Here is a 144,179-nt window from a genome sequence, read left to right on the forward strand (position 1 = left end):
TTTCCAGCTATTTTTACAGCCATTGTCTCTCCAGAATACAAGTGTATAGAGCAAAACTAACTAAATGTATGAGAGATTATGAAAGATGATTATCTAATCTGAATATTTATTTTTGCCTCCCAAAAACCTGAATATTTTTCAGAAAAACTTGGGAATACTTTTAAAGCCAGCCCTAAAGCAGAATGAATTTCTGCACAGTGTACAGTACCAGATTTTAGCAGCATTATCAGTTTTAACTTAAACAAAAATGAAGCCACCAGCAGTTTTAAGCTCCTACTTGAAGGACTGACAAAGATACATTTTTACCCACATACATGTAACACATTATTATTCCTGTGGTGGTTACCAATAACAATTTCTGTATATAGAGAAAACTGCCTAACACTTGGTCTTAAATTCCCCAGAGTAACTGTTCATGATCACAAATTTGGCTAAAGGATTTTTTTCATTACCCTCAAACATTTCCTTTCACCTCCAACCTCTAGGCAGAGCCATGGCTTTCCCTTTAGAGCGGGGAACATAAAGCCATGGGGCCATCGGGGCTGGCTGTGCCTGACCCCGAGGGCCCTTCTGTCAATCACTGCCTCCCCATCCCTTGCTCTCTTTCACACCAGGCAGCTGTACCCATCGCTGTCAACCAGGTAACAACCAGCAAACAATAGAGGCCTGAATGCCTGGTCTAGACACTCTTTTAGCCACTTATTTGCTGCTCTTGGCAGCTGTTGAAGCATAAATAAGCAGTTTGTAATCAGAAAGCTGACATCATTGCAGCTCAGCTGAGAGGGGGAATTGTTGCTGTGCACTGAGCTGCTTTCCTCCCTTCCCCCCCCACCCCAGCCCCCTCCCTCCTTCATTTTGTGACAACGGATTCTGGGGTGGGGATGCAGATTTATGCTGGGCTAAGCTGGCTTTTCTTTTTATTTCTAGACTACAATGATGTAGGTTGCAGAAAATGACATGTGTGAGGCAATGTACTTTGCAACTACCAAAATTGAAAAGAAAAAAAAAAATCCATCTTCAAATAAATGGTGGAGTCCTGTCTTACTACTTCAGAAAGAATTTCAAGCTTCACAAATATTTTGAATTTGAAGGGTAATATTTCAATAGATTGACCATAAACTGAAAAGATTGGCACAAAATGTTTCCTTGTCCTGACTGGTATTTTTCCTCCTCAGTTTTGTTTTTCACCCTCTGGAAGGAGAAAGGAGGTAAAAACAGTCATACCAGAAGTGAGTGAACACTTACTAACAAACTCTCTTTTGTGCCAGTGTGCCTCTGTTGCTGTTTTTGAAATGCCCAGCTACACAGCTCCCATCGCTGCAAACATTTGTTGTTCAAGTACATTTCATACACTTTTAACACTTCTCTTTTTTTCTACGTTGGGGCTCGATGGTAAACAAGTTCACTGGGCAAATTTGACACAATATTTGAAACTCAAGCTGGGTTCCTTGGGAAGGATTGGTGGGGCGAGACACGTGGCAGTGCTGCTGCTCCCTGACTGGGGGAAGACGACAGCATACCCAGTGCAAATATTTGCACATGCAAATTTAGAATTCGTTTTCCACAAACACTTGCACGTATGACTTTCAAATTAGCTTTCTGAAAGCATTCATGCTGCTAAGAAACTCTAGTTCAAATATTCATATAAAGTGAACATAAAAGGGCCACAGGTTTAGGTGATTTTTTTTTCCAAATTTTTTTTTTAAGAAAATAGCCACCAAGTGAATATTCATGCCAAAGCCTTTGCAATGTTCGCCCAGTTCTGTTGTCTTCTGAAGGTCCTTCTTTAAAACTGAGAACTGATGCAGTACCAAACATCAATGGCAAATTATACTGCCTCAGACATATAGTTAAAATATGAACTTCAAACTCTGCAGTGCATTTAGTGCTCCTTATTGATAGGAAAGTGAAGCAGAGTGAGTCACCTTTACAATATGTAATCTATACCAAGTATCAAAGGTTTTCCCTGAGTTTCATATGGTCTGTCCTGGTGATGATTGTGGCAATAATGGGAAAGAGGCAAAGGGCTTTCTGAAGGGTTTTCTCCCCCCACTGTTGCTTATTTATCTACCTGTGTACACTTTATGTCTGCCATCAGTAAAGGAGTTAAGCTTTCTTATTCTTGTGGAGCAGAATTCACATTCCACCAGTGATGTGCCAAATTCTGATCTGACTGCATGTTGGTACATGGAGTCAGGATCAATGCTGGTGTCTGTGGGGTTCACTTAGATATCTTCAGGTAGCTCTGTCTGGCTCTGGTTTCAACAAGAAAGAAGGCCAAATCAACAAAAATATTGACTTTGCTACTCCCAAAGGCTTTCTAGTATTAGTTTGCTCTAAGTAGCTCATGATTTAGAGTACAAAGGCATTTCCAGAATGCATGTTTAACAAAATGACATAGCAGATAATTGAAATTTATTTGCAATTTTCAAACTACAATAAACACAATTCTCCTTTTCTTTCATTAATAATCGCACGGCTAATGCATAACAATCCCTCTGCAGCTTTTACAAGCAAACTTGAGCTGCTGTGTTGTAATAGCTGGAAAAGTTAATGTAGCTTGAACAAGGTTCCTAATTGTCCCTGTCTCTGTCATATTTGTCTACTTGAATGGTCCTAAATACCACAGCGATTAATTACTACAGAGCAGGTATTACAAGATGTTATCATCCTTCCCCAACTGTCTGGGTGAATGGAGAGAGGCAGTAGATTGTTGCAGTGTTTCATCTTTGCACTTCCTGTAAGGCACTTTAACCAGAAGATTTAATGTGTCAAAGTTAACTGCGTTCTCGCACAGATATTCACATTCTAATTAAAGATTAAGAACGTAGTACATTACACTGTGATTTGTCATACATGGCTTGTTAAATAGGAAACCTACCGGGATTCCCTAACATTTTATAAACATTATTCAGGGCTTTTAATGTGGGCAAAGGAAAAGATTATTCAGCTGCTCTGCAGAGTAGGAGGCAGGTCATTTTTCCCTCACTCCTCCATCCTGCCCAAGCTTTACCTTTTCCAAATAAATAAATAAGAAAACTCGTGTGGTTTTCAAACTGTAATTCCGTTGAGATCTCTTTAAGCTATTTGTCTTCCCAGTGTGCATGTGTGCACATGGATACATATATATATATGTGTATATATATATATATATGTACAGAGAGAGAGAGAGAGAGAGAGAGAGAGATAATACATATGTCTTAATTATTTTTTGGCATTTTTCAACTTTTGCTGTCAGCTATGTAAACTGAGGTAGGAAGTCTTTGTTTGAATTACAGTGGCAAAGGAAGGAAGAAAGATGAAACAGTTTTTCAATATGCAGAATGTGCTTTCAGATTATTCTAGCAATGCTGAGCGGCGTACCACTTCCAGTATTAGTAGCAGAGGACTGGTTCACATTCTTTGATTGCCTGAGGAATAAATTAATGAGGTTACTAGAGACACTGAACATTTGCATATTCACGGATGCTTATTAGGTATAAAGTGAATGCCAGGTGCATTGAATTTTGGGAATACTAGCTATGTATTTGGTCTTCTATTTTTAAAACAATCACATCTTGCTTTTTCCCTAAAGTGGGAAGTTCTGTGAGAGGAAAAAAAAAAGCAGCCTTTATAAAAATAATAACACTCAAAAAAATCAAATTAATTCAATACAGATGAAGCTTTGCTATAAGATAGGCATCAGAATAAAAAAAATAAAGATAAAGCATGAATCTAGGGACTATCTGAATATCTTGTTTGGAATAACAGTTAGGATGATTACAAATATAAAAACAGTTGTTCCAAGACATAAGGAGAACAAATGTTATATTTTTCACTGTGCTCCTTATGGTTTTTGTAGCTTTAAATAGCAATAGGAGAATTCATTATGAAGTTACCTTCCATGATATTCAATGCTTAGTTTTTAAAACATCAATATTTTCACACGTTTTGTTCCAGCAAGTCTCAAACTCAGGCTGCAAAGCACTGGAGATAGAATTACAAAATTTGCTCAACTGTTTCTCCAAGGAGTATCTGCACATGGTTGCATTGTTGTCAGTGACTTCCGTCATCGCAGTGTGAAAGCACACTGTGTGAATGATTTGCACTGTATCTCATTATTGCTGCAAGTTTTTATCTGTATTGTTTACTTGGTATCTTGCATTTTTCCATTCTGAAAGATTTTATGGTATTTCAGTTTTTTGGGTTTTTTCCATCCCATTTTTTAGCTGTCTATAACTTACATAGAGCGTAGCATTAGCACTGCTTGTCCCGGCAGAGAAATATCTGTTAATTGAAAACATGTATTGTTTGTGCTGCCTTTTGCTTGTCTTTTACAGTGTAAGCATCGAGTGTACATGTACACAGACTACAGGCTTGCATGCCCTGCACACAGATAAATATAAACACACATTCCCACACAGATGTGCACTTACAAAATTATCGGTATCACCTACTTCCAAGTAGCTGGTGTAGCAAAATCAAGCAGTGATAAGTGTTTTCTATGGATAATAATATGTATCTACAGCAGGCTCCCTTCTGCCCCCTTGTTTCACAGAATACTGTGCTCAACTTCCCTTTCCTGGATGTTGCACTGTGCTGATCACTGCCCTGCCTCTGCAAATCCTATTTGAAAAATCTCATTTGCAGCATAACTGACAACAAAGGCATTACACGGTGTATGCCCTGCATTTTCTGCAGACTATTCCTTGCCTTTGTAAGTTATTTCTAACTTCTAATGAAAATACTGTGTGATCAGTTGATGATCTTTTTTATTTATTAATAGTCTGTAAAATTAAGTGTGTCTAATCAAAGAATGGGTCCTTGCTTAAAAGTGCAAGGTGGAGTGCATTAGATCAGTGGTACAAAAAGCAGACATTTTTTACTGCAATAGGCCTTTCTTTAGGTACTCTGGAAATCAGGGACTTAAAAATTAAACTGATGAGGATTTTGAGGTGCAGACACTCCCAGCCACTGAAAGACACAGAAATCCTCTTGAGATATACATTTTCTCTGCATTTGCTTCCAACTCAAATTCTGTTCCATGATTAAAACAAAAAACAAAACAAAACAAAACCAAAAAAAAAAAAAAAAAAAAAAGGAAGAAAAAAAAAGAAAAAAAGAAAAAATATTTGATACTTCTGTGTCTCAGGGCAGCTTCTGAATAATTACATGCAAAGTGGTCTATTAGGTATTTATTGAAAATAGTATTGTAAAGCACAAATGTGCATTTTTCTTTTCAGGAAGGTCATTTTTTAAAACATCCTTTGTAGCTGCTTCACTGACGTCCAGGGGTTTTTGCCATCCACACGGCACAGATTTTTTTGATTATGTAGATTTTTTTTTCCTCCTCTATTGCAGTTTCATATGCAAAGCATGCATCAGCCACATCCATGCTATCTCCTAAAGCAGTCATTCTGAAACCCAATCTGGGGACAGTGCAGACTAAATAAAATTTCATTTTGATTTGGCCTCCCGCTGAGAATGGGACTGCTTTGTTTCAGCCGACAGAACCAGCAAGCCAGAAAGGTATGTCCTGTTTTGCATGGCTGATGGTGTGACTTGAGGATCACAATCAGGCCGTTCATGCTCTCAGGGCTCGGCATCTCATCCACATCCTGCACAGTCTTTCTCTTTTCCTTGCCATTTGCTTTCCTTCTGTGCCGCCTGCCGTCTACCTGCAGGGCAAAGCTATGGCAGACCCTCACACTATTGTTTACTTTGGCATATGTTTAATAGCTGCATGGCTGTTTCAGGGTAGGGCTTGTCTATTCCCCCCCACCCCCTTCCCTCCCGCCCCCTTCCCCCCTCGCCTTTGTTTTTTCCCTTCCTTATCCACATTCACTTTCCTTATTTTCTAGGTGTTGAATACACAAATACTGACTTAACAGAAAATTATGTAAGTACCGCTTGCAATGCTTCAGAGATTTTACTAGGAGATCTGTAATGCAGAATTTTATTGTGAATCTGAGGAAACATTAAACAGCTTTGAAGGACTTCAATTTTCATAGCCCTTTAGAGATGTTTAGGCAGTCGCACGTTACAGTTAGTGAAAAAAAAAAATAAAAACACACTTAGGAAAGGGTCTGGCTGTTTTACCATCTTCACATGCCTTGCAGTTAGAGCTGCAGCATTTGGCATGGGGAATATCAGTAAATATTTCTTTCTCTAAATATTAGTACTTCTCTTAAAGCCAGTTTGCATTAGAAGAGAGGCTGTACAGCACTTTCCTTGCTGCTGCTACCCCATCATAGGGAGGAGGTGTCGGTATTGGGGAATGACCTCTGTTTTAGCCTCTGGACCACCTTTTGGACAGGGCACCAGGACCTCTGAAAAACTCCTTATGATGCAAACTTACTCCTCAAAAGTGCATTTCTCTGATAAATGTGTGCTATCTCCTGTCTATGATTATTTTTTGGGTGGGGGAAAGGTTTTTAATGGGAAATAAAAGTAGCACAAAATTTACCTCAAACAAAAGGCAAATTTTAATTTTGCTTACAGTTTATTTTAATATAGATAATGTCGTGTTTTCTTAGTAAAGTAGCTAAAATTTTAACTCTAAAGAAAAATACAATCCTTAACCAAAAAAAAAAAAAAAAAAAAAAAGTAAAGTAGCATGTTTTATAGAGCACTGACATCATATACAAATTTGTATGTTCATGGTGATTTACAAACATAAAATTATGATTTTTGTGTGCAGCATGCCTTTGTGGTAGGTGATGTTAGTAACAGCAAGTTGTTCAGCAAAGTCTTATGGAATGTAGACGGTCAATTGCAACACTCTGCTCAGCAAGTTTTGTTGCCAGCTTTCATGTTACTTCAACTCCACACCTTTCATCGGTTTCTGTATCTCCAAAATGACCAGGGATGCAGGCCCTTGGTGAAACCACACAGATCCTTGCATGGTCGAGTTTTGTGACTTGAAAATTCTCTTTATTCCTAGCTTCTTTAATTAAAAAAAAAAAAAAAAAAAAAAAAAAAAAAAAAAAAAAAAAAAAAAAGAATTGGGGAACGAAGGCAGATCCAACCAAAGTTTGGAGGAAAAGAGGTAAAAAAAGGATGACTCATTGGCCTCCACGTAAGGAAGGGTAGGCTAAATTTGAGTTTCAGCTACATACATTCACCTTGATAAACCACTACAGGATTCCCTGCACCTGGCAGGATCCAGCCCTGCATGTTTTGTTATTCAGAGATATTTACAAAGACAAATGTAGTTTAGGAACAACTCAAAGGAGTTATTTGCAGTGATATCACATTTTCTGCAAAAAGTTTGAGGCTGTAAAGAAACTACAAAGCAGCTAAGTTTATAAGACACAAGAGCTACAACTTTTTAAAAGGATACAGTGGGGAAAATGATCAGTTCTGTGGATTTTCACTCAGTATCTCTAATCCTCCTGCTTCACCCCTCAGGTATGATTGGGAAGTTTTCCAAGTTACCGCCCCTGCACTTTAATCAGAGTTGACAAAAATTGGTTCCAACTTTATATTAATCATCATTTAATTTTAACAAATAAATGCAAGTTTTAAGAGAAGCTAAACTCAGTATTTTATGACAGAATAGCCCAGTTTATTTAAGTCAGAACTCACAGTCCTGGCAAGATTTTTGTTGTACAGAGTATTTTACGTTATATCGATAGTTGAATTGAAATTAAAAATAGATTAAATAAATGGTTACATGTGTATGAGTTGGAAATATATGAGATTTTTATGTAAAATACTCAAGGAAATTAACAGAAGTATTGTTACTTTATTTGTGGGGATGTACTACTTTTTAAACGAGTTATATTCATTGCGGTAAAGTAAAATAATCTTAACTCCAGAAGGTAATTACTGTTCAGGATAGCTTTTTAATTAATTATCTAACTGTTGTATTTAACCAGGAATTCATGCAAACTTTATTCTGGTGCTCTTAGGAAATCAGAGTTCTTTTTTTAAGTTGGTTTATTAGAGCTATAACTTGCAGTCATATTCTGGATAAGTAAAAGAGGTGAGTGAGTTTGAAAGTTAGTTTTGCATTTATCACTTCCACAGAAAGAAAACTAAAAATATCAGTCTAACATCCAGAAACAAAGACTTCATTCTTTGATAGACATACAAAGTTGATGTCAGTGGACTTCTCAGAGTTCTTTTCTTATATACCCTAACTATAATTCACTATTAAAAAAACCCAGAACAAAACAAAACAAAAACAAACCAAAACTAATAAACCAAACCAAACCAAAACCATGTATCTGGGCATGTAATAGATTTGCTTATATGTATGATTTTTAATGCAAAGGACTTAGTAATTCTAAGTTCTTTCATTTTTTTCTCTTTTTTTTTGCTTTACTTGCATGAGGTGACATGACTGAGATGAGTCATGTGTGTGCCCAGAAGCCTTTGGAGAAAACAGATCCCAAATCAAGAATATATAACAAATATGAAATTTGATAAACACACTCAGGAGATAAGTGCTTCCTTGTTATAATACATATACATGTATGTAAATTGGCTCCATGATGCTAGTGGAGCATATATATATATATATATGTATATACGTATGCATGTGTAAATATCTTTGTAAAAACCTAGAGACTGAGAGACAGAGGAATGGAGGACACTGTCATCAAAGCTCCTGTAGCCCACCAAAGTCACATGGGCAAGTACTGTTACTGTGACAAAAACCTCCATGACCTGTGCATTTCCTGATCTCTAGCCTATCTGAATTTCTCAGAAACTTCACAGCTGATTGTCTCAGGAGATTCTCCTGGAACAAATTCATGGTTGTCCACTGTTAGTATCTGCTTAAAAACTTGTTGAGGTCCATAGGATCCCACATGTGAAAATCTCACTGCAAGATCAGGGCCGAAAGTTTTGGTGGTAGCCCTTTGGCCAAGCCAAAACTAGCTAACAAACTTGGGGAAAAAGGTGGCAGAATTCCATCATAACACTGGACCTGGAACCTGTCAGCAGAATTAATAGACAACTCATTCTCATTCAACTCAAACTCCTTGTACTGAAGTCCTTGCTTTATACACCTGATTTGACCAACACCAAAAAAAAAGGCTTAAAAAACTGGGAGAAGATACTATAAAATTGCATCTCAAAGGGCAATTGACTAGCAGCAGATACTATAAAATTATGTATCAAAGGAAAGCAGTAATATCCTGTCAGCATGTACGAACATAGGAACCCATTGTGTTCACGTCCTACAGGGTTAAGGAGAAGAATTGCTTTACTCTGGGATATTTTTACCCAATCTCCTTAGATATAATAAAAGCAAAACTCAAAGTTAGATTTAAAAAAAAAAAAAAAAAAAAGAGAAAAATTAATCATAGGCTTACTGATGAAGTCTTCTGAAGTAACAGAATGTTAAAAAAAATAATGTCATTGCTTAGCCCTGCATTTGATAATGTTTTATGCTTACTGAAAGTTGTAGTTCTTGTTCACAAAGAAGCAAAACAGGGGCTTTCTTAGCTTTAAGGATGTATTCTCTACTATAAGAAGATATTCTTCCTACAATTATTGTTTTAAATAAAAATTTAATAAAACAATCTAAGTAGCTGATCAAATGTGAGTGTAAACTGAAAATGAGCTTCAGACCAAAAGTAAAGAAACAGAGACAACAAGCTGACATTAACTTTGTTAACGAGAAGAGGCAGAATGAAAGCTTAGCCCAGCAGCTACTGAGAAATCTAATATTTCCTGAGTGGGGAGAGAAGGAAGTTTGGAAAAATCACCTTGTCTGTAACCCATACACACCAGTGGGATATCCACCACTGGGATGACCTTCCCAGAAAAAAGCTACACTCAGGGAAATTACTTCTAAGTACATTTTGACAGATATTCAAAGAACAGAAGTCCTGGCAATGCATATCTTGAAAGATTTTCTAAACAAAAAAGCATAATAGTCTCCCAAGTAACTGGGAATATAAAGGTGTCAAAATGTTATTGAATATATTAGAAATAAAATAGAAAATGTATATTAGTCAACTATTTATCAGTCTTTTCTTATTAAAGGTTGAAAGAATATTTTTATCTCCAAAATAAGGGTTAGATGGAAGAAATTACTAGTGAATGTCTAATGAATGTTATAGAGACCAGAAATGGATTACAGATTATCAGAAACATCCTCTCCTTCATTAAGTGTTCTTTACCCAATGGGGGTGGAGAAGGTTAGGTTATAGCAGCATTATGTCCTCACAATAAAAATACATTTAATCTCCTAGTGTCTACTGCAATTGGTAATTCATTGTATATAATTTTCTTTATTTTTGAAACCCTTTCCATCTACCAGCTGTCTGACAAAAACAAGCATGAAACATTCTTAAAATAAACTTTTGAAATTATTTGCATTCAATGGGAAAATTCCACTACTAAGAGAATATTCATTAAATTTCTCTAGTGATGGACAAATCTCAGAAGATTCAGACGATTGTTTCAAACGTGTATAACAATATCAATGTTTGTCTACAGTGTTTTAAAAAACTGTCTCTGTCCTCATTTTATCTAGGAACCTCCAAATAATCAGCATTTTAGTTGTTCACTAATGATGTCTAGTTTTACTTCTGCCGCCTCCTGAGGTTCCTTTACTTTATCAAGCAGAGCAATATTTCCTCATGGGTGACAGACTACATTTCAGAGGAAATTAATTCCTTTTCCAATACATGTTTCTTTCAGAAGTAACCCACAAAGTCTTGATGCAGAAAGCAGCTACAGGAGGTACTAAAAACATTATCTTCCATAGGTTTTTGTTACTTGGTTTGTTGGCTGGTTGGTTGATTATTTGGTTGGCTGGTTGGTGGCTTTTTTTCCTTCTCTCTCCTCTGAATTAAAATTTGCCTAGGTATGTGTAGTGTTCTTACTTCTGTGTAGGTAATAAAAGGTGATTTTTGCACCTTAAAATGGCAATAAGAGAGGCAAAGTAACAGGAATATTTACAGGAATATTTACATTATTCTTACAATCTCTCTTTATTTTCAAATGGGAAATCCAAAGTAAACCAACCATCACAACAACAACAACAACAACAACAACAAAAACTATATATATATACATATATATATATATATTTATATATCTCCCAACAACTCTTCTAAAGGATATGGCTATTTTGGCCATACTGTAAATTATAAATAGATTTTCATCCAATGGAACTGAAAACTTGGAGCTATATTTTAGTGGGTTTGGGGGGAAAGAAGGGACCTGATTTTTTGTGATTCTTCTCTCTCTCTCTCTCTCTCTCTCTTTTTTTTTTATTAAGAAATTCAGTTAAGGCCCAAATTTGCACTTTAGGGAGGTAAGACAAAAAGACTAAAAGCTATTTTAGTAGGATCAGCTAAAATGGCAAAATAGATCTGGGTGTTAGCAGGTTAACAATGATAAGTCACCTTAAGGTCCCTAAAAATAGAAGTGAAAGAAGCACATCAGTAGTGAAGAGCAAGGGGGCCAGAACAAAATTCTAAAGATCCCCATAATTAACTGGCAGAGGGTCATATGAACACTTATTAAAATGCAACAAAGCACAACGGGGTGTCTCAAAGATGGAGTTTCAATCTCAGCTGTGATTTTCTTGGTTTTCTCGGTTCTAGCCAGGCCTGCCAGGATATTTTAATAAGTACTTTTCTCTACATAATACCTTTGAGAATTTGAGGAGAATGTTTATATTAAAGGGTTAAGAGGGCAGTTTACAGAAAATTCAGGGGACAAGCCTCCTTTGAAAGTATAGGAAGAATGATACTATGGTGATATTTTAAGATATATCTGTATCTGATATTGGAATGCTATGAGATCAGTGCATCAATTTACCTCCCGGTTTCAAAAGCAACAGTAATCTTCAGTAAGAAATGGTGTTTTCAAGTGCAATATCCCTACCTTACCCTAATGCTGCTAAATACTACACACTGGCAAATCCTCCTTTTACAGCATGAATACAATATTCTTTAGCTGCCCCATCAAATAATTTCAATGAGGAAAAATATGCATTCAGGCAGTAAATGTAGATCAACTATCTTGGAAAAAAAAAAGGATTTTATGATTTTCTTGGCCACAAATATAGCTTCTTAGCACAAAACACATCTGTGTTTTAAATCATAAAGTCCATCTAATTTCACCGACTTTACCACCATTCTAATTTGGCTGATCTCTTTTGGGTTTGAAATAAAGTGTTGCTGGAATTAGTTGATTAAAGATAGCTGAAGACAGAGAGAATTGTGGGAACCTCTGAGACACTGGAGATCTGAAGGGGACAAGAAAAAGGTAGGAGGAGGATGAATACTTCCTCACTTTTGAGAGCGGAGGGAAAATTGCACTTCATTTCCTAACACTCAGACATGCTGTATGCTATACGTTTGATATATTGGCTATTGAAAGTTTTTGGAATGGACTATAGCCCAGGGTACATTCTTACATCATGATTTACAGGTGTTTTCTCATATCCTAATACATTGGCAAAACCGGAGAATATTATGAGTAGCTGATCTGGCTGAAGTCCTCAAATACACTGTTTCATGGCAGTGTAATTTTGTTAGCGTATTTAAGACCAGACGGCTTTTCTTTATCCCAGGAGTATTTTGAAGTGCAGCACTGTTTATCTGCTCGTATGTAGGAGGGGGTTTTATGGTTTCTTTTTCTTTTTTTCTTTAGTAAGTAAGATTATGGAGTCTTGGATTTTGTAAGTCCTTCAAATATTATTTTAAGTTTTCTTTACATATGTGCATACCCCCACACACATATTTACCACTTGGAGGACAAGTTGGATAAAGCAGAAGTGTAATATCACACCTCCACTCTCCCGAAAGAAGGACTGGCCGTCAGCAGATACCCAAAGTGCTATTTACTCCCTGGAACACAAAGAACAAATGCTCTATAGGCAACTGTCAATAATCTGGCCTCAGATCATCATTGCTGGGTGAGTCCCAGTTCTCTTGCAGTCACGACTCAAGCAGCAGTATTGTGGTACGCTGACAAACAGGATCCTAATCTTCCAAAACCCTGCCCTCCCTACACTTTATGTTAAAAGGCATTCAAGTAAACCCTGCCCCCAAATGTGTAACCACAGCCCATGATGGATGCAGTGTGCAATTTTCTAGTGGGAAAAGCAGGGACTGTATGTTGTTTAAAATGGACTGGTTTTTGCTTCAGTGAAGGAGGAAGTGAACTAGGAGAATAGGAGGAAATGAGAGAAACAGTCATGCAAAGGGTCCCAAAACAAACCAGAGACAAAATCCTTGGGAGATAGAAATTATTATGTGTGTTAAAATAGAAGATATCTAGTGAAGGGAAACTTTTTTCTCCAGCTTCTCAAATGATTACAGGGACAGAATTTTGTGCAATCCTTCTACCAGGTTTGCACCAAAGGTTATACTGCACTTTTTTTGGACACTCCTCAAAAGCTGCCGGTCTACAGGAACAGGAGTGTTTGAGGATCCATTTGAACCAGAGATGCACAAACACCTGTGTGAAAATCCCCTCTTCTCTGTATCAGTTGTGCATTTTCTGAACAAAAGAGAGATCTTCTCCTCACCCTTCTCTATCTGCCTGTGAATCCTTCTCATCTTTGCTTCAGGTTATCTAAGAAGGGTGCGATTAAAGAAGCAAGAGGAAAGAGACAAGTCCTTGTGCGGTTCTACTAAGAACAACCAAGAACCACAGGTCTTGGGGCTCATGAAACCAAAATTCATTGCATCATGTGGATGGAGTGGATCTCCAAATATCAATTTGCTCCCCAAGTTTCCAAAAGCACATTGGAAACCAAGACGTTCTTAACAGGGAGTAGCTCCTGAAATTAATATTGTAATAAATGCACCTTCCTGAGTCAAGATCCTGGAATGTCTGTCAGTTTTGTGTGCAGCTCTACAATCTTACCTAATTTCCTTGAGTAGAGATGCAGATTTCCTCCAATATCTTCATAGTTTCCCCTGACTCTCTGACTGTATTCTACCTTCAGATGAGACAACAGAATATCCCTCACATTTCTTTCATCAAAAAGCTCATTATCTCCTAATCCTCTGCTGGTCCTCACCAGTATCTCACCTCTAGATATATTTATACATGTTGGCTTTCACAGATTCTAACCTACATTTTTTTTGCCTAGGTTTTCTCTCCACAGTGCCCAAAGCTGCCTTTGACAGCCATATTCTGTGAAAATTACGCATTGAAAAAATTTGAATCCACAGCTCTGGAAAAAGACTGATATGTTTTCCCATTCTAAGCAGAACCCATGGACACTAATAATTTGCTCAGTATTTCAAGGCATTCACAATTCGTAAAGATAGAGCAATGAACTGCCACTCAGAAATCCTGGACAAACAGCCACTCGCTATGCACAGGCTACCTGTAAAGTACCATGATCTATAGACCCAGTGATCCTAGACAAACTTTTTACATCATACATAGACCACATACCCTCACAGCCATGGTAGCCTGATTTCTTTGATATCTCAGGCAAACCACAATTTTCCTGGGAGGAATAGGTAAATCTTAGTTGAAATTCTTCCTCTAGCCCAGGCTTATTCATAGAGAGAGAGAAACTATGACACATAAGCCATGCCATGTGGCAGGTGCAGGGCATTAAAGATACGTAGAATCCTTGACTGAGTACAAGTCTTCCATAACGCTTGCTTTCCCTGGAAAATTCCTTTCTCTTGGCCATTTTCCAGCCCCATAATCTCTGCTTCAGTCTGCAGAAGAGTTCAAAGCACTGTTTGTCTTTCAAGCCAGAGAGAAGACCTCAGTGCAAACTCTCAATAACTGGTTTGTCATAGCACAACAGAACCCTTCCTCTGAGATTTCAGGTTCCTTCCTGTCCTCCTGAAGCACAAACTCACCAGCATACCATCTATTCAGTCTGCATTGAGCTACTTCCTAGCAGGTGCTTGTAAGTAGAAGGAGAACAATCCTGGGAAAGTCATCCTTCAGGCTTGGCTACTTCACAGAAGGAAATTTCCAGAGAGAATTAATTTCCTGGTCCTTTTCCTGTCAGTTGAACAGGATTCCCTCAGTGGTAGGATATCACCTCCCCACACTGAAATTAGGGTGAATATTTTTGGCAGGTCCATAAACCTTGTTTTCCTTAATGGCCTCCTCACATTAAGTGGCTGGTCTCTGTAGCTCTCACACAAACAAATCATTTCTCACTATCTGTATATATTATACAGCACAACTTAGAAACACAGGAAACAAGACTCTCTTCATCAGATAGTCCATGTAAATACCAGGACCTTGAACATGCTGAAAGATATCTGCATGACTTGTTCTTGAAATCTCCCAGCAGCGGAGATCCCACAGTCTCCTCAGGTGAGGTGAGTGTTCTTCACTAGTGCTTAACTTCCAATTACAACTTTTTTTCCTAATGTTTAACCCAAATCCCTCTTGCTGTGACTCAAAGCTATTATTTCTTGTCCTATCCACATTGGGCTTGTCATACTGATTATTCACTTTCCCTTACATACCTCTCAGCTGCTATCATTTCTCTCTCATTCTTCTTTACTTTCAGACAGAATAACTGCAATGCCCTCACTCTTCATTCAGAGGTCTTGTTTTTTGGTCTTTCTCATTCTCTTCTGACATCTGCTCTCCAAATAGTTCACATCTGTTTTTAAGGACAGTAGTCAAAAGTAGACAGTACATCACTCGAAATGTCACTGGTTGCAAGCAGAACTCAGATCCTGGTTATGTTTTTACTTCCTTGAGGAAAAGGTCTTTTATTTGGTTTAATCCACAGTGCATCTGCTCTTTGGGCTGTAAAGGGTTGCTACGCAATAGCAGTTGGATTTTTAAGCCCACTGTTTAAGCAGTTAAGGAATGGCTTTTTAACATTTTTAGCATTTTAAATGCTCTCCAAGCAATTCTTGCAGGATTTTGTAATTATTAACATTTGCAATACAACTGCCATTTTTCCAGTGAAGAGGTTGCAGGTCTGCAAAGTGTGCTTTGTAAAGGTGTATTTTTTTCTTGTGCCTTGTGAGAAGAAAATGCTTTGCTATATTCTTCTGTACGGGATTCTGCAGTGCATTTGAATTCTTTTTCCACAAAACATGATTATTCAATGAGTGTGTTCATAGTGCAGATTTCCAAGCCAAGTCTCTCTTCTTAAGGGCTCTCAAAGGTGCTTAACTGTAAGCTCATATGATTAATATTTTGTTCATTTCTGCATTTTCCATTTAAGTACTTAAGTTTTGGTCTTTCATGTGCTCCAGAGCACTTTGCCAAATTCTTTTGTCCCTCTTGGGACAGTTGGTTTAAGAGAAAGACAGGATGGCAGCTGGAGAAGATAGGACCAGAAAAGAGCCTGAGGGAGAGGCTTCAACACTGGGCAGAGATAAACAGAAGCATCCATCTTTAGGTCCTACCAGATCCAGAATATGGATTTTTCCAAGTTTTCTTAATTTACAGTATCACTCTAATGTCAGTAAACACCTGAAACCCACATCTGTTTTATTTCCCTCTTGTGGCTGATCCACCAAAAAAGTTGGTAATCTGCTACTGCAACTAGGTTTTCAACAGCTCAGATGAGAGAGATCTTCATTCTGCAGCAGAGGTTTCCAGCTTCAAAAGGACGCATGCACAGATCAGAATGGTTCTAACCTCATTCATGCCATGACTAATTTCTTTTTCCTTTTCTTTTTAATCTTAATTTATGTGTTCAATGCCTTATGTGAACAGATATGCATTGTAAAATATGCTGTGACATCAATTTCCAGCACTGCTAGGGTTTTTGCACATGGTGCAATCTGGTGCTTCAGTGGCATGTTCTCATGCGACATAAATTGAAATCACAGTGGGTCATAATGCAGCACAACAGGTGCATCAAAATGTTTTAAATGGTTTCTATTCTTTTTTTTTTTTTTTTTCCCAAACAGGTCAGAATCCAGAGCAATGGCAGCCATTAAATTAGTTCTTCATAGCAGCTGGAAGCAGAGGATCAAGGAGAGGATGCTTTTTTCCTATTTGCAATGGGGGTGCAAATGCAGTTGCGCAATGTAAACCACTTTTTTATTTTTCTTTCATGTGCTGTGATAAAAGTAGTTTTCTTACCAGTATAACATGTTTCATTAATACAATGTTTAAATAATTAAATACAGCAACTCTGGAGGCGATGGCTAAGATAAAAGTTTGTAGGCAATCCATTATTGTGATCAGACAGTACTTCTTAAAACCCATGGAGATACAATTTAGTAATTTAACTTCTGAAGTCAGTTGTTTAATAAACTATTACATTTTAATATGGTTTTGTTCTTGTCAAAGGGAATGATTCATTTCCCCTCTGTCAATTGTTCCAGCTGAAGTTATTAGTGGTTCCAGGGTTGAGGGGGTGCTGGGTTCCTGTTTGAATATCACTACTGTGCTGTTCCCTTTCTCTAGACATTATCACTGGAATGTTACATTAGTGATCTTTAGTGGTTATAATTACTTTGCAGGCAAAGCAACTGTGATCATTTGTGTCTTCAATATTGATATATTTCATTAAGTTTAATTCTGTTGGCAGAGAGTAAGATACTGGTTAAAGGGAAAATATAATTAGTTGTACTAGGATTAAATGTATATTAGTATAGTGTAATAATGGATGTCCCAGAAAGAAACCTGGCAAAACAATTAAACAGAGGGAATATAGCAGTAGAAAAACTAAGCAATACCTCTGCTGCTGAGTTTTTCATAGTCTTAACAACCTTTGTTCGTTCCACTTTCAGTACGATCCTCTTGTTCATTTTCCTTTATTAAAAAACAAAAAGCTTTTATAAGAAATGTATTCTTAAAAAATGAGAGATGTGTTTCTATTTATTTGTTTCTCCCTTCCTATGAAGATTTTAGTTATGTAATGTTAGGGAGTAGGTTTAGTGTTTGCTGGGCTCCTTCTGCAAGTTGCTGCCAACTGATAAAGCAGTGTTAGAGACAGACTTGGTAACGAGTTAGACCATTTTCCATACGCCCATCCATTGCGGATAGCAAACAAGAGTGGTGAACATTTCCATGCTCCTTGTGCACAGAACAGCCCAGGGAGCAAAGAGCAGGCCAGCAGGACCTGCTGTGCCCTGTGCTGATCACTGCAGCTCACCTGCTGTGGAGACTGTTGTAGTGTGGGGTGACAGGGCTGTGAAGATTAGGGAGCAAGGGCCTCTCTGCAAGCATTTGCTTATCACCAGCCTTGGTGACGTGTGGCCAAGTTCTCTGCCACAGCACTTACAGTCCTGAGATAAAAAACATGCACCAGGGTCCCCACCACCTCTCCAGCTGAGATGGAAATTGGCATTATTTGAAATTCAAGGAGTTTGTACTGTACACAGGAATAATCCAAATGTGGAACGGGATTTGTTATTAACTGTAAATCCCCTTTCCCTTAGGAAAACCAGAGTAAATGCAGGAAATAAGCTCCCATTTATATACCATAGAGACAATGCTTCATTGTCACTTATATTTTAAAATCACAAGTGAAAAGTAAATGGAAAGTGGGAGCAAATATCAAGGTGTCACTGGCATTGATCCCTCCACAGCGCAATAAATAGAAATTTTGTAGCTTGCTTGCAACCAATGAGAGACGGCTTACATATAGAGGATATTTGATGGTTTATTCTTTAGAACATGTGTTAGTCTGTACCCAAGTCAAAAAGGAAGGAGAAAAACTTCACCTCTTTTTTTAATATTAGCTCTACAAATTCCATATTTATTTACTCTTTACATTGCAGTATTTTATTAAACTTTTAAATATTTCTTCAAACACACAAGTAGGAACCTATGTTAAAGTAATACCAAGAGTGCATTTCCAGTCTGCCTGAAGGTTATTGTTACTAGGTACTTATGAGGCAAGCAAGAATTCAAAAACGAGTTACAAACAGGATACTACAGAAATTTTGCTCACTCCAGCTTAACTCCATTAACATCCAGTTTTCCCTCACTCAGAAGCATTCCCAAAAACATTATTATTCTTCCACAGGTATGTGCAAACTCTCAGGCAAATAATAACTTTCCTTCCTTGCATTTATTTCTTATTTTAACATTTTATTTAGGACTGCCTGTGCCATAGCCTGCCTGGGGTCCCACGTGGCAAAAGCCATCCTGGTTCTCTCTGTACCCTGACACAGAATTCACTGCAGATATAGTGCATGATTTCACACCCACATAGCTGTTCTGGACTCTAAAAGTGTCCCTCAGCATTCCCATTCCACTTTTCTATCATTTGTATTCCAATTAATTTCCCTTTTCTTTGACAGTCCCATAATTTCAGCCTTACAGGAGACCATAGGCAGAATGCACTTGTGGTACAATTTTGTCTTCAGGCAAAGGGATAGAAGAATCTTTCCACAGGCTGTGGACATGCAACCTGTGGCATGATGCAAAGAGTATAAACCTATATTTATTTTAATATTATAATCTCTATCAACATTTACCTTCTTGGTATACCCTACAGGTTCTAAAAAAAAGTTTTCTGCATAAGAGAATGTAGGTGCAGGGAAAAGCTAGTTTGCTGTCAACATGCTAGTTAGTGTGAGTGTCTGCCAAATTACATCTCCCTTTTGTTCCAAACTGATTTTGGATACATACATACAATTTTTAACAAATCTTTGCGTTTGTAGCACTAGAGGTATTTAGTGTGTATACAACAGCAAAAGCTTCCTTGTTTTGCACAAAGTAGAGACATAAGAAGTAGAGTCCTTGATACCTATGCATCGCTTTATCATGATGGTATCCTAGGCACTGGCATAATAGAGGCATCAGATAAAATAATAATACTCAAATGATGTTTGCAAAGTTGAGCTCGTAAATGTCAAAGGTGATTTGAAGTGGACAAGAGTGAGTCTTAACAAATCAGCTAGGGGCTGCTGGCAATTGTTTCTCTTCTCAGTTCTTATTGAAACTAATATTGGACAAATTGAAAGAGTGATTGCCTTAGAGCCTTTGCAATGTCTTCACCAATCTGTTGCCCATTTCCATAAAAAATGGGAGTGAAAATGGCAGCTGACTTCTTTTGACCTCTCTCAATTTCACAGGAGCTCCTGTTGGAGGCCTGAAAAAGCAGTTTTTCAAGCAGGCCATTATCTTTCATAGCAAGTTAGTTGGCAGAGAAATTGAAAAATATCAGTCAAATAATCTATTTAAGCTTGGGCTTTCTGTATGCACCATTATGTGAATGGAAGCAAACCAGCAACAACAACAAAAAGAAGAAAAGAAAAAACAAAAAAAACCCCAACCTCCCCAGAGCGAAACAAAAAATAACAAAAAAACAACCAAACAACAACCAAAAAACCAAACAAACAAACAAACCAACCCACCAAAACCAAAACCAAACAAAAAAGCCTCAGCCTCAACGTGAAAGTGGATAAACAAGAGAAGTTAGTTCCTTTACCAGGCTTGTTTTGTTTTGTCAAATTCTTTTTCTGCCCCTCTGTCCTCATAATTTGATTGTCAGCGTCACAGCAAGATAAGATGCTACCTGGAATCCATGAATCCAAGTCCTCCTTATCTTCCTGACTAATTGGTTTCTACCCTGGTAGAATCATGGACCAACGGCTCTTTTGCTCCACCTGCTAACTCATTGTCTTTCCCTCTAGTGTCTTTCCCTAGGTTCAGCAAGGTATCACCACTCCCATTCCATAAAGTATTTGCAGAAACACCTTCTTCTTCTAAGATTTAGAATCATGATTTTTTTCTTCTTAGAAGCTTACAATCCTAGTGAAGTTTCTGTTCTTCACAAAATCCAAGACACATCTTCAGTGCATATGAGAGGTGTGCTGATGCTTAGTTTCTCCCAACTTCATCTGTAACCAACAACAGAGATATTAATTTCCCTTGGAAGCAGGTTAACTTATCTAGTACAGAGTTTACTCTTAGGAATTTTGTTTCTCTTCTTATTCTCCTAACCTTTACTTTTGTTTCAAGTACTTGAAATTAGGCAGAGAACTGGAAGATTCATGAGTTTGGAGAACCCTTAAAACCCTCTGGACCCTATTCTATACTGCATATATCTCAGTCTAACTGGGACTATTCAGCAAACACCAAGTGAACAGCTTGGACCCTGTTTCCATCTCAGCTGTCTTCCACCAGGCTGATCCTCTCTGTCTAAACCCCCTGTTGCTCAAAGGTATCAGGACCCTGTAGTCATCCCTTGTGTGCCACATCTTCCAGTAATACACCTCTCTTATCCACTCTCAGATTAACATTTCAGAGGAGTTTCAGAGGTTCTCTCTCAACTGTTTCTATCTATCACTCGTGCTTGGGTTTCTAGTTCTAATTTTCTCTGACTGCTGTTTAGTCACTAATATATTTTTGTCTTTGGGAAGTAGATATCTCTCAGACTCCCTTTACAGAAACTAGGCACTTCATGCAGAAAATTGTGATTTTTTCTGAGAAAGATGTTTAACCTTCTTTTGAATCACAGTCACAGATGATTCTTCTTGGCTTAGTTTCATGCTTAGAGGTGCCCAGGTGCACTTTCAAAAAATTTCATTTGCTTCTAAACATAACCTTTGCTGCCGTGAATCTTTAAAAAGACCTATTATTTGTCTTTAGAATATCTTAACTAAGGAATTTGGCTGAAATTTCAAGATTAGAGAGCTGTTACAGAAAATAAGATTTACCTGCTTGTGAGTTCTGGGTTATTTAATGTAATATGATTGCTGTATCAGAACAAGATTCTTTAAAAAACAGATGCAGAGTTTTCAGCAACAACAAAAAAATCTTGTTTCTTATTGTTTGTAAAGAAACAATTTAGACTTCAGAGAATCCTCACTTTTTTGCCTTCTTCTATTTTGAATCTTCACCATGTTTAATTAAGGATTCAGACTTACTAGATTTACTCAGATAAAGAGAATCAGTCACTTGGTTTCTATCAGCAACAATAGGACAGAGCCAGGGAAGGAACACTGTGAACGATAAAGACACTAAAATAGCAAACCCAGACAGTTACAGCTGCCATTCTAAGACCCACTGGAGACAAGTTATTTATCAACCATGTTATAAAGTTATAATATCACGGCAGCAGCTTAAGTTTTCTGCAGTGGTGTCCTAATTTCCAGCGAGATATCACATGGTTGTTGTGTTACAGCAAAATTGTTTTCAGTAACCATTCTCTGGCAACCATTAGGTGATGGGCTCCGAGTCAGACTATTTCAGAAAAGTTAGTCTTCACGAAGGTGCAAAGTTTAAAGGTACATCACTGTGTTTATGTGTGCTAAGCTCAAAAGTCAACTCATATTTTGCCAGTTTTCCCCTATTGTGTGGCTTTTCTCCAAATAATTGTCTTATTTTCATTTAGTTTATTTTTTTTTATTTTGGTGTTTTGGCCTTTAGGACATGAGGGCATCCAACTACTAACGGATAAGATAACCAGATTAAGCACAGGTTCCAAAAAACAGTATTCTCCCTTGCAAAGCTTAGATGCTGTGGATCTACAGAATTTTCAAACTGAATATCATTATTTCATTCACAGACAACCTTCTATTCCCATGAGGCTGTAATATTAACCTCCTACTTTTCTGTCTGTCCTTTCTAAACTCAGATGTTTTTTCTCTCTATGCTCCCCACAGTGATTCTGAGAATGACTCAGCTCTGATTAGAGGTTCTCTCTAGTCAGAATCTAACTGTGGCAATGTTTTCGTAAAGATGTGCCTAAACCTAAACCTGACCATGCTTTTTATTTCTGCAATTATTAGTTCACTGCATGATGCAATGCACGCATATTTGTTTACTCCAAAAGAATGGAGTAAAACAAAATATATAATACCTTTTATCTACATTTGTCAATCCTTTATCTTGTGCAAGGTTTAAATATCAGACAGTGATTATCAGTGATATGCAGATCCCCTATAAAAAGTTTCCTTGATGTTTAAGGCAAGAATCAGGATATAGTCTTTACTTTCATTGGGTCCAGGTTTTTGTTCTTGGTGTTCTGGTTTTCCCTTTAGAAACTTTTCTGCATTCACAAAGAAACACACAAGATTTTTGTGTAAGTGGGTAGCAGTAAGGATAAAACAGGACTGTGATAGCTACCGCAAGCAGCTGGGCTGACCAAGTTGGACCTTTCAGGACAGGTCCATTCTGTGCCTTTGCAGGTGCTGGGAAGTTAAAAATAGCATAGTTTACCTCTTGGACAGGCATGGAGTTAGATTTCAAAATCCTCATCCTCAGTAAGAAACCAGAATAAAAGGGCATTGTCACAGACAAGCAACATGGGAGGTAGGGCTCAGAGTGCTTGGAAAGTGAGCTGTCTCTGCAAAAGTATTCAGTGTGACTACTGTCCTCTTACTCCATTGGCAAGGCTGTAGTCCAGCAGGTTTGCAGTCTCCAGGGTCATAAATCCACATACACAGACATTTTTCCTCCATCCCAGCTGTTCTCCCACTGGAAAGGTATGATTTTTGCACTGTTCCTCAGGTGATACAAGGGAGGTGGCTGATGCTGAGTGATAACAAATTGTGACAGTGCCCTGGCCAAGCCACAACTCGTCCCCAAGCTTGTGAAAGGGTGAGGAGGCAGTATCCTGCCCGCCCCAGGGATGGTTCCAGCAGTGCAGACCATTCTGGGTGCGGGATCAGCCTCCCCTTCTGCCTGCAGGAGCCACGGCTTGCCTCAGACGCAGCTCTGAGTACCTCAAGCTGCAGCACTTTGTGGGCGACAGGATCTTTTCCAAAAAGTCTTTCTCACACAAACATCTCACCTCTCTAGTCATGCCACCCTTCTTTTTTCTATTCTCAGAGTATTCTTTTTTGGGGTTCAGTGGAAGCACAGAAATCCCCTGAATGTGACCTTTATAAAAAATGGGAGAAGGGTAAAAAGTACTTCTATTTAATGTGTCCTTTACTGTGTCATCGTAATTTATGAAGAAACAATGGCCACTGAGCTTTCTCCTTGTTATCTTTTTTTATTTTTAATTTTAGCAGTATCAAATTGTGATATCCTCCCCCTTTTTCATGAAGACTTTCTAGGGAACTTTGCAACTGGCAGTATTCAGAGTTCTTTCTCAAAAAGCTGACTGTCTTTTTCTCTTGTGTTTGTCAAGAATTTAAGTGCTGTAGTTGCTTATGAGAAAAAAAAATTAAGGACTATGATTCAAATATCCCACCCTCTTGTCATTAAACGGCTTCCAACCTTTTGTCCCTTTTGATGTCATAATCCTAGCAGTTCTCCAAACTCTTGGGGACTTATCTAGGGAAAACACAGAAATCAATACCTGGAAAACAAATGGGTTTGAAGGACAGAAAAAAATTTGTTATGGTTTATTTATATGTTTTAAGGAGACAAAGAAATACATTGTATATGCACACACACACACACAGGTATATAACAGTTTTAAGTTCCTCTATACCCTGCTGTCTTCAAGGGGGCATGTGAGGCAGTTTTAGTATTCTAGTTAATATCACAGACTGATCATCAGAATTACAAATCTCTTTTTTTCTACATTATATTCACTTATATTTTTGGTTTTTTTCTGTACTTACTCATGTATATCTGTCATATTATCAAATGTTATGTAAAATTTCATCGATCTGAATTGCACTTTCAACTTGCCAATCGTGTCAACTCTAGATATGACTTTTGTTTCTCTTGTAAAATCTTGCTTTTGAAATATGGATATAAAATAGCAATTAGAGTACTGTGTCAATCAGCATCCACTATTTCAACCTGCTGCTTTCCCTTAGAGCAGCTTATACATTACACTCTAGTCATACTGTGGAACTACCATGCCCTAGAATGAATACAAACTAGGGATAAAAAGCTTTTTGTTTCAAGGCTCCACAAATGTGGAATCAGTTACCAGTTGGTTTAAGAACAATTGAGAGCTTTTCCTGTTTTAAGATGGAACTGAAACAATACTTCATGATGACTAGAAGTTGTTGTAATTGTTTTAATTGATGTTATTCTAGAGTTATCTTGAGTTATTCTTTATTTATATGCATTTGTTTATTACAGGTCATGGTTGAAAATGGGCTTTCATCTCAATTTACATAGTCAGCTAACAAATGTATGTATGTATGTGTATCAGCTACACTTGTTTATATTTGACAGCAAAACCATATGTGTTCTACATCTATTTCTTGCCTTTGTGTTTGTGCTATCGATTAAGACATATGAGTTTGATTTCAGTTTGACTTTTAAGTTTTCAGGACAAATCAAACAAGTATGTATCTAATAATATCAACCAAATTATTGTTTGGCTCACAGAGCACAAATTAAGTTAAAGCATTGGCTAAGCACTGTGCTTATAACTGTGCTTATAAAGCAGTTCACTCTTTTTTTGCAGGGCTTTACTCCTGCACTGTATTGTCTTTAAGCAACATTAACATTCAGAAATTATTTCTGCATCTCTAAAGGCAAACGATGTACTAAAAACAATGGTAACATCACTTGCAGAGAAATAAAGTCTGGTGTCAAGTATTTATTATCATAGCTGATAAAGTAATGGCATGTTTAATTTGCACTCTCTGTGAATGATAAATATCTATGTAGGAATTTGTGCCTGTCTTTAAATATCTAGCAAGCAAACTAGCCAATATATAAGAGGAATAGAGAGGAAGAGCAAGTCATTATTTTATCTGTTTCATTTACAAACTCAGAAGTCACAAATGTGCAGCTGGGAAATGTGTTTGTCTCAAAGCTTCAAATCTGTGACATGTTAATTCATAAATAATTGCAGTCACATGGTCTTCCTCGAGGGCATTAGCTCAGTATTCCCAGTACAGTACACTCACTTGTAATAGAAAAGAGTGGACAAATGTGGTTTTCATAAATCAGATAAAATTGATCAATAAATCCAAAATGTCTTTCATTATGTCTAACACAAAATGAGCTTATTTCTATAAGCAACATATTTTAAATTTGGATGGTCTTTGGAAACTGGCAGGTGAGGAAATAAAGAGCAAGGCTACATTATTTTTGGTTATGGAATCGGTAATCTAAATGTTTCATTGTCCTGGACCAGAAAGTGCTCTGACTTGCATCCCATGCTACCCATGGACGACCTTATATCCAGATACTAAATACTTCCATTAAACAAGAGCACTTTTCTATTGTTACAGTCATATGATAACATCGCTTGTGCCATTGTCTAAATGCAGCTGTTTGCAAAAATATGGTCTTTTTCCCCAAAATGTTGTCTTTGGTGCTCTAACTGCAGAGTGAATAACACAGTATGAAAGGAACCTGAAGGAGCCGTTAGGGTCCATTGTGTCAATCCAGCTGCTACACATGCATATTAAGTCCACATTTCAAAATGCTTGTGAAGCTTTTTCTGTTTGTTTTGTAGTCCATTTTTAAGCATTTATATTTCTTCTATTTTTCTTGTTAGAATACCTAAACTACTCTGAGCTAGCCTTTGGACAAATTTTTGTTTTAATTGAAAACCATTTTAGCTACAAGAGAGCAATGTTTTGTTTTTCTTTTATAAAATAGATGAAACTTAGGAAAAATCACAAAGATTTGATACAAAAAAAATTATTTCAATTGGTTACTAAAATAAGCATCTTTTCTCATCTGAGAGCTGGTTGTCAGGCTCCAGTCAGCTTTGGATGATTTAGTCTCCTGAAAGTACAAATTACAGTGGAAACCTGACTGACCCTGACTGCAGCTTATTGCTCAAACAACCACAAATTTCTCTTTATAAGAAGTGTTTTTTTCAAATATCTGATTAATTCACTGTAGACATATGTTTGTCAGCCAAAATTTCGTATTTCCAATAATTCATTTGCTAGAATACTTTGAATTCAGAGAATCAATCTTGTGAGTGTAGCATAAGTACAGCATCACAAATGAGAAAGCCAAGTTTAAACTGTTTAGTCTGGGAATTTATTGCTGGCACTGGAATGGTTGTTGGCAGAACATGTCCGTATAGGGGGTTTGTTCAGCTACTTCATTTCCAGTCTATGTCATTAAGCAGTGGTTTGAGGACTTGGTATTTCGATGCAGTAGACAACAAAAAAGAAAAACATACCCCCTCTCCCTTTCTGCTATTTGTGTATTTGTACCTCAGAATTTTTGCTTAAATATTATTCTGATTTGAATTTACATGTAGGAATTGTTTAGAGTAATTTATAAAGTTTGTCATTAATATAAATGGCATTTATCCTGGATTTTGATACTAGTCCTAATGCTCATTTTGCAGATTATATTTTAACTGCCTACAAGCAGTTCTGTACAAGTTACAGAAAGGGTCTTGATCCAGCAGGTAGTATAGGGCTAGGGAGTTTTGTTCCTGAAAGAAATTTGCTTTAGCGTTTGCAAAAGAAAATGTATGTTTAGGGTATAGACTGTGCTTTTGCTAGTTAATGGAAAGTATGAGGGTGAAGGCTCAAAAGGGCTTTAAAGACAAACCTTGCCCTTGCCTGCAGCATGCTGCAGAAAGGTGTCAGGCAGAACCAGTCACTACTTAGACCCAAGAGTCACCCTGTGTCTGGAAGGTATGAAAACTTCTGTTTCCAGCTGACACCTAAGTGCACACCAGTCACCGGCTGCTCTGAGGATGGGAAATGTGGTCACATCTCTAAATGCAAAAGTTGGATACATATCAATATTAATTGAAGCCTGGAAAATGCATCTCTGCATTTTCTCTTTCAGATGAAGACAGAAATTACAGATAGGGGGAAAAAATTAACAGTAGCAAATAAGCCTCTCATTGTGCTGCACAGGGTCAGAGAATTACAGTGCTATTTACCAGCAAACATACCCCATTTAGGTCATTCAGCTCAGTCTTTTTTGCTTCTTCTCTAATGCATCGTGTCAAGAGTGATTTCATTAAACTTAAAACACTGCTGATAGGTCAACAGTGAGTCTGGCCTTAAAATCCTGCCATGAAGGTGATTCTGGAAAACTTCTTGATGGTTTTCTCCATGTCCTTAGTCTTCCTACAGTCATAAGGTTTGTCCTGATATTTAACCCTATTGTCTATGTTGCATCTGAAATGCATTACTTCTTTTTTTGTCCCTATTGGCTAATGAGAACAATTGGCATCTTTCCAACTAATAACACCCTTTTGTGGAATTATCAAGAGTTATTTTGTCTTCCTTTTGCTTTCTCTTCTCTAGCCTGAACACATCACAACCTCTTAAGCTTCCTTCCACGCCTTGTTTTTAAAATCTTTTATCATTTTCAATGTCCTTCTCTTAAGTCCTTTTGATTTTCATGTATCCTTTGAAAAATGTGGTAGCCCAAACTAAATGCGTCTCTCTGGATGAAGCTCAGCTGAACCAAACAGAGTGGAAAAACTGTCTTCCTTGTATCAGACATGATGCTCCAATTAACACAACCTAGTGCAGTGTTTGTCTTTTCTGTGACAGCATTGTCTTTATTGCTTGTTCAATATATTGTCCATTATTACTTCTACTCCTTTCGCTGAAGTTTTCTGATCTAACTAGTTTTATCTGTAACTTTGATCTTTCTACTCTTAAGTTGCTCCACCATCTGCTTTAAGTTTCCATACAGCCACATATGCTTCTCATCTTCATTCTTATTTTTTGTGGCTTTTCCTGATCTGAATCTTTGTCCTAGTGCCACCAATGTGCCCCTAGCCATTGGAGTAATTTTGCTATATCATCTGTAGGATAGACTTGTTCCAGTAGCTGAATTCTTTCATCAGCAATACCAAAGCCCCATCAGATGCTTATCCCCATAAAATCTCAACTATTGCTACTATGTATGCAGGGATTAAAGAATCATATAGATATACATGTTATTTCCTTGGAAATGGAATATTTCATTGTACTTAGCTAATCAATGATGTATGAAAACAGCAAGGAGGCTAGAATATAATTATGCAAAAACAAATTTTCTTATTTGCATGGACTTGTGTATTTTGATGCGGTATCTCATTCTGACTTGATTATAAAATCAAATATTCAGCAATCTACTATGAAATGGAATTTCAAAACCTTGTTTCAGAAACCTGGACAGGTGATGTTCCAGAACTGGGATATGCATGCATTCCAAACCCATCTGGGAGGCAGGCGGTAGGGAATGCAGCCACTTTTGAATTCCAGCCCTCTGACTTTGCAGGACCAGCTACTTCTAGGCTTGCTGGCATAAAAGCCTTGGGAAGCTGTTTTGTGTTGGAACTGCTACAATATAACTCTTTTGAAACCCAGATTTGGGGAGATGCAGCTCAAGTTTTGAGGGTTTCTTTTCCTTCAGTATGAAATGTGGAAGACTTCAGATGCCCAGAATGGACCAAGAAAATATTCTTCAAATTAGATCTTTAACAGAACAATATTTGTCCATTTTAGGGGCAAAATTCACATTCAGTACACTGATATTTTTCTCGGAATACATTGCTTTATTAGGAACTTTTTGCACACACTCAGAAAGACTTCTGAAGTACCTTTGTTTATCTACACACATCTGAGTCTTTTGAGGGATTTTCTTGGTATTTTTGCTGCAGAAGAGGGCTCTAAATTTCCTTTTACTCTTACTTACCTTTTACTTCTTTTACTCTTTATTGTGCATGAAAGAATGCTCTTTGGTCTTGCTGGGCTGAGGAAGATTTACACCCTTTATTCATTTCCTTTCCCCTCCTAACATGAACCGGAACAGTTTCCCTTACTCAGGTTTCCAGAGGTATGTCTAACTCCCTTCTCAGAATGCATTCCCAGGAGCAGACAAGAGCGCATTGTGCCTGCATGCAACCCACACCAGGGCCTTGGGCAGCGTGCCCAAGCATCCCTGGCAGGGCCCTGACCACCTTCCTCCATATAAATGCCACCTAAGAATGCCCCGTGTGTTTGTGCTCACGGGATCTTGTGTGTGCTAAAGAAGCGTTCTCCGCCCAGGCATTCACTGGGTCCGGCCTGGGTGACAACCACAGGGCACCCCTCAGAGAAAGAGTTATTCCTCTTCTCAGGGTGAAAACACAGTGCCAGCACAGTCAGTCTAAGGCATTTTAGAGTGAGGAGTAGGAGACCCAAATTATGAGAATTAACAATGTATTAATAAATGTCTATACTTAAAAACGTTAATATTTGTACCGACATACATTTCTAGGGGAGGAGGATTACTAGGGAGATACCTTTTTTTTTCTTTTTTCTTTTTGGTTTCCTTTTTTTTTTACTTTTTCAAAGGAGAAGAAGAGAAAACAGTCTGTCTTGCTATATTCTCACTCTGGAAGTACAAAGCAGCGCTGAGGTTTCTGTAAGAAAATGTTGATAACTCCATATGGTAGAAAGTCCACGTAAACCATGACTTTGAACAGGCCACATGCCGAGAGAGCAACACTAGGTTAGTGTGGCTACCCCCTCTAGCACAGCTGTAACTTATGCCAGCAATAAAGGCTTTCTGGCAGTGTGTTATTCCCCAGTTCTGAAAGCAAAGAATTTTTATCAATAACAGTACTTTTAGATCAATATAGTTGCTTAAACATTAAAGCCTGTGCGGCATAGCATTTAACAGCATAATTAAAATACAAACCATGAATAAACAGCCCGCCTCAGACTGTCGTTATGTTATGAGCCATTCCTAATACGGATCTGGCCATTATTTTACCACTGCCTATGCCAAGAACATTGCCTGTAGGAATAAAATATTTGCTTGTATAGTGGGTCTGTATTTCAGACCCGATTCTTCCGAATGAGAGTGGGAGTCAAACCCAATGTACTGAGTCATGGCAAAACTCTTTTCAAGTCTGTGGAAAGTGTAACTCACAGAATAAATTACCGTACACAACATTTGCTTTTGGGCCAGCTAGCCAGTTACCACTTTGCAAGAATCATTCAAGTGCTCTTATCTCCTGTTCTAAAAGGCTTGCTTTGACGTGTTCAAACATTAGCTGCTTGTTACAGGAAGACTTACTTTCCAGGAATACAAAGATTCAGTCTTTCATCTAACTGTTCGTAGCAGTATATTTACTCTCCCTGAAAAAATTGTTTCTCTTGATATAGTTCAACTACACTGAAGAAGAAGAAAAAGTTCAATTCTGAGCAGATGGTTAGGATGACTGACTGCAAGTCAGGGCTAAGAAATTACTAAATATTGCTTGTGTTAAGAGCACTGGAATATCTCTATATATCTCTCTTATGATTCTTTAGGTATTTTCTTCCTCCTGAAGAAGAAGGGGAGTTAGGAACTATTTCAAGATGTTTTCTCTTTTTCTTTTCTTTTCTTTTCTTTTCTTTTCTTTTCTTTTCTTTTCTTTTCTTTTCTTTTCTTTTCTTTTCTTTTCTTTTCTTTTCTTTTCTTTTCTTTTCTTTTCTTTTCTTTTCCTTTCCTTTCCTTTCCTTTCCTTTCCTTTCCTTTCCTTTCCTTTCCTTTCCTTTCCTTTCCTTTCCTTTCCTTTCCTTTCCTTTCCTTTCCTTTCCTTTCCTTTCCTTTCCTTTCCTTTCCTTTCCTTTCCTTTCCTTTCCTTTCCTTTCCTTTCCTTTCCTTTCCTTTCCTTTCCTTTCCTTTCCTTTCCTTTCCTTTCCTTTCCTTTCCTTTCCTTTCCTTTCCTTTCCTTTTCCTTTTCTTTTCTTTTCTTTTCTTTTCTTTTCTTTTCTTTTCTTTTCTTTTCTTTTCTTTTCTTTTCTTTTCTTTTCTTTTCTTTTCTTTTCTTTTCTTTTCTTTTCTTTTGCCATGTTTTTTACTATCTTCTATTTATCATACCATTTTCCAGCAACAGGAGGACCACAAAAGAAGTTTTGTTCCATGACGTGGAAAATAGTTCTCAGAAACAGATAGAAATTTCCCTCATATTATGATCCTACAAAAAGAGGCCCTCAAGATCTCTTCATTCTAAAAAATTTCCTCTGACTGATTTTAGACAGCTAAAGGTTTAAGTCTTTATTCTAAAAAGAATGTTTTAATTTTGAAAAAAATATGCCTTTAGCCAGAATGTTTGTGAGACGCCTTGTGATTTCTGCAAAATGGGAATAGAAAGTGCTCCTTGAATTCTGAAATATGATGATTTAGAGTGGAAAATGTGACTTTGAGTTACTTGCACTCACAGAAACACAACACGCGATATGTTCTGCTCAAACTAACCAACATAACAATATTGAATGCCAAATCATGAATATCAAGTACTGGCAATGAAGTTCTCATAAATGTTACACCTTCATTCAGGGAATAACTCTGAATAATAAATCTAAGTCATAAACTGCTCTCATACAATTCACAAATAGAAAAAGGAAATTAGGTTTGTCTAACAAATTATTTGGAATGAATTATACATCCAACAGCTACCTTAAGTCTCTAATCTGTATCTTCTAAAATTTGTATGGGATGTCTCCTCTAATGATTTTGCAATATAATTACCTAGATCAGCCATTTCCCAGCCAAATAGTGTACAGCAGCATCAGTGTGCTCATGTATTCCTGGACAAGACTGCTTCATACACCTTTTCCTTACGCCACTTCCATATTACCTTTCTAAGCAGATTTGTCACCTGTTCTGGGAGACACTGTGGCCTCCATTTCCTTCAGTGACCTAAAATAATTAAGAGCTAAATCTCCTGTCTTCAAGGACTTTTGCATAATCTGAAATTTATGCACATGAGTAGTTTCATTGATTTTAGTGGGTCTATTCATGGGAGTACATTTAAGAAAACTCATTTGAAGTTTTGGGCTTTTAGGAGATTTGTCTTCCAATGTTACATGCTTCCTACTTTATCAGTAAATAGATTGTTATTGCCCAGCAATGTCTGAAACATACTCTGCTAACTGAAAGACCTAGGAGTTATGTATAAGAAAAATCCTCAATAAAATTAACTGGTTTTGCTTGTATTTATATAATTATTTTCAGTTAGATGTTTATGATATAGATGGAAACATATTGGATCAGAAAAAGACCCCACATGTGAGGATTTTCTTTTGCTTTTGAAAGGTACTTTGGGTCAGATACCCAAAAAACCCTTAGCATATCATTGCAGATTTCAAAGGTGCTTGGCAGTAAATTTGGCTCTGAGCATTAAGAAAAACTGTGTATTTTTTTGCTATTTGTGGAAGTGACATTGACACCAGGACAGGTATAAATGAGGATGGCTGTAACGCATTTCACTGCTTGTAACCTATGCAGACAGCATTGGAGTGCAGCAGTCAGCTGAAGGAGCTTGCTTTTGGAAGGGAGAGGCGGAAGGAAAATCTAAATGGGTTAGCTGTTCAAAACAAGAAGCTTTTGATTTAAGAAATATTAAAAATGAGTTCCCATATTTTATTCCTGACCCACACCCAATTAATATATCTTCCACAACCAAGACACTGTATTTGCAGGATTTATTTAATATTAATGGAGGTATTAAAGGGATAAACTAGTACCTGTAAGATGCTTTTAATTTTTTTTCCCAGATTTTGTTTCAAAAATACAGAGGCTGCTTCTGACCTAATTGATCAAAACTGCTTTTCTTCAAGAAACAGTGCAAAATATCTTCCTTTCAAGGCAAATGAATTTGGGGACTGGTGAGAGAGAAAAAGGTAATATATGCTAGAAGAGGTGCCAGAATTTGAAATGGAAATGAACCTCCAGCATAACATGCATTTTGATATTGCTCATACAACCATTCAGAACTTGTATTTCTTTATTTGGATGCATAAAACTAGTTTAAAATGTCTGTTACAAGTTTTTTTCCAAATTTCCTCGAAAGAGTATTCTTCAAAGTTATCTTAGGACTCTTAGAAATTCCACTTCTAGGAAATCTCACACCAAAATAAGTTTGCTAATTAAATGATTTCACCAACTAAAGAAAAAAGTTCAGAATAAATTATTTCATTTTACTAGGATTTTTTCAGAAATGTCCAAGTATCTTATCTCAAATCTATGCAAAAATTTATTTTTCTTTCTGCAGGAAAGTGCATCAGTTCACTTACTGTGATAACTATAGAAATATTTTAATCACCAGAAAAAATACTATAAAGGGCTAGGCTTATTGTAAAACAATAGTTATAACCTCTCTGTTAAAGTATCTAATTTGAAGAAATTTTTCAGTAAAGTAAAAAGCCAAAAAAATCACTACAACATTATCTTACTGTGCACACATATGTTTCATAAACAAAAGGATTGCCTTTCACACACTTAAATTCTGATTTTAAAAAACCACCAAACTATTTATACAATATCTCCTCATTCTTTAGATGAAGTACCAAAGACTACTGAGACCCCTCCCAAGAGGTTGACCTTTCCCCTGTGATCTAACCTCACTTTCCTCTCTTTTCTTCTTTTTAATAACTGCATGGACGCCATTTACTGGGTACAAGAGGAATAGCTTACATAAGGACACATAACCCAGGACTCACTTTAATATTCATGAGGTCATTGGCATTATTAAAGAAATTCAAGTAGGTAGTGAACACTGGATTGCCTTCCTCCACCATATATCTTTTATCTGGCTGTTAAAGTGAAGCACTTCTAATGCACTTTTAGCTTCTCCTTCTTTGGAATTGAACTCTTTGGTGGACATGTAATACATGCTCTAGATTCTCCAGTGTGTGTACCTACACTGACAACCAGAACTATTTATAGTTGCTACCAGGGTCCTAGAGGGATGAGAGTTCCCAGACCCAACATGTTAGCTTTGAACTCACTGAAAGAGAGAAACAAATAATTTAAAAAGTTCTCCCCTAAAGTCAAAATCTAGAGGCTCATTTCCCACATCAGATTTTTTTTCAAAACTTGCTAGGAAAGGCCAGATTTAGATTTCAAAAGCCACAAGGTAAAAGGAACCCCTTATTGTTACTGGAGGTTTTTTCTGTACAAATTTTGACATTTTCCAATTTTATCTCTCTACAAAACAAGAGATCATTTTAGGAATAAAAAATACAATTACTACATGAAAGGAAACGACATTCAAATGTTGTTAATTAAATGAGGGAGTGGATGTCAATGTTAATGTGTAGGTACATAAAAAGAACTTTATTTTGCAGATGTATGACAGGGCTCCCTGAAGAACACAAGTTTTTCTATATTAATTCCATGGTAGTTGAAAGCTACATAATCAAAAACACCTTCAAAGTTTGGCAGAAATTTCACATTGGCTGTTTAAAATAAAAGGTCTGTGTGGAAAGTTCAGTTTTGTTTTGCTGGGTTTTTTTATTCCCCTAGGGTGGTTGTGGTAAAGGAAATATTTTTATCTCGGCCTCAGGAAACGGTGGTCTGGCTGCAGTGGTGTGGATGGTTACATGAACAGAATTCACTCAGGGCAAAACCTGCCATCACTTATGTCTGTCCCAAACTCCTGGACTGCAGGAACTAATGCCAATATCCACCTGGAAATATCCAGTGAGGAAGGGCTGTGGAAGCTGCTACCCTGAAACAACCCTCCAAGCTCAAGTGAGGTGAGTCAGAAATGTGCAAGAGATTGGTGTGGATATGGAGAATCCTACTGAGTTATATTTCAAACAAACAAAAAAAAAATCTATGAGAGGCCATCACATACCTGACATAAATGGACTAAAATGACCAGAAACATAGTTTTCTGATGTGTCTTTCAAGTGAATATTTACAACAATGTGACATCCTGAAATCTGCAAAAATTCTGCAGATTTTCTGAAGGTAGTTTTACCAATTTTCATTCCTTTTTTCAGGACTTTACAGCCATTTCAGCCTGCCCCTTCTAATACAAGAAAGTTAATTTCCTATTCCAAACTCAAAAATTGGTGCACATAAACCCATAGATCTGAGTTCCTCTGCTGTAAGTCTGCCCGTCATGAACACCTTACACACTGGTTGTCTTTTTCTTGGCTTCTTTAGAAAATATGAAATGAAAATGTTGACATTTGTATGTGAACATAGATTCTTAATTCCCAAAGGATTTTCCACATGTAAAGTTCACTTATCATTTATGAGTTTAATCAACACTCTGATAAACATTCAAACACAAGGAGACAATGGATGGATTTCATTTATTAAAATACTCTTTTAAGCTATTATATTTCAGCTTTTCTTTTCTCTGTGTATTCCATTTTTGAGATACTTCCCATCATGTCATCATGCTATAGTTTAATTTTCTCTGCAGCCCAATCTTTTTATTGGACATTTTTCTACAAGAAACCCCTAGCTTCCAAGCTGAAGAGCAATAGACACTGCTCTATTTTTCACTTTCTTCACCACAAAATACGAAGAATGCTTTTTCTTTGTTTGTTTGTTTGTTTCGGTTTGGTTTTTTGTTTTTTGTTTGTTCGTTTGTTTCTTTGGTTTTTGTGGGGTTTTTGTTTGGTTGGTTTTTTTGTTGTTTGGTTTTGTTTTTTTGTTTTGTTTTGGTTTTGGTTTTTTGGTTTTTTGGGTTTTTTTTGTGTTGGTGGCTGTCCTGCACTTGTAGATGTAGCACTGTTTTCATTTTTGATTAACTTTGTTAGATGTCAGCAATCATCTCTTAGCCAAGTCATACATATTTGGAAGTACTACAGTAATCTCAGAGGAAAACCTCATGGCAGGTTAGCAATAAATTTGGGGGGCAGGAGGGATGTGGGGCATGGAGGGAGGGGAGAAATACCATTATAAGATCACAGCTGATACCAGGCATAATTTTTATAACTGGCCAATGCATTGAATTATTAATTCCATACAACTCAATTTGAAAACAATATAGTGCATCAAGAACAGATGATATAATAAACTATATTCTGTTTGCCTTTTCATTTGCCAAACCAAGGTATTCCCACTAAGAAAGAACTAGTATCTGGCAAATTGCCTGGTTTTAACATGTGATGTTTAGCTGGTGGTACGGGGAGCTGAGCTTTCACTGTAGTCATGATGGATTAGCAGCAACTTTGGTAGCACTATTGGTAGAGCAGCAGAGTCTGAGACTCAGACGTCTTTTTTACATCCACCTTGCCTCAGATTTCATTTGAAAACTTGAAAAGTCTTGAAAAGTCTTGAAAGTCTTGAAAACTTATGAGGTGGAGTCCATGATCTCTCTGGACAATATACTCTAGTACATTATTTTCTTCATTTAAGAACCTTTTTCCTCACATCCAGTCAGAATACCCCCATTCCAGCAAAGTCCGTTATCTCTTGTTCTCTAGCCATGCACCTCAGTGACAGAATTATCTCTGCCACCTGAGTAGCCTACTCATAAATGTTGAAAGTCTGCAGCCACCTCTGCAGGCTGAACAAAACCCAGCTGCCACAGATATTCATTCTTTATGGGAAACGTGCTGTTAGCCTGAATTACACTGATTTATGTATTTCTTGCTTTGGGTTCCCCAAAACTGTACGCAGTATCTGGATGTGGCCATGTATAAGAGAATAATCACTCCCTCAACACACCACACACACACTTCCCACTGAGCAGTGAACTGGGGTGGGTATTTAGGAAATAGGAAGCCCTTACCCTCTGAGCTGGGGAGTCAGGCAATGGGCATAGCCAGTAAAACCAGCACAGAAAAGTGTAAAAAAAAAGGCAGCTGGGGATGTTCATGGGTAAAACAGACATCAGGACAGCTTAAGGATGTTTGACCCCAACAGAAAATTCTGAGATGAGACTTTTACTGTGAATGGTGAATCTCATGCTGAATTGACAAAGAATTTCACTACAGTGAGTAAAAGTGGGGCTGGGTTAAAGGACCACTTATGAAGAAGATATTGAACTGAGAAGGCTGTGGCAGATTTGAATTTAGAGGGCATCAAGGTTTGGGAAAATGCAAGGTGACATCTGTAAAAATAAATAATACGTGAATGCATAATCAAATGCAAAACATTATGCATATTTAAAAGGCAAATTTTTTTGAGTTCTTGACTATGTCATTAGAGCTTTTGGTTGTGTGTAACGTGTATCATCAAAGTCTATTTTTATTTGCATCATATAATACACTCTTACAAGAATTTTAACTTAAATTCCAAATAAAATGAAGAGTAGCCTATTTCTCCATCCACCTTGGTTTTATTGTCAAATAATGGAACATCAGCAGAGCTCTCTGAGGGAAACTCAAAACCTCAGAGGTTGTTCAGCCTTTGCTCTTCTTTTTAAAACTGACATTTTCTTTCAAAGGAAACACTGAAATTAAGTTTTCTACCTTTCAATTCCCCCCAGCTGGAATCAAGAGTCACAATCTCTGCCTTCTTGAAGAGCAAAACTTGCTTAAACCATTCACAGTTACTATTTTATGCACATGAGTAATGCAGTCTCTGTAAGTTGAACATGATGTTATCTCTAGAAATGTTATGCATAAGATTTATCTTCAAAGATATTTCTGAGCTTAACTTATGCATATCTTTGCACTTAAGTTTGATTTGATAACCTGTAGAACAGATCTAATTTGTTTGTGGCTTTCTGTGCTCTTCTCCATACTGGAAAGTAATCTTTACTAACTACACATTGGTAAAATTTGTAGTAAGTTTGTTAACACCATCCACAGTTCCTCCACAAGAGAGAAATGGAGAAAACAAAAGGCGGAGAGAAGAAGAAAGAAAAAAGAATGGGAAGGGAAAAGGATAAGAAAAGGGAAAGGGAAAGGGAAAGGGAAAGGGAAAGGAAAGGGAAAGGGAAAGGGAAAGGGAAAGGGAAAGGGAAAGGGAAAGGGAAAGGGAAAGGGAAAGGGAAAGGGAAAGGAACACAAGAATATAAAATATGACCGTAAGTCTATCAAAGGGGACTTAGAATATTATAAAGAGCCTTGAAATACAGTAACAAAATAAGAAATAGGTGTACAACCATAATTCAGTTTTCTTTGAAGGCTGCATAAGCAGTCTGGGTGTTGAGAAGTCAGTTTGTTGATTCTTAACTAATTTATTTCTTTTTAAAAAATGCCATGCGCTTGTTTAAAACATTGATTTGCTATAATTTTATCAAAACTCTACATACTTCAGTTAAAAGTGTGCCATCTTGCAGAACTTGTAAATTCACTGCTTCATGCTTCCAATCTCTCCTGCCTGACTCTGGCTGCCTAGCTGGGTTCATCTCTTGTGAGGTGCTACTAGAATGAGGATCCCAAGCAGCATGACCAGGATCACCAATGGAAGGAATGAGGATGGAATATGATATGAGGATGGAATAAGGAATGAATCCTGGAACATGCAGACCAGGCAGAAACAGTGCTCTATAGTGAAGGCTGGAAGCCTGGAGTACTGATCTGTCATTGACATGAGACCACATGTCAGTATTTCCAGAGAAATATTTTCTCTCTCAAGTGAAATATTTTGGGGGTTGACTTTTTCATCAAAATGTCAACATTTCACACGCAAAATGTCAATTTTTCAGCCATTCTACAGTAAATTGCACCCGATACAAATGTATGTGTATCTCCTCTATTTTTCCATACTAGATGTTTCTTCAATAAGAAATTATGGAAAAAAGTCAAGATATGTCACAATCTATAGGCTATAATAGTGGGATTCATCCAACAAAGTACAAAAATCTATAACTGAGATGTCGACATCTGAAGTTTTCACCCTGGACTCTTTTCATAATCAATAGAGAGAAATGGGCACTTTTAGGGTATGATTCATCTCATCCTGAAGTAGATGGCTAAAGTAGGTCAGCTGAATCATGTCTTAAAAGCATCTCTTTCTCTCTACTGGCATTAGAGGGAATCTGTGGTGACAACTTCAGACATAGACAGCTCAAGTGAAATGAAATTACTTATGCCTTAAGAGTCCCTGGAACTGTTATTCATAAACTCGTCCTTTTGCAACATAATTTCATCTGATCATTTTATTTGTTTCCAAATATATGTTGGCTTTTGCTTCTCCCCTTTTTCCTTGTTAAAGCAATTGTTTTATCTTTATTTTTTTCCTACCCACATTGCCTTGCACATCCTTTTTCTATTCCCCTCACCATCACAAAATCAAGTTTGAAGCCAAAAATTTCAAGCCAAAATCTGAGATAAATAAATGCATGCCATATTACCAAAACGGTGAGATTCTGCAGTTCTGACTGCCTACGTTTCTTGTTAGTGTCACCACTAGTGTGTGGTATTTTGAAATACAAGCCCTGTAATCAAATTATTTCCACTAAGAGATGATATAGGAGGCCAGGATCAGACAAAACATTTTCCTGTCTTGTTTCCCTACCTGGACTACACAGCACCCTTTAACAAAGGATGTCATTTAACATAATAATGATTTTCCAACTTCTTTGTACCCATCTATGGACACTACAAATTACAAAACTGTTCTCTTTGTGAAGAAAAGATTTTCCCATAATTGCAGTGGCTCGGGAGTGAAGACTGAAAACACAAAGTCATGTAATTAATCAAGGTAATAGGTATTATAGTCAACACAACTTTTCTGCATTTTGCCATGTCAGGGTCCTAGAAGTATGTGCCAGAGACATAGACAACTCTTTTGAGGTCCTCTGGAAATGCAGTGTGAATGAAAGTCTATACAGTGGCTGCAGATCTTTTCCATTAATTTCTCCAACATGGAGCAGCATTGCCTTAGCAGCATACTGAAGGAAAGCAAACAGCAATAAATCTGACTTCCCTCTGGGTAAACCCCGCAAAGGAATATAAAAGGGTGAGGGATGGGGTATGAATTTCACTTCAATGCACCAGTAATCTGATTGGACTAAATCTGGGGTGGAAGACTCAGATTAACTCTCAACTACATACTGCGGGTTTTCAAATTTTCATAGTGCAAGAAGCAAAGAGGAACTCTTAGATCATCTAATCTACTTTCTTCTTGATCACAGGCACTTATCTTTCACACAGTTATCCCTACCTTGAGCCAAATAGTTTCTCTGCAGCTAAAGTATATCTTCCTGAGAGTTATCTAATCTTGATTTGAAGATCTCAGAAGATGGAAAATCCACCACTTCCCTCTATAATGTGTTCTGATAGCTAATAGCTATCAGCATTAAAAGTGTGTGCCTTATTTCCAATTTGAATTCATCTGGCTTCAGGCTCCAGCCTTTGGTTCTTATTATGCCTTCCTCCACTAGATTACAGAGTCCTTTCATATCCATTATTTTCTGCCTGAGAAGGTATATATGCCATAAGCAAGTCACCTCTCAATCTTCTGCTCCATAAACAGAAAGATCCAAATCTCTCACCAGAAGGCTTTTTTTTTCCCATTTTTGAAACTTTTCTGTCTTTCCTGTCTACCTTCTCCAGTAGCTTCATTAAGTCTTTCTGAAAATGAGGACTGCAGCGTTGATGCAATGCTCCAGAATTGTCTTCCACGAGTTATAACAGAAAGATCAACTCTCCTGCTTCCTCAGTGACCATTCAGCAATCAATGATTTTCTACATCGCCCCATTCTGAGACATTGTTTGGTTGCTTATCTAATATGAATCCTCTGTAATTTAAGCCAATCTTTTCAGTAATTCAGTTCTGTGGTTTTCATCTTCACTTCTAGAAATGTAAGTAAGGATTGGGTTGTATTAAAGTATCCTATTTCTAAAAACTTACTTTATTAAGTATTCTTTTCTACCTCCACAGTGTTCCCTTTTTGTTTTTACCACTGACTTATCCATCATTCTTCCAGAAATAGTATTAGTCTGACTTCTGGACTGTTAACAAAATGCTTGCAATTATTTCTCTGGTACTACTTCTTGTGAAATCAGAGAAGAAACATCCCGTGTTAGCTTTGCAGTGTTCTGCATAAGAGTAGCAGCAGGGAAAGGGGTCTGGCAAATAATATTATCTCATTACCTTCTATAGCATTTATTATATGTTAGGACTCGTTCAGAATTGTCATCATTGTGGTGAACATTTCTCCAGCTGCTCATAGGAATTCTTAAGTGTGGGTTATCTAGTACTGTGGATTTCAGAATGTTTATCACTTGTTTTTGTTGTTCAACACCCTTTTTGATTGCTAATGAGAAATCTTCTTCATTATCTTTATATGATACCAATAGGGCTGATTTTTTTTTACCTTGTATTGTTACGTCACCTAAAGACATTAGTTTTGATGCATGTAAAACTATTGCAGAACTTGGAATGACCTGGAACAACATCTGTAAGGCAACCTAGTATAGCAGAATTTAAATGTCCAAACCATAAAGAAGTCTGCTTTAACTTTTACATGCATGCGTGTGTGTGTATATATATATATATACATATATATACACACCACATATATATATATCCCCCATATATATATACCCCTCAGATATATATACATCTCCCATATATACATATATATATATACACATATATATATATACACATATATATACATATATATATATATATATATATATATATATATATATATATAAATCCATGGTCTGGGGAAGGAAAGCTCAGATCTCCCTCTTCTTGAATGGGAATAAGGTTCCTGTTCTCTTGTCTCATAGAAAATAGTGTAAGCACTGAGATAAAGTGATTTTTACTGAATAAATTCTGAAGTTTCACCACATTTTCTAAGTAGATAGGTACATATTTGGTTATTAAAAGCAAATTCAAATGCTGTTTAAAATGTTGGGGGGAGGGGGGTGTCTGCTGAAAATATAAAGAAAAAAAATCGGTTCATATTTACCTGAAATTAAATATAACCCTTACAAAGAACAAAATATCAATCATCCATAAAACATACCTAAACATACAATTTTATTTTATCAGATTCAAACCAGAAATGTTTCTTAAGTCTGCACTTTCACTATCATACTGAGCAATGTTTCCTCTTCAACTTTCTGAAAGTTCTGCAATATATGTATATTATTTTCTTGGCAAAAATTAAAAATGTCATCTTGTCTTTACGTGTGTTATTCATACATTTTTGCTTGGTTCCTCCAGCCACTTATATGAATTTTCCACACTTTATGGGCTGTAATGGGGTATACATAGCTGAAGTCCATATTACATTTGTCAACAAAAAGTCTTCAATTTCTAATGTCATTTTGTATCATCCACACACTCCAACCGAAGACAGTACCTGTCCTGCCCATGAGCTGGAGCCCCCTCTGTCAGTGCAGCTCACTGGCCCAGCAGATTGATGTCCCACTGCCCCCATGGTCCACAAAAGCAAAACCTTCATCTTCAAATGTATTGTGCAGCCCGAGTTTTAGCCAGAGTGTTCTCTGTCTTCTGCTCTTGTTTTGGGGGTCAGAAAGATTTCCCAGAAGATTGTGTTTATTATCTTCTTCACACCTGTGCTACCATCCTTTCACCTGCTATTTCATTTTTTCTGGTGTATACAGCATAAGGACTTACTGATTTTATTCATAAAGCTTCCCCATTGTGGCATGGTTAACTTGTGGTTTGCTCTTCAGTAAAATAATTGAGAAATATCTGGAGGTGATCTGAGGCAATATTCAGCAGTGTTCCTGGTATGTGTCTATAATAGTAATTAGAAGAGGCTCAGGAACTAATCTTTTCCCCAGAGTCCAATGATGCCAGTTGGTGAGGTCTATATTGCTCATGACTTTTCCTTTTTTTAGGGGTGCAGATTTGTCTTTGAATCACCTTCAAACATAGTCTGTCAGCCACGAAGCAATGTAGACCTTCGACGTGATATTTTTCAGACCACAAAACCACATCCATGCTGTGCCTAACAATTAATTAGCACACACTCACAAATCCTTAAAGTCAGCCAACATACCTAAAAGCTTCCTATTTATTTAGCTACCTAATCTCCTGTTCTACAGGATGTTAATTTAGACAACTCAAAATTCATACCTTAAATGTCTCTGCTAAAATCACTTTTGTATTATTTGATCACCTATGGTTTACAGTCTCTAACACCCCCTTTTATCGAGGGTCAGGCTTATCTGAGTATCATTACTGAGCCTCATTTCTTCAATGGCAGGAGAAGAGTTTACACCTGATAGGATTCAACTTCAGATTATGCTTAAAATGGGAGACTTCCAGTTGGACCCTGTCACAGGCACAGAGATTTGAGCCACTGCATTAACAGCTGAGATGGACAGTAGGGGTAGGAGGAAGCATCCTGCAGGGTCCATAACTGGCTGAAGTGACCTGCCCAGAGCTGCCACCCTGAACTGCCCCAGGGAGATTTCCTCAGCTACCTAGGAGCCACTCAATCCATATGCCTGAAGCTAGAGATGATTTCCATTTTGTGGGGAAAACAAACAAACAACAATAAAAAGGCAACTAATATGCAGTTCAAAGACCTTTTATCCTGGAATGGCTGTACATTTGGACACCGACAGCTTCCTCTGAATCATGCTGTATTACAGTCCCAGACAGAAGAGTGGATTAAATAATATTGACAATCTGTGCCTATTTAAATGCCCATTTTAACTGAAATAAATACTGCCAGTACCAAAGAGCAATATTTAGGATAGAAAAATCTCACCTGTCTCTGTTGTTATGTAATGTAATATAAGTGCATATATTTAACTAACTAAAATGGTTACATACCATCTTGCTGCTTATGACATTTATCACAAAAAGCTACTTAGGGCAGTCCAGTACTGAGTTAGGGAAATGAGACGAGCACTTATTCCTTCATATTAGTTAACATGTCAAAAGCTTTTTATCTCAAAGATATTAAATGGTAAGAACAGTGTGTTTCAACTTCTAAATTGTCATACATCAAAGATTTTGGAGGACTTCTTTTTTAAATTGACAGTTGTCATTTAATATACCGTATGATCCAAAGCATATTATTTCTGAGTGTTACCAGGGAGATTTCATTGGCTTTTGTGACATTTCCAGTCTTTGGTATAATTGGCTAACAGCTTTTTTAACCTAATGTCTCTTAAGAAATAGTGTACCTGGTGGTCTGAGGTATCACATCTACTGTTTTCTCTTTTCTTTGTTGTCCAAAAATGTTACCGTCATGATAAAAAGTGACATTATTTTAAAAGATAAGAAACACCAAAATTATTTTCTGTCTGACCTTTACAGTTACCAGAACAAGCGGCTTCTGTTAGCAAAATAGTTCAAGCTTTTTATTACAAAGGATATTTGGCAGTATTCCATAAGAAAAAAATACATGCAGTTCTTGTCAAGGGAAGTCATTAAGCCCTCTCTCCTTATGCCATGCTAACATTATAACAAAAATAAAATTCTGGGTATTTTAAGATAGAGGAGGAAGTTGACTGTGAGAGGCAGGGATATTTCACATAACGCTCTTTATGAGTGTACTAATGCAGTTTTATGGTTTTGACTGCACCACTTTGAAGCAAATATGGTGGGTTTACCCAAGAGTTCAAGGAGATTTTGGTGACCTTCATTTCCCAGCTGCACATTTATGCATTGAGATTTTTCTTCTTCATCCTGGTCTGTTTTGTTATTAGAATGATGTTCCTTCTTTAGGGGAGGCTGGGAGGTAAGACAGATAAATGACCCAATGGCTCAACGTGTATAAATTGCTATATTTACAATTTTTTTAAAAATTTTGTCTACTTCTCATTGCTTCTGTTTTTCCCAGGTAAAGGCTTACAAATCAATTCTTAGCTCCACTCCATACCTCTCCTTTTTGACTTTACAGGTTACCGCAGAATTTGAGAGGTGGAAGTGCTTGAGATTTCAAAGTCACATCCAGCACAGATCCTTTTAACCGCTGTTGTTGTTGCTCTGGTTCTTCAGCCCAAATAAGGGTGATATATGTCTTGCTTTCAGCTCACATGGCAAAGATATGACATTGTTGTCACTAATGCTTAAGAAAAACTCCATGAGTCACATTACAACAGCAACAAAAGTTAGAACAAAGCCTTCTTTCTTGTTGAAAGAGTTTGCTGGTTTGCTGTTTTTTGCTCAGCTGGTGGTACTGAATACAGCCTGCAAATGGATGAAATATATTTTAGGTGCATGAAAGCAAAAATAGTTTTTGAAAACAGCATTCCTTTAGGAAAATAATTGGAGGCAGCTATAGTCATTAGCTCTGGAATATGTAATTCTTCCCACGATTCTTAATATAAATTGAATGCTGTTGCATGGCACCACATTAAAGAATATATGAGTTAAATATCTTCCTGCTTAAAGATGAGTGGTCTAAACCCTGAAAAATTACAGTATATGCAAATGAACATAAAGGACTGGCTTTACTGACCATTTCTTTGTGTTTGGGGGATAGATTTCTGCATGGCATAATATTTCCACTTGCATTGGTTTCCTGGCATGAAAATGTTTATTGCACTCATTAGCTAAGAGGATGTCGGCACTGGTCCAATGAACACAGATCTGCCTTCTGATTTCAGCCATTAAATTGCAATGGGATTCATAGGCTTAACATTGTGGGTGTGAGAATAATAAAATGGAACTCCATCTTTAGCCCAGTTACCATGGATGCAGTTAAAGGTCATAGTGGCAGCTGCTAACTAGTTGCCTTTTTAGCTGTATTTCCCCCCTCCTGCTATGTGTTTTTGTGTACCTTAGTTTCTGCAGGTCTGCCTTAGAGCAATTCCACTTCCCTAACTTGGCATATGGGGTGTCTTCCTCAACACGGTCGGTGCATTCCCATAAATATGCTTGTTATGGGCATCCCTTTATTGAATTATTTGTGATTTAATGAAAAATGAAGGCAAAGGCCTCAGCAAAAAAAACAGAAATGCAGCCTGCTCAGCACCCTGAATTATTTCTATTTTCTGCTCCCTGCTTCACATTCCTAGCTGGGAGTGGGGGGAAGGAAAGAAAAAAGCCCTGTATATAGTGAATTCCCTTCTCCGTTTAAACTCATAATGGGTTCAGGCACTGAGGCATTCACAATGTGGAACATCAACTACTACTTCTCCATTTGGCCCAAAGTCCTAGGAGTTAATTCCCTGTACTGCATGAAGTGTCAGAGTAATTACTGCTGATCAGCCCTATTTCTCAGCACTCTGTCCCTCTTTGAGAGGCACCCTGTTTATTGATGCACCGCCACCTCATCACAGTGCTTTCATTCAGGCAAGCTGCTTAATCGAAAGGGCTTGGACAATGCAGGATTTTCAAAGAGAAGAAGTGGAAAAAAAAATTAAAAGTAGCCAAGTAAAATAAAGTGAATGGTAAAGAAACCTGAAAGCTCTACAAAATATTTCCTTATGTCAACACTTCATTTCAATAGATTTTAAAACTCTTATTCATTTCCAAAAGAAGGGACTGTGAGTCTTTTCTGTGGTGACTCAACTATGTGATCACATCTTTTGAAGATTTTTAAGAACACAGTGTTGGAAGCCCTCCTTGAGGAATTTTATCAGGTTTTGTTCTGTTTATATATAGGCAATGATTGTGTCAACTTTATGAACCACAATGCAAAGAAAAATTTTTTTAAGCTTTTGCCTCTTTGTTTTAAAGACACATTTATACAACTTGTCATTTTCTGGAAATGAATTAAGTACTACTTGAGCCAAGTTATTTCAGTTCCGCACAAGGGTGGCTTCTGGTTCTCTTTGGCAGGATGCCACTTTATTAATTTTTATTTCAAACAAAATGTGAATCTTTTTATTCAAATATAGTATATAAGTATGATGGCTATAAAGCCTACACTGTGACTTATTCATGCTCCTCCTCTCCTTGCACTTCTGTGAATTTTAGAGGGTGGCAGAAAGTTAGACTGAATTCATTTCAGCTTCATAAATACTTTCAGCTTCAATTCATTTCATAAATACTTTCAGCTTCAATTCATTTCATAAATACTATCATGCTTTGTGTGTTTGTTAGAGAAAGAGAAAATAGACTTATTTGGGCTAGCATTTTCATTAGGAATTGATGTTTTCCTTGATTAAGTTGCTTTTGGGCAATTGTATATGAGGCTACCCAGACTGTAATCATTTTCCAACTGATCCTATTTTGACTGGAAGAGTGAAATATATTGACCCATGGAAGAGGAAACACAGGTAATGGCAAGCATAAATATAAACAAACCAGTTATCTAACTGTTTGCTGAGATTCTTTTAATGACATCACTCCCCTCTGTGGCATTGCTTCATTAAAAAGTAATTTTTCATAAGTTGTTCATCAGTGTTGTTGAAAACAACAGAATAAGACTGCTACAACTATTCCAGTGTCCTGTTTTACTATTTCCCCTGCCATACTTTAAACCAGAGAAATTTTCTTGTGCCTTGTTTACTGTTGATATTTTCTGGCTGATTGGATAGGAATGACATTTTGACAATTTACTGTAGCAGTAAGCACTGTAAAAACAAAAGGTGCTGATGAAAACTCAGAACCCATTATTATGTAAATTACGGCTGACTAACACAGATTCCATCTCCCAGTCACCATCATTGAGACCAGTTTTACTCAATGATAATAATTTTCATGATTGCAGTCTTCAGAGAGATCAGAAATATGCTCTAGCTGTTGCATTTATCTACAGCGGGTACTTGACCCTTAATTAAATTCTGAAACTTTTTTATATAATAAGGTAAAATACAGCTGACACTTTTATTCAAATAAAGAGCATCAAACATAGATTTACCAAATAAGATAAAGGTATTTCAGACTTACCTTCTTGTAATGCTAGCAAACACGAAGACAGCAACTTCCTTTGAAAGAGAGCTTAAAGTTTAAAATGCAAAAAAAAAGAAGAGAGAGCATTCTGTTGGGCAATTTAAATGTTGCACTTCAACGCTGTGTTGGCTAGATGTTGGGCTTGCTCTGCAGAATGGTCTTGAACTTTCTATTAAAATATGTATGACGGAAAAAAAAATAAACTTTGAGTATATAAATGATGTTTGCTCCCCTATATTATTGCACTGATAAATGCGAAAAAGATCATGAAGTAAAAATAATGTTATTTAATGTTCATCACTAACTCTCATAAGAAGGCAGTCTCTTAAATCTTGAAAACTGTGCTTTGTAAAACTATTCCTCCTAAAAACAACTTAGTAGCAACTCAAGGTTCTGCACTACTGAGCTACTGTTCTGCTGTTAACTGAAACAGAAATGATTAAACACTGCACAAGCAATTAATATGACATATGTTATGTATATATGTTCAGAAGATAAGATTGTGGGAAAGGGGTACACTGTAGAGAAAAAGGAAGTGAAGCTTTTCATTTAATATTTACATATTTTAAGACAGCCCTGAAAGCTTTTGGTGTTTCTTTCCTCTCTCTCCTCCCCATTCCAGTTTTACCCCCTCCTTCCCACTCTCCTCATCGTTTTTCAAAGAGAAAATGACCATTTCAGGTAAGCAGCAACAGTCCATGTAAGCAGTAACAGTCAAGCTAAAAAGGTAGGGTATTATAAAAATGGAGATTCAGTATTTCTTTAGACATAGCACTTTACTAAACTGTCAGTTCATAGAGCCAATGAGCTAAGAAAAGTAATTACTTAAGTGGATTTCATGAAGAGTAGAAAGATGATTGTGCCACATTAAATAACAATTGTATCCTTAATGATGTGTTGGACTATAATACAAACATCCTTCTGCCATTATATGCACTACAATATACCTTTCTAATTACTCTGGTGGTTTCCTCTTCCTTTATTAAGATGCTATGCTTTCAGAGACTATGTGAGCATTATATGAGCTTTTTTTTTTAATTACAGTGAATGCAGCTGCATGGTCATTGATAAATTGGTTATAAATTACTGACACATTATATATGAATGGAACCATTGTTTTTTTCATTTTTATTGTCTTAATAAAATATAATTTCTCTTAGATGAGATGTAATGAAATTAAAAAAAAAAACTTTTCTGTGGTTTTTTAGCACTTCTAGATATGTAAGGAGCATAGTAATGTAAGTCCAGATAATTAATAAGGCAGATTCAAGACAATATGTCATACCTATGAAACAAAGCTAGAGCAGGGTAAATAATTTGGTAGTATTAATTTTAGTAATTTCTTGCTTATAGCCTGTGACCCCTTGGGCATCCTTGGACTTCTTGTCAGTGGTCCCTGAAAAAGCTACTTTACCTTCTCTAAGTTTAAATATATTGCAAGGGTATTCCTTTCCACTAAAACCACTTTTAGATCGTCTCAAAATAGAAAAAGGTTGGAAACTACTTCTCCATTTCATTGCTTACATTCTGATCCCTTAGAGATGGAAACCCTACACTCTTTAGCACAGCCTCCTATAAATCAGTATGGCTTCTATGATTTCTAGAGTTATTTTTGTGCACTATCTGAACACTCATTAGACTTGATTTCCTAACATTTTTTCAGCACATGGAATACTTGGACCTAGTTAAAATTTACACACATTAATATAGTCTCACTGAAGGAAAAAGAAACATCTTTATGTAGAAATTCTTCTAAATGTATAAAAGGATTGAAGAACTAGCAAAAGAAATCATAAAACTGGACAATTCTGGATTCTCTGTCAGAGCCTTACTTAACTCTTACAATAGAATTTTTTGTGCAAAACCAAACTTGAATAAATAAATAAAAAAATTAATCCTGAAAGATATATTTCTCTGTTTTCCCTTAGTAGAGGTGCACTCTTTTAACTCATAACTCATGGTCTTCTGCTATCAATTAGTACCATTAATAACAATAATTCTATGAGCAGTTCTGACTACTCTTCATTGCAGCCCCAAATTAAGTAGTCAGCTGGGAATTTTATCAATAAAATTAAACCATATTTTCAAAGTTCCTTACCACTGTTGAGTGACCTGAAGTTAGCTTAGAGGAAAGAGGATAATATCCTGGTTTTGGAAATCACATTTGACCCCTTTGAAATATAGCAATAATAGGAAAAATATGTCATAGCATAACCAAACTATTTTGTGGTTCTCATCAATATTATATTCCCTTTGTGAAAAACTAGGACACATTATATAGCTAGTTTCACATCTGACTGTTCATACATTGTCAAAATAAGAACAGACAATGTCCACAATTTGAAATAAAATCCACGTATAAAATTCATCTGCAATTAACATAATCCATATCCTACTAGCAGCTCAGCAAGTATATTTTCTCTTTAGTCACAAATTCTACTGGTACAGTAAGAGCTCTGTGCTTGAATCATGTGCTAGGCAGAATTATGGGAATCTTTATAAACTCCCTGCTGCACTGCTTGGTTAGCTAAATTCAAGATTAGTAAATGGTCCTTGGAAAGTAAGCAAAGTAGTTCCCCTGTTACTGCATTTGAAACATGTATACATAGCCATATATTGCTCTGAAATCAGCCATATGAAGCCCGAGGAAAAAGAGGAAAAAAAGTAATGGTGTCTGGTAAAACTGCAAGTAGGTGATTTTTTTTTAGTGGGGTGAGCAAGTAGCAACTAAGAATAATCTGTCATTTTTACCTGTACTCATTATCACCTGCATCTATTACTCAGTACTACTCAGAATTGGGCCCTCTGTGAGGTGACAAATTCTATTGCTCTGCTTTCTGGAAGAGAAGGGTGGCACAATCTTCTTTGTTCTGAAGTTTAGCACTTGGATTTACCTACTTGGATTTCCTCAAATCCAAGCACATTATATCTTGAAAAAATGAAATAAATTATTGAAAATGTGTTGCTTGTGGTATTTTCCCCTGCTTTTAAGAACAAAGTACTGCAGGAAAAGGAAGCAAAATGTGAAACTGGACAAAGATAGTCTCATATAATGATTCAGGCACACTTTATAAATTACAATTGTCACATATATCACAGATCTTTCTGACTGCCAGAGAAGAGAGTGAGTCAGTGTCTTTTTATGTTTGAGAAAAGTTACTTCTTCCCAAATTAGTAGCTCATGTACAAAACATATGAATATGTCTGAAACACTGAGGATTCTATTCAGTAGGGAGCTTCAACTGTGTTTAGGCAGCTAATTGAAAATTTTCACTCTTAGAAATCCTTAGTGAGATGATGCCTTGCCCCTAAGTGCCCAGACTCTGCTGAGATCTTGATTTTCAGCAGGGTTTCTAATATTCCTTGCTGTCTGAAGCTCTTGTACCTAGAAATGTTTCAGTGTTTAAAAAAAAAAAAAAAAAAGTTTTAATTACTCAGCTTTCACTTTCTGATGGGTTAAAGCACCATTTTTGGTTTTCAGGTTATCTCCAGATCACATGAAATAGGCTAAAGATAAAGCTCACCTCATCTTCTTCCAAATATTGGCATCCAGCCTCCAGAACAGCATGAATGAGACTGACATGAAGAAACAATTTCCTGGAACTTATCTATTAACTGCTGCTTACTAAAAAACCAGATTGCCTACTGTGGTCATAGCAGTGAAGGATGCAGGTAGGGATAGATCTCCTACAAGCTCTGCACTTGCCTTCTTGAGGACCACAGCCATTTCTGCTTATTTTCCTCATCTCAGAAGCTCGTCAGACCTGCTGGGAGCCAGCGCTGGTTTTGCAACAGCCCAGAGTAGATCTGTGTTATAAACAGACTTGCTGATAGCTAAAAGTCCTGTATAACTCCGATCATGAGAGTCAGCCTTGATAGCCAAGAATTAGAATGCCACATTGCAAATTGCGTAAAAATTATTTTTTCTGTTCAATGTTCTGATCAAACACAAGCACCACCAATTTGTCTTGGCAACAGCTCTGCCACATGGAAAAGTCACCTTATCAACATTATAAAGAGAGGCAATCAAGCTTACCTGAGATCATAAGGCAAGCTGCTGTGGAGGTAAGAGAAGTGTCTATGTTTGAAATCTGTATCTGAAGCACAAGTCCATTCTTTTCCCTCTGAAAGGGAGAATACTAAGATAGTCTGGGAAAGTCTGGGATGGATTCATCTTTGCAAAATTCACTCTTTAAGTGCATTAGTTGCTTAGGCAATACGCAACATTGACCATGGTATGCAGGTCTGCCTCCCCACATAAATGGGTGGAGAGCTAAAGCCTTACATATTCCAGTAGTGCATGACCTTTAGAAAGTAATGGGAGTATGAAACTGGACTTGTAGTGAGACTTTTCACCTTGAGTTTATCCAAATGTCAGGAAGTTGATTCTTCTGGCTCTCTAAAGGGTGTTGTTGCCTCTTGCACGCCTTCGCCTGATCCCTAGCGTAGGTTCTGAAGGTGTTGCAGAGGTTTTGCATTCCACCCTCAAGTGAGTCGGACTTATGAACTAGAATTAAGATCAGAACTGGCAGCTAGGCTCATGCCAAACTGAAGTTTTATTTATTTGATCATTTCATTGCAAGGTAGACGCTATGTCTGTGGTTTATATCTTTAAAATCAAATAAACTATTTATATGTAGTGAAGAACTGTAAAACACATAGACCTTATTCACTAATATTTTTATGGTTTCTTTACACTTGACAAGTAAAGAATTTGTGAAAGTGTTTTTGTATCCAAATCCCACAGATTTCTTGGAGTATTTTTTTAATTGAGAAACGGTACTATCTAGATTAGTAACACAAATTTAGCTCCTGTTTTTCCTTAACATGCAGCATGAAACTCTGAGTGAATTTCTAATGCACACTTTTTATGGGGTACATTTGATGAAAACTTAAGAAAATATCATCAACTTTTATCTATTTAACATTTTCATGTTATTAAGTGAGAATGCCTCATGTGAATTTCAGGTCAGAGTGGAAATATAAATTAGCTACTGTTTTCCTTCCCATCCCGATAATATTGTTTTGTTTACATCACCATGGAAAGCTTTATGCAAATTTTCTTGCCACACCATATCCATTATACCTTAAAGAGAAAACAGTCTAATAAAAATTCTCAAAACAGCTATTACTTGTAGGAAAGGAAACTAAAGGTCTGCAGTCTTTCAAAGTGTCATTGCTACTAGCTGGAGCTTCATAGAGGAAGAAATCAGAGTTATTCTTTCAAAGAGACAAATTACAGTGTGCTCCAGATGAAGCCAGCAAAGCCATGGAGAGGCTGCAGTTTGCACACACTGAGTCTCATGTGATATTTGGTCCTTTGAACATGGGGCTCCTGAATGTTTTTGCCACTCATACTGACAGTTTGGCAGGTCAGTCCTGCACACATCTTTACAGCTGCAACTCCTGCTGCATATGCTGCAGGATATGTGGAAAGCCATTAGATGTTTCTGTCTGCATTACTGTCATTCTAAAGTACAATCTTGCCATGCACTTTGCACTATGAGGGCTAGGAAACCAGTATCTTTTATAGTAATGACTTCCAGTTTACAGCCTTCATTTGTTATATTTCCTCAATAGCTGTTGTGTTGAGATTAACTGCATAAATGGTCTGCAGCTGGCTGTTATGAATTAAGGGAGTTTAATCAAAGTATTTCTAATGTACAGCATAATGATAATACATGGGGGAAGTACTATTTAAGAGATAATGATGGCTTCAGAAGATCACTGTTGTAATGTTTAGTGCATATGCCTTCAGCATTGAATTTGTTGTTGTTCTGAATATGCTTAATGGATCAGTGAAAAGCTGCCTAATGTGGGATTGTTTGATGGGGCTGACAGAGCTGGAATTAGCCCATTGCTGTTTACTGCATACAGCCATTAAGATTAATTGCTGCCAGATAATTTTGACTGTTTTTATCTTCGGGAAAAAGTGTCACTAATGGGTTTATAAATTGGTTCACTATTACTAATAGTAAGGCCAGTGTAACAGGAGAGGATGTGAGCAGCTAATTCTAAAGACAAAGGTAAAAAGTATAAAGTACTATATGACTTGCTAGTTTTAAGGGATAATGTTATCTAATAACAGACAGACTGATATATGATGCTCATTAATGCTATTTCCTGGGCTTTGGGTTGAACCTAATAGATGCTAATAAAGTCTTATTTGATGTACCATTAAAAAGCTCAATCTGTTTTCTGCATTAATGCACAATGTTGTTTATCACATTTTCAGTGACTAAAACCCAAACCCTCAATCTGTTACATAACTAAACAGTATCAGGCTAGTAATACCTGTTTTTGTCTTTGTTTAGAGACACAGAAAACATTATAGGGCAAACACATTTCTATATGCTGTATGCAATTCATATCACTTGACAGCTTCCTATCAACAACAGCACTTGAGGTTTCCTTTTAATGTATCCTCTTTTACATACATCGTCACAGGTAAATTCAGCAAAGCACTCCCTCCGAGAGATAAATTAATTGGTTTGAAAATGTTTGAAAACAGTGTTGGAATGTGGGCAAAGGACTATCCAAGCAGGATGAGCCCACATTAGATGTTAATATTCTGGTACAGCATATATACAGGCCAGTGCAATGCCTCTAATTTGCTGTGTATTAAAGTGAAAATTCTTTGTGCACTAAGTCTCAAATATATCCCTTGTATCTAAGGGCATTGACAAGGGGGTGTGAAGAACATGCACTAAATAGATAGAAACACAGACAAGGAATGCTTAATGAAGAGGGGAAAGCCAATAACTCACGAGTAGTGAAGTTCTTCTCTTTTCAAGTAGAGATAGTGTAAATTATGAAGTGATTCCCTTCTCAAGTTGAAAGAGCATTTATATTTTTCATGACCAGTTTTTATTTTATGCTGAGAACATCTTCATTTTTTGAGGGACTCTGGATATTAAAACAGTTCTTGTCTTTAAAAAAGACAATTACAAACAACACCAGAAAAACTCTTTGCATTATTTTCCCCTCCACAATGTTAGCACGTGAATACCTTTGAGAAGTTAAGAGGAAAAAAATTGTAGGGTGGTAACATCACTTCTGCTGAATTTGCCTGTATCTATTTCCAGAGCAGTATTCCAAGTGGCATTCTTGCTTCTTTGCCATTAAGGACATGAGCCCTTTCTTCTAGTTTAGACCATTTCCCCATGCATCCACTTTAAACTTTCATCCTTTTTTGCCATATTTATGCCATCTGCCTGTGTATCTAATGTTGAATATTTATGTGTTGGGACCTTATATTATGTAGGGAACTGGCTACAATCTAAATATTCTCTTTATTTATGTATCTGGATATCCAGTATCCAGCACAATACTGCCTGGATATACCCGTTCAGGTTTTTTTATTATGTCCAGGTCCTGATTTTTTTCTCTCTCATATCCACCACCATTGCCTGCATTATCCATATTCAATAAATCTTCTTCCTGTTAAACTTGTTTGTGCATAGTTCTAGCACTGCTTTAACTTAAATCAATTTAAAATCAGTTTCATTAATTCAGTAAAAACTGCATGTAAACACATTAATGTTGGATTACAGGCAGTTTATTTTGGTTTACTTTGAATGCAGTATAAGTTAAACCAAGCTCTGGCAGCATTATATTGATTTAAAAGAGCTGGCACTACCTACTTTACTGTTTTAACTACATCGATTTTAAATCTTGTTCTTAGTTAAACCAATGAAATTTTCACATAGAAAGTCACAAGTTTTGTTCCCAAAAGGTTACACACATTTCTATGCAGGGCCCTGCATGGATGGCCATTAGCCTTTCCTTTCTATTGCTAATGATTCTTAATAATGCCGTGAGGTAAACATTGATTAGGTTGTTAACCAAGCTGTCTGTGTCAGGCAATTTAGGATGATAGCTCACATGAAAATTATTCCAGAATAAGGTGTAGTGTTGTGGGTTGTCTAAAGGAAGAGTAGCTACATTAGAACAATTCCAGGTAGGAACATTCTGAAGGAGAATTGAGTGTTCTTGTGCCAGTTTGGACAAAACAGGGCATCCTTGCCTGCCTCCAGAGGGAATGGATACACCAGGGTAGATGGCCAGCCCAGACACCTTGAGCAGCCTAGAACCTCACAAGAAAGATGTGTTTGGTGACCTGAATACTTTCTAGTCTCCTTTTAAGTGATCTGATTCCAAAACAAATCATCAGGCAGATTTTTACCTAGGGAAGGTGAGAGGGAAGGGAAGGGAAGGGAAGGGAAGGGAAGGGAAGGGAAGGGAAGGGAAGGGAAGGGAAGGGAAGGGAAGGGAAGGGAAGGGAAGGGAAGGGAAGGGAAGGGAAGGGAAGGGAAGGGAAGGGAAGGGAAGGGAAGGGAAGGGAAGGGAAGGGAAGGGAAGGGAAGGGAAGGGAAGGGAAGGGAAGGGAAGGGAAGGGAAGGGAAGGGAAGGGAAGGGAAGGGAAGGGAAGGGAAGGGAAGGGAAGGGAAGGGAAGGGAAGGGAAGGGAAGGGAAGGGAAGGGAAGGGAAGGGAAGGGAAGGGAAGGGAAGGGAAGGGAAGGGAAGGGAAGGGAAGGGAAGGGAAGGGAAGGGAAGGGAAGGGAAGGGAAGGGAAGGGAAGGGAAGGGAAGGGAAGGGAAGGGAAGGGAAGGGAAGGGAAGGGAAGGGAAGGGAAGGGAAGGGAAGGGAAGGGAAGGGAAGGGAAGGGAAGGTTTAAGGATATTTTAGGAGAAAATTGAAAAACTGGCAAGTTAGACACATTGCACAATGGGATCCTATTTCATTAAGCAGAATCCTCTCAGGCCTTTACCTTGCAGGTGCATCTGTTTTGGGTCATGCTGTACATGATATGATGTGCTTCCTAATCTTCTATTTGCTACAAAGCCGTTTTGATTATGGATTTGCAGAAACAGCATGTTAATCCTGAACTTTCTTTTCCAACTGAGCACAGATTTTGGACTGCTTAACCTAAAAACAGCAGTCACCGAAGTTACCCAGTTGTTTCTAAACTAAAATTTGTTGGGTAAAACAAAATTATTTTTTGCAGAATGCAGGGCCTGATCTTCACTGCAGTAAAGACAATCTGATATGGAATAGACTTCACTAAGCATACACAGTAGCACCAGTGCCAAAGTTCAGCAATCGAGAGGAACATATAGTTATAATACATACTGCACTGTAGTGCAGTATAAATACAACTTGAATAGGTTTGGGTTTGGGTTTTTTTATGAAAAACATGACAAATCTGTCCAAATCTGTCAGGAAGACGGACAATCAAGATTCCTGTCCATTTTCAAAACTGCAGTGGGCATATGAGATTCACAAACTTCCTGTGCATTCAGCTTTTTGTGGCTCTGTATTAGGTTTGCATGGCAAGATTCTGGTACTTGAGGGTGTTACAGAGGTGGCTCCTCTGAGGTGCTTCCAGAAGCTTCCCCCATGTCTGAGAGAGCTAATACTAGCTGACTCCAAGATGTACCTGCCACCTGCCAAGGCCCAGCCCATCAGCAGTGGCTCTGTGATATTTAAGAAGGAAATACAGTTATTATGCATGAGGAATTGCAGCCAGAGAAGAGTGTAATGAGAATATGTGGGAGACACAATTTTTCAAATGCCAAGGTTACTGCAGAAGGAGGGGGAGAAGGTGCTCCTGGTTCTGCAGCCCATGGTGAAGATCATGGTGAGGCAGCTGTGCCCCTGCAGTCCTTGGAGATCCATGGGGGTGCAGAGATCCACCTGCATCCCATGGAGGAGAGCAGGCTCCTGGGGGGGACTTGTGGACCTGTGGAGAGAGGAACCCATGCTAGGATTTCCTGGTAGGACTGGTGATTCTGGGGAACCCACACTGCAGTAGTCTAAAGTTCCTGAAGGACTGCACCCCATGGAAAGTGACCCACACTGGAGCAGATCACGAGGAACTGTCTCATGTGGGAAGGAACCGATGCTGGAACAAGAATAGAACTCCTCTCCATGAGGAGGAAGCAGTGACAGAAATAACATGAATTGGCCATAATCCCTATTCCCTATCTCTCTGAACAGCTGTGGGGCAAGAGGAGGTAGAGAATTGGGAATAAAGTTCAGCCTGGGAAGGAGGGAGAGGTGTCAGGCAGGTGTTTTACAGATTTTTTTTACTTCTCATTATCCTACTCTGATTTTAATTGATGATCAATTCAGTTAATTTCCCCAATTCTGTTTTGCCCCAATAGCAAGCAGTGAGTGATCTCTGCCCATCCTTATCTCAACTCATGAGCTTTCCATTATATTTTCCCTCCCTGCCCAGTAGAGGAAGGGAGCTGTAGAGCACCTGGAGTATTGGGCACCTGGAATCCAGCCCAGTTCCAGCCACCAAGGGCTCTAAGGGAGGGGCATCTGTCTTGCTAGAGCAGTGCAGATTTCCACCTCACACTCCTGGATGATTGCTGAGATCCAGCATAGCCCAGGTCAGCTACTCAAAAACCCTAAATGAAGGTACCAGCCAGTTAAGAATTTAGTCTAAACATTACTATTTTCCTTCATACAAGCTCTGTGAAGTATGAAGTCAGAATAGTGAAACTTTCCAAACTTCCTCTTTCCCCTAACACTCTGTAATTCCAAATAACTGCCTAAAGCAATCCCTTCTTCAATGACTTCTTGAGCAAATAGCATTGTAGAGCATAGCCATACCCACACAGATCTTGTGATTGTTCATTTTCCTGCTCCTTTTCCACCACATGTCCCACACCAGTGACATAAAATAAATGGAACAAGGAGCACTGCTTCATATGAGGTCTGCAGTGTGCTCCAGGAAGAAGGACATGGTGGACACTGAAAAATGCCTTCAGGAGAGCAGGCTTTCTCAATATCCAGTTCAAAGCAGAATCTTCACTAAGGCTTTTTACAGGACTGTCTCACCCTTTCTATGGATTAGACAGGAAGCCTTATGAAATTAACCTCCTACCTCAGGCCCTTCATTTATGGCTCTAAATTTAGACTTGTGCCTTATAATTTTCTTTTTTCAGGAAGACTTTTGGTTTGTTTTTCTTCTTTTGGGATGACATTCGCCTCTTTGCAGCACCCCAGTTCAGGACAGATTATCCATCTAGTTTTCTGCAAACTCTGATTCAAAGGCTTTGTTCCAAAATGATGCAAGCCCCATATAAATTATAGAACCACAGAACTGGAAGGGACCCTCCAACCATCTAATTCCAACACCCTTGCCATGGGCAGAAACACTTTCGGGTTTATCCATCCTGCAAGAGTCCTGACTTAGAAATTATCTGAACCTGGAGGGATGCATCAAGTTTAGTTTGACACCTTGGGTAAGCATGAATTTACCACATAGTCCTGTCTCTGACTTCAACCTCATCAACAACTGTGATCCTGAAAAGAAAATCCTATGAGAAATCTGTACCTTAGTTGAGGGGGAAAAGAAATCAAGTTGAGGTTCCAAAAATTATAAAGTGTTACATTAATTGCTCCTTTTCACTTTCCACCTCCTTGATTTAAGCTTTTACAGCTCATATTTTTTGAACTTTCTTCTGCAGTCAATACCATTAGGAATGTTTTTCTTTTTCTTTAATAAAAACAGCGATTATCAGGTAATAACAGGATTTTTGAAGCTAAGACACTAAAAAATACTGATTATTGCAAAATGCATGATTAAATTACCAGTCTTGGCAATCTCATGAAGAGTCTTTTCTTTCAAGACTAGTTTTCTCATATTTTTGGAGTAATTTCTCACATGAAACTTTTTTTTTTTTTTTTTTTTGAATGTATACACAGACTTGTGCAATTTAGGAAGAAAAGCAAGGATGAATCCAGGCCATGGAGAAGTGCTGGGAGAGCACCAAGTGACAGATCGTGCAGTCATTCTATTTATCAATATCAAATTCTTTGTCTAATTCATGAAGTGTTATTTTATCACCACACAAGGGTATGTGGGCTGCTTTTTTTCAACTAAAGTATGAATTTGCAGTAGTAGATTGCCAAATTTTCTCCTTAAATTCACACGTGAAAATGATGTGCTGAAATTTTCAAATTGACATAATTAAGAATATTAGGAACAAATGTAGATACTTAATACAGCACATGAAATAGGTTAGATTTTTTTCTTTTATTCAAGTCATGGTTATAATATCCTGAAATTAAACTATTTAACATGGAAGATTCTCTCAGCTTTAGACAGTTTCAGGCCAATTCTTTCCAACTGCAGCTATTACCTCAAAAAAATTACATAACTTGCCTTTTTTCTGCAAATCACTGAAGCCCGACTGGTGCTCCATTATTAACATCAGAGCTGTCAGCATCTCAGGGAGGCAAAAGCAGAAAGCAAAGCACTCCTAGCAGCAGCAACAAAATCATGCTTGCACTTAGAGAAATCTTCTTTCAATCCTCTTTACACCAAGCACAGAACTACTTAAAGTACAGCATGCTGGAGGTGAGATTCATTTCACTTTCACTGTCTATAAATTAGAAGTCTCTGTTGTATGTCTGTAATTTAAAGTCAGCTTGACTCCATCTCTAGCCATGGAGAGAGATAGGCACCTCCAGAAGGTGATTCACCCCATCCATAGACAGGTATTGAAGAGATGTGGAAGGAACCACCCTTTGGAGATGTCTCTCTCCAGTGACTGCAAAGGAAGACTGTGGTGAGTGGCTTAAACCTGACAACTAAAGTTAAGTGAGATGAAATCTAATCCTAGGCAAAGTTACACAGTACAGGAGGAGCCTTGCTCTCCTGTACTGAAGACAATGTTATTAATGATGGTTACTGGAAGCATTCTGCATTAAAAATGCACAAATTGCATCATGCCTATTAGCTAACATGATGTTAGTCACATTAGTGTGACTATGCATATAACTACACTGATATGACGTGCATCAGAGCCTCTGTAAAAAAAAGTAGGAAGGGCAAGTTTAGTAAAGGACATGGCTCCAAAACAGCATTACATTCAGCTGACCAGCTTCTGAGTGCTCCTTTTTCTCTAGAGATAACTGTTTTACAGCCATCTTACAGTAATGACAAACCTGCTCATTTTTTTACCATCTAAGTGCCATTTGCCTTGTATTTTACAGGAAGTGGAAGTGTGTTAAAATAAAACTAAAAGAGTCAGAACATATACTTTTCCCATGATTTGCATTAACTTTCTAGCCCATCAAATTATTCTTCATTTTAGTTTAAAATCTGAAAACGGGTAGAAAATATCCTCCCCTAGGAACTCTAGGCAGTAGTCTGTGTGGCATCAGCTGATTGGCTTTCACATTGCTTCAGACTAATCCTGTCTAGAGCAGGTGGGGCCTGTGAAGTAATAGCTCTTGACCCTGGCTCTCCCCCAGACTCCATACAATGTCTCCATGACCCTAAATCTTCTCTTTATTTCAGTTCAAAGAGTCTGACATCACAGAGGGTTGTGCTGGAGCCAACAAGACTGTTATACTATGGAAGTGACCACACATGTGGCAGAACATAGTTTGGCATGATAGCATTGTCTGATGGTACAAAGTCTGCTGAAAATATGTCTGAAAACAGGGAATAATGGGAAAATCAGCACAACAGAGGATCAAAATTCCTATGTCTGAACTGGTTCCTGCCATTCTTAATACATCAGCATAGCCAAACTCCAATGGACTTTATCTGGACATGGCTTTGTCTGTTTTAATGAAGAAACACAAATTTAGGTTTTATTTTCACAGCTTCTATTAGAGAGGACATAAATAGAAAGAATTGAAGAGACTTCTACAGCCTCAATATCTGTGTCTTTATTAATAATTTCTAGAAGACAAAATTGAATAAACATAATTTTGTGGCTACACTCATGAGTCTAGGGCTCTATCAAATCAAGCTTGTCCTCTCTTCAGTCTTACTGTGGGCATCTATATAGTTAAGCTTTCACCCCAAAAAGTTTCCTCTGATTTATATCAATGCAAGTAGGGAATGAAAGCTTTTGCACTTAGTTTCAAAAACTTCATTGGAAAATGTCATTTATATGTATCTGAGTATTTCATCATTGCTTAGATGCTCTGTCAACATCACCTTTTAAATCTAGGTAATTTTAGTATTCTTAGTGTAGCACATGCATGAGAAAATACTGTAGCTGAAAGTCCAGATTGTGCAATCTACTAGCCTAGAAGGTACTGTCACTTTTATGTGCCCTATATTTTATTCATCCATAGTTCAAATAAATGCAGATGTTTCTAAAAAAATATTATCTTTAGCTCTTGCCTTGCTTTCCAGTCCTCAGTGTTTGGTATTTGAGAATCAGGTCATCTAGAAAAAACTCATATGCTATGTACCTTCAGTAAGCAGCAAAAAACAATTCAAAATATTGTGATTAGATGGGGTTTATCTCATTGTTCTTAAAAATATCCTTTTGTTTTTTGTGGTAGTCTCAACCCCTGGATAAGTAAAAATAAAACCAAAATCTTCTATTTCATTTATCCATCTAGACAGGAAGATTTATAAAGCACCACTTACTTGGTGAATCTTTCACTCTAAGTTATCTAAGGGTTTTCTAAAATAAGATTCTAGTTTTACAAAATCAAAACTATTGGAGTTATTAACGTAGCACCTATTTAGGGATATTGTTAGATACACAAACATCTGGGAAAAAATACTGAAAGACAAACTTGCATCAGCTTTGAACGTGCTTAAAGCAACACATTAGAAATCTTCATAAGGTTTCATTTATAGGAAGACACAAATTGGTTGAATCCTTGATCCCACTGGAACCAATGAGATTTCACCCTTTCTCTTTTGCTAGTCAGACACATTCCTAGTGACCATGACCATAAGAAAGATTCTTGCACAGGGGCAGATAAATGGTACACTCTGTCTCTTGAAACAGTAGATTTGTTTGACATTTCTGTGCTTCAGTATTTCTTGTAGTCAGTGCACAATATGTGTTCCAGCCTGAAGGCTTCTAATATTTGATAGAATATAAAAATAAATGTTTTTATTTACAGATCCAAAAATTTTTAAGAGAAGTGAAAAATATTTTGACTGTTTTATAAAACAAGTGTGAAAAATGGTCAGTGAATAATTTTAAAGGTTGAGTATTAAATTTGTATTAATGCAGTTAAATCCTAGCTAGAATTGGAGAGCAAATTCATTAAAAAAATAAATGAAAGGATCTTGTAAAAATTCTGCAAACTCAGTCTCTAAGTCTCCAATATTAGGGTGTTGGGCCTTAAATGTTCATGCATGCCAAGTATGTTCTAGTATCTCCTTAATGATTTTAGTGTGGCCACTACTTTCTTTCAATCTCTTCATTTTGCAGGGTTAAAAGTCCACACAGCATTCCAGGATTTGTCTGACCCCTGAGAGCCCAGTGTGTGAGAACTGAAGACAGGGACTAACCTTTGCCCAAAAGCAAGAGCCAGTATGCCAAAGAAGATAAAACCACCACGGCGGCTGCCTGGTCCTGGCCCGGATAACGGGACAGGCGGCCACGTCATCAGGACAATCAGCTACTGGTGACTGATGAGGGAGACAAGTCTGATCCTGTTATCGGGTAACAGAACTTTAATAATGGGAAAATAACAAACAGGACGGCGTGCACAGCACGAGGGGTGCACTGGAAAGGACCAGGATCCAGGGTGGAGCAGAGTTATTTATATATTTAAGTATAGGGAGGTTTAAGGTGGGGTTGAGGGAAGGGTCCAATAGGGAAGGAGGATTAGGAATATTAAAATTACTGCGGCAAAAAGCAGCCAGTAGTAATAGGGAGAACTGAGAACTTTCTGGTAACAATCTGCATGGAGCAACCAGGGGAATCTTGGGAGTGAGTGGCTCACCACAACTAAATGGTTTTCCCATGGCCTTCAGCTGAGCTCTTCTACTTCAGCCAGGTCAATCCCAACACACCACAAAACATAGAGGTGGACAAGGCTGAGGGATGGGAGAGAGGAAAAGACGAAAAGAATTCCACAGTGAGGCAAACTGGCACAGAGTGACACTCATTCACACACTTTTCTTTTGAGATGGACTGGCTAGGTCCAACACCTCCCCACCACCACCTCGCAAATCTCTGCTATTTCCCAAATCCTTCCCAGGAGCAGATTAAAGACTAGCAGGTGGCCCAGGAAAAAATCTTCTCAGAGACCAAACAATCTTTCCCAAATGAACCATCAAGTTCCAACCCCACTTCTTTCATTGTTAAATTTACTACCACAAAAATACTCATGAGCAGCAGAAACAACCTTAAGGCAGTGATGTATGGAACTGCTGACTTGTGTGGTTTGCAAGAACTGTAATTCTAAACCTTTTCTCTATGTAAACTGATTTCTGGTTTTGAAATGTAGTCATTGGCTTCCCAGCTGCTGATAGCTATAGAGCTGCCTAAAGCCAAGCCAGCTCCTCTGCTGAGCAGGCAGTGTGATTTCTTGCCATAAAGGAAACGACTTGAAAGGCAGCCTGTTGACTCTGTAAAGGATGGATGTGCACGGCTTTTGTTCAGAGCCAATGTTTTTCCTGCCATCCTCCCCAAAGAGACCTTAAACCTGGAAACCAGTGGTTTCATAGACAAATTCAAGACTCAGCCATAATCAAATAGGCTCAGCACAGCGTGTTATTGCACATCAACAAGGCTGTGGTAACTGTCCACTACAAATACAAGATAATGTGACATACGTTAGCCCACAGTGAAAAGGGGCTAACCTAAGCCAAATTACTCTCAGTGTGCCATGGGCTAAGAGCATTTGCACAGGCATTTATTGAGACAGTTAACCAGAGTAATTTGATCATATGTCTGATCTCAAAGACAAAATAGACTCTAAATTGCTAGTATGGTATATGGGAGATGTAGCCATGACATTCTGTCGCACTATCATCTGACCTAACAAGAATGTAAAAGATATACTCCCTTCTTGGCATTATTTTAACACAGCATTTTACCAGCCTGAATTATGAACACAGAAGGAAAAAAAAAAGCATTATATTTAAAGCCATAAAAATGCAGTTTATTCCTATTTGATAAGGCACAACTTTTTCTAGCAATTGTAATCTGTAACATTACAGCCTTAGGAGGTAATTTACTAAATAGGACAAAATTAGCTGATTTTTGGACCATTTAAAGCAACACTTCTGTTGAAAGCATATAAAATGTGTTAAAGTAATCTCTGAAGTCTTTACCCCTGCTTGAGATTTTAATTTACTCAGAGTTAATAAATTATCCCCTTTCAGAAGCTATTGAAAATTTTCACTTAAATCCTTTTTAAAACTTAATGTGTTCAATTGAATCTTAAGCAATTTATACACACATACACAGAGCTTGAGGTGGTCACCATTCTAAGGTGAAGGCTTAAAAGAGGTTAGATTAGCACTAACTCCTCTTCCCTTAGGGATTGCTGGGGTGCTATTAATGAATATGAATTCCCTCCTCCCCCTACATATGCACTGGTCTGGCTTTTGAGTAATTACTTTTCCACAACTGCATTTAGCAAAATACCCTGTTCAAAGCCCAGGCCCATTTTATTTCCTGCTGAAGGATGTGACTACAATCAGGGAAGAGAACAGCAAATCTGGGTCACCCCAGTATTCAGGTTAGCTGGGACACAAAAGCTTGCTTCATCTCAGACAGGGCTCTCTGTTACATTTGCACACTTATCAGAAATATTCTTTTCAGGCTATCAATTATTATATTTGAGCATTGCATCCTTGCTCTAGGGAGCCCTTAGCAAGCTGTAGCAAAAATCAATCCAGTTTTACAACTTTTACCTTGGCACAGCTCCAGCTCTTTATCTACCTCTCACAGTTATTTAAAGATGCGGTGCCCTTTTTTCTGGAGTATAGCTACATTCCTGAGTAGGACTTGCCCTTGATGTATGTAATACCCTTTTTCCTTTATTAGGGTTAATCTGTGGATCTACTTTGGTTTTCTTTTTCGTGTTTGACAATTGGTGTGTCTGTGGCAAGGCATGTGTGGCTGGGTACCCACCTCTCCCAGGCAGCATGTATTTCCGAGCGTGTATTTCTCATGGCCACCAGAGCCTCTTATTTCAGGGTATGGCCACGTGGGTTGGAGTCCACTCTTGTTCAAATTTCTTAAGTATCACCTGCAACTGCAGTAGTGGCATCTGAAAATATCTCCATGTGTTTATTCTGTGCTTTATTATCCATTGGCCACCCTACCTAAGAGGTGACAAGCCAGACATCCCTCTCAATGTGTGTAGGTGCATGAGGCACCATTGCCAGCGCACCTCGAGAGCCATCCTCATCAAAGAGTCTCAACACTGAATCCCAACACTGGCAGCCGTGTTTCAAAAGACAGACTCTACAGCTGTCTCAAAGGGCTACTGACTCCCTTATGGTAGAGAACTCTGGATAGCAAAAACTGGTCTTAGATATTACTGTGTTAATGTAGGTTGCAAAAACAGACAGCAGATGCTGGGCATCACTGGAGTTATGAAGTAAAAGGCATTAAAAGAGAAAATCTATCTTAGAGTTATACTTTGAAGGGGTTTTATGTTTATTTTAGAAGCAGACACTGTTTCTATTTCTCTATTGAACACGCATGTGGAAGCTCACAGAGACACTAATCAGATTGCACACATTTCTGTGTTTCTAATTCTCTACTTTTCAGATCAAAAATGTGTTTTACCACTTCCCGTTGAAGCTACTTTATTAAATTCCCTCACAGCAGTTAGCTCAAGGGCTAAAAGACATCCTTTAATTTACACCATGCAAGTTTATACAGTGTGAACGCTGGAAAGTCCATAAAGCCTGAGTTTGGCTCATTGCTTCCAGCCTGCTGGCACAAACCAGCCATGGCTGTGCTCAGAGAGACAAGGCTGCAAGTCCATAGTGGCACCTGTGCATCATCTTCCTCTGGTGGAGGGGAGATGCTTCCTTACATAAGGCAGCAGTTGCAACCTCATGCCATGGGAGCATGATGTGAGTGGTGTGTCCAGGAAGAGCTGCACAAAGCAAACCAAATCCCTGCTGTCCTCAAGTATAATGTGTAGTTTAACTAATCTCATTAATACTCACTTTTTCAGCAGTGGCATTTTAAAGACAGCAGCTAGCTAATGAGGCTTCCCTTCCTCACAAGCAATATCAAGCTAGCTACCTCTGAGCATATTGTCTTTAGAGCTCCTAAGTGAAGCAGGAGATAGCTGGATCAGTCCTATGGAGGATCATTCCAAAAAAAGAGCTGATATTTTTGGCTTGATTTGGACCTCATTTCTCTGTCTTTCCTTTTAGTCAGTATATGTGACAGCATGCCAGTGGCAGAGACTTTAAATCAAGTGGTTAGCTACTTGCAAACAGTCACTAAAAAGAAAAAAAGTTTATTCTTTTCCATCTCTCACACTTTCTTACCTGTCTTTTACCTGTTTAATTTAAAATATTGTTTGATATTACCCAGAGTTGTGTAGTGTTAGAGGTATTTGACAGCTAGCTGTATTTTAGGGGCAGATGAAATTGTTCATATTCTCAGAGAAAACATAAGGGAACTTTTAGAATAAAATGTACTATAAAAATGTACAGTAGCATTACTGAGAACAATATTTCCGCTTTTTTGTTTTTATTGTGGAAAAAAATACAGAAGAATTGAGTACATATTCTAACTCTAATGTAGGCAAAGAAGGGCTGGATAGTGGGAGCCATTCTATTTACTCGCATAATCAAACTTTGCAGGCAAAACTACGGGGAATTTATATTTTGTGACTCATGCTAAGGAAAAACAAGGAACTCAAAATTTAGGTTCAAGCTTCTGATTTCATTTTCTAGTTAAGGTTGGAATGCTTGCTGGAACCTTCTCCTTCCTAGCTTTTCTGTCATTCAGGAACCATGAAGTAAATATTTATTAACATGGGAACCCTCCTCCCTTCCTTCCCTTCATATTTGTGCTTCTTATGCTAATGAACTTTAACAAGGGAACCACATTCCTCCTGGGTCTGCATCAGTTCTGGTGCCAACACATTAGTTATTTAAATGTAGTTTTATATTAATTTTTCATATTGTAATACATTGTTCCCTGCAAATATACATGTAGCTGTTTTTCAACAGTAAACAAATATATGTTAAAGATATTGTCAGCTGAACACTTTCATCTTTCATTTTGCTTCCTGTGATAACTGGTGGTCATTTCTCACTCTTGCCCTCTGTCTTTTCTCAACCATCCTCTTTCCCTTCCATACTTCTTCTGTGGTGACCACAGTAAGGGTTTTGTTTTCTGTTTTCCCAAGCAGGCTATTAAGGCAAATACAGAATTCTAAATCATGCATTCAACATCTACCTCTAGTATCCTCAAAGTCTGGCATAAAGGCTTGCAGTCATTGGGAAATTCAGTAAACAAGACAGGAGTTTAGCAAAAGCTGAAAACACATGCTCTTGAAAAAGAACCTTACTAGTACAACAAATATATTTAGGAAAATGTAAGGGAGGTTATTGTACCATTCTCTTCTTACTTTTTCACCAATGGCAAAAAAACAAGATGTACTAACTAAATGCCTGCATATGTATCTGTATGATAAAGTACCACAGACCTATCAAAAGAAATCTTCTTGCTTACTAAATTACTAAATGTAAATAGGTAAAAATGGCAACTACTGTCCTCTGTGAGGTCAGAGCTGTCATTTCCAGAAGACATTCTTTTAGTCTAAAAAGTAGAGTCTAGACTGGATCACACATTATACTGTCAGGGCTACTATTTATATCAAAAGTTCGGGCCTTGCTGCACCCAGACTGATCCATTTTGAGTAATTTAAAATTATCAAATATTTTGATCTCAGGAATGAGTTGCTATTATGGAATTTGATAAGAAGGCTGAAGTGTTCAACAACATTCTCCTGAGATTCCTCAAGAAACACAGACATTAAACAATGAGCTATCAACTCAGGTGTGTGTGAGCCATTGCTTTATGAGTTTCAGTGCTAGGGGGGTAGAAGTCAGTTAATGAGTTCTCAGTCTTTGAAAGAGGTGTCACCAATGATTCAGACAGCTACAGTGAGTCTGACTTCCATATCAGCTAAATGAAAGAAACTATAACAAAGCAGAAATAACAGATATCTAGATAAATATGATATATTATAGGGAAAAACCAACTGAGCTTCTGTCAAGGGAGTCCACCCTCACAGATCAATGAAAGTTCTTTGAGGAGACATAATGGCTAAGGAGTAGGGTGACCCAATGACTCCATACTCACATTTTGAAAAAAACATTCAACTAAGTCACTTAGAAGAGATTTCTAAAGAGATCAAGCTGTCATGGCTAAGAAGGAAGACCATCTCTTGGATTAATAATTGGTTAAAAGTGAAGAAAACCTGGGTAGGAATAACAGGTCAGTTTTCACAATGAAAAGCTATTAACAGCAGGGTTCTCTGTGCCCTTGGCAACATAAATGTTGTCCGGTGTGTTGATTAATGACCTCAAAGAGAGTGCAAATAGTCAGGTGACAAAATGTACGAGTGAGACAAAGTAATTCAAGAAACCAAAACTGATACTAACCATAGAGTATTTCAGAAAATATTGGCATGTCAATAGTAAATGGAGTTCAGTAAATGGCTACATAGTAGTGTACACATGATGCAGACAAAGCTAACTGCTACCACTCAGGAAACATATGTTGGAGTTGAGGGTGTTTCTCAACAAATATTAACACAATGATGAGAAGAAGCCAGAAAGACAAACAAATCTGATCCTTAGTATTACATGCAGCTTAGCTTACTCGAATTTTCCTAGATTATATGAAATTTAGGGAAAAACTGCAAGAGAGGAGCAAATTGAGAAAGATTAGTAGGATGGGGTAGTTTCTATATGAGGAAGGACTCTATACTCTGAAACTCTTTAGCAGAGGGGGATGTGACCGACATCTAGAAGTCCATTTGGAAAATGGGAATATTGTTTTTTATAACTGGAGAACAAGTGGTCATCTACTGAAAATATTAAATACCATGTGTAAAACAGATGAGAAAAGTACTCTTTTGTCTCACTGAATGTAATTGTAGAATTCATTGATAATGGAAAACCAAAAAAAAAAAATCTAAAATTATGTTAGAGAAATTAATGGATGATAAATCCTTTAGAGTTTTAGATATTGTTAAATCTCATATTTTTTGTTGTTCAGCTCTTGAAAGGATTTTTCTACACTTAAACTTTTCTCCAGTAATACATGGAGGTGAGGTCAGGTCACTTTAAGAAAAATGGTACTTGATTAAATGAAGTTTTAGCCCAATAAATTTAGGTTACTTTGGTATTCCTATGAATGTAATAATTTGCAATTTTCTAGCAAAAAGTTCTCAATACTTCCCTGTCACTTAAAAATGATAACTTTTAATAGCAATTTCAGGAAGTTGAGGTAGAAAAATGCTGCTTTTTAAAAAAAAAAATTGTGTTTTTTCATAGCCAGGGTAAACTACTTGCTAGTCAGCATTCTGAACATTTGGACAGAGCAAATGCTCTAAAAATGTTTGATACACACAATCTGTATCCTTTGACTTCTCAAGAATTTTCCTGTATTTCAGTGCACTGACTAAAATCTTGTTTGCCTTAGTCATTATATTATCTTCTATTAATTATATTAAACTACCTAAACTAATCCACTCATTCTCTTTGTGCTGCAATAAATATCCATAGAGCATAATAAATCAAATGCATTGCTAAGGAGGAAAAAGACATCTACGCTTTTTATTAAAACTCTGATAGGAAGGTACAGTTTAACCTGTGTCAGCCACATCAGTTCTTCCACTGAGTAAGAAACCCCTAGAGGACAAAACATTGATCATGTCTGTCCATAAGGGAGTGGCGGACAGTAGCTCTGCCTCTAGAGGAACTCTACAGATAGGCAAAAGACAAAGCAATTGGATGGATTTTCTGTCCAGCCAATCTACTGGTGAGGTACTCAAGCAGGGCCTGAAATATCTGAAGTATGTGTTCATGCTTTTGGTCTCCCATGGCAGTTGTCTTTCTTCTTCATCATCCTTAATTTTGTCTATCAAAAAGGACTGTATGGAATTATGTTTCTTTTTTTTTTTTTTTTTTTTTTAATGCCTACATCATGAGGATTATGTTTTGAAATATCTTCCATTTCTCACTCTCTCTTTCATGTCAATTTTGGTAACCAAAACAACTGTCAAAGAATATTGACAGAAAAAAAACAGATAAATACAGAAAATATAACAGGATGTAATACAAAAAAAAAAAAAAAAAAAAGGTAGTATAAGCTGGAAAACCTTAAAAGTTTCAGTGTATTTTTTCTTGTTATCCTTAGCTGCTGAACTTTATCTGTCAGTGAAGTAAATGAATAAGTTTTCTTCATCTCTAGTGACTGCAATTCTATCTCACGATAAGATTAAATTCTAGCATCATAAATCAACACATAGAATTAACATTAAGAGTCTGCCAACCAACCCTGGAAAATGTCAATTGATTATATTCTATTCCTAGGTCTTGATAATTGTAATTTATCCTATGTATATGTGTTTTATATTTAAATGTATTTGTTTAAACAGAATGACAGTCACAGCAGGAATTACTTAAAAAATTCAGTGGTAACATGGAAAAAGAGTGAAGTCATAAGTCAGCCAAAATTTAAAAGCTTTATCTCCTTTTTAGTTCTTGTTCTTTCTTTTTCGGCCATGGAAATGGGTTTTGTTGAAAGTTTGTTTTTAAAATACTCAAAATATTTCCACTAGCATAAACAGGTTCTCATTGGCTTGTTCTAAGTTCCAAAATCTTATCCTTCCTTAAGCACTTGTGATTCAGCATTGTGTATAGATGCAGACTGTACACAATCCTTCAAGAGAGACAGTGTGGGGGTGGTTGGTTTATAAAATAGAATTCTTGTTAGTTACTCCCTCCTCTTTAGTAATATAGGCTGCAGAGCTATTTTGGGATTGCTGTGCTTTGGAACATGTGCTTTTTCTCCCCATTTTCCCAGGCACAGGGACAGCAAGAGGTAAGAAACATCCATGCAGAGGTAAAGTTGTTTGTCATCCTTTAGGCCTTGTCAACCGCTGACACCACCTTGCTCACTTCTGCTGAGAGAGGACATGGGGGTCATGAAATCTGCTCCGTGGAACAGCTCAACGACTAGCAAATCTGCAAGAGGCTCACGAGGTAGGCATGTTAACATGACCCTGCTTTTGGCAATTGGGTGCTAGGAAATTATCACACTCCTTCGCACTTCCTTTGAGCTCAGTATTGAGGCACTTCACTGCCTATTCCCTACCTAGTCATAAGGACAAACCTAGATGGAGGCTGGATGGAGGAAGATGGAAAAAAGAGCTCAATATCATGTACCAATCATCCCATACCTGGTAATGACCCTGAGGCTTAGACAGGACAACTCAGCTTACTTTTGTTACAGAAATTGGACTTTAGTGGTGTGCACATTGTGAAGGATAGAAGCATCCCGGCAGCGTGGCCACCACAGGCATGACCAGCTTGGCCACCAGCCCCAGACATGCACTTCACCCTGGAGAACTCCTGTGACACAGTAAGGCCCAGCTGGAAAGACAGACTGGGGCAGACTAACAGCAGTGGCAGAACTTTGAATTTTGTCCCATGAAATGCTTGAATTAATAGCCTACATCTGTACTGGTTTGAAAGCAAAACCAGTAAGACTCCAAATCAGAAATACAATTTAATAGAGATAGAGAAGAAACTACATGAAAGATAAAAATAAAATAAGATAAATGCAATAGTACAAAGGACCACTGACAGAATACAAACCTGACGCTCTGTTGGTCAGGGTGTTGGAAGCAGCCCAAAGTAAGTCCTCCTAGAGTGACAGTTGTATCTCCGTTGAAGTAGAGATGATCATCAAGTTAAAGGGTCCAGTCATCCTCTGGGAATCCCTTGGTGTTTGGGATTGCAGGTTTTATGCTGGTGGAAAAGCTTTGGCTCCTCCCACTGGGTGGAGCATCTCACAGTAGAATGAGGTGATGTTATCAGTCATGTGAGAGGCCTTAAAGGGCCCATTCACAGGTGATGTCCCTCGAGGAGGATGGGTGAGGAAGAGATAAGGAGGCACTGCCTTATCTGGTGTTATCAGTTGTCCCATTAACAGAAGGCATCTGCCCTCTTCACCCCCCTAGAGTTACAAGAGATAAAGAACAATATCTCCCAACTGGCTTCAACAGATGAAAATAGAATACACATTTTTTGTTACATTTTTGAACCCAATACAATATCCAAAGACTGTACCTGTTGAGTACTGTGCAGAGGCAGGTGTGTGTGCGTATTGGTTTTATCATTGCTGTTTATTGTGGATTATTTATTGTGATGCAAGTAATTACATCTCGCTTTGTACTTTTTGTGTGGCTTAGAAACTTGTTTTTAACTATACAGTTACTTTTTTATATGAATTGTATAAAAAGAGGTCAGAAGGAAAATAGTAAAGGGAATAAGTGGTATAATAAATTGCTAGGAAGCAAAGGTATGACTATTTTGGTCATTTAACCTTGCTATCAAATGATCTGGTCACTTTCTGTGACCAGAGAGGTTCAGGGCAAATTTGTTCAAAATTTAGCTCTAAAAGGCTGTCAAAATATATTCCTATTAACATTTACACATCTGCATTAATTCTTTAAAATATTAGCATGTCTCTACTGTATCCAGACAAAATTTGTCTGTCTTAATACCGCTTGATATCTTTCCAAAGGTTGTCGCAGCCCAGACATGAGAAAACATGAGATCAATATAAAATCATGAAATCACAAAATGGCCTGGGTTGGAAGGGACCTTAGAAATCACCTGATTCCAACCCCCTGCCATAGGCAGGGATCCCTTTCACTAGACCAAGTTGCTAAGAGCTCCAACCAACCTAGCCTGAAACACTTCCAGGAATGGGGCATCCAGGTATGTAATTGGAACTAGGTGATCTTTATAAAGTCCCTTCCAACCCAGGCCATGTTTTATGTTTCTATGAAATCATCAGTGAGTGAAAAAATGAAAAGCTGGAGATTAGGGGAGGTCCAGTTTGAAGCAATATGTGCTTTCAGTTACTTAAATCCTTTAGTGGGATCCTTAAAGCATGGATTAAAGTTCTGACCTAAAAGATAGAGGAAACATGGTCATTTAGCCACATGGCTATTTTCATTTCATTAGCAATAACTTTAACTATTGTGTTCATAATTTATCTTTTCAATTTCTTGAGTATTTTGGTTCAGATTTCACTTTTCCTATGGACTCTGGTATCCTATCCTAAGGATAAAAGTGTCAAGCCTGAGGTAATCTCTTTAAGAAAAGCTTGAGGGACAGAAACATCATTTTCTTTTTGCTTGTTTTGGCATTACTGCTTGCAAGTAAAATGAAAGACTTATTTTGAAATTCAAGGCCAGATCTTTAGAGATAGTGGGCTCTTGCATATCCCAGTGGCTTCAGAGAGATCAGTGCATTTCAGGACTCATCCCCAGGACTGGATTTGATGCATTGTTTTTGTTTCAGTATAGCCCTGCTAAGGAGTAATCCATTGAGAATTTACTGCCCTTTTGGAGAATACTCCTGGTTTCATGTACATATTTGTCATTTTTTTCCTTTGGCCTTGTCAAACTGAGCATGTTATTTTGTTGTTTGATAAGACATGTATCATTTTATGAATTAACCATTTATACATGAATAAGAATATAGGTTGAAAAGTATAGATAGGACCTTCTTCCAGCAATATTGTAAAAGAGTTCATATATTTTGATCATTTCACCCCCTACCCAAGCCCCCATTAAAAAACTAGCCCTGAAATAATTCATAGCTTTGGCATTAAAACTGTCATCATTCTTCAGGGCTAACAGAGTGGAGAAATAACTTCTCAGCAGTGTACCAGTCTGGGGCAGGGGGTTAAGACCATTTTTTGAAGATTAGAGAGATTGTTTGTCTGAAGATTGTTTGTTTGTTTGTTTGTTTAATCAAAGGAAATTTAAATTCTGCAAAAGTTGGTGAGACTGTCCAGTAAGCCTTGTATTACTCTGTGTCCTATTTACAACAGGCCAGCAGATAGAAAACATAACAAAAAAGCTCACCTAGAAAAATTGGTGTTTTGACTTACATGAAAACCATTAAGGAGATTGGTATAAGTCAGAGGGGTAGCAACAGAAGGGATAGTATATCTAAACCTCTCTATTAGTGTTCTTCCTTCCCTATGCTAGTTGCATGCAGATGATTCCTGCTGCAGATGGGGATATTCTGTAGAAAGTCCTAGTTATTTAGTGTTGATCACTAGCTATTGGTCTCACTGGCATTTTCAAAGGTATTCAGCTGTAAGCTCTCATTGACCAATCCCAGACTGACAGGACTAGACCAATAACATGTGTGTAAAATTTCACATGCCTTTTAAAATATTTCCACATTAAAACACTTTGAAGAATTCAAGATTATCTCCTCAGAATATTTATAAGACAGATTCATGGGGGAATTCATCCTGTTCTGTGCAATAGTAGCAGCACAAAGCAGCCTTAAAGTCAGCTTAGGCATCTCTTTGAGGATTTCTCTGATGTACAGAAATCCTGTAGTAATGGCTTTTTCTCTTTCCCTCACTGCAAGTTCCACTTCAAAGATGTTTGGATGGTATGACTACTGGAGGGGAGCTTCCTGCAAGTTTCTGTGCCCCAGGTGTAGCCTACCATTATCAGAAGGACTTCTTGGGGCTCTTAGGAATCAGCAATACCTCAAGGTAGCCTTGAAACTGCTTTAAATTACCACGAAATCCAAAGGTCAGCCCCAGGATCCTGAAGTTTGGAGATGTGCTTCTCCTCCTATGATTTCCCTAGAACTTGTTCCGAATTACCTCCTTTTCTGAAGTCTTAGCCCAGTGATTCTAGCTTGCACCCTGATAGTAGACAGACTTTTTTTTCTTTCATCATCAGTGGAGATGTAGAGTGATTTTGATTAATGACTTCATTGTCCCCAGCCAGCAAGAGACTTGCCTTTTTCAGTTTGCATCAGAATGGATGCTGAACTGACTGTGAGTCTCTAACTGGCAGCAGATTTCACCTGCTGAGAAGGGAGGAAATTAGTCAGGAAAAAAAATGGTCACAAAATAATACTGATTTACTCTAACTTCAACTAGAATGTCAGTGGATGCAAAAATTTTCCTGAACATCCCCGGACTTTTTTCCTAAGTCTATACATGCAAGAAAGAAACTGTTTATGAGAATCAAAATAATCTTAAGAACCAAGTAAATTCCCATTTAATTTTTTCATCTCATATTTTTCCTGTCTGTTTTTAATAAAAAGGAGAGTAAAGGCAGGGATGAATTTACAGTGATATTAGCATTAGTGTATTTTCATGCCTGCCCCTACTCTTCTTCCAGTGAGGAAACTGGGCCTGTCTCAGGAGTTTTGAGAATACTGGTTTGTTGTTATGCATATAAAATTTTTACATATAATGTCACAAGTATTAATGCCAGTCACAGGTTATGACTGGGTCTTTTAAACTTCAGGTAGATCTACTCTTGACATCAAAGAACTTCTTGGGGACACGGTGATCAACAACAGCTTTGACTGTAGTGACCATGAAATTGTGGAGCACAACATCCTAAGGCAGGAGAGTAGCAGAACATAGACTGTCCTCAGAAAATCAGAACGCACCTCATTCAGGAAACTGCTATGTGGGATCACATGGGCAGCATTTCTGAAGGGTGGAGAAGCTCTGGAAACCTGACAAGCCATTGAATACAACCTCCTCCAATCCCAATTATGGATCATCATGTTACTCAGAAACATAAGTAGGGATATCAGGAGACTAGACTGGTTAAACAGGGAAAGCATGACTGAATATCAGTTTAAAAAAAGGGTAGAACATAGGAAGTGGAAGGAGGGATGGGACACAAAGGAGCAATTTATAAACTTTGAATGTGCAGTGATGATGGTAGGAAAGCCAAGGCTCATCTGAAGCTAATGTTTACCAAGGTCACAAACTATTCAACATCCCAAGGTGCACAAGGTACCATGTTTAGCACAAGTCAGGAGAGGAGATCAGCACTAGTGAGACCCAGATTGCTGAGATGAAGCACTTTTCATACAAGGACAAGGTGAGAGATGGGACTGTTCAATCTAAAGAAGAGAATGCTCAGGTGGCATCTTATCCATGTATATAAATATTTTAAGGAAGAGTTTGAGGAAGATGCAGTCAAATTTTTTTAATTGGTGCCCAGGGACAGAACAAGAGGCACCAGGCACAAACTGAAACAAAGCAGTCTCTGTCTGAACATCAAGAAATACTTTGCTACTGCAATAGTGAATGAGGACTGAAACAGGCTGCCCAGGAGTCTCAACCTATGAGGTAGGTGACCCGGCCTGAGCAGGAATGGTAAAATGAGGTGGCTCCCAGACATTTACAGGGATGACCAAGTCCAGCTTTAAAGTGAATGGCCCATATGGACACTATCTTAATTATTACCAGTTATCACTACCTTGATTATTATGCTCTGACCAACTGAACTAATCTCAGTTTTTACCAACCTCACCCATTCTGTGATCATGTGACAACAAGAAAATCTTCTACCACTTGGATATTATGGAGAGTGGAAGAACAGGAAATGTATTTTGAGTGGCACTAAATAGCTGTTATATTTTTACATGAAGGAAAAGACCTCCTAGGCTGGCAGAGAGAAAGTTTAGATAGCTTTTATTCCTTAGCAAGGTTTTTCCTAAATGCTAATTAAAATTTCTAGAAAAGTAAGAATATGAGTGGGCAGATGAGAAGGTGATAATGTGCACATCCATAGATAATATACCATTACTGGCAGTTAGCTTGTTATAGGATGTGAAAAAAGCTACGAACACAAAAAGAATGTGAAGAAGTTAGTGCTAAAGTGTAAAAGTCAGAGTGTTCTAATCATATAGCCATGTGTTTTATCGAATTTCTTCTTTTTAGTGGTGATGTTGACCACCAGTCTGTACAACAAGCACCAAAGTCCATATTGCATTCTCTCACACACTGCTTACTTTAGTCAAGGTCTTGACATTGTGTAACAAGAATAACATATATAAATAACTAAAGGCATCTTAACATTGATTCATCACACAAATCTGCAACCCAAACTTCTAAATGGTTGTAAATTGTGCCTGTCACGATGCCAGCTGTAGTGTTGTTTCTGTTAACCTGACGGGTGAATTTGAATTGACTGGTGGTTTTGAATTTCATTTGAATCAGTGAAACTCCAAGATTTGAGGTAACTGAAACAATTCCAGGGGACCTTTGCTGTCCTCCCTCTCTTCTGCAAGGTCATCTGCCCAGCTTCTTGGAGGACATGTGATAGGAGATGTTGGCTGCTCAGAGCCTCTGTTTATGAGCACTTCCTCCAATTCCTTCAGGGCCCTCAGAGCTTTCCTGTTCACAGTGTTAGGGACACCTCTAAGAGGACAGCCTTGGGGTAAGAGTTGCCTAGCAAAGAATACCTTGTTGGTTTATTTCATAGCAGTTGCTCCTGATAGAAACAAAGCCATATTTGAAAATGCCGAGCGACTCCAAAAAATCGCTTTTCCTTCCAGCAGCCTGTTTTCCTGATGAGAGGATGCATTCAGAGAGCTTTGGAATAACACAAATGAAGAAAACAATTGTTACAAGAATGACTTTCAACATTTAAAAATTGCTTTCTGAACCTGTTTGAGATAGTCATCTAAAAGGATAGTCTTCTTTCTTAACTCCTTTATAATAATGCACAGCTGGGTGAAAATTCATCTCAAACAATACTTACTTTTGTCTTTCCTTATTTACCATCATTATCATTACTTTTTACTTTGGTTAGCAGATGTTTCTTTAGTGCTCTGACATTCTTTATAATTTGCATATTTTTTCATTTAACTGGCAGAAAAGTCAACTTACTGTACAATATGCACCTTGTATTTAGCACTTATATGTATGTGGCATATGTAGCAGGAAAAGATCTTCTGATACCCCAAATACATTTTTAATGTACAAATTTAACATACTTTTTAAAATTCATGTATTTGGCTTTTCTTTGTGCCATGAAAAAATGTCTGATTGTTTTAAGCACAGCTCATATCCAAGGAGGAATCATTTTGAGTCTACAGTATAAACTCATAGCATCCAGGATGTGGCTATGATGAACAAATCAGTAATTAATTGGGCATTCATTCCAGTGACCTGTCAGCATTCAAATGCTTTAATTAGATGGAGAAATAGAGGCAAGTAATGAGGGCCAAATCTGTATCCTTTTGAATACGGTGGCAAAACATCCACTTGCTGCAATAAGATTTAGTCCTAAATGCATGACAGCACACTATAGAAGATGTCGTCTCCACCAACTGTGGTTCAAGTGTATAATACTGATAATGTCACTGGCATTGTGTCTTTCGTTAAGGAAACAATGATGCTCTTAGGAAGCTTTTTGTCTGCTCATGCATACAAAACAGGCAATTTTCATGAAGTATTAATTGCAAATTATCTAGTATAAATGAGTGTCCCAAAAAGAAAAATCTACTTTATACTGTATCTGCTGTTTATTTCATTATTAGTATTCATTGTTTTGCTTATGTGGTACCGCAGAAAGGAAACACCATATCCTGTGTGAAGGAATCACACTTTAAACATGCAGGTGCATAGAGACCTGGAGGGTTTTTTCTATTCCCAAGTTTTTTCATAAGTATTCAAGTATATATGTGTTGAAATGTACACCAGAAACATTTGTCCACCTAAGATCTCCTGGGCATATTGGCCAGTTTCAGTTTCCACACACAAATAAACCATATTTAAAATTACCACACTGGATTAAAATGCGGGTGATATATTTTGTTTCCTTCTAAAGCTACTGACTGTAGCTCAACACCTGTTTGATGATTTTCCTTTATCATTTTAAGCATATATTGAACTTCATTTACAAAACAAAAACATTCTTCAGTAGTCTTTACCTTATAAGACTAAGCCACTGCAGGTCTCGTGTTAAAAACATGGTTTCTATTCCTCTGAATATCTATGTGTCCTTCTTGTTGAGCATAATTGAATCAAACTGTATGGAATTCTGTCTTGGTTTGGAAAGACAGGTATCTGTCAGGGAAAACTGGAGTTTCCCTTGGTATGGAGAATATAAAAACCCCTCCCTCCAAATTATTACAGTTTTGCAATTAGGAGCTTTCAGGCAAAAAAATGGGAATAGGAATAACATTTATTTACTAGGAATATTAAAAAAAAAATCCAAACGCAGTAGTACAAAAAAAACCAAACAAGCAAACAAACAAAAGTCCTAGAAAACCCTGACAGAGTCAGAGATACAACCTGACACCCTGTTGTCAGGGTGTTGGAAGCAGTCCAAATGAGTCTTCCTGGAGTAACAGATACTGTTCTGTGAAGTAGAGATGATCCTGTAGAAAAAATAGTGTCCAGTGCTGGCAAGATGGGTCTGGTTTTCCTCCGAGAATTCAGTAGAAAACAGGTTAAATTGGTGTTTGGGATTGCTGGTTTTATCCTGGTGGAAAGGCTTTGGTTCCTCCCACTGGGTGGAGCATCTCACAACAGAATGAGGTGATGTTATCAGTCATGTGAGAGGCCTTAAATGGCCCATTCACAGGTGATGTCCCTCAGAGGAGGATGGGTGGAGGAAGAGATAAGAAGGCACTGCCTTATCTGGTGTTATCAGGTGTCCCATTGACAGAAGGCATCTGCCCTCTTCCCCCCCTAGAGTTACAAGAGATAAAGAACAATATCTCCCAACCGGTTTCAACAGATGAAAATAGAATACACATTTTTGGTTGCATTTTTTAACCCAAGACAAATTTCTAGATGAAGTCCCAAATGTAGAGAAGTACCTATACTTCTCGATCCCTCCTGAAAATACCCCATGTGATATATTTGGCAATTTGGTTTGTACTTTTCACAGCCAAGTCTATCTGAGGTTCACAGGTTTTCTGTGATCCACTGATACATCTTATGTATTTCCATCCCCTGTCATTTCAAAATTATGAATTGTCAGCCTATAACAGAGCTTCTTGTTATTAGCCTTCAAGTACATGACTTGGCAATTTGTACAATTATACCTCATCCCTTCTTTTCTAGTTCACTCATCTATTTCTATATTATATTCTGATCCCTCTTCAAATTACTGTTTCCAGTGCTTTGTCACTGGCTGTTTTCATTCCTCTTCAAATGACTGACACAAGCCCTCAACCCCTCCCCACAGATATCTTGTACTTTTCCTCATAACCACCTCACTGAACTAGATCTGTTTCACCTAGATTTTGTTCTAGAAGAAATGTCACAAGCTATCTTAAGGATATGGTCAAGCAAACTTTATAACAGCTTCCAAACATCCGAATCTTCAAAAATTTTCAGTTTCAGAGTAGCATTTCAAGTATATAAACATTAATTTCCTAAAAGAAGAACTTTAGCAAATTCCTTGATGCATTTCACTTCTTTCTATTTATAGGATCATTAGTAAGATTCCCCCCTCCCATATCCTTCCCTGGACTTCAATAAGGTCTTTGGTTTGGGGGGGGTAGCGTTCTGGTCCTTCCCACAAGTGCCCCACATAGCTTTTATAACTTTGATGAGAATCACTTTGGGTGCCATGCTCAGTTTTAGGAAATCTTTATTATTCCCATTTCTAAGAGCCATCATCTGGGAGCAGGAGAGCTTCCCACCCCTGCCGAGGGCTGAGGTCTCACCACTAGCACCGCTAAATAAGACAAAGTCCTTCTGACTATGGAAACTTTAAAAGTTCTAGCCAATATGAAGAAGAGGTCAGTATCTGACATGTATGAAGTTCTGGGACTAGCAATGATAATAGTCAATATGATCACCTGAGCCAAGCCTTAGATCATGGTGACTGGGGAACCTTGCCAGCTGTAGGACACTGGCATCATCGCTGAGTACACTTGTTTCAAAACATGCATCTGAAATTGTTTTGTTTGACTTTGAAACTGAATAAATCTCTCTTAAGTTCATCAAATACCTACTTAGCATCAGCTCTATGGCCTGAGCAGGCTCATCAGAGTCCAGCATTTCACAGCTGCTTATTCAGTTCAGCTGATCTATTACCCTATCTGCTCAGAAACTGCCTAAAAACTAGAACCAGGAGTTCCTGAGCTCAGATAGCTACTTGCCCTAGTAATTTGAGGTTTGCTTTTGATTTGTTTTCCACTGAATGCCTCCAAATACTCCTTGAGAGTGCAGAGAAAATTGCACAGGCTCTCAGTATCTCTATGTCTAACATACATCAGGCTATCACACCATTTCTCAGTCTTGTGGCAGCTGGGAGATTTTCTTTTGTCATCTAGCCCTCTTTGGCAGATTTAGACACAAGATTTTTGTTACTAAAGTGGCAATCATGAGTCTTTAACTCAATGTGCTGGTTTCCAAGGTCCCTTATAACATTACATGCCATCTTTTGACAGGGTTTGCCACAATGTCTACATCAACCCCAGCAAAGGAGGTTTTCCTTGCTGTAATTCCACAAGGTACCAGTGATGGTCTGAAAGTCCTCATTTGAAAAGATGAACTATTTTACTGCACTATGAGTGCACAACACACTGCCAAGGCAACCCTGTATGAACTGCAATATCCAGAACTTTTCCTCCAACCCCTAAAAGTGACCAGCCAGTTCCTTTTATCAAGATACACGCAGAAGTCATTGTGCTCCTTTGCACTTGGTTTGTTTGGCTTTTTGCCAAAAGTAGGAATCACCAGGATAATGCTGTGTTTGGGCTGAGGTTTTTGATGCTGCAAATTCTGACCTCAGGTGTGTAAGACCCCAGTGAAAGCTGAATCAGAACCATCCTTCGCCAGCCACTCATTTGAGCCATGCAGATCACTGACTGACCTAACCACCTGTTTCAGGACCAGGGGTTTTTTTCCAAAAATTATGGCCTCATTTGGGTCATCCAATAAAACAGCTTTTCTTGATCCTCCACCTAGTCTATCTTACAGCATGGCCTCCAAGTGACCAATACATGGATAAACACAGTGATCATTGCAGGTATGATCTCCAGGTGCCTGCTTTAACTGCACCTCAAAGACTGTGGTTAGACATTGAAGAGTTTTATTGACCACATGGACCATCGTGGCCTCTTCCTTGAGACATTTGATACACGTACATGTATCATGTGTCAGCATCATGACTGTGCAGTAAAAGTGTTTTCTTTACATGCCAGAATTATGTTTTTAGATCACAAATTTTTATTCCACAGTCTGTCTTTGTTCATTCATTATTCAAGGTTTTACACCCAAATGGTCTGAGGAACCTATTTAAAGAGCACAAATCGCATTGGTATAAAAATGTCTGCTATTGCTCCTTCAGAAATACAAATACTAAGTTACAAAATAATCACAATAATATTTATATAATTTATTATCCATTTTAGTGCCTCTTATCTGAGCATCCAAGTATTACAGCGACTTCCAAAAAGAGGAAGTTTTTCCCAAAAAAGGAAGATTTTTCTCAAAAGACTAAGAACCTAAAAGAGGATTTTTCTGTGTGGGGAGACTACCAGTGAATCAAAGTACATTTTTTTTCCAATATCACCATCGCAATTGTGTTTCCTTTTACTTCTAGCAGGGTTTGCCTGAGATTCCTCTCTGTGCTGGCAGGTGTTGATCCAGCTGGGAAAGTGTAAAACTTTTGCTGACTCAATAGTAAAGCCAGTTCATTATTTTACTTACCTATATGAGAAATAAAGAGAAATCAAAAGAGAGAGAGTGATAAGGTTTGGGTAAACATGTCCTGAAGGAACAAGGCACAAAGAAAACCAAATCCAAGGAAAAGTTTCAGGTTATGGCTTCATAAAAAATGCTTTCATTATGACATTTGTGAGGTCCTAATGAAATAATGAAACCTAAGCAAGGTTTATTAATTAAGAAACCCAATTGCCTGCACTCAAACATGCATGAATATTTGTCAATAGTCCTTTTAATAGCTGCTTTCTCTTTCATGAATTCATATCAGCCACCCATAATTCTTAGGCAACATGTCTGCAGCCAGCTTTTGTGAACATGTTAATTAGAAAGCCTGTTCCAGCAGAGTTTCTGAGATGAGCAGCAAATAGTACTGCTCATCCACCCCACCCCCACAGCAGGCACACAAACAGCATGGCTTATTCAACAGAAATCACACAGAGAAGAGAGACCAGGTAGATTTGGAGGCTCAGAGCCATAACATAAAACTATAAATCCTGCCTACATAGAGAGCTTAGCAACATGCTGACATTCAGTGACAAACAGTGGTCTCAGATCTTGGATTTTAGGGTTGCCTGGAGTATCAATAGTAGTTTGTTTCACAACATTGCAAGGAACTTATTTGGCCATAACGCATACAAATACACCAAAGTGTAAGCAGAGAGCTAATTCATCCTCTGCCTTCCAAGAAGCAGAGAGGTAGTCTGCCACAGAACGCACTAGTGTGAATTAACTTTCCTTAACTCAAGATAATAATTTGGTTTGATAGATAAAGTTTGGTGTTAATAAATTATCTGCTTCAGCACAATTGCTTTGCTAAGTAAATTCTTGGTTATTAACACTGCTAAAATCTTCCTGAGGTGAGACAGTTCCATTTTGATTGGGTTGATACCACAAAAATAAAACCCTGTAAAAATCTGAGTAGCTAAATATTGTCTTGTGAAAATACTAGGAATATAAGTGCTTGTGTGTAGGTGGTATAGCTGTACTGAATATATTGCAGTTACTGTATTATGGGCTTTGGGATAGAAGGAGTGGTAATACAACCTAAGGGAAAAAATGTGTAAGTATTGTTTTAAGTAAGACTGTTGATCATAGTAAGGTAGGATATGAGCTTACTGGATCATGATTTTCCATGGAAATTTCTCTTTAGGCTTTATGGAGGGCAGAGTAAGAAATTTTTGATAATGTCCCATTGATTAGAGACATCTATTGTACTAAAAGACTTCATGCTTAGCTCACTCTTTATAACTTTGATAGAATTATAAATAAAGCCCTATTTCAGACTACAAGTAATGTAATAAAAAGAGCAAAGAAGAAGCAGGGGAGCCTCCTCCAGATTTCCAAGAAATAATACCACACTGCAAAGCTCTGCTGTTTATCATAAAAAGGTCATGTTTCCAAAATCAAAAGCCAAAATCTGACATAAAAGTACTGAACAGGACTGGAGAAATAAGTATAGTCCATTCACAAATTGAAGATTTGTGCTACTGTTTTGTCCTTGGTTGAACAATATACCTTTCACAGAGTAGTATCCTGAGAAGAGCCTGCAGCTTATTATAAAATAAGATAGGCAGAGAAAGTTGATGCTTTGCAAAGTTACCTTCATGACATGTGGGGAGAGGCTTCAATAGCATCTTCTACTTCTTATTTCCCTTGGAACCTAGAGGCTGAGAGGGCATTGGTTATGTGGGATATCACTAAAGTCATGTTTGGAAATGGGGGCTGCATTTCTTCCAATCTGCTGTTGAGAAAAAAAAAAAAATAAATGATGGAAATACATTGTGTCTGTGATTTAAGGTTTTCCTTCTCCTCTGCTGTTGACATCTGACCTCAGACACCCTTTCCAGAACTTTTCTTCACTATCTCAATATCATTTTTACCTTCCCTTCCTGCATCCTTTCCACAGCCTGAGGAGAAACCCTGCAGCACATCAGGGCTGTCATTCTAAAATCTGCACCTTCTTGGTCATCCATTTTTAAAAATAACTGTTCTTACGAAAAATACAGTTATCAGAACTGCTCAAACATAACAGCATTTCTGTCCACTAACGTTTACTGGTTCACCCTCAATTAATTCTTGTATTTTCGTTGTCCTCAAAATTCGGTTAAATGAACATTCCCTTTTAAAAGCTTTTGAAAACTCAAATCATTCATATGTTTAGAAAGCTATCTGTTATCTCAAGGAGGCATAAATTCCTCCAACATTTTCAAAATTTAAGAAAGTTTAAAAATCACTTCTGGTGTCAGTTTTACAGTTTTATACACATTTCTTACACCTGTCACTGTGGCATACAGAGCACAAAAAGTCAGAACTCCCTATAAAAAATGTGAGCTCCTGTTCACCTTACCAAAACACTGCACTGGTAGAAATTATTTTTTGTTTGGTTTCATTTGTTTGTAATATTTTTTAAAATTTCTCTGAAAAAAATCACATATTTGGAAAGTTTTAGCCTCTGTAATAATGGTCTAACATTTTTCCATCAGCTTTGCTAAGACAGTTTTCTGGTTCTAGTTAGATACAGTTGATCAACACTCATATAGTCCATCATTATCTTTGTCATGAGAAATGCAAAGAGTGCTTAGGAGTGTGGAACAATATTTTCTTTATACAATAAAATAGCTTCATAAAAATTCTTGAAATATGGTAAAATGAAAAGTGTATGACCCTCTTGCACATTCCCTCTCTCCACATCAGCATGGCAACACCAGGGAACAGCAGTTTAGGCTACAGCTGCTCAAGTTCAGAATAATACCTCAGCCAAGTCTCAAAGAATTCCTAGTGAAAACATGCATTTCCACAAGTTGCACAAGTTGAATTGGATTTTTTCCTCACTGGGACATTCTGAAAGGGTTTTATAGTGCTTTGGAATTTTTTTTTTTAATTTTAACACTTCTGAGTTTCAATAAGTGTTTTGAAACATAAAGAAAACCCTACTTTCACTTCTATAAGGGAGTCAGAAGTTACACAATGGTAGCGTGATCAGAACTTCAACTTTTGCAGGGCATTTTTCATTTTATTTAGAATGTGAAAACACTGAGTAAGAATAAGGACATTTTTACCTGAAGTAATCTAAAATGATTAGTGAGTTTCAAACATGGATTTTTTTCCTAGAAATTAAGGAAATGTCTATTTGTATTATTTGTTTGCCAGTTTATCTTGATTTAGTTTGCTTCTTTCAGATGGATTTCATTTGGCTAGGGATTTTGATTTGATTTATTTTGCTTTTCTCCCAGTTGTGCAGGGAAAGATTTTACTTGGACAGTGGTTGGTTGCTTTTTTTCTTCATGCCCATAACAATATTTTTCTTTATGGTCATTTTCAGGGAAAAAAAAAATTTTGGATTCTGATTTACTATTGCCCCTACAACTGGGCAATTTTCCATGCACATTCAAAAAGGAGGGAACCCTTATTTCTGAGTTCCTACTACATCCCCATTAATACAGCAACTTCTTAACACCATGACAGAAAAAAGGGCTTTTCTTTTGTTGAACTAAATGCTGTTTTTACATAAAATAGACTATAATTCAGAGTCTGTAATGTCTGCTGAAAGGTTAGGCTCGTTACCATCCAAATAGGCTGAGTTAATAAAAATTATATTTGTTACAATCCAAATAGATTAACCAGCCTTAAGGGCTTAGCTATGTATCACACTTTTCAATTTTCTTATAATTAAATTAACATAAAGCAGACTTGACAAATAAATGACTGTATCAGAAACAGTTAAGCTCTATTTAACCAAAATAACTGTTCTATTTACATGTACAGCAACCTGTATCTATTTTGGGAGCTATGAGAAGCCTATCTAGTTAGCAAATCCTTGGGCACTTACAGTCTGCCACAGACTGCTAAGTATTGGTCCCAGATTTTCAGTGAACTTCATATATCCTAAAGGATAGATTTCATGGTTTAGCTTCTGCACACCTTGTTGGTTGTCTCCCATCAGACACCTCCTCCCTGTCACAACCAATCCTTGAATGGATTCATATGCAGAGTTCACCTTTATTCACTAACTAGCCCTTTTGACTAAAATATCTCTGTAGGATGATTTATAGAATCACAGAATCATTTAGGTTGGAAAAGACCTTTGATATCATCAGGTCCAACCATTAACCTGACACTGCCCAGTCCACCACTAAGCCATGTTACCAAGTGCCATGTTCCTATCTGCACAGCTTTTAAATACCCCCAGAGATGGTGTCCTAGAGACTTCTCCAGTAGCTAGGACCTGTTTCAATGCCTGACATTCCTCTTAGGGAAGAAATATTTCCTAATATCCAATCTAAACTTTCCCGTGAAATTTGCAGTCATTTCTTCTCATCCTATCACTTGTCACTTGACAGAAGAGTCTGACCCCACCTGGCTACACCCTCATTTCAGGCAACTGTGGAGAGCAACAAGGTCTCTCCTTGAGCCTTCCTCTTACAGGCTAAATAACCAGAGGAGTTTTATGAAACCAAGCACATGTGTAAGTCTTTTCAGGATAGTGATTTGAGTCTCTTCACCACTTTTTCCCCATCCGTACATACATCTGTTGCACGCATATCTAAGTTGAAATAATGGTCTCAGGTAACATGTCTTGGATGACAACAGGGGACTCTTTAATAGTTTTAGCAGTTCATTAATGAAGGCTGCGTGGTTTGCTCAGCAGCTCTGACCTTCCTGAAACACTGTGGCTGTCCATAAACTATGCCTCTACATACTATCTTTTTCACCTTCTTTTCCCTCTCTTCCGTTCCACTGTAAATCCTGAAACCATAATGCTCAGAGCCCTAATTTTCACCATGTCACCAACTTAACTCTAAAAAGAAAGAATTAATTGTAAATAACACTCCAGATTATAGTCTCCTCTGCGGTTGCCCCTTTGGATGAGAGACCACAGGCATAACCTTAGTTGTTGGCAAGAACACAAATGTGAGCGGTGGGTCAAGATAGTAATTTTCTCTCTTGTTCCATGTGGCAGGGTGTTTGGACACATGGCTGGGGAAGGTTTTCCCTTTAGGAGTGCTGTTGGAAAGACTTTCACAAAAGTTTTTTTTCTCTTTCTGCTGTGGATATTAAAAATTTAGTATGACCTGGCATTAAAGAAAAAATTTACAGAGACCATACCAGGTATCTGCTATATAGAGTGTCTTGCATGGGGTCAAGAGCTTTTTGTGTCAAGCTGTCACACACCAAGTGAAATAAATTAAATTGATGTGTAACCTGGTTTTGTGAAAGCCCTGAAACTCTATCTGTTATGCTGTAATGTGTGTGTGGCTTGGCAAACGGTAAAGAGAATAGTTTCCACTTTCCATAAAGCCATGCAAAATCCACTTAAGTTTCTTAGGGCTTTGTACTATAATTAACCATTCTGAGAGTGCTATTGTCTGAGGACTATGCCTTTAAGCCCCTTCTCCTCCCTGTAGGAACTCACTCAGAGCAGAGGAGTGCAAATGGAGTTGAGATCAGTAAGCTGGATACTTACGTGCTTCTTTTGCTACCATTTTTCTGGTGCCTTAATTTTACTAACAATGGGCTGCCTATTGCAGAAATGATCAGTATTGCACCTCAGGTATTCTCCCTAAATTACAACTGTGCTGCCTGAATCTAAGCTATAAATATCAATGTATATTGCAGAAGTTTGCTTTAAAAAGAAAGAAAAAGATAAATGGATACTATTTTTAAATGCAGCCCTAGAATCAGGTGGCTTCATGCTGTTTTGATAAGGAGCTGAGTGGCACTGGCTGAGAAGGAGGTTGAAGCAGCAGCAGCCTAACCTCTGCTCGCTGCAGCCAGCCAGATAATCAGGAACTTGTGCTCCAACGGGTGGGAGGGGGGAACAAGGTGATGATTATTGTTTTACCTTAGGCTTCCTCTGGGGAATTAACTGAGCTTTTGAAATTCAGTTCTCCAGAGTGTAGTTTTTATGGCCTTCCCTTGTGCAGATTCATAATAGCCTTTTGCCATGGCTCCTGCAATAGCCAGTAGCAAGAAAGAGGCACAGAGCTGTTCAGAGGGAAAGGAGACAGGACGACCCTAACAAAACCGATGGTTCTGTAAACCATGTGTAGACCAGAATCAGTCTGGAGCAGAGAGGAGACTTGGTCCTGTCTGAGAAAAAAACATTGACAGCACCTTTCCTAAGGTTTCCTAAGCTAATACTGAAGGTGTGTTCTTCATCCTCTTTTTCTCTTCAATATATGTAAGCTGATGTGTGCCACTATTGGGATTGGTTTGGATTGTATTTAAACTATAACAGATTCTGAATAACTGACAGCTTCGGACACTGCAAGGGATATTTCAGTATGGACTGCTTGGATGTTTTGTAACATTCATTTTTGTTTGTCAATATGGGATTTACAAGGAATGGGAAAGAAAAAAAAATTAAAAGGAATGGTGAGAGACTGTGGAGCAACATATCATTTGTTATTGTGCAAACTGAAAGACATTGCAAACAATTAACTCTTCATGACCTATCACACACTATTTTCCTTACGTGCTACCTATCACCTCCCTCTAAAATATGCCAGATTCTCCACCTTCCCCTTTGGTGGCTTCCAACAGTATTTGTGTTAAAAACAGAGCAGCAGAATATACACAAACTCACAGCTGCTCCATAGCTGTGCTTTGACTTCTGAGGTATTTGCTATGTTTCCTCTCCCTCAGCTTTATGTATTAAAGCTTATTTTTAACTAACGCTGTGATCCTAAGCTTCTTCACAGCCTCAACTAAGCCGTGTGATTCATGTTTCAAAGCCTAATATTTTAGCCTCAAAAGCAGGATGAAATACTGTCATTTGAGTTTTTTAATGACTATGGACTAGTACATGCTTTTTCAGCCTTTCCTCAAAGGCTCCAAATTAGAATAAAACTAATTTCCACAGCACATGTAAGCCAATAAAAAAGAGTATAGCAGGAGGAGGATATGGAGCTGGAAGAGAATGGCATGGTACTGGGATTTGAGCTGAGTTTGTAGTGTATAATGATAAATTATGTACAAATATTATTGCTATTATTATGTAGTACTATTATTCTGTGCCAGCACTCTTTGCTGGTATGTCAGTCCTGAATGCAAAATTCTTCTGGTTTTCCTCCTTTGCAGTCTGAATAATGGGGCTTATTTTGTGCAAGTTTTGCCCCAGGGTTTCCCTCCTCTGACTGGCAGATGAATATATGGTTATAGCCTTCCTCTCTGAGCCTGCAGAGCCACCCAGCTTCTCTGCTGTGATGCTTTCTGTAGCATAAGACTCATGTGCAGCTTTGCAACAGAGAAGACAAGTGGTCATGGAAGCTTAGCTGTAATCCAAAGCCCCTTGAAACCAAAGGGCATTGTCCCTTTGGCCTCAGTGTGCTGCCAGTGGGCTGCTAAATTCTACACTGGGACATAGACCAGAAATAAACTCTGTGAGAAATTTAAAGAGGATGCAAGAAGGGAGTAAATGGGTCGGAGAACCTGAAATAAAAGGAAAAAAGGAAAGTGGGAATGAGAGATTATATTTAATAATAAGGGTCCTTGGGGAATAAGCTGCAGTAAGCACTGAACAGCAAGAGAGAAGAGGTGATCCTGCAGTGAGGATCTGTGAAAGGGATGGAGACCAACACAGTATCATCTCCACAAAGGAATGCAGATGAAATCTTTTCTGAACAAACCTGGAGGCAGAAAAATGAAAAGTAGTCCAGACTTCCTGAGGTAAATTGGAGATTCAGTCTGAGGCATCCCTTCCTGTGGATTTCTCTTTCTGTTCTTGTCTTTTTGGCACAAATAAGGACTTGCCTAATTACCTACCTCAGCATGGGCAGAGTTCAAGAGAGAGGCCTTGTTCTTCAATCTCTTATCTTCAAGAGCCTGAGTTATCAAATTTTTGATGATGCAGCAGGTAAAGAACAAGAAGCTACAGTGTTGTGTAGCTACTTTTTCATGGACTGTCCCAAGAAAACAAATACCACAGCCAAAAGAGTGGTAAAGACCTGCTGTAGTCATTCAGTCATTTGACTCATCCTTTTTATAAACAGCCCTAGAAAAACAGAATATCTCTCCTTAGAAACGACATCTAAAGCACATATATAGCCCCAGACATTTGATTTGCAGAGGATGTCCCTTCAGAGTTTGAGGAGCAAATGCACTCAGTCCTCTGTCACTTGGAGAGCACAGGCAGCTCCTCGAGTTCTGCCAGTGCCATTCCTCTGATGTAACTGTGGTCTGCAAACCCAGCACACCACACGTGGCATGCTTCTGGCGTGGCTGTAGGCAAAGTCTGAGTATTTCCAGACTGAGTTGGTCATCAGGTTTCAATGATCGCGAATGAAATCATGAGCACTTTTATACACAAAGACATTACGAGGACATTATGGCTACAGTTGCCTTTTTTTGGCAGCATAGCATGCCTTCTCAACATTTAAATATATTTCTTTGCTGTGTTATAAAAAAATGGAAGTCATGGTTAACGAAGGATGAAAATATCTAGGATGATTTTTTTCCCAATTGCATGAAAACATAAGGATATCTTGGTTACAAGAAAAGAAAAAGCCATGTGAATTATTTACCATGAGAAATACAAAGAGTAACACTGAATAAAGATAATAAATGCTATTCAAATGCAATAGAAGCCAGTAGAAGGCGGGTACTTGCATTTAAAAACTTATTGTATTCATGGCTTCATTTATTTTGGTGGTAGTAGAATGTAAAGAACAAAATAAATTAGAACCAAAAATTGAAAAGATGGGATTAATATACAGTATGCTGTGAATGATTTGTTTCTCTTCCCACAATGCCCCTCTCCAGCTTATCTGAACACTTAGCTATGTTTATTTCCATAAAGAATGCATTTTATTATGAAGGAAGCTAGCATGTGTTTTTTAAAATAAGGCAAAAACTTTATTAAAATTCAAAAGAAAAATAAACAGAGATGATTTGGGAAGCTTTATTCATTTATTTGGGCAAACACTGCTAAAAACATTTAGGTGCACTGCATGTTTAAAAAGTAATAAATAGCTATTGTGCTTACTTCATAAACTTGTCAGAGTGTCTTCATTTTATTTTCCTGAACAAACTGAATTTCTGTACTGCTCATCCACAGCCAGTTAATAAATACATCACCCTAAAAAGTGCTGTGGTATTAAATTTACAGCAGATAAAATATGGATGAAGTTGCTGTGCTTCAGGTACGTCAACTGTGATTTAATATCTCTGACTACCCTTATGAGGAGTAAAAGATTACTCGGCTGCTCCAACAGCAAGATACTGACCTTTGCTCCCAAGTAACAGCCACTCAGCAAATAGTATCAAATGAAGAAGTAGAATAACATATAGATTTGCCATAAGAAAAAATTGATCTATACCCATATATCAAATCTGCTGATCAGAGCTCTGCAGAAAAAGCACCTCATAATCTTTAGCATGGAATTGCAAAAACTTTTGGTGAAAAGTATGGGGTTTATTTTAAAGGAAAAGATTTCTTGGGGTGAAAGGGTTCTATATCTGTACATGTGGTGTGTGGAGAGTGTCACACATATATCCAGGCATACATATGCCACCTTGACACATCTTCAAGTATAGATATATCCACAGATCTATTAGATCACCAACTGGTGATTAGCAATCAGTCTTATCCCCATTTTCCATTTTTCTGTTAATTCTTTGAAAGAATGGAGAAAAGCACAGCATTGTCTCTGTAAATTAAGGTGAAATTCCTCTGGGAAAACAGATAAAAGTCTGATTTAATTTGTATCTTTTAAAAAGTTATATCTAAAGGTGATAAAAAACCCCACAAAGAAATGTTTTTTAGCAAAGAAAATAAATTCTTGTGATTTACATTTTACCTTCAAAAAAAAGGTGGGTGAGTGAAAGGATGCTGCTCTGCACTTCAAAGCAAAAGCAAATGAAAAATTTTCAACAACAAAGCCAAAATATGAAACAGACAAATCACTCTGCTGAGTACTTTTTAACCTACGGTGGCACATAGTAGCAAAGAAACTGCTGTATATATAATAAGGATTGAAAAGGTAATCTTTAAACTTGAAAGCAAAATAAGAAAACTTCCTTAATTAGTGCTGATTAGTCCTACTTAAGGAGGTAGAATTTGATTTACAATGGTAAAATCGGTAGATTTATATGAGTATTAGACTTGCACTGGTGAGATTTTCTCAAGCCATTTAAAATTAAAAAATCTTTATTCTGTAACACCCATAATTTTCACATGATCTAATAATATTTGTGCTTTATAGTCTGACAGTTAGGTACATATCACAACTTGATATCATAAGTAATTCCTGAATCCAGTGGTTTTTTCCACACAAATGAAAGCCTTGTTCAGCTCCCATTTCTGTGCAAGCTATTGTTTTTAATAGGCAGGGTGTTTTTTCCCTGAAGAGCTGATTTGATTAACATGTCCAAGAAAAATAACATGATGTTTGTCTCAAATATCTGCTGTGGTTTTATTGCAAATGATAAAACATGATGGCTAAAGATTATCGATGCTTTTTTGTGAAAGTTGAATTTATTTCCAACTGAGACTTAGAAATAATGTGATTTTAAAATATAGAAGTGGTGACATTTGCTTCAAGACTTTGTTTTGGGTTTTCCTTTCAGTGAAAGAACACCTTTTGCTATTAAGATGCAGTGGCTTGGTCAAAGAGGAATGTGCATCCTGCCCATCCTCGCCCAGATGTTACTCATTCAAACAGACGTCAGCCCATAAACATTTCTAAACAAGTGCTTTCTCCACTCTGATTGCACAAGGGATTTGGTTGGGCAAGATGACATTTTCTTGAGTGACAGATGCTCATGCTGCAGCAGTACCATGGACACTCATAATGTCCTTGCAGAGCAGCTGCTCATTGAGGATTTTATACAGTTTTCTTTGTCCTTGTAATAATAAAGAAAAAAAATATTTTGCTCTTTAAACTTGAGGGGTTAAAAAAAAGCACAGGAATGAGAACCAAGACTTACTAACAGGATTTAGAAATTCTCAGAAGCTGAGGATGTGCAGATACTGTGAACCTTCTAAAGGTATATTGCTTCAAACACCACAGAAGTATTTTATTGGACATTCCTGTCTTGCCTGAACTGGTAGCAGAAAGAAGACACAGGAGAGATCATAAGAGATGGAAAGAAGGAAGGATAATTGGCAGATAATCTGAGAGGGTTAATTTTTTGCAGAATAAGTGGGTGGTTTCTAAAATTTATGGACATCTAAATTTTATTTCTCTGTATTTGAATTAGCAAGAAAGAAGAGATCAATTTTATCATAATACTAAAAGTTATAAGCAGCAACATCTGATGTCAATGCATGTTATTCAAAACATTAGGGATTATTACTGGAGAGTCTGTTACAGAATGGATTTAAATTTAATTTCAGAATAGAGAATTTTGAGAAAAAGGCTAGCACCCTAAAATGGAGGTGGGTAGGATCAAAAGGCATTTCTTAACATTGCATTTATGTCTCTGGCCAAGAGAGTAGTATTTCCCTGGTACAACCAATACAGTGTCAGTGACATCATGTCACAGCCCATTACAGCATTCCTGAGCTCAAATGGCTGTCATGGAATATGACATGCCACAAATATTCATAGAATTCACATGAATATTTTTCTCATTGCTACTTGGGTGTCACTTCACATAGTTAATACCCAGCCTCAATCCTTGCCTATAATCAGCATTTAAGACCCAGCCTGTGGGGCTTGTACGCTGATCAGAAGTGCTGACATGAGTAGAGGGTGGCATTTCACCTTGAAATCCCATTTAAGAATATGAAAATAGGGGGCCTAGTGTTGGGAAACCTGTACTGTCTTGATGCCACAAACACGCATTGTTTTTTGTTGGGCTACTATGCTGAATTTGGCCCAGTCTAATTTGCATCCTCTCCCAAGGATATCCAGGTGAGGTGAAAACCATCCCTGCTCTCTAAGGATCCTATGAAAGAAGAAAATTAGCACAGTGAAAAAATAATTTAAAATACCTAAAGCTAGCACAAATGTTATCTGTTTGCCTAGGCAGGCAAATTTAGGAGATATGACTTGCCATTTAGACCCTGCTGTTTATCATGTCAAGTCAGACTCAAGAGCTGCTGGTCAGGAGATATAAAGGCATTTATTGTTTTGCTGGTGCCTGCAGCAAGCCTTCCCTGTGGCTAACAAACAGGGTTCAGTTTTCAAAACCATTGTGTGAATAAGCAGAGGTTTTTGAGAGGAAAGTTGATCTAAAATACAAAGTGAAAATCTGTAGCCAGGACATTACTCTCAAAGAATGGCATTTGATCTCCCTTAAAATTGCTAGAGTATTCCAGAGAACACTCTTTGAACAGGATAGTCAAAGTCCAAAAGGCTCTGTCAGAATTCAGTGATTAAATAGATCAAGTTTAAATTGTTTCAAATCTGCACTTTTATTAGTTCTCTCCTGAAGTAACAGTGAATCTGACATTGAAAATACAGAATCAACAGAGTTCTGGAGTTCTTCCCTGCAGGCAGAAGGCAAAAGATGAAGAGTTGAAAGCAGGAGAAAGAGCATTTAGGCCTGGATTTTGTTTCTTTAAGAGCTGTGAAAGAAACAAAGAAAATACAGTGACTAGAAACCTGGAAATCAGGGTCAGGGGCACAGGAGGAGGTGTTTAAGACCACGTTTACATGGTGGGGAATAGAGTGGTGGATTAGTGAAAAAATGAATTAAAAAATCTTCTGAGGGTTCAAGGGCATCTGAAAGGACAGCAGTAATGAAAAGCACGATACAGGCTGGATAGGGCAAAAAGGCAGCGTGGAAAACCCAGGCTTCTAGAAAGTAACACAGGGAGATGCACTACCAGACATAATATGGGTTGGTTGGACCAAGGAAAAGTGAAAGAAAAACCTTTTGGGAGACTATAAACAGGATGTAAGGACTCAGAGTTGCAGCAGAGGCTTTATTAGCAGAAATATACTTGCCAGCTCCGGGAGACCCGGCTGCAGCACTGAGGACGCACACACCTCTAATAAGCAGAGAGGGAGCCTGTGAGGAAAAGCTCTGGTCTACCTTGTGCCTCGACTGGGTGCTGCTCTTAGCCTGAAGCCGGTTCCCCGCGTCAGGACAGCGCGGCACACTGACGGCAGAGGGCTGAAGCCTTCCCCCGGGTGTGTTCGGCGGGGATTGTTGATAGCACAGCCTCCCCGGTGGCGGCGGCTGAGATCCCAGCCCCGCTCCCGCAGCCGGGCACCGCAGGATTGATCCTGCGAGCTGCCGGGCACACCTGGGAGCCCTTCAGCACACCTGAGTTCAGCGGGGCCGCCAGCGCTCAGATCCTCGCAGAAGTGATTGGCAGATGCTGCATGGCATCCTCAGAGAATAAACGTTGCTGGATGTTCCTTCCCCACCTTATTAGTAGCAAATTATACCGGCAGCTGTCCAAGATTTTTTTACTCTGACCTGTCCCATTCTTAATCAATTGCTGGTATGTGTGTGTGCAAGAGGTGAAAAAGCATATTTGTTCCTTCCCTTTTGAATATGAAGCCAAGAAATTAAAAGCGGGGGAAGGAGGGGAAAGAGAAGGCAGAGGAAGGATTCAGAGAGACTCTTGCAAATAAAATCCATTGATTTACATGGCTTTTTGCTAAATCACAAATATCTAGTTAGATCTAGAGTAAGAATTTATTCACAGAAATACTCACAAAAAGCAAAGCAAATTCTACCATGAATAAATATTCATGGAACTATTTGCACTGGGAGAGCTCCCCTGGCTATTCTAAAAGCTCCTTTTTTTTTCTGTAGTGTGGCTGGAAAGGCTAGAATTAAGTAGTTTCAAGAAGTGAAAAAGGAACATGAAGTAGTAGTCAGAGAAAAGTGTATTTGCACAGGCAAGAACAGTGGAACATCAGGCAGACGACCATTCCACCTTACAAGTGGTTTGCCTTCACCCATGAGGGACAGAACTGATGGTCCTGGAAAACAGGGTACAAGTATCTTACATGCCTACATGGCACAAAACAGACTGAAAGATTATGTATTAGCTGTCCCAATGAAAGCTTGCTCTGGCCAGGAAGGTGGAGATGGATATTTAGGAAGTCATCATGTAGCTGATGCTGGACTCAATAGGTGGGAAACCTCCACCTATTGAGTCTTTTTAAATCATTTGGGATGGTTGTTCCAACAGAGACCAGGAGATATCTTCCTTGCCATGTCATAGCTGTATCGGCAGTTAGAGGGGCTCTTCTTTTTTTCTGTTATCTGGTTAATTCAAAGATTTTCACCTGTACAATGGCATGTCTCCAACAGGACCATGATCTTACTTGTAACTTGGAGTTAGGGGCTTTGAAACCTATCCAGTAGAGTTATTCCTGCTCCCACTGCCCCTCTCTTGCAGGCAGGAGCTCAGCCCTGGGCCTCTCTGGACAGAAGGAAAAGAGGAGAAATGGAGAAACTAGTTGTAAACAGGTGCTGGAGGCACCTCCAGGTTACCTGACACTCCCTGACACACAGCTGCTCCCTAACCTTAAATACAGCCCGCTGCTGGTTTCACCCTCTGGTGCAGTGTCTGAAAAGATGATGCAAGTCCCATTCAGCCACCCCAACTACAGGCAGGGAAACTCCACTGTGCTGCTGTTACCTTCAGCCCTGTTTGTAAAACCTTTCTGCAGTCTTCTGTGAGGACCCTGACCACCTTGCTACACAGGCTAGGGGAGACACGCTGGATGCCTGTGAGTGCATCAAAGTCTGAGTGTTGCAATTTGGGACTGTGCTCTTGGAGAAAAAAAAAAAAATCCTTTTTTATCCTGACAGATTCCACTCCACTTTGCTTTTATACACAGAGTAAGCAGCATTTTATATATCAGTGGAAAGGCACAATTATATTTTTATGTAACTTTATTGAGAACTGAGAAAATTTTGTGGTCAAATATTCAAAGCAAAGAAACAAACAAGAAAACAAACAAGATCAGAAACCTTGCCAGTGTTGACTATATGCCTGAAAAGCTAGCAGCATCCAATATACAGTGGACACTTCAGCCTTTCAGTGTACAGTTCCAGTAAAAACAACAAAACTGAGAACCAGTGTCTACTTGACTTTGTTAATACTTTTATTTATTTATTTTCTTTCCAGTTTTTCACCCTTGATGTATCTCCTAAGACTGCCAGCAGGATACATAGTGCTTCATATTCCAAGTGTTGAGGCCTATCTATCAAGAGCTGACTGGAGTGGGTGGTGAAATACAGTAGGAGGTGGCTAGCTACACAGTTGTACTATTAAATTACTGTCTGTCCAAGGAGAGTAATCTCTTGTTTCAGCAGCAGGTACTACTACCAGAGACTGTAAAAACCTCAAGCACTCTGAAATAGGCTGTCATATGGAGCACCATAAATTACATCAGTCAAATATTCCATCATTCATTCTCTCCATGGTCTTACAGTGGGATGAATAGTCTGCTCAAGGGAGAAAAACAACCACCAACTTTCTGATTCTTTTTCTATTTATTTTTTGGGAGAGCTTCGGGGGCCACCTTCCTATGAGAAATTTTAATTAACCATAAAATATAATTTTCCATTCTCATAGCTGCAGGTTTCAGGGACAACACAGGCTGCTCCCCAAAATGCAACAAAGGTGAGGAATTTTCTTTTCCTCAAACTGCAGCTATTGTTATCTACCCTATTATTAAGAAGTTTAAGAAATGCAGCATCAATGACTTCCTTTTCATCTCTGTGGAGTGGAACATTTGACAGTAAGTTAAAATCCTAAATAAAATATGAAAGCTGCCAGCACATGCCAAAAGTCTTTCGGAGAGCATATATGAAAAGTTGCTCCTAAGACGCAAATGCCACTAATACCATATGAAAATTGCAAAAAGGTATATGAAAGTCACTAATGTGACATGAAAGAACAAAAGTCTTCAAATTATGTGAAAGTTGCTGTTACGATATGTTTCCCTTACTGTTCTAGTTACTTTCTATCCTCTTATTAGCAACTTCCATTTCAAACTAATCTTTGATAAAAGTCTTATTATATTAACAATTTTCTTTAAGTATCAGAAAATTGTATTTCCCGTTGCACTGAGTGAAGTGTGACCTCATTAGCAGACTCTTCCATTTTTGCATGGCTTTTTTCCTCCCTTTCCTTTGGAAAACATGCATTTCTGCAGCCACATTCTCTGCTCACTTTGTCTTTATAAAGAAAGATATACGCTGACTATGCCTCACACAAAAATGTAGGAGCAGTCTCAAAGTAGGTTTTTGGAATTAAGGTTTCCAACATCTGTACTTCTCAGTCCACATTGCTAGCTGTAGAGCTGTTTAAAGGTAGCTGTGTCTAGGAAGAGCTATGATTTTAAGGAAACCCTATTCAAATGAGAGGCTGAGCCCACAGTAAGATGCCCTGAGTGTTGGAGTTCTCTTTTCAGTAGAGAGCTCTGGTGCAGGGTTTAAATCCATATTTGAGTAGAGGGGGTGCATTTTTTACTAATCCTGTACAGAAAATATTCAGTAAATCCCTACTTCTGCAATCAAAGATGAGTGTCCTTGTGGACCCCTTGAATGACAGTGACACCTCATGAATGCATAAGAGCAGGGCAGCATGAAGCTGAGTTTGGGGTTATTAGTACTTCAAGGCTATTTCTCTACAGACCAGAGCCTGTGAAAGTGTCACAGCTGAAATGATCTCAAACACAGACGTAATACACTTTGTGTTTCATGGATCCACTGCTTTTGAATATGCTTTCATCAGCCATGAATTTTATTTCTTCTTTTCTTTTCAAAATCTTCTGTGAAGGTGATGAAATGCATTGCATTGCTGGTTCAAGCTGCTGAAGTCCTGTATTTCTCCCAGGTAACTCATGCAAGCAAAACACCAGGTCAAGCATGCTATGAGAGGGTCAGGATGCTAATGGGAGATGAAAACATGAATAGATGACAAACATTTGTAGTGCAGATTTCCTGGCTCCATATGTAGGCCAGACCTGACCTCTGCAAACTGTGAGGGGGTGGCTGCATTCCCCCACAGTGCAGTACTCAGTTTGTAGGAAGACCCTGAGAAAAAGGTACCTTATATAAGTGAAATGGCTCTTGAATATCATGTGGTAAATCTGTGTCCAAAGATGCAGCAAAACAAGTCACTGGGTGACATTAAACATGACATCCTTTTAACAGTTTCTCCTTTTATTTGATTTTGATGGAGGGAAACTACAATTAACACCATAAATAGACTAGTTACTGGTGAATGTTCCTAAGCAAGAACCTATAATTTTCCCCCACCAAACCCTTCTCCTTCAATAATTGTTGAGAAGATAATACCATTTGTACATTTAATAACAATTTGAATTATTACTCTGGTAGGTTGTCCCTGGCCAGATGCCAGGTACACACCAAAGCCACTCTATCACACCTCTCTTCAGGGAAGTGGACATGGGAGATGAAATACTACAAAAGGTTCATGTGTCAAGATGAGGACAAGGAGAGACTCCCTCACCAGTTACCATCAAGGCCAAAATGGACTCAACTCAGGAAAATTAGTTTAATTTATTAATTAGCAAATCAGAGTAAGATAACGAAAAATAAACCCAAATTTCATAAACACTGTCACCTCAGCCCTTCCTTCTCCCCAGGCTCACCTTTACCCTCCATGTTCTCTTTCTCGTCCCCCAGTGGCTCAGGGGGATGGGGAATGACAGCTCTTGTCAGTTCATCACATTTTGTCTCTGCTGCTCCTTCTTCTGAGGAGGAAGGACTCCTCACACTCTTCTCCTGTTCCACTGTGGGGTCCCTCCAGTAGAAGGCAATTTTCCATAAACTTCTCCAGTGTGAGTCCTTCCCAGAGGCTGCAGCTCATCATGAACATCTCCAGCATAGGCCCCTTTCCACAGGGTGCAGTCCTTCAGGAACAAATCGCTGCAGTGTGGGTCCTTCATGGGGGCAAGCAAACCTGCTGCAGTGTGGGCTCTCCTCTCCATGGGACCATGGGTCCCACCAGGAGCTTGCTCCAGAGTGGGCTTCCCATGAGGTTATAGCTTCCTTTAGGCATCCACCTGCACTGGAACTGCGGTCTTCCACAGGCTGCAGATGGGGATACCTGTTCCACCATGGACCTTCAAGGAACACATGCCTGACTCACCTGGGTCTCCCCACCACAGGCTGCAGGGGAAACTCTGCTCAGGCACCTGGAGTACCTTGTCCCCCTTCTTCACTAAACTTGGTGCATGCAGGGCTGTTATTCTCATGTATTCTCACTCCCCTCTTCTCTGAATGCTGTTGCACAGTAACTTTCCCCTCCCCTTAAATCCAGGGGCACAACCAGCATCACTGATGGGCTCAGCTTTGGCCAGCAGCAGCTTGGTCTTGGAGCCAGCTGGCATTAGCCCCATCAAATACAGGGGAACCTTCTGGCAGCTTCTCACAGAAGACCTGTAGCTACCCCTGTAGTCCTGTCAGTACCCAAACCTGGCCACACAAACCCAATAAAACTGCTAAAGGATGAAGTTATTATAATTTTAGTTGGGGAAAAAAAAAAAAAAAAAAAAAAAAAAGAGGAAAAAAAACAACTTTGAAGCTAATAATCAAAAGATTAGAGAAAGGATATCTTTTAATTAATTTCAAACCCTGGATTGAGTATTAAACAGAAACATGAAAGAAAGATTTTGAATTGGAAGGGCTGGTAACTGAAGAGTCTTCACTCTCTTGAGGATTACCATTTAATTTTAAACATTGATTTAAAATAAATGATAGTACAGTCCCCAAGAAAAGATGTATTTCAGTTGTAAACATAAGAGTGATGTATAATAAATGAAATATATAACATTCTCCTTGAGGAGTTTTTTACTTTATTGTGCAATCATGCTATGGGAATAATTTATACGTTTTAACTTGAATCTCAGACAAAAGCTATCAGGTGTCTCTCTGTAATCAGCTTTTCCTTTATTTATTTGTCTGTATTTACATATTTGAAAATTTGTCTGTGATGTTGGTTCTTTAAATACCTGCAAGGGCACGTGATAGATGGGGCAGGTTTACTCTAGATTATCATCTGAATGACAAGGGTCTCACAACAGTCCTGACCAAGTATCTCACCTTAAGGAAAGCCTCCTAGTTCCCCACCTCACAGTCAGTTTCCTCACTTATCATAACCAATGCAGTCTTTCTCATTCATGACTGTGTTTGTCAGCTCTCCACTCTGTTGCAGTGCTCCCATTTTCCAATTTCTTGTTCCTAAGTATTAAGATATATTGTACTCTAGTTCTAGGAGAAGCAGCTTTTCTGCTTCATTTGTTTTGTGTCCTGTCAGCATCTAGGTGAACACAATAATTAATTATGAATATCTGCTTCAGTACTGCTTCTAGGGATTCTTTTTCTAGGTATTCCCATTCCTTTTTTTTTTTTTTTTTTTCAATTTACAGAAAAGAAAAGTGAATACAAATTTTACTGGGCAAAAGTTTGCTTTAATTAATTTTCCTCTTAGGGAAAACATGGGTTCTTTCAACTCAGCTCTTGAGATCTGTTTCTAAGGCTTCAGGGTTTATATTGGTCTAGCTGAAAGACAAAGACTTGTTCAGTATTTAGCTGTCCAGACAAGACTCTATCTTCTGATCTTCTAAATCTCACTTTTTCTGAGAGTTTCTTTGCTCCAAGAGTGAAAATAGAAGCACTTCCTGAGGTGGGTGAGGCAGAAACCAGAATAGGTATTCCTTAACAGGTCCTGATGATTCCCACATTCTATACAAGACCTAGATAGTAAATCTAATTAATGCACATTCATATATGTCATCCAAAAATACTTGCTTCTTCTGCCCTCTTTTTTAAAAACTCAATATTTGCTGTTTTCAGAAGAAAACTGTTATTTTTTTCTTATTGTCTAGCATCTTGTTGTCCTTATAGTGGGGTTTTAAATCAAAAGTACTTTGTAACTGCAGTTTATTTGACTCAGTGCAATGGAAGATGAATGAAGAGATACAAGGTGGAGAATATTTCCTAATTAATTACAATATTATTATAGTAATTATAGTTGTGACATATTACTTAAAGATTAGTCATCTCACCACGGAAATTCTTTTTCACACAAAGCCACATGTGGAGTGTTGCTTTCTTTGAGTTCATTCTGCACACTGAGCTTTTGGATACTTCACAGTTTTGGTTATATGGAGTTCTCAGTAGAGCTAATAATACGAACAAAATGGAAACTTCCATTCTGCTTCCTCACTTAGACCAGTAGACAGCATAATAAAATGTGTTGTGTGAAATATTAACACCATTGGAGCAATAATATTTTCACTGAATATGTGGCTGGAATTAGAAGTGCAAAGAACACTTGTTGCAGACCCTTAATATTTCCCTGTCTAAAGACTGATGCACTCATGGAAGTAAAATGTTATTCATCATGGTGCAAACTGGGATTTGTTCTCTTTCCCAGGTTTAGTTCTAATAATCTGAGAAGACAATTATATTTTTTGCATTCTTCCCCTGAGTCAAGTTTCAAATAAATGCATAAATACCTGCCATTCAAAAATTAGTAGATTTGGTGTGTTTGAACAAGCCAGCTTCTTGGACTGGTTACGAGGCCAATCAATTGCTCAAGGATCCTGTGTGGAACTGAGATCTTATCTTGGTGAAAGAATCCCAGTCTTTAACTCCTGCTGGAACAGCTGGGTGAGGTATTGCTGATCAGTTTATCACTCCTGCCCTCAGCCTCAATGAAAGATATCTGCCATTCTTCCTTTCCAAAGTTTGATCAAAACCTTTAAATATTGGTCAGCCAGCCCAACCTTGCCCCTCAGAGAGATGGAGCCATCTGTCTTCCCCTGGATCCTCTGCCCCAGAGCTGGATCAGGTGTCAGGCACTACTGGCTCTCAGAGAGTTACAAGGTGTCGCCAGGCTCACCCAGGGCAGACGAAGAACATGGGCTCACTTGTATTTGCCAAATGTACTGCTTTTTGAACATTAAAAGGTAGTGAATTTGTACTTGAAACTCCGATCAAGTAAGATACAGAGGTAGGAAACTCTCTTCCCTGCTGTGTTTCTGAAGAAACTGAGTTTCCAGCTCAGCACCACTGAAAACCACAATGAAACAAGTGGTCTAGAGCTCCCGTGAGATGTGCTGATTCAGCCTGTCTTCTGTGACCCGGTCTCCAGCCCCTGCCTCCTGGCCATTTTCTCCCAGGACACCTCCAGGAGAGGGCAGCAATGGATCTGCTGGCTACTTTTCCCCTGAGGTGAAGCACCCCACCTGCCCTCCCCTGCTTCCCTCAGTGCACGCACCCTTTCTCCATCGGGTGCCAGTGAGCGCAGCAAGTCCCTGGGATTGCCTCAGGGGTTACTCAAGCCATTTGGACTTTTCCTTACTAGTTAATAATTATGGGAAAGTTCTTTCCAAAGGTAGTTAGGTTTACTGCTCGATGGCTTCTGTTTTAAGACAAGCACTCTGATCCTAAATACTGCATTATAACTCATGGACATCTGAGTTTCACGGCGTGAAAATGCATGCACCTCTGTGTTTTACATTCTGGTCCCTACAGGGATGCTCACTAGTAGAGGATGAACATCCATGATCAACAATTACATTACTCAAAAGATCTTTTTTGCAGTATTAGAGAGTTTTTCTTTTATCAAATTTGAATAAACACTGAAAGAAGAGTCTTTTTTTCCCAAAACACTTAATTTTTTGCTCTTTTATTTCAGAAAGTATTTCCCTAACTGTTGTTGTGGCAGTGTTTCTCTACTATGAAAAGTATGTAACAAACTAGGAACAAACACATAGGAACATTTTTTAAAAGGAAGTATTAATTATTGTTAGCTTATTTTAAGTAAAACACTACTAAAGTTATTTCGGACAAATCACATTAGTGTGATAAAAGGAGACCTTAGATGTTCACAATAGTATTACAAGAAACTTAGTACATTGTAAAAGCTAGAATTCTAGGGCTTTGTTTGAGTCAGGTAAAAATTATCTGACACTTTTATTTTTAAATTTGGACCAAATCTGATAGTTCTTTAAAAACATTTCCACAGAGGAACTTAAATATCTTCTATCTGCTTATTGTGCATAGCATAGCCCAAAATATTTTCCATCTTTATGATTATGAGGGAATTTTCAAAACTCTGCAAGGCAAAGAGAAGATAAAAAGCTTAAAAATCAATCATTTAGAAAGAAGTTGTATTGATTCCAAAAACTTCAGGGTTCATGTGATGAGCTTTAAGCCTCTCACCAATTGTGTGGCACCATGCAGAAATCTGCCAAAACAACACAGTTTGGTGCTCATTGTATCCTAATTAATACTATAATGAGTTTCCTTAGATAGCCAAATCCTTAATCAGCCCTATCAAAACTATGTCTGTTCTGAGAAAGGCTCATGTTAATTCTGCTTAATTCCTGACAGTGGTTAAGCACCATTAATACTCCATAATTTCATTGTATGTTATTGTAATCATATCAGCATATATCTCGGCAGCTACAGAAGGCTCAATAGGCTGTTCATGAATTATCAGTCACGTGGTTCTGTTTCACTAAGAGACTATCTTCCATCACAGCCAGACCTCCTCTGCCCTCCCCACAGTCAGTAGCCTAAGCAGGTATTAATAAAGGTCTCCTTTTTAAAATTGCACTGCTCTAAATGGTCTTTAAGGGACCCAGCAGTAATCTCAAGATCCCTATATTTTAGCAGGAAGGCAGGACAGAGGAATTAATAAGAGCCCTTTCTGTGTAAACTGCTCCCTGCTCTAAGGCTATATCCTGATGTCAGGGCGCTAAGAGAATTTTAAATGCACAGGATGGATTGTTTGTGTTGCGAAAGCGAAACAGGGGGCAAAGGCTAAGAGACTTGAGAAAATTGAAAGACTGCCAGGGATGCTGGGATGCAAATAGCAACAAAACAGGGATAAATGCTCCTGCTCACATATGCAGGAGTCCTGCAGAAGGGGAAAAAAAAAAAAAAAAAAAAAAAAAAAAAAAAAAAAAAAAAAAAAGGGGTTATTAATTTTCACCAGGCTGTATCTTACAGCTGGTAGCTCAGCATCAGTTTTTGGTGTAATGAAAATGGTCTGAGCAGAAGATAAATGGTTCATAAAGTGGACCATTTAGATGCAATCGAGGCTCAATCTGGTCAGTGACTAATCACGTCCCCCCAGTAAAGCTGAATTCCACTAGCAGACTTTTTTTTTTTTTTCCTGCTGTACCAGTGAATTGTAGTCGGGTCTAAGTTCAAGGCAGGCAGAGAATTATCTTGATTTATTAGAGCGCTGCCTGGCCGTGCCACTCGCGCTGCTGTGGCTTTGTGGGCTTCTGCCCTGTTGCTGTCGGAGTGTAATTTTTACTGTTCCCCTGTGACTAGTACACGGCATCATTTTCAGCTGCTAGAAAAATGGGCTGCTTTCGCACCTGTAATTTTTCTTCTTTTGCTGCTGAAGGTATATAATATATCTCTAAAGTGTGTAATAAGTTTCTGAAAAACGTGTTTTTAAAAGAAATTGATTCCAATGGTTTATAAGCCTGAGCAAGGCCACATAAGGAAATGCACCAGATTGCAAAGGTATGCTTGGTTGAAAAGGCAGCCATTTTTTTTTCCCTTCCATTTAGTAAATTCAGACTTCCAGTCCAGGGTGTAATTTCAGGCATTTTCTATACAGTAGCTGCTTCTCATAATGAACTCTGATCAAATAAAAATGTTGTTTATATTGAGACTTTACAAGTCCTGATTAAATATAAAATAGAGTAAAATCTCTCATAATGACATTTAATTGTGAGAAAGAAAAGATTCCAATATAAGAGCGTTCAGCTGCATTTGTTCAATGTTCCTTTGCATAATGCCATTTATAGATAGTTCAATTATGACATTATTATGAGCAGCATATGAGTAACTAACTGGTTTGTCGTATTTTTAGACCTATGGAGAAAGAACTTGTGTAGGAACTACATCATTTCTGGTGGGAGTTTTTCACAAAAGGCACATTCTTTCTGCTGAGATTTGCAATGCCAATTTGTTTAATTATGCCTGAGGTTTCACCCATGATTCTGTGAGAATCTTCACAAAAAATGGGAGGAGGGAGGAGAAGGAGGAAGGGGGAAAGCCCCAGCTTACCTTCTTGAGAGAAAAGAACAAACCAACTGAATAATTTAAATATAGGTGCTAATATGTTTTCCCCAAGCCAGTTTGTTCCAGGCAGTGGAAGAAAACAAGCTAGTGAGGGCTTTTGTTTTTTTTTTCCTCTGAAGAATCTGACAGATGTGATAGGTAAACTATCAGGGCTATGCAGGCAAAAATGTTACTGTAAACCCTGGTGGCAATATATCTTCTGCAAGTAGAGTTCAGTTCCTCAGCTGTAGCTGGATAGTTTTTGAAGAGTAGAGTTGGTTTGATGAAGTTGAAGTATAAAGCTGAGCATATCTGATCTGAGGTTTGAAATTAGTTAATTCAAGATCAACTTCCCTATGCTGTCTTTCATCCATTTTTTTGTCTATAAAGGAATGTGTGGATTACTAAGTTTGGGACAGGTTAAGTTATTTCTTTTCCTTTCATTTTTTTCCCCTTTTTTACCTTTTATTTAAAAGTAAATTCCTTACTTTTAACAGTGCTGGAACTATAACGAACAGCATAAACAAAAGGTAAACCAGTAGGTCATGACTACATAAATATATACAAGCTGAGACGATGTCCCTTGAACACATGTAAAGCAGCTCCATGTGCTGAGCAGAACTCTGTTGGCTCCACTCTGTTGGCTCCACAGGGTAGGAGCAAAGCTGGAAAGAACAGAACAAGTTCGTTTCCACATTATTGCGTTGTGAATAATTTCTGAACCGATGCCATCACTCCAGTTTTTCAGATCTCATCTGGCCTTACCAGAGCTTGCAAGATTATGATAGCATCTAGGACATTAGAGACAGTGTAAGAAAATTACTAAAGACCTTCCCCCTTTCAAAAAAGCCTCCAAATACTTCATAGAGCACCTTCCAGTGCAAAATACAATGGTCTTTTTATCCTGGCATTGAGGTTGCCTAAGGACCTCATTACCCCAAAGGAGCAAACTCAAATTACTCTTCTCATCCTGTGCTCCAGAAGGAAGTCTGAAATATCCAGGGAATGATCTGAAGTTGTACCACCATCCAACGCCTTGAAAGACTCCTTTCAGCAACATTAGGTTTTTATGCTAATCTGCCAGGCTTTCCTCATTATCACATTTACATTTTCATAGCCATACCTGCTGTTTCCTTCTTTCCTTTCTCTGGTGACAAAGAACCCAGCAAAACAAAACCAGCGCAGATAAAGAATGGAAAACAAATATAACAGTCATTAAGGACAGCAGTGTGGTGATTTTGGTGCTCATCCACTCATTTCATGCAAGCTTCTAAATAGCCACCATGGTGTAATGATAAATCACTGTCAGCAATGGGCTAAAAATGAACTGTGAATTCAACACCCTTCTAACCTTGGACAGGGGAAGGCCACACAGACACGTAAATACTTGGGGTGCAGAACAATATCCTTCCAGTTCCTGGATGACCATGACCCAAATGTCATGTTATCCATTTCATGTACTCAGAAGCATGTTCCATCTCAGTAAGGCATTCCATTCAAGTTCCATTCAAAAATCTGGCCTTTTCAGGGCATAGAGTCCCCAGAAGAAACCTTAAGCCCTCATCTGACAACATCCCCAAGCCGCCTCCAAACCTGAGTAATAATCTGAGCCAGAAACAACACAGAAGCAGAGTCAGTCCTCTGGAGGTAAAAAGCTCCTCAACACCTTATTAGCAAGACCTCAATCAAATTTGACTCACTTTGATAATTTTTTGTCAATCTCTTATGCTTGAGAATAATTCTTTTGCCCCAAAGGCAAAGGGAGGCAGAAGAGAGAGGAAGAGCTTTCACCTGTTTGTTCTTTATTCGTGGCAATAATTCATATTTCTGAAAGCATGTATTGCTAAGAAAAAGGTACCATTTTCAGTGGTCACAAAATTATGCTTTTACTCCTTCTTAATGTGACTTTTCAGGAAGAAAATTTTTTAGAGTATAAGTAAGGAGCAGCTATTCAAGACATTTTTATTTATTAATAATCAGATTCTTTCTCTAAAATAAAAACCACAAAACCCTCCATAGCACCTTGATTGCATTATTGCTTCATATTTGCTTGCATAAATAAACCTGACGTTTTACTGCAAGAGAGGCAGCTATTTTAAAGATGGCAAAATGTCAGCTCTTGGATGGTTGGTTTCATTTAACAGGGCTGCACATGAATTTATGAACTGTTCCATAACATCTTCTCTCTGCACCAAATGGCAGACTTTGGGCAGAAACCCAATGTATGTTTAGCTAATGTATAACAAACAGAGTATTTACATAGTCAGTGGACCCTATTAGGTATTAAGAATGGTCTCTTTCTAAATTTACTGTTAATTCCCTTCCGCAACAACCTAACTGAAGTGCTCTCTTCTCAGGGAAGGCTAAGAAAATGTGCATTTACTCACATGTGTGCATAGGTCTTTTCTTTCATTTTAAAATGTCTTTAACAAAACTTCTGACAGTTATTTTCTTTTGCTGCAAGGGTGAGAATGTAGTTTAAGATATTGTTTCCTGACTTTAAAGCTGCCTTGTGGTTTTTTAAGGATATTTCAGCAGCTAAAGAAATTCTACTGCAGACACAATGTACCAGTTCATTTCTTAAGCAATAAATGGCAAGCAGGGTGGTGCTGAATAAGCATGCTTATATGGAATTTCTCTTTGAAAAGACCACTAGTTAGGCCCTATAACACTTCAGTTGATATTTCCACAGTGCAAACACGATAGTGGAAATTAAGTTGCCCCAGCAAATTCAGTTTAGAAGAAATTTGTTATGAATAAAATGCTGCTCCTGGCCTTAGAACATTGAATTTATCCACCAAATAATATCTTAGAAATACCACTTCAGAAGAAATCAGCTCTAAATAATTGATAAATTTGGTTTGTTTAGAAACCTTTTGACCTCTGTAATAGAAAGTAAAAACACATTTCAGTTATTAAAGTCACATATATTCCCTCTGGTAGGGGAAGCTTTTAATTTTAAGCTGGTCTCTGTTGGGGCCATTTGATAAAGCTTGGAAAAACCTTTTCAACTGCTGCTGGTGGATTTGGGTCAGCTTCCCTTGGGAAAATGGCAAAAGATAAATTTGTAGCTTTTCATAACACATAAGAAAACTTCAGAGATTTTAAACATCAAGAACTATTGGAACTGAAAGACAGAGTTTTTCTTTTGTTTCTCCCCCTCCTCCTCCCGCTCCTTCTTCTCTTTTGTTTCCAAAAAGAACTTTAAATTCTCTTGTTGTTTTAATTTTTTTTTTTTTAGACTATAGAGGTTAGAAAGTTTTGACCTCTCTAACTATACTACCAGTGGTCCTTATTAGCATAAGATTTATTTTCAGATAGAAATATCATTATACAGTTTTTGTTTTTAAATTGAGTCATTTCATTCTACTACTTTCAAAGCCAAGAGCAAAATAAAAACCCTCTATCCCTCTTTTTTTTTTTTTTTTTATGCATTTCTTAAACTTTGCTTTAGTCACTGTTACCAGATCTTTATGTCCACAAATATAAGTCAGTCTCATTTCCCCAGGACAGTAATCACAGTTTATGAATGAGGGCACTGATTCTACGGGGACTGCCAAAATGTGCCTGACCTTACTGCACTGTTGTTTCACAACAGGGAAATAAATGGGGGTGAAGGAGAAGAAATTTAATACTTAATGAAAACAAAAAGACATAATAACACCCAATGGTTGAATATTTAAGTAGCCACTTCTGCATAAAGCAAATACAGGCAAAAAGGCAGATTATGCTGCCCCCTGAACCTCAGACCTGCAGGCATCCCTGCACATATTTGCAGAGTTTGCTGCCGTTCTTTGTCCCTTCAGAAGCCACCTCCAAGAAGCAACACTTGCAGACTTTGTGGGGAACATCCATACATTCATCTGAGACTACCAAATTCACTTAATATAAACTACTGCATGGCCATAACTCAACAGAAACAACCATCTTTCTCTGATAGCTGACCAGGAACATGCATCCTAGAGGATAGAATCTGTGTGTTTCCTTACAGGCTCTAAAATGATTCAGCCTCTCTTCCCTGTTGCCATTAAGACTCTAGTATGATTCTCTGGAATATATTTGTGAGCACAGTGAGTCTGGAGTGGTAGACAGCTCTGGCAAGCTGAGTTCCTCTTCCTGAATTTCATGGTGAATGAAGCATTGGCACTTTTGAAACTACGGAGCAGCTGAATTTTTTGATAACTGGACAAGTCCCTAACAATCTGGCTTTACCTAAAGCCTGTGAGGAGTGCTCAGCAACAAACAGGTAGAAGCAAAGCTTTTCTCCTAGACAACTAGCCTTTCTTGAGCAGCCAGTTCTTTATGTCTGACTTTTCATGCTTGGTTGCTATTCCCAGTGTCAGACACTTTGTTGCATGGATGCAGTGGTAAATTATTAAAAGGGTTTCTACCAGGTATTCGTTCATGCAATCACAAATTATGTGTTCATGTACCTCTGCCTATTCCTGGCAAGTGCAGCTCCTCTGTGAGTATTTTAGCAATTCAAACACCTGCATTATTTCATTACATTAGAGCTGTTATTCAAAGAGTTGCACCTACACCCCATTAGCACACTCAGAGGGAGGCCAACTTTGGAAATTTATGTTGTGGAGGGATTGCCACCTTGGACAAGAAAGACGACATGCAGAAAGCTGGCTGTGATTTTATAGCCACACTGTTGCAGCTTCTCAAATAAACACACATAGCACACATCTTCTTGGTCACTTGGTCCACTTGGATGAGTGAAAGGGGCCTCTTTGTGTTTACTGTGCACTCAATGTTCACACAGGAAATAGTTGAGGAGCTGCCAGTATTTAAAAAGGTGACAGCCTGGAGTATTTCACGGTGTTTTTTCTTGTGCGGGAATGTCTTGGAAGGATGTGAGATTTTGAATTGGAAAATTTCTTCTTTTATTTTTAAAGTTTTTATTTTTTTCATTTTTTCCTGTTGACACACTTTACCTGATGTCTAATCTTCTGTTTGCATCAAATCACTGTAGGCTGTTCAACATAATTTATCTCAGACAATTTCACAACTCAACACAACTCTAGCACACAGGCAATCCTAGTTAATAGTAGTTGTTGTCCTGCAGTTTTCACCTGCTTGCACTTGATCTCTTAGAAACATAGAAGACTTCTTTATTCTGTCTTTTCTTTGGCTATCGCTCATGCTAGAGGCAGTTTGTGCAGTATCTCTACTTCTGCTCTTTCTCTCTTTCTTTGCTCCTTAGACTTCTTTTTCTTCATTGCCTTTTTTTTTTTTTTTTTTTTTTTTTTTTTTAGTTCTTCCCTCATTCTTCTTTTCTCTTCCACCCACCTTATCATAACCTCCAGCTCATAGACAACTGCTGGATGAGTCCCTTCCACTGCCTTTCTCATATTTCAGTAGGCTGACTCTTCCCACCTACTGCAGCACACAAACTACTGCTGGCTAATCCCTCGCCCCTAACGACTGCTAGCAGTACCTTCCCACGCATATGCACTGGCACATATTCACCTGCCAGAAGCCTCTTTATGCCTTTCATCATCTGACACACTGAAATAAAGCCTGTTTCTGGCCAAAACAATTGGGTGTTTGCACCAGTTACTGAGGAAGGAGACAGCATATGCAAAGCGTGATTGTTTCAGTTACATTACAGTTACTGCAAGTGATTAGCTAGAAGAAAAATCACCAGGTAAGCAAGAATGCTGAAATATTTTTAAGTTTATATAGAACTTGAAACATGAGCATAAACTTCTTCCAACTGATTGCCCAATAGGAAAATGTCCCAAGTCACAAGCAAGTGGAAATATGCTCTGTTGGGAGGGGAGAATAAAAAAGAATCCTGCAATTATTTCTGTCAAGAAGCAGTTCTTTCAGGATACATAAGAAAGAAAAGCCAATCAAGTTCAAGTATGTAGTGTCTGACCATAGTGAAATTTGGAAATCCTTTTACAAAATCCTTTTTAAAAGCAAAAAGCAGTGGAAATAAAACTATATTGTTAAGAATAGAAAACTTTGAGTATATTTACATATTTAACATTCTTGATAGTTAGATAGCAAGAGAAATTTTCCAGAGTACCTGTCTATTGAGCAGAACAAGTAAAAAGCCACAGTAAAATGATAAGTCCAGCACACAGCTGACCGTTTTCCACACAATTTAATTGCAAATGGAAGCACAAAACAGATCAACCTTTTCAGTGCTAAAAGAGGGTAACTCCAGCTGAATATTCACCAGAAGAGGCAAAGTTATCCACAGGATAAAAATACCATAACACCATAATGACAAAGCAAGCACTTTGAGACATGTAAAGAACACCACTGTGTCATTGTTGCTAAAGGTAAGAAATCAGGGATGGTAGCATTATCCCTCTTTCTTCTCTACATAATTAGAAAACAGAATCCAAGGTGTCTTATCAAAAGTAAAACAACAAAATCAGTAGTAAATACTGTAAAGCAAGTGCAAACAAAGCATTGAAACCTCATGAGATCCATGATCATGTCAGCCTAGTGTAGGAACAGATTTATTTGAATCAAACAGAAAAGATTACCTCTTGTAATGATTATTTCTTGAGTATTTTTTAAATTGAGCTGTTGAACAGCCCATTGATGCAACAATGTAATGACACATTGAAAATCACAGTTTGCTCATCACAGGATTCCAGATGAGTTAATAGCAGATAATTGCACACATTTTGCAAGCACGTCATTTCAACAGTTCTCTTTGATATTTCAATTTAAGTGTACCTTGTAAACTCTGGCTATGTACAGCCAAGTGTGCCCGAAAAAGATTTTTTCCAAAGAGAAATGAACTTAAAACAACAAGATAAAACAAGCCAAAACTAAACAACCCCACCAAAAAGCCTACATTTTCTAGGTTAGAACATTTTGATCACAGAGGCATAAGTGTTGGTGTCAAAACAAGTTCTCTGAATAAAAGGTTTTTAAACCTAAGTTAGCTTCAAAAGAAAATACACATAAACTGGAAGCAAGCAAACCTGGAGACAAAAATGCGATAAGTTCTCTGCATTAACAGCAGAACTACTGCCAGGAGTTACATCACCAGCACCAAGACCATATGGCATCACTGTTAGTGATACTGGTGAAATAAAAGTATTTAGAGGGCACCCAGGTGGATACTACCACTCCGCTTTTTGAGGTAACACAGATGCAGCCTTCTATGTCTCACTAACTTTGGCTCCTGGATGGAAGGGAGAAGAGACTTTTGAGGCATAATCCATTTTGTCCTAAATTAAACACCTAAAACAGGTTTACCTTCAGTTGGGTAAAGCTCACCCAAACTCACCAGCCATGCCATAAAACAAAGGAACACACAAACACAGGTGCACTCACTACGTCAGAACGCAAATTTGCTTTGACAACTGCATTTGCCAAGGAAAATGAATTGTTTGGGGAAAGAAAGAGACCAGATGATTTGAACAGCAGTTACTGCAGTTGTCCTGTAAGTTCCACCTGAGACATTTCTATTCATGTGTGTGTTATGAGTGAGTGTCACAAGTTGGTAATGTCTTCATTTCAGCTGGTTTCATTACCTGCATTTCATTTCCAGAAGAGTGGTGATACAGATCTCATGGTATCCACTGCAATTATAAAATTGATTTCTGCCCTCTTTAGATCCACAGAGAGGCTGAATGATCCTCCAGGCAGCGCTGTTTCTGAGCCTCTGCCCTGGTGCCGGTCTCCAGCTTTATGTCTTTTTAACAGGTGGTGAGGAGTGGAGTAACCATCGAACCCCGGTTTGTCTGCTTAACGCAATGCTGCCGAGTGTAACACGTGCTGCCCAGTGCCGGCGTGGCTCGGGATTTGCAGCACATCCTTAGCCCTTTCCCTGCTGAAAGTAAATAGCAAGTTGGAGGAGGCATGTTCCCACAAGGGTTTGCACAGAGCTCAATGCCTCCCTATGCTGCAGAAGACCATCTTAGGCTGGAACTCTTACGTGCATTTTAGCCATTAGAAGTTTGGTTTGCATTTTTGTACTACCAGTAACCTCACTAGAAAGCTACCACAATAAAGGATGTTAGTCTGTTTTTTCAAATATAGATATTAGGACCTTTATATCACACCAGTAAAGATTTCTCCATTTGGTTAAAAACATTTTAAGCTTTGCACATGAGTCTTTGAACTGCTGCTATTCTGGAATGAGCTGAAGGAAAGCTAACAAGAACAATGTCAACTTTACCCACCAGTTTCTATGTTCCTGAGAGCATATTTCATTTTAGAAACCCATGAAAGAGTTCAAAAAAATCTCAGAATTCTAATATGAGGAGAAATTCTGAAAGCAAAATATTGTTGATCGCAGAATTTCTGCAAAACTAAAGTCTGAAATGCCTCTCCACTAGAAATCTATTTTTCACACAACTCTAGCTATGAAGAGTTTTGTTTGAAGCTGAATATGGTTCTCTTGATATGTGTATGTGAGTGGAGCTGGGGCTTCATCTCAGAATTCAACAGTTGTGAGTCCTGGATAAATTCCACACTTGAGCACAGTGATCTTCAATGATGAAGAAGTAAATTCCAAGTTTTCATTCTAGTACAAAGCACATTATTCTGCAAAGTCGTGTTCAAGATCTCCCTGCATAAGTAAAATATTAGGAGTGTGCAACATAATCAGTGACTGAATTCACAATCTACACAAATAACATGGATTGTGCAACTTTTGTGGGCTTTAGGTAGTTATTGAAAATGCTTAAATTCTATAATTTTTTAACAAAGGAATTACATACATAATCTAAGATTGACTTTAATGGATAGCACACACTATTTCTGAGCTTAAGGACATATGAGATTCCAGGTTCACAAACTGCTAGCTGAAAATAGTTATTTGGACTGCAAAATCAAGCAGGTAGGACTAAAATATCAGCCTTTTGGTTTTATGTGCTAACCTTGTCCTACCCTCTGAACAGTCCACCTTGAATACTGACTTAAACAGGATCAACTGGAAAATGCAGCATGATCATATGTAACACATATTTGCACTAGAACACATTCATGTAAAAGAGACTAAATTAGGGTTCAGAGGCATTTCTTCACTCTCAAGTACTAGCTCTGGAAACTGCAGGAAACTTAATTTAAAGATGACTCTGCCCTGGGAGTTATTTTACACTCCTTATTTCTGGCATCAGAAGTTACACATGAATCCTGAACCTACAGCATTGCAGTGCAGGAAGCTATTGCTAGGATTGTTGAGATCTTTCACTGTACAGATGCACATTAGATGAGAAAAGGGGGGGATGTGTGTGTGTGTTTATGTGTGTGTGAGTGAGGAAAACAATTTTAGTCTACAGTGTCAAGAAGCCTGTTCTTTTACCCCTTAAGCTAAGTATTTTAGGGATGGTTTGGGATGGAAACTGCTCAGTTTGGAATCTTTTGTAATGTAAGACCACAGGCTCAACTTCTTCTTCACCTACCTATCCACTTTCTTTTCTTCAGCTGGTTCAATCTGAGTCTCTTGGTGTAGGCAGTGTCAGTGTGAGCTTGGCCTGCAGCCTGGAGTCTACTAATGCTTTCCCAAGAGATAAAAATAAGAGAAGGGTAATGACAGTTTTTTCACTTTGCATTCTAAATGGAATTTTATGGGACAAAGAGAAGAGACTTCTGAGGCCCAAAGGGATTTCCTCTGCTGAATACCAAACACCTTCTACAAACAACAGAAATGTGAGAGATTCTCAAAATAAAAGGTCACAGGGATTTTCTATAATAGAAAGGCTTTAACAACAGGGTGTTGTTACCAGCTGCCCTTCCACTGAATCAGGGAAAATCTTGGTGAATGACTTTCTCAATATGTTTTTCTGCAATTCAAGGAGCTACTAATTTGAGGGAGAATCACTGGAGTTGTCAGAGTTTGAGTCAGGGACCATGATGTACATAAGGATTCACAGCAGAAAGGGAGATGACCATTGCACTTGGACAGCTTGGTGGCAGCATGTCCAGGCTTCTTCTGCTAAGGTGACATCCACATTTCTGATAGAGGGACAGCATATTTTTGATTTCTGGGAAGAGCTCAACTTCTTCATGAGAAGGGCAGGGGAGGAATATGGCTGGTTAATGATTGCAGATTGCCTGAGGCAGTGAGTGGCCCGGCAGCTGCAGAGAAAAGCAACTCTTTCTCTGCCCACTCACCACCTGAAGCCATGTTATATCCAGTTATTTTATGACCAAATTTGACTTAGAACACAATCAAGGATAAGTAAGACAGGTCAACAGGTACTGTGTCCATCCTTTCACCTCACTAGATAACCACAGAAATGGGAGCTGCTTCTTTCTGTGTTTGGGAAGGAACAAGACCCACAGCTCAGGCTACCACCCACTCCAGAAGTTTGTGTGCCTTGAGGGGTTACTAGCACACATGGATGTAGAATAATAACAAGTCATTTCAGCATGTGGAGAACATACTATGTTCTCCACATTCCCTTCTGTCCTTTCTCCACTACCACTATCTTCTAGCTATCATCCACATCTGACCATCACCATTGTCTTCCTCCACCCACTCCTCTCCTCTCCCTTGGACTCACAAGCTCCCTTTCTTCGCTCTGGTATAATTGTTTTGTTTCTTTTCTGATCTGAGTACGGGAAGGCATTGGAAGAGGGACAGCACTTGAACCCCATTCATTTCCAGAACAAAGAATCTGACTTTGAGATATGAGGAAACTGGAGGGAAGGGCCCCTCTCCCCCCACAGAGGGTCAGAGGAGGGGGGATGTGACACAGTTGTCTGTGCTTAGGACATATCATGGACACAGTGAGAGGCCTATTGGTGAGTTCAATCATATTAAAAGACAACAACAACTAATAGGAACTTTGAATATTAAGTAGTAAGTACGAAAGTAACCTTGTCTTTTCATGTGTCCTTCCATAGATAAAAAGAAGCAATATTGTTGGGATGCCTAGGATTTCAAAATATAACTTCATAATAAGCATAAAACATATCTTAAAACACATATTGTGGGTCCAGAAGAACACATCTTTCAGTCTTTGAGAGGTATTTAAACTACTCTGGCAGATGAAGGTAAGAAAACATTAATTTCAGCTAGTCTTTCACTTTGATACATGCCAATGAGTACAGAAATGCGAAAATGAAACAACTTAAGAATGTGTAGTTCAAATTACATATGAAAATCATCCATTCAAAGTGTGGATTTAATCATTTTTGTCTTAGTCAGCTCATTCTTTCAATCACCCATTTCCCATTCCAGGTTACAATACTTACACTGTAGTGTAGATTACTATAATTAACAGGTTAAATGCATGAAAACAGTTTTTTCCCCTTGATGTGCCTTTGGATCCTTTATTTTTGCCAGCAGTTATACTGTAGAGCCACTTCCTAGGAAGGAGAAACAACTGCCGTGGGGTTTCTTAATGCTGCTAATGTTCTTTTCTTTCCCTCCAGTAATAACAGTAAGAAATTATTGTCTGTAAATAAGAGAATATAATGGAGAGCATATATCAGGAGAAGTATGTTAAAAGCTGCATGTATAACATCCGTAGGTACAGACTGCTTATATTGACAGAGCAGCCAATATTAAATACTATTAAGATGCAATGAGAACCTTTCTAATCTCATTGTATAGAGAATTCCTTTTCTGATCCAAATGAACCCCCTTCAGTTAGCATGCAATTTAATTCTACAGAATAAGAAAGAAAATAGTCCATAAATGTCTTTTGTGCTGTGATATTTACAGCTAATATCAACATTGTTCTTACTTTGTTTTCTCCACCAACAATGCTGTGTGGCATATCCGTAGATTTATTTATTTTTTAATCATATGTCCTGCTGGTTATAACATAACTTAATGTACCAGCTGCAATTAACAGACTGTCAAAGGATCAACTAACAAGTGCTGATAAGCTTCATTTAACTAATTTGAGGAGTGGAAGTTTGATTTTCTTTTTTTTTTCCAGGAAGGTAGCTTGTTTCCTTATTTCCTGTCAAGTGAGCCAACTCCTGTGACCTGTAGTTAAAAGGGCCCTTTGTAATTAAGGCAGTGAGCCTCCAAGTGAACAGTTCTCACAGTAGGAGGGGGAGCAGGGGGAAGAAGAAGAAAAAAAGAAAGGAAAAAAAAAAAAAAAAAAAAAAAAAAAAAAAAAAAAAAAAAAAAAAAAGAGGATGCATGACACTGCTTAACTAACTAATCGGAGCTGAGCCAATCCATTTTCCTGCAGGCCACTCAGTGTACCATGAGCAGGCAGAATCTCTCCCTTCATTGGCTTCATGTCCATTTTATGGACCAGCGAGTCTATTAAGATCTTGGTGAGCGGCCCTATCCGAGGGCAGGGCTCTCTCTCCGCCTACCCACAGACTACCAGAAACTGATCAGCCGTGTTATATCAATAACGTTCTCACACCAGGTTGTGTAAATTGATCTTTTACAATTTCTCTCGGTGACAGTCTCTGTAACCAACAAGATAAATCATTCCTCCTGTGGCTTTTTTATTGATTGCTGAGACCTGTATAAAAATTACACCGCTCAAGCTGTGAAGTGAACATCCTCATAAAAGAAGACCTTCTATTTACAATCAAAATAAGTTTGGTCCAGATCAAGCACAGATAGTAAATACTATCCCAATAGCATAAGAGATGAGAATTAACTGAGATTCAAAGCACCAACAAAGTAACCCATATAAACTTTTAAAATGAGAATGGTGCACAACAACACCAAGAAAAAAAAAGAAAAGCAAACAAAAAAACCTCCCAACTTGCAAGGTTATAAAGTCTTGTTGAAGTAAAGGCAGTTGTAATAGCAAACCATCTGTTAAAAACAATGATGCAGAAGAAGCACAGCAACACTATCAGCCACCTTTTCTTTTTTTTGCAATTGCTCATACAATCACTAACACAATTTGGTTTTTGATATCCTTTTAGCATCCATACAAATTTTTTTTTAATGGAATGGTGAGGCTTAAAGGCTTCTTACCTTTTCAGAAAAGAAATAGTCTTCAACTTTGGAAGATCTGGCAGCTGTAATATCATTCCAGGGAAATTGATTTAAACTGCTGTATAGTATTGACTTTACTGTTTTATTAAAGTAAATAGTCTAATGATGTCTGACATAGGCAATCAAATGCATTCACAGTTTTCAGGCAGCATCAACTCTATAATGATTATATTCCTTCTACTTTATTCCATCATTTTAATTCTGGTAAAATAGTCTCTAATTTCTGTTGCTTTAATTATTTAAAACTTATGCTAATATTGTTTAGAGACCCAGTTTACAAGAGTGTCTTTTGAAACAGGTGGACTTAAATGGACCAAAACTGTTAAATTTCAAATCATCCAGCATGATGAAAGAATTAGCAAGTAATTCAGAGGGCTGAAAACCAGATATGAAATACCATTTTCATTGTCTTACTGATTCAGTCTGTATTTTTTTGGCTAGGACACTTGTGAGCCAATACTTCAATTTACACACCTGTAAAAAGTTATTACAGTATCTAGAGGAAATGCATCATTTCTGTATCATGTTAAGTGAAACCAGTAGAGATACAACCAAGCCAGACTTGTTCTCTGGGAAAATGTGAAGTTTAAGTTGGTGTTTGCAAAGTACTCTGAAACACTTGATGAGGAGACCTTCAAAAATGCAAGCTCTTGTTATTATGATTCTCTGACACAAAAAATGAAGGATGCATTCAAGTATTTCATGTTATCAGAAGATCGTGCAGCCATGATTAATGCTACCAAGGAGAATGCTGTACCAAGTACTATCTCAAAATTAAGGATGTTGTTAAAGGCATGGTTCCCATGAAGTCCTAAAAGTTATTCCTTTTTTCTGTTGAAATCAAAATCTGTGGTTGATCTAAATACCTGTGATGCTGGAGAAAAGATAGAATTTTGGTTTGTTTTTTTTTTATAGAGTGAGCACATGTAACTAGACATTATATATTTAGAACTGCTAAATACTAACTTACACTAACTTATTTTTAAGTGGCAAAACCATATGCTATTTTTGTTGTTTAGAAATTGGTTGGTCAGAGAAACTTCACAAAAAATGTGCATCAACCTGAAAACTCAGAGTATGAAAATTATTAACTTTTTGCTAGTGCTATAAAGCTCTCCATAAAGGACAGAGCACTTCTTTATTTGCTCACTGAGTGATTTCTCCAGTTCAATGAAAAGAAAGGAAAGAGTTTGTTGGAGGAGGTGGGGGGTTGTAATAATTATGGTTATGACTGCACTCTTCTGAAGGAGCTGACTTCAGAATAAATTTTGCTGGTATTCTCCATTCACTTCTCTTTTCTTCTTCAAAAGGTATTTTCAAAGGGAGAGAGTTAAAACACTATTTATTAGAAAAACTTGATTGGGAGAAGCCAGTTCAAGGCTCAGAACCCAGACAAAGGGCCACTGCAAACAAAGGATTGCACGAGGAGAGTGAAAGTAGTAAAACATAAAAGTAAGGTTTAAAGATCATATTTTGTCTGTACTTTGGAACACTTTGGCAAAGTACTTGAATTATCCAAATTAGATTCATCTGATTCGTCTTTTCATTATTAGTTTTATTGATATGCTTCCCCTTGCATCTTAGTGGTGAACTGATGATGACAACAGCAGTATTTTTAGGCATTGAGGGGTTTAGTCGGTTTCCTTTAGGCAAGAATGTAGAATAACTGGAGCTAATTTCTAGCATCATCCTCTTGATTTCTCTTAATCCTGGACTGTGATGACTCTTCAAGCATCTCATTGGAAGCAATTGTGGGAAAAGGCCATTCCCTTTTCAGCTGTTCTCCCAAACCCTAATGAGTTAACAATTGAAATACAGAAAGTTGCTTCAGAGGTCAGGAGAGTATATTCCACACAATGGTCACAGCATTTGAAACCATGACAGCACTATAAATTGACAAACTAAAGCAGAGCACTTGGTGGTCTGAAGTGGAGAAAAGAACATCAGCCAAGAGCAGTAAAAAGACGAGCCATGAAACCACACAGAAAAAAATGAGTGATTTTTTTCAGATCACCTTGTTAGAATTTAGTGTATCAGAGGTCAGATGGGTAGAACAATAATAAGGTCCAAGGTTGAATACCAGTGGGGAAGCTTAACCCAGGAGCTCCAGGTCAACCATAAGTGAATGTGGTAGAACAGTGGAACAGTAGTCACCCGGGAAGGGAACGCACAAAAGTCAGCGGGTTAAGGGGAGGAGCCCGACAGTTATCAATTAGACTAAGAGAAAGACTGGGCTAGAGCACCTGGGATAGAAAAACAATCCCAGTGTGATGAAAGGAGATTTTCTCCTGTCCTTGTTCCTTGGTTTTCAGGTTTTGAGAAACTTGAAATGTGTAGAGCTAAAGATCTTAAATCTGTATCCAGTGAGAAACAGTGAGAAACAAAACATGAGTTGGACTCATGTTTTGTGTGCATATGACAATGTTTTCATCTCATGCTGGACAGTCTGCTGAGATAGAGGCATAAAAGTAAATTTCTTTTAAAAATATGAGCAAACATATACACATACAGGCAAATACATGCACACATGTACACCACTGTAAGAGGGGTGTTTTTCAGCTTCTTATTTTGTCTTCAGTAAAGTATAATTCACACCAATTTTATTTTTAACTTATGAGGAGGAATTTCTTCAGATTTGTGAAGAAAATTGCTTCAAGTGATAAGTATGGAATATTTAAGTGACATTTTACAATGCAAAATCTGTATATATATATGTATATGGTTATGCAACTTCCTCTTCCGATGAACACGCACCTAATTTAGTAGGAATTTTGCCATTGATTTCATTGGAGCTAGAAGAGGCCCAAAATAAAGCAGATCATGTCTAATATCCCATAGTTCAGAGTAAATTAAAAATATCCAAGTAAAACTAGCCATAGCTATCCGTTAATATGAACATGTTTCTTCTGTTATGTAGATTTCCACTTATGATTATGATTGTTATAAGATATGAACAACTGTGGTGTTATCTTTGTACATGTCTGTGTGAGTGGAGTGGGAGAGAGGGGGTAGTGTGTGCATGTGTTTGCACAGCAGAAGTTTTTTGTGATGTCTACAATATGTGTCTGAAATATTATTCAGTCTTCGTGAGCAATCCGTGGCAAAAGGGCAAGGATGTATAATGTCAGATAGAGTCAAACTCTAGACATACTCTGTTTGTAACCTACTACTCTATTTTTCTATTTGTCTATTCTTAACTCCACATTTCTGCGGAATTATATAATTCTGGATGGCTGCTAAAACCAGCAAAATTCTTACAGGGAGAGTAAGTCTCACCAGCTGTAGTAATGCAAGCAGTATCCCTACTATCCTCTGGAGTGTAAATGCTACTTTTTGGGTTACAAAAGAGCCATTGTCAAGGTATTGTAATAACTTTTCAAACCCCTTCTCTTTTGCTACTCCAGAACAATTGCACTGATACAGATAAAGCAGAGGCTGACTGCTAAGGACACAGGTACACTCTGCTCCACAGTGCCTTCCCACATGCACCAAAGAAGATGAAGAGATTACATTGCCAAGTGGTTTCTTTCTGCTTTAAACAGGATGAGTTTTCTAACATGAAAGCTTCTCCTACAAAGACCAAAACAGAGAAGTCCAGAGACGAAAAACCCACCTTTTTTCAAGAGATTTTCAACGGTGGCCCCTGAAATCTAACAGGACAGGAAAAAGTTATGGTCAACTTAAAGAAGCTGGAAAAGTTCAGGAGAGGAATGTGGACTGTAGTTTTCAAGCTCATGGCTGGGTATTATGCTTGGAAAAAATAAATTAATATAAAGCTATGACTTCATTGCATGCAATAAAAGGAAAAGGGTATAACTTCTTCAAGAGTTCATTTCAAGATATTATTTATCTAAAGGAAAAGGTACTTGATGGATGTCTCTTTAAACGGTTCTTTTTCTGATGTCATTAGACAGCTAGATTTACATCCTGGAAAATTATGGGAGGTCATAAGATGTAAGCAGGGAAATCAAGAAAAAAATAATGTCTCTTGTTTTAAGAGAGGAGATCCTTTATAAAAAAGTGTGCAGAAGCATGGGTGGAAATGACATTTCTTTTGTGTGCAACAGGGGAAGTTGGATTAACTAGAAATAGGATTTAATATGCTTTCCTTAGAGGAAAGTTTGTTTCTTTAACTTCAAACAAGAGTGAAAGTGGTGCACCATTCAGTTTAATGAAGATTTTTTCTTTCTTACAAAACAAGTCAGTTTCAAACTCAAATTGATAACATCTCTCTGGGATGCTACTTACAAGAAGACATGTCATTGTTTGCAATGTCATTGCTCCAAACACTGTTGCATTTGCCCTCAGGAGTCTCTAAAAGTACTCTGTATGCATTAATGCTCATATCTTAATATTTTTATACTGCAAATAGTTCAAGGCCAAAAACAAATAAATGAATATGTAGCAGAAGTATTTCCATTAACTGACTCTGATGATCCAATGTTAAACTGAGGTAATAATCATAGATTCACTAGCTACAATATGAAACAAAACGTAGTTGCCTACTAGATAGATGGATAGAGTTTTCTGAACCTAAATATACCACAGTCTTGGGGAAAGACTTGGATAGCGCTCACCTGAATTTTCCTCCAGGTCCCCTCTCCTGTACTAGCTAGAGCTCCATTGATGTAATGGAGATTCTACATCATGTGTTGATGCCTACACTGTAAGCACCTAAACTAGAGTGCTTCAATTCATAGATATATAGAGTTCACATATAGTTTATATCCACCCATCTTTAGATAACTAGGTAGGCTAGTTGGAATAGCTGTAAAATTATCTGCATCCGAACTGGAACCATACATTCCCCTTGTCAGTGAGAAGGAATAATCACTTGCAAAGTGAGATTCATCTCAATCCGCAGCAGATGCCTGAAATAAGTCAGATGAGTTACATCATAAAAGATGTATTGTTTTCCACTGAGGATAGTAGAAAAGTAGTTCAAGTAAAGACATTTACATAAGGAGGATAAATGCCACTGATACCCCATCTGAACTGTAACTAGTAGGTGGTGGATATGTGCCAGAGACTATGACAAGAACAATGTCATGAAGTACTTATAAGCTAAGTCAAGAAGATGAGAAATATAATGTGATGGGGAAAGGAAACACTAGAAGGACTCCAGACAATGATTCCATAAACTTGGAAAATGGTTATTGTTGTATTTTCAACAGATACAAGCAGGAAAAACAGCATCTGTCAGTGCTTGAAAGGAAAAAAAGTTGCAGTTCTGCAGATAAAAGTTAAGGTGAGTTGTAGGTAGGTGGTGGAAACTGAGAGAAGGATGCATCTTAGACATGCATTGTAGAGTCGGCAAAATAAAGCTATGGCCTGGTAATTCACCCTTGCTGACTGTGCAGGCTGCTCCTGTGGTTCTGGAAAAGGGATTCCCAGCCACAAGAAATGGCAGATGTAACACTTCAGCTCCCCTGCCCCCAGCATATTTAGATTCTGCTTGTTTAAAATGGATCTTCAGCAGTTAAAATGTCAATAGACTCTTATCAGAGGCATGTTATTAGCTGTAACTCATTTTTCTGTACAGTTAGAAAAACTTTATAAATTGGTTATACAGACTTATCAGTCTGTTAGACAGAAAGATAAACTCTGGTCATCTTAAGAGGTACTCCTCTTAGCACATTTTTCCCAACTGAATGAAGACCAAAATGATTGATCACATCTTTGTTAAGGGTTGCGGGGGGGACACTGGGAAACTGTGGGGGTCACAGTTCATTGAAGTAAATCACATGTACTCTCTTGTGTTAGTGCAGAATGGCAGAGGGGACAGATGACCAGCGGGATCCAGTCTGCCTAATTTTATACAACCAGTGAATCCTTGACTATGGGCTCTACAGGGCTCTGATTGTGAAAAGGAAGGGACTAAAAGATCACTGTTAAAAACCTTCAGTATGGAAAATATGCAAAGTCCTCAGTAGGGAAGAAAGATAGATAAAAATATTATAATTTATCATGGAGGCCATAATTCCCTCTCCTCACCCATCACAAAGAAATTCAATTCAGAAGAAAGACTGCAGAGTTTTCAAAGATTTTGTAAAACTGGTGATACTGGCAAAATCAGCACCAACTTTAGTGTTTTAAATAGTGCTTTTTGTACAAAGTCTATATTCTTTTGTGACAGTGCAAGATCAAGCTGACAATAAGAATTCTATCAGAAATAAAATTAATGGCATTACCACTGAATTGTTTCTGAATTCAGTATAAAAAATGTCTAGCAAGTGGGCAGTCAGAAGTGAAAGCATTACCTATTTCCTTTCAAGAGGGGCAAAAACATATCCTTAGAAAGTTCAGTTCACTCTGGTGAGGGGGTGGAATGATTTTCACCCTTTTCTCATCAACTAGAATGCTTTTCACAGCCAAAAAATCACAAGGTACAGTTAGATACAAGACTACTTCTGTAAGAAAATGTGCTCATGTTAAAAATGAATTGAAATTATAGCAACAGAAGAAAATGAAACTTGCAAGCCCAGAGAAATAAAACAACTTGTTATTTATGATAAACAACAGGGGATTGTTGTAGGTCTGCAGCAATCAAAAGAATTTTGCACCACAAAGCAAATCTGAACAAAAATAATAATAATACTTAGAATTCAGACTTTTCATTTATTGAATTGTTTCTGTACAACAAGCTTTACAGAATAACACAATGCATTCTAATGCTCTGGAATTATTAATGAAACAACCTTGTTGTAAAAGAATATAGAGCTATACAGAAAAGAGAGCTGTTATTTTGTTGGTTCACATGCTTCTTACTCACATATCCATTGTGTGTACTTTTCTTTTCTGTCCTAAAAGTGTTCCTCACATTAGTTTTTAAGTGTAGGAGTGTATTTAATGATTAACTGGGAGAAATAACTGTTTGATAATACCTTACTATGTGTGGACATAAACTGGATCACAGTCTTTTATTTTAGTGGTTTTCCATTTTCCCTTATTATTTTTATGGTACATAGCCTCATAGAAAATCTGACTTCTTCAATGGCTTTTCATTTATGCCCTTGCTCACACTTGAAAGCTCTGCCAAACTCAAAGGAGCGACTATAGGTCTATTTCAAGACCCAGATGTAAAATAAGTCACAGTGATCACTGTCAAATTAGAGTTTTTTCCTTTTAAAAATTTTGCAAATCCCTAAGAAACCTTATCCCAGTCTGCAAAACAAAATTCAAAATTCCAGTGGTGCACAAGTCAGGACACAATTTGGTCTTATGCACAGCAAGGAAAACACTGTATTCCAGTCAATGAAATTGAGAAAAAATAATAAATTCAGGTGTATTTAGTACTTAGACCTTCTTGTATTCTTACTATCATGTAAGAACTTTACAGAAAGACGGTCTGAAGGCTTTGTCAGGGAAGGGTTATCTCTTTTTTTTATCCTCAGCTGCAGTACAAGCACAGAAGGAAGAAATATTTTCCACCAAAGTTTAGTTGAGTGTGTGTCCACAAAGCAGAAGATTTTCTCTTCCTTCTTGAGGAAATTCAACACAGCTTGTTAACCTTGGAATAACTGAAGAAAGAGAAATAATTAGGCTGCTGTATCATTTAAAGTCTGTCAAAATACTTTATGCCTCCATCAAGATATTGATGGTCCCTTCCCAGCAACTACCTTCTCTACTAGAGTTTTCCTCATCTTGCTCAATTATTAAGAAATAAACATATGAACACAGAAAATATAGCTTAAAAGCTGCTTATATGCCTGCATGAGAAATGTATCCATGAGTTTAAATTATGAACACCTCTGGAGTGTGCAAAGTCTATCTGAACTGACCTTCGAAGCTTTTGCATTGCTAAGAGCAAAGGGGATGAAATTCTCTGAACAGATTGTTATAACTTGTTCACCTAAGTCTTTCAAAGGCTACCGAACTGCCAAAAAGAGCATGTTATCCATTGAGATAAGCAAATATGTATATGGGAAGTTAATCACACAATGTCCATAAAAAGGGGAGAATTTCATGCAGTAAGGTTATACTTTATCTCAATTTTATTGAAATGAAATGGAAATTTTTTGTATATGAAGAAAAGATACACAATGATGCTAAAACAATTTTAAAGTAGAAAGAGGCAGAAATTCCCTAGCTACAAAGCACAAGCCATTTACTTATTGTCTGGAACAAGAAAGAAGTAAAAGCTGGATATTTCTGTAAGTGTCTTCTTCATACTTGATTGCATCTTCCTTTGAAGTTGTGGCTTTGATCATTGTTCACAGGATAGTGGACCAAATGGGCTTCCAGTGTGATATAATTGAACATTCCTGTGATCCCGAATGCCACAGGATTCCTTCATGCTAGAAGACATTCAGCATGATGGATAAAATTGTGAGCATTTCAGGAAGGAACAGATATCCTAGATCATTCTCCTCTTTCTCCATGAACTCTTTTTCTCAGTTGTTGCTCTTCCTCTATATTATTTTTGTTGTGAATAGTTTTTTATTTATGTTTACTGCCCAGACATGCAGCCTCACAGAAAAGCTTATGATACTGCTGAGTATGGAATAATAGAATGTTGGTCAGAGAGAAGTGAGCAACACGTAAACAATCACCTATAGCTCAGCCTGATTTCAGTCCCAGGTCTGCAGCAGACAGGTCACCCTCAGGTTTTTTCTCCAGACTACCCTGTGGGAATATGTTACATATTGTGGTAATTGAAGGCTTTATTCAGAACACAGCTGTGACAGGATTAACCTGATTCTCATGGATGAGCTTAGGACAAAATTTTGTTATTCTTTCTCCAACCTTACATTAACAGAAAATCAAGATCTGCAGAGGAGGATGAATAAGGTCCAATGACATTTTGCTGAATAAAAACTGCAAGGACCAAAGTTATCCTGTGAACTGTCTGATAATTTTACACTGTTCTGTTTTGTCTTTGTCTGTACATATACATATAAATATACATATACGTATACGTATATTTATACATAATTTTTATTTTTGCTCTGAATCTTTATATTAAAAAATTGACTTCACCACTGGAATAAGTACTATCAGTGTATTTTGTGGCAATGGTGGTGCCTCGCTTTTTATGACAGCGTTTCTTGGCCCAAAATTAGTTGATCCAAATTCTTCATACTTCAGCAACATTTGTTCAGTTCTTGTCACTCCATCATGGCGATGTTGATCAGATCAGTAGAAGACCCTTTATAAAAGTAACCTTTTCCTCACTAGAAGACCAACAGTTTTCTTTTAGAAAGGGAAACATTTTTACTGAAAATTTTCCTACTCTTAAAATCACAAATTAGTTTGCAACTAAAATATTCATCTCACAAAAAAAAAAAAAAAACAAAAACCCAAAAAAAAAAAAAAACCACAAAAAAAACCCCCACAACCCAACCCAGACCTACTTCCCTACTTGCTGTTTGGTGTTGTTTCTCTTTCCCTCTCTTTGCTTTTTAAGGATTTATTTCTTTTTTTGCCAAGGAAAGCAATATACAATGGTGCATACTTTTTTTTTTTTCACTCTCCATTTTCCACTGATTTCTCAACCATATTCAATGAAACTCTAGCTTGTAAAGTCATAGCATGCAAAAGCAAAGGAATCTATTGAAAGAACTGTGCAATTGCCAAGATGGTTCAAGGCTCTTTTCTCACTTCTTGGACATATATATTTGCATAACACTGTATATTTTCCATGATCAAATAACAGGATTTTATAACTCCACTGTTCTTGGATACAGTCCTGAAATCCAGCCAGAAAGATCCACTGTTTTAGTAGCTACTACCTTGCACATTAAGTGATACAGGAGGACCAGGTGTCAGGTAGTCTATGGTCCACTCTAGTAGCTCACAGCGTCCTGGGTAAATTTCAGTTTTCCAATATTTATTTCACTGGCAAGTGCATCTAGCTGCCTGAAAGACTGCCTCTCATACTGCTAGATTTCTCTGCTGTAGAAACTAAATCTAGTGAAACACAACTTTCTGGGACCAGAGCCAGGTCACTCTCAGTTCAGTGGCCTTATCTTTGAATTTACAATTAAGGGCTCATGCATGTCTCCTTTCGTGAGAGGCAAACCTCATTCTTCCAGTGATCCATCCCCTCAAATATCAAACTGGTGCTACCAGTAGACTGCATCTGGGCACACATGATGAGATTTTGCTGGCAAAAATTGCTGTAGAGTTTTATTCCTCCTTGACTGAATATCTGTCACTTCCAAACTGATGTTAATTGATGCCTCCTTACTGTGGTGGTGGGAGTTTCAGAGCAGATGTTAATAAAGCAATGAGCATGTAAAGGAAATTTAAACTATAAAAAGACTAACTTGTGCTTACAGTCTATATATATATACTACTGAAGATTTATTGAAAAACAAAGAGTATACTTAGCTGCTATGGGTGGGGTCTGAAATTAATACATTCTCTGCACTTTTCAAACTGTGTATGAATTCCCTTCCTCCTTAAGTAGTATTTTAAATGCACCACATATCTTTTTCCTTCACTAGGTAAGCATCTGGAATAACAGAGTTTACTGATACACAATCTAGCACTAGCATGTAGCATGAGAGGCACAAGTCAGCTGAACTTAGAAAATATTGCTGTTAAATAATTACACACTGTCTTTAAATTATGGTTTGCTGTTTCTGAAAATGACTATATCATCCATCAACGTATACTGTAAGCTTTTTAAATAGATATATCATGTAAATGTATCTTTTAAGATTACATATAAATGCATTTCTTTTTTATTTTGTATTCATATTTCATTCTAAGTCCATTATTTGAGATTCAAGATGGGATACATCTAAATATGAAGCTTTTATACTGCCCTGTAAGTTATACAGTATAGTTTAATATTAAGATTTTACTAGACAGTTACACAGTACTCAGTTTTAATATGGAATACTTCATCATGTTCATTATCGCCTATTTAGACTCATGTAAACTGACACTCCTGAAATAAGCAAGCTTTAAAACATTAATATAAATGTTATGACTCTTTTAATTGCAATAGACATCTCATTAAGTAATTTAATACCAGTGGGACCTCTTACCAATACACAAAAAAATATACTTTGCCCAGCTTTTACATACAGCACAATATGACTTTTTTTTTTTTCCCACAGTGATGCTCAGCAGCTTTCTCTTTGCTATCCATGTCCTGAGTGAGAATGTCTTGGCAGCAAGCTGCCTTGATGGGCTGGATTAGCTGGCTTAAACCACAGCGCCTTTGGTAAGGCTGTACCTGTCTGCTCAGGATTAACTAGCAGGACGTGTCAGAAGCAGCACCAGAGAGAGATCTACCTAGACCATGGCCATGGTGGAATTAGTTCTTCACCTAGGTGGAGAGAAAAACACGCATGACATTTCCATTAGCCTAGAAGGCAGAAACATCTGGTTACTTGGTTCAGCTCATCAGCAGGAGAGCCCGTAGTTGATTAGCCCTTCTCTCAGTAGTAGGCGTTACTACAGTCAGTGGGAATTACTAAACATGGTTTCAGGGGACTGACATTAATTTGGCTTGCCAAAATAATATGCAATTTTTTAAGGCGTTTGTGTTAATTAGTTGTATAATTTGATGCGATGTGATTGGTTTTGCACAAAGAAAAGCAGAACAGGGTTTGCTATTAGGAGCTGCAGTTGGAGAATCAAGAGGTGGCACTTAAACAGCTCACAGTGTGAATTTGCAGTGGTGAAAGGACTTAGTTCATGATCTAATTATACAATGGGATTCCCTTTCTCAAAAGCTAAAAGCCTTTTGATTCTTTTTTGTCTTCTTCTAAGATATTTTATTTTGATTACTGTACTTTTAATTCCTTGCACCTACTATTTTACCACAGATTAAGTCACTTTGATATCCCATTTTGGCCTGTTTTGTATAATATTCCACTTTTACCAGAAAAGAATATGTAAAATGATAAAAGTTGGCAATTTATAGTTTATATAATTCCTAACTGCATCTCTCTGCCTGCCTTCTACTGTCCATTCACTAACTCTTCTACAACTATTATTGGCAATTTAGGTTTCTTTGCTACCTGTGGAACAGTAATCAGTGGTAGCACTGATGTCAGAATTACAGTTTCTGCCAAGATAACTGATAACTGTGTAGTCTGAGAACTTAGAAACATATATGAGGTAGTCAACATCCCCCCATTAAAAGTGTTTGCTGCCTGATGGCTGTGGAAAAAAATTTAGAACTGCACTGAAAAGTATCTGCTGAGGGCTCTGGCTAAATGAGAGGGTTGTTTAAGATTTTTCCTCAGGATTTGCTGCGTATGGGAGTAGGCAACTGAAGCAACTCTCAGAAATAGTATACCCTTCCATATTTCTCTGTTCATCTCACCTTTCTTGCCTATTTGGATGGCAGATTCTTTGGGCTGATGGCTATTTCTTCCTAAGTGCTAGTGCAGTGCTCTGCACACTGAGTTGCCAGTCCTGGCAATGGCCTCCAGGCACAGCTCTCTTAGACATGCCAGTTAATTAACTCACAGCTCTCTCTCATTATCTGCCAACCCCACCTAATATTTTAAAATTTCATGTCCCCTCCACTAGCAACAAGAGGCAGGAGTTTATTTATCACTATTTCCACAGAGAAGGAAGTCTGAAACATACAGTATGCTGTATATACACTATCCAAATTTAGCTACATACTTATTCAGGAGATTTGTCTCGTTAAGCTGTCTGTCCTGTAAATGGCTACTGCTTCAGATCACCCTTGAAGAGAGACTGTCACCCTCCATGAACTACCAAACTTTAGGCAGCATGGACATCCCTCAGGATATCCATTTCCATCCTTATGCAAGAAAACCCCATGCCTGAAAGCCCATCTCCACTGGGGATGGCCAAGAGAAATTTATTTGTATGTTGCTTGAGAGAGTCCTCTGTGGACTGGGGTTTCATACAAATATGCTGGGCAATGGAAAACCTGCTCACACTTTGCTGAAAAATTGCCTGAACCTTGCATGCTGATGTCCAGATCCTCAGAGATGTTCGTAAATCAAAGGGTTACCTGAAATCTCATACAACTCCAGTTTCCTATGATACAAGGTTCCCTTATAAATGTTTAACAGAGCTCTCTTCAAATGTCTAAAAAGAGGCACAAAGTAGTTTGTGGGATGTTCTGTTCAATACCTAATCCCTGTGAAAAAGCCCTGCAGTTTAGGTATGACTTCAGATAGTCCACCAAACACAAAAGAAAAAAAGAGTTCTAACAGACTCTTTGCACCATCAAGGCTTGGGAGATATGAGCCTGTGGGAAGTGTTTAAAAGCCTGAAAGAGACTGGTGTCAAAGGAAGCATGGCCAGTATGTAGTAGAGTGGAGCTGGTATTGCATATAAATAAAGAGCAAGTGTGCTAGTGCAAAAGGGTGCATTGAGCAGTTCTAGTAAGAGAAAAGTGGGGAGGAAGAAAAAGCCCAAACATTTCACTGGCACAGACCAGGACTGAGGATGTCTGGAGAGATTCCAGGTAATTTCTATTAGGTGCAGCAAGAGTGCTGGCATCCATCAGGGTGACTGTGTAAAGCTGAGCTGTCATGGGATCACCTGAACCCTTTATGGATTATAGACTTAAAATGCTCATATGCTTGCTATATTTTTTCTATTTGAATATCAGTTATTACTGAAGCCATGCTTGTTTACCTTGAGCAGCCAGTAATTCATAGTTACTCCTCAGCTTCTTATAAACACTGCCTACAATACTGACTGGTATTTCCTGTTTCTGATATCTCCTCAGTTATCTGTCTATTTGACTGTCATTGCCTATCTTATGCCTAGATTTCAAGCTCATGGAGAGTGAATGTCTGTACTGCTGAATTCTATATATTCAAGTTTTTTGAAGACTGAGTTTCTGAATTTTGTTCTGTACTTTTTACCCATCTATCACATTGGTGCCCTTGACAGGGAACACCAGGAAGTACAGTAACGTGAACACTAAGAAAGATTGATAAGAAAAAATTAATCTATCAAAAAACCCACTAAAAAATAAAAGTTTCATTTTGTCCTGAGGTCATTTCATATAAAAGGATGTTGTAAGACCAATGTTTTAATCACTTCGTGTAAGCATCTCAGAAACAATACAGCAAACAGACTTGGAAAATTCTTCATAATTATCAACTCCTGTGCTATATACAGGAAAATATGTCTTACATCAGAAAGATATGTCCATCAATCCATTATTAATTACAAATGCAAAATAAAAACTTGTTTGAGGAAACATATTATTTTAGGTCAGGTTGATTTTTACAGTCTTACAGTACAAATACAGAATTAGTTCTGTTGATGTTGAAAAGTTATATTTTCACTTATTTAATGAAAGGTGGTAGCAACTGATGTAAAACCAAGGCAGCAGTACCATGCTAATAACCAGGACAGGTTAAGCCAGCCTATAAAAATCTATATTAATTGTAAATTAATTATGAGAGTCGTAGATTGATCAACTGAATATGAAGAAAAAATTTCAGATTTTGCTTGAATATAAAAGAAGAAATGGATATAGAGATAAACAACTAATTTCCTTTCTTAGCAAAACTGCCTTCTCTTTCTTTCCACCTCTCCTGTCCTCTTCACTTCCCCAGATGATACTGGCACAACTCAGCCCAGGAAATTTTTCTACTTTGTGATACATTACAGAAGTAGCCTGAGAACAATTGTTGGATGAATGGATTTTAAATCCATCATCTATCAGTACTGAAGGAGATACAGAACAGATAGCTGAGCCTTACCTAGTAAAGCCCTACAAGGCTGTAATTTCTTGGACACCTGTAATACTGAGGTGAGCTTTTAGGCTCAGGAAATGCCAAAACACCATTTTTATTTGTGCCAGTAGAACTAAAAATTTGCCTGATATATTCCCATAGAATTTTCCTGAAGGGCTTGAACAGCTTGGACCCTGATGTACTATCATTTTTGTTCCTGTTACTGGAGTGTATTTTCCCTGTGAAGGACATTACAGCTTGGGAGTGCCCAGTCCTATGAAAGGTAAATCAGTCAGAAGTACATAAACCAAAAGCCTCACAGCAGAAGTCATAAGGAAATCTAGTCAAAGCAAATGTACTGACACTACAGAGCTGTTGCTGTAAATATGTAGATGCCTTTTCTTTATAGCTTGTGATTTTAACATGCCCTTCATCTTTTGAAACAGGGCTGAATTCCTCATTCTTCACCTAACTTCTGGTTGTGATGAATTTAATTTTTCAGTCATTATAGGTTTAAAAATCACTTTAAATGGATATGATGTATCGTTATTAAAAAAGAAAGACCATTTAAAACTTTAAAACTAACCATTGTCAAATAAGCCATATATTAACATTCAAAAATGAGTTACCATTCACACTGAGTTGAAAATTCCTTTTTTTAAGCTTTCGCCCACAGACTTTTTCCTGAAACCACATAATATTACAGCACTATACCTAAAATATTTCTGAAGTTCTGTTCAATCATTCACCAATGGTTGGATCTTGAAGCAAACTACGGAACAACATAATGTAATGACTTCTGACTTATGGACTTATCAATGTCACAGGTTAAGTGGTTTAACTGAGAATCTGTAAAATGTCAAAACAGAGTGACAGTAGTGGACAATATAATTAGACTGTAACACAAGGTGTTTGTGGAAGGGAGGGAAAATGGTCCATTCAGCCTTAACTTTCATATTCCTGACTTCTAAGTGCTCATGCTGTCTCACCTAGGAAAGGCCAAACATAGAACTCATGTGGAATTGTGCAGAAGGATCCTCAAATTATACAATTAAAATTATACTTTATATATTATATTTTAAATTATATTTTAAAAGCTTTTTTTAATAAAGTTTTAAGAGTAATGAGACAACAAGGATTCGCTGTAAGACATTTCATTATGAAACTCAGTTACACAGCAGAACTATCAGTTTTCCCTTGTTGCCTTCCAAGAAAATGCTGTGACTTTCCAAGACCTTATGCTCAGTTAATCCCTACTGCCACTGAGGCATGCTAACTGTGTGCTTCTCCACCAGAAGCATTCTACATACAACAAAGATGGCAGGCAAATTAGCACAGCTAACCAGCAGCAGGGATTTTAGCCTTAGACTGGGTATAATCCTAAACTCTGTATTTACCTCTAACCTTCCTTCTCACTGGAGTAGGCTCATAACCTTCCCTATATGTGCTCCTGAGCCATTTGTTTACATGCAAAATCAAATGACATCACTAAATTTCCCTATTCCTTAGTCTGTTTTATTCCTCGCAAGATTCACATTTTGCTTTTTTCTCTGTGACATTTGCAAAATTGTCTGCAAAGGAAGGGTAACCAGTCCTCACTAGGCCTGTGTTCCTCGGTCTAGGTTAGCAAGATGCCTAACTAAAAACTGGTTCTACTATCTCCATACTTTGTGCAGCTACTTCTGTCTTCTGACTGCAATATGGACATAAATTTAGCTCAAGAACACTTTGGAGGGGAAGGCTATCTTTTCATTACATGCTTAATATCCATTATAATGGAACCTGGCTTCTGGTTCAGAGCCTGAAGGCATTTCACAGTGCAAATAATAGGCAATACTGATAATAAAAAGAAAATTTTCATCACAAGGAACTTGATTGGTTGTCCAAATCCTGGGTAAAAGTGTCTATATCTGTATAAAATTTTACAATTTTTGTTTTGTTTAAATACATTGCCATTAAAGACTAATTCCGTATTTCCCCTGATTTCCATGCAGATAAATTTATGTCTCCATATTGCAGTGAGTTCCTTTAGTTGTTTTTTGAAATGCTTGTCTCAAATTCATGTATCATTCCAAATTTCGGCTTATGGGATCTTCACAGCACCAATTGTATATGGGTAACAGATTGTTTGTTAAATGGAAATGGAAATTATCAACTACGTGAATTATTTCTTGTGTTATCCTCACAACGCAGTGCTTGAGTCACATGCTGTTAGACACTTACTGTGACACGCAGCACTGTTTTCAAGATACCTACAGCTCCCAAAGGTATCGTCATGAGAATTAGAGATCTCAGCAGTTTTTTGATAGGACAGGATTTAAAGCAGTATATACACATTTATTTTCTTGTTTGAACATTACCCCTAACATATCCAGGTATATTGTCTTTTCTCTCACCACTCATACAGACATGAGAAGATCGTGCAAGAGAAGCAATTGACTTGTGGTAGACTAGTTTTGAAGAACAGATTATTCAATCACTTGGACATCTGCTCTGGATAGGTAGTATCAATTCTATAGTGACTGCACATGAGCAGGAATAGGTTTTCTTCCGGGTTAATTTGCAGAAAATTTTCTACAAGCCACAGTGATCCAAATTAATGATATAGGTTTTTATTTTAGTATTGTCATTACTATATTGTCATTACTTTACATGCAGTAAAGATAACTGTATAGTAAAGAAATAATTTAAGAAAAATCAATAGAAAAGAGTCTTACAGCAAAATAATTGTCCATACATACATAAAAAACCATATAGCAAGAATGTGGGTTAGTACAAATTTGACCATTTTTTCACAAGTTTATAGACAGATCTGTCCTAGCCAAATTAAGTGTTAAGAGTAATTTTATAAGATTTGTGTTGTAGCACTTTTTACAGTAAATGATTCTGTATAAACTGATTCTCCATTCAGTAACTGTCAGAGATATTGCTTCCACAATTTTATGTAAACTCCTTAGTTAGAGTTTCCTAAAAATTTTTTGCAGGTAGTTCATGGTTGTGAAGGTTAGACCATTTGGACTGTTCTCCAAGGGCTTGTAACCCAGTGCTCTTTTCTTTCCTGAGGATAAGGCAGACTGTGGTTCAGTTTGGGATGGATGTGGTGAGAAAGTACCATCAAAACAGGGAGACCAGATATCCATAAACAACTGCAAAATTTACTCATTTACCTACTATCACCTTTTTGGAAAATTAAACCTGTCTTTCTTTCTATTTCATTAGTATCCACCATCTTCAAGGTGCTGATAATCTGGACTTCTTGTGTTAGAGACAAGCCTTTCATTGCAAGAGGGAGAATAAGGGAAGATCTCAGACCTTCTCTGAGTTTCCCAGCCTTCATCCCCACCATCTTCCCAAAGATAGTCTTGTTTTTTTTCTTCCACCTCTTCTCATGTGAACTTGCCCATCTGTTTCCATTTACTACCAGATTCCCCTCCCCTACACTCTCCATACAGTACTCTGTATGAGTACTCGATGAACCACACAGTATTCTCCCCCTGCTTCTTCCTCCTCCAGCACTTTGTTCATGGCAGCTCTTTCCCTCCTCCTTCTGAGGACCTGCTTTCCTGTGTGAGAGGGCAGCTTGCACTGGGGTCATTGTCCCTGGGGCTTGTGAAGCATCCTGCCTCTGGCTAGGAAAGATTCCCAACCACCCTTGAAGCTTTGCCAGCTCCCTGTCCCTGCCTGCCACCCACGGAGCAGCAGGGCTCAGGGCAGCAGCGCTGCACGCCAGCGTGTCTGTGCCAGGGGTGTCTCCAGAGGTGATGTGAAACTGGTGCTGCTGCTCCAGGAGGACATCCCTCTTTGAGGCATGCATCCACACAAGAGCATGCCATGTTTCCAGCACAACAACCCCTTAATGAGTGCTCTGCTTCTTGCTCCCTCACCCATTGGTGTGTTGGCAGCTATGCAGGACTTGGCACACACAAACTGCGAAACCAGCAAGGCTACACAGCAATAAAAGTGCTAGAAACAGATAATGAATGGGAGACTTCAGAAATAAAGGAAGGAAACAAAATCACAGCTGACATGATAAGTATTTCCAAAATAGTTGTAGGGGTCAGTCAGCAATTTTCATCGTATCATTGCATGAGGGTAAGGAAATATTGCCTGAAAGTAAAAGCTGATCTTTGGAAAGTCATGGAAAAAAAGTATATTTCCCCTCTCCACTCACAGTATATAATTAGCTCATGGTAGTGATTGCCCTTGTGTGTCACTGAGGCCAAGTACTTTGTAAGATACAGTCAGTACAAAATACTTGTAGTTACCTATTTTGTAAGAGGGATACTGATGTCAAGCTTCATGCTTTAGGTCGGTCTCTGTTAAAGACAAGGAGACTTGATACACTGGCTCTTTCAGAGAGATTGAGTGTTAGACCACAGAGACTTATTGTCTGATCCTGTATGGTAATTCTACTGTAAAAAGAGCAAGGTGTATGTAGAAGGCTGGAGAGTCAAGAGGAAACACGTAAGAAGTAGGGGAGAAGCTCTATTATAATAAAATGAGAGTAAAATAATGGTAAAGAAAAAGGTTGAGCTGATGTTTAGATAAACTCTCTTTTAATTTGTTTCTGTTTATTGTTTCTGTGGGACTCTATAGAGGTTTTATTAAAGACTATATATTTACCTTTGTTTTATAGAAACATGCTTTGGAGAATCTTATTATTTGACTTAGAATTTACCTCCAGTGTTTACCTAGATGATTATCAATATTCAGCAAGTTTGACTTTGATCCCAGTTCCATTTACAGTTATATTGATTTATATTATAATTAATCCTAGAAAGAAATGTCCAGCAACTAGCCACTTGTGAAGACCAGATACCATGTGCTGTTACATTTAGAGAAAGTACATATTATAAAGCCCACTACTTGTGCACCAGCTGTTAGGAAAGGAAATTATTTAATTTTTTTTAAAACCTTATTGGAGAAATATGACTCAAAGGTATTTAATTAATGGATAAAGTAGGAGAAAGAGTATAAGGCTGATTGACCATTCTGGACATTAAGTTAAACATTTGCTGGGGTTTGAACAACTTTTCTTTGATTTTGATCCTCGTGTCTTTCAAGGTTCCATTACCTCTGCCAGCCAGCCTCCAAGAAAGAAATAACTGATTTAATCAAAAATACTAAGGCAAAGTTAATATTCTGTGTATTACTGACCAATCCTAAACTGTAACTGGTGGTAGTTTTGCCTGAAAGTCTGAACAAAGTGTCACAAAGAGGATCAGTGTCGTTGCATGGTATGCATTCGAAGCAGAGTTATTCTGATCCATGTGTTAAAGTTACTCCTTTTCAATATTTTCTGGACTATCCTTAGACCAAGAGAACTTGACTCTTTCAAAAATTCCTCCTTTAAAAAAATGCAGGCTGGAAAAAGAGTTCCTCCCCAGGAATCAGAAGTATTGACTGTAACAACAGTATGTCCTCTCATCAAAGTAGTGCTCTGGTTTTCAGTTTAACTGGCAGCTCATTGTTTTGAGTATGGAGTGCCAGTGAAACCTTAAAATATAGAAAACTTATTCTGGGACAGAAATATTCCATGTGCACATCCATCTCATTGAGTTACTTTAGTGTTTCTAAGTTTTGTCAGTGATAATGCAAGATGGTAATTGCAACATAAACAAGAGCAAATATATCTCTATTTGGGTTACTCAGCTTTCTATCCCACTGTTTTCTCCTTCATATTAGCCCCTATTCCATGCCCCAGGGCTCCTTGCCATCTCCTCATTAAGGCATGCACCTTCTTGTGGCTTCCTATCAGCCTCCTGCACTGCAACAATTAACCCATTATAGTACCAAGTACACGACTGTTGCAGCATTTATTCAGATTCATAATGTGCTCTCATTGCATGCCAGGTTTTACAATTAATTTTGAAGGAAACGAGAGATGTGTTGAAACACGTCAGACTTTTCCAAAAATGGATCAAGCCATAAATAACAGCGTTTTTCTAAAAAAAGGGAGTGCAATTGGTCTCGCTCCTCTGATATCCATAAATCGTATTATCATCATTGAAGGGGGAGGGGTATTATTTAAAGTGGAGAAGATCAGTTGGAAGAACTCAGGAGAACTGATTGGAGAAGAGGTGACTGCAGCTTGTACTGAAAATAAATCTGCTGGGATGGACAGAGATCAATAGTTGAGTCCTACACATACTACTTTAGTATTTATCATTTTGTAGGGTCCTATTTTCATTAACACCCACACTGCAGCAAAGGGAATATATGCAAGTGAAATTTTCTGATTACACAGATCTAGTAATAGTATCTTGTAGTGCAAGTAGAGAAAAGGGAAGAAAAGGAATGGGATGGGACAAGAGGAGTTCTGGGAGTGCAACCTTAAGATGGTACTCCTCAGAAAATAATGAGGCAGGAGGTTTAGGCGCACAGTTTCAGCCAGTAGCATTGTTTCAGCAGCTGGGTGAAAGAAGAGGTACAAATTGGGTACTTAAAAACTTTTGGATCACTCTCCTTGCTAATAAAAGGTGATCATGACCTTAGATACTTTGTGTCTATATTAAAAAAAAAAAAAATTGATGAGGGAGAGTGGGAAGGGAAATGGTGGAGTGTTTTCCTACTTTTCATTGGATGATATTGCTCTGACAGAGAACAGGCAGACAGTGCACAACTCAGGTCTTCCATTTTATCACACCCATGTGTAACACAATTATTTCAAACTGGGACTAGCACTGAGAAGGTGCACTGGTAGGAGGAGGAAGGGCTATCTAATATGGAAAACTAAAAATGCTTCAGTTGTTTACACAAACAAAACAAAGGCTGAAAGGGAACATAACTGTTGTCTATAAATATACAAAGAGGGAGAAGAGCTATTTAAAGGATGATGTTGACATAAGAACAAATGGTTATAAAATGGCCATGAATAAACTCCAACAGGAAATTAGGCGGAAGCACTGGGATAATATCCTGGAGCAGCCCTCTAACAGGAGTAGGGGAAGCAAGAAACTTCACTGGTTACAGCATGAAACTTGAGCACTTCATGAAACCAATTATGTGATGTGCAGTTGACAGGAAAAGCTGGAGTTTGAACTTGATGCAGGAGGGCCTTTTAAATCCTATTTCCTATGTTTCCAGGGGAAGCTGATTTAAATCTTCAGCAAGAGATGTCTTAGATGCTGATAACAATAATTAATACCTTACACTCCAGTAATACCCTTCCATCTAAAGACCACAAAGAACACTGAACACACGTGTTCAATGAATTAAATTAAACATCTAAATATCCACCTGTGTTGTTTCTGTTGTTTTGCAGCCAGAAAATTGTGATGCCCTGAGCAATTCTTTTGGATCACTTGGAAAAATCTGTAAAAATGAAGAATAGACCTCACAGATCTCCTAGTTTTAAGAATAAACCTGTAGTTTTGAAAATTGTCATCATGTTTCCAAGGCTTTTTAATTCCAGAAAATGTATGTATTGTATACAATTGCTTGTACAAAGCTATAAGCCATATGCTGCTTAGCTTAAAATGTCAATGAACGAGTCAGCAACAACAAGAAAATGAAGGTGTTTGTAAATGTTGCATTTAAAAAGCATTTAGAAAAATGACAGCGGTCCTCCAAAGATGTGTGCATCTTCAAAATCAGAACAATGCAGTATTTCACAGCCATTAAATAACGTGTCACGTAGCTACAAACAAGAATCATATAGCTTGAAAAAATATTGTTTTCCTCTTGGGGTGTTGGAACAGAACCAGATCCGTGTGTGTTAATCCCCACTCTGACTTCCACTGGGAAAGGTGCCAGGGGTGGCGAGGGATAGAGAGCAGTCGTTCTCTGGCTCTGCTCCCTGCCCCGAAACCCTTTCCTCCCAAACCTGCAGAACTCCAGCTGTACTCACGGACATTCAAACAGGCACACAGAAGAGACTGAACACACTGTTTGGGCTCTTTTCTGAGGACTTAAAATCCTCTGTCTTATCCCTACTCTTCCACTTCCTCACATAGGAATAAATCCTTAAGTTCATCTGATTTCTTGCTTTCACTATGCTGATCGCTAAATAGTGAAGCACTGTGTACAGAGACGCATTCAGAGGAAGAGCTCCTTTACACAGTTCCCACCTACCAATGTGTAATGTGTTCCTGCTTCTTCCACTGTCATGTCAGATGCTAGGTATGTCCCAAAACAGAGCAGTAAGACCCTGCCTTCTGCTCCTTCAAATTCCTCCACTCTGCATCCTGCTAGGGCCTTTACAATCCCAAGCAAAGGTGAGCCAGATGGGCTTCCTTGTCTGTATAGAGCCATACCCTAAAAGAATTGGCTGTGCCCAGAAAAATATATACTCTAAGTCAAAGGAAGCCACATGTGTAGCTGAGCACAGAATCTGGCAGCAGTGGTGTGTAGACCCTGTAAAAGCATGTGCTTGAAACAAGACTGAGTGTGTTCTCAGGGTAAACCAGCTCTGAGGATGAGGACTCAATAAACTTGGGATAGGAAGCAGTGTTGTGCTGGGTGCAGGGATGGAAGGGAAAGGCACACACAGAGAATCTGTTAGGCATCTGAAAGCATCCATTTCAAGAAAGTCAATTATTTTCTAGGTGACAGAAATTTACATATGCCTCTTTGTAATAGGGAAGATATTACTGTGTAGAGGACTGATGGTTTGACTGCCCCCACCCTTCACATGCTGCTGCTTCGTCTGGGCTGTAATCTCTCCAGTGGGTAGAACACAGAGCCTTGTTTTCCCAAAGTTCAATACAATGAGGCCATGACCTTTATAATAACATACAAATAATAAAAAAAATAGGAATTCCTATATGCAAAAAGTCCAGCTTCTCCTCACAAAAATATATGCACTGTTTGAGTCGAAGAAAATTGCATGTGTGTAGCTGAGCTCAGAAGCTGGCAAGGAGCCCACTTGTAACTAAGTCATGCATGTGAGGACAGAATAGATCCCATTGTCTCTTGAGAGCTTTTTAATTTTTCTTTGTTTTCCTCTAGGACATGAATTACCTAAACTGAACACCAGAATTTTTATCCCATGTAATGTGCCTCTGAAAGGCAGAGACACATTACATT

This window comes from Prinia subflava, chromosome 3 (assembly GCF_021018805.1).
Source record: "Prinia subflava isolate CZ2003 ecotype Zambia chromosome 3, Cam_Psub_1.2, whole genome shotgun sequence".
Classification (NCBI taxonomy): Eukaryota; Metazoa; Chordata; class Aves; order Passeriformes; family Cisticolidae; genus Prinia; species Prinia subflava.